Genomic DNA, 144,179 nt, shown 5'->3' with positions numbered 1-144,179 from the left:
TTTTGTGAACAGTCGCCCCCAGCCCAGATGGCTGCAGTTATCCTGCTGCTAAATCTGTCCCATTGTAATCTCTTCCACAATGCAGCCAAGAGAGTGCATCTCAGCTAACTGGGTCACATCCGACAGAGCGGGGGGCAAAAAGCAAGGGGGTGTCCCACTCTTGCCTCTCGGCTGGTGCATCAACAACTACCTACATTTAGATGATGCCTTTAACAAGAGAAATATGGCAGGCACTGCTCAGAGAGACAGGAACCAACCCAGAAGGTAGATGACAAGAGGGATGACTGAAATGATGGACACATTCTCAACCAAACGAGAGGATGTACCCTTCATAGAGGTCAGGAATGTGGGCACAGAATGCAGGGATCATTGGACTCTGGCAGTTTGACGTGTCAGAAATGCCCTCCTCTCAGGGAAGTATGTGAACCCTGCTCCTGTATGAAGGAGAGTGTGCTAAGGGTAGGGAGGAAAATCTCCATGAACGATGTGCAACACGAGGTCCGGAGACTGCCTCTCCATGACTCCTATGGAGTGTGCAACCTTCCCTCCAGCTCACAGCCAGGCTGTTATCAAACACGTATCATTACTGGAATTAGAGCAGCCAAGTACACCAGTGAGGTGATCTGCCCTGTTCCAACCTGCCCTTGACAGTGAGATCACCATCAGTAGTTAAGCAAACAAACTCTATAGACAAATCCTGCATTAACTTAACCCCTCCAGGACCTCTTGCCTTAAAGAATGGAACACACACCAGCTTTACCACAAAGCCCCACATCACCCACTTTCTGGATAACTCAGCAACTTCCCCTAACATGTCCTCTTCTGAAACATCAGAACTCTGGAGGCACTGAATCCAACTGGAACTTCCATGAGATAAAGTGTTCATGGCTTTCAGGTTTGTGGAGAGACAAGTCCCCAAATTTCCTTGTGTCCTTGTTATCTCTCATGGCCAGAAAACATACCCTTCCCCCCCACCCCTCCCTCCCCGTTTTGATGTGCCTACCACATCAGGACCAATTCATTGAATGTTTTTTTTAATTTAGACATTCAGCATAACAGGATATTTAAGCCCAATTTACACCCAATTAACTTCTACCAGGTATTTTTTTGGTCATGTGTACCAATATGCAGTCCAAAGCTTTGTTTTGCCCGCTATCCAGGCAGGTTAACACATCTACAGCCAGAAGCACAACTATAAAACAAACATGCAGGGTGTCACGTTGCTTCTGGAAATCTGCCAATGTAACAATGTTCACTCTCTCCCCCCCCCCCCCCACCCCCCCCAACCAAGGCAGGTTGGCTGACAACTTGTGACATCCTGCGGGTCTCTGGGGTATGGGAAGAATCCCACGTGGCCACAGGGAGAAAATAAAAACTCCCAACAGGAGTGTTGGGGTTGGGATTGGAACCACATTCCTGGCACCGAGGTCAGCAGCTCTATCACTGAGGCACTGACACCCCTTTTCCATTCTCTCCACATCTAGCCTGCCCAACCTTTGCTCTCGTCACCCCTCCCACCACCCTGGTGTTTGTCATGTCTCCTGTATCCAACATGTTAGCAACCTTCTGAATGATACCAGTAAAGTTCATAGCAAGTAAGATATGGGCCAATCATAGGCAAATGGGGCTGGTGTCAAGAACCTGTCACTCCATAATCAGTAAGTTGAAGGAGATGAAGTCCCCATTAACGGTACAGAAGTTAAATGAGGAGGAAGCTTCAAGTTGCGAAGAGAAATACTGTCCTGACCTGGGACAAGCCTGCTAATGCGATGGTCACAAAGGCATCTCCTTTGTGGGTGTGGAGTTAGGCATTTTCCCCACATCCCCATCCCCAATCCTTCAACAACTCCTAACAGTCCACCATCAAGAGCAGAATTGCTGGGACAGGAGCTGCTCTGCTCAAGGACAGGAGGTGATGAAAGCAGCTCAGAACATCACTCAAACCTCTCTCCCCTCCACAGACTCTGTCTACATCTTCAACTAACTGGGAAAGACAGTCGAAGGACCCTGGACACACTCTCTTCTCCCTCTCCCCTTTGGGAGAAGGATCAAGAGTGTGAAATCGTGCACCAACAGTTTCTTCGCCGCAGCCATCAGGCTCTTGAAGGAACCCCACAATAGTGCTCCCCTTCCTTGGTGTTAATCCATCTTGCTTCTCAGCATAACTCTTCTCTCTGTTAACCATGTTCTGTACATGGCTGTATGAACAATTACAGACAACTGGTTGGTCAGTTTGCAGAAGAACCCTTCCCATTGTGCGAGGCATCAGATTTGTTGGACTAAAGGGCCTGTTTCCATGTTGCCTAACTATGATCCCATTGGTGATCAGTCTCCCTCTGTCGGCCACTATTTACATTAATGATCTGTAGGAGGGAACCAAGGTTTTCAAGTTTGCCAATGGGCAGAAGGGGATGGTGTGATTCTCCAATGGTTGGGCCGGGGTGGTGGGCGGGGAAGAGAGAGAGAGAGCCAGAGAGACTGAAACTGTGCCCAATGGAGCATGACATTAGGGAAGAGTGAGATCAGGTGCTTCAGTAAGAAGATCAGAAGGTGGATCATTATCTGGCCAGAGCCCTGTCAATTGGCCAAACTGACATGGAGATCGGGGACATGGGCCACTGTTCTCAACCTTTCATGTGGTCAGCCCTGTTCCTGCTGGCATTGACATAACCAGTGTCCTGACTGCCTCTGGAACATACCAGCCCTTCTGCACTCCCAGCACGGCCCACTCTCACAAGGCACTGCCAACAACATCCACAATTGCTCATTTCCCCACCTCACGCTCCACTTGCCAGATCTCGGTCAACTCAGTGAACCTTTCTCCATCCCTCTGGTGATGTCTTACATCCTCTTTACAACTTACATTCATGTCATTAATATATTTACATCCGCACCTTTGACCTGTACAAGTCGTTAATGAGCCCACGCTGGGCACACTCTGTGCTGTTCTCAACTCCCAGCCATAGGAAGGGCTCAAGAGGAGCACACATTGAGAGGCTGATGGCTTTAGCGGTCAGGCAGAGTCCATGGGTACAATCATCAGCCAATATTTCAGGTCAGGACCCTTTATTGTGACTGAATCCATGGAAGGGTCCAGAGGGGATTCACCAGGATAGTGCCAGGACTGAATTACCACAAGATCAAAGAACACCATCGAATCTGCTCCACCCTGAGCGAAACTGTTCTCACATCTAGTTCCAAATTCCAACTTTTCCCCATATCTCTTGATTCCCTGACTAATTTAGATCCCTGTCAATCTCCCATATTGATCAGGCTTCCACAGCTGTACGCGACAATGAATTCCACAAATCCACTATCCTCTGGCTAAAGAAATTTCTCCTCATCTCTGTTTTAAATAGGTCCCTTCTAATTCTAAGACTGTGTCCTCTTGTCCTGGATTCACCCACCAAAGGAAACATCTTATTCACATCTACTCCATTCAATCCTTTCAGCATTTAAAATGTCTCTATGAGACACCCTCTCATTCTTCTACACTCCAATGAATACAGTCCAAGAGCCACTAAATGTTCCTCATAGGTGAGCCCTTGGATTCCAGGAATTATCCTGGTAAATCTTCTCTGTATTCTCTCCAACATCATTATGTCCTTTCCAAGATGACGGGCCCAAAACTGCACACAGTTCTTCAAATGAGAGCCCCACAGAGCCTCATCAACACCTCTTTACTCTTGTACGCTATTCCTCTCGAAATGAATGTGTCAGCGTAGTATTCACTTTCTTTACTGCCAATCCAACCTGGAGATTAACCTTTAGGTCATCCTGCATGAGGACTCCCATGTCCCTTTGCACTTCCAAATTTTGAATTTTCTCCCCATCCAAATAATAATCTGCCTATTTCCTTTTCCCAAATGTCCAACTGTACATTTCTCATCTGCCATTGCTCGGCCCCCTCTCTTAAACTGTCCAAGGCTCTCTGCAACTTTTCGGTTTCTTTCACACTTCCTACACCACCACTTATCCTGGGTGGCTGGCTCTTTGTTCCAAGAGTCAAAGATGAGGGGTGATCTATATTCATATCATCAGGGGCATGGATGAAGTGAATGCTCAGTCTACTCACCATGGTAGATTGTTCTAGAACTAGAGGGCAAAGGTTTAAGGTATGGGAAGATTTAAGAGGGACCTTAAGTGCAACTTTTTCCACAGACGGTGCTGGATTCTGGAATTAGCTGCCAGAGGGAACGAGAGATGGCAATGTCCCAAAGGCATGTGGACAGATACATGAAGGCTTTAGGATAAGGGGACTGCCCTGAATGTTAACGGTCGGTATCGCCTGGTTGGGCCGAAGGGCGTGTTACGGTGCTGTACGACTCTGAGCCTTCATCCACGGCAGCTACAGGCGGCAGTGGCGGGGCCCCACCAACAGAACCACCCTGCCGGCTGCACCACGACGTTTGTAACGACGCCAACACCCGGGCATCCACGGCCCGGACCCGGACCCGCTCCCAGACCGGGACCCACTCCCAGACCGGGCGGCGTCTGCCCCTTCGGTCGAGGACCCGTCTTCAGCCCTGTTCCCTACTTCTCCCCAGCCAACTCTCGCGGACGCTCCATGGACACTCCCCACCCCGACCCCTTCACCTCCACCTCCCCCCGACCCACCCAAATTCCCGGTCCCGTCTCCAGCTCCGTTTCATGGCCCCTCCACGCCAGCCGCCCCGCGACCCCCGGTCCCTCCCAGCCGCCCCGCGACCCCCGGTCCCTCCCAGCCGCCCCGCGACCCCCGGTCCCTCCCAGCCGCCCCGCGACCCCCGGTCCCTCCCAGCCGCCCCGCGACCCCCGGTCCCTCCCAGCCGCCCCGCGACCCCCGGTCCCTCCCAGCCGCCCCGCGACCCCCGGTCCCTCCCAGCCGCCCCGCGACCCCCGGTCCCATCCCGCCCACCATCACCACCCTGGACTCACGGCCGAGCTGCAGCATGGAGTCGTACACCTTGCACTGCGTCTGGCCGGTGCTCTGAGCCACACACGACATCCAGAGCCCCTCGTAGATGGCCTGGGCAGTGACAATGTTGTCCCCGGCGTAGGACGAGGTCCTCCACTGGGGCAGCGCCGTGCTGGTGATCACCCCGACCCAGCCGAGGAGGGCGAGCGCGAAGCCCAGCAGCTGAAAGCCGGCGTTTGCCATGTCCGGAGCGGGAATAGGAGCGGGACGTGGATGGCCTCACAGGCACCGCCCAATGACGGCCCGCCCCTCACAGGCACCGCCCAATCACGGCCCGCCCCTCACAGGCACCGCCCAATCACGGTCCGCCCCTCACAGGCACCGCCCAATCACGGCCCGCCCCTCACAGGCACCGCCCAATCACGGCCCGCCCCTCACAGGCACCGCCCAATCACGGCCCGCCCCTTACAGGCACCGCCCAATCACGGCCCGCCCAATCACGGCCCGCCCCTCACAGGCACCGCCCAATCACGGTCCGCCCCTCACAGGCACCGCCCAATCACGACCCGCCCCTTACAGGCACCGCCCAATCACGGCCCGCCCCTCACAGGCACCGCCCAATCACGGCCCGCCCCTCACAGGCACCGCCCAATCACGGCCCGCCCCTTACAGGCACCGCCCAATCACGGCCCGCCCCTCACAGGCACCGCCCAATCACGGCCCGCCCCTCACAGGCACCGCCCAATCACGGCCCGCCCCTTACAGGCACCGCCCAATCACGGCCCGCCCCTTACAGGCACCGCCCAATCACGGCCCGCCCCTCACAGGCACCGCCCAATCACGGCCCGCCCCTTACAGGCAACCCCCCCCCCCTACTCACCTCAATCCATTCAGGCACACGCTTTCCTTTCTAAGGAGTGGGGTATCCTCATATCAAATCCCACAAACTGTCTGAAAGAAGAAGCAGCCCCCACATCCGCAACATCCCCTCACCCCGTCCCCTCCTCACCCCATCCCCACAACATCCTTCCCCCTCTCACCCCCGTCCCCTCCTCACCCCATCCCTTCAACACCCTTCCCCTTCTCCCCATCTCCTCCACACCCTTCCCTCACCCCCATCTCCTCCACACCCTTCCTCTCTCACCCACATCCCCTCCACACCCTTCCTCCCTCCCCTTTCACTCTTAAACCCATCTCCTCTATTCTTGTCTCACCATCTCTCAGTTGAAAATCCTGCTTGTATTTACTGTCTATCCCCCTCATAATTTTGTAAATCCCTGTCAAATCTCCCCTCATTCTTCTGCATTCCAGGAATAAAGTCCTAATCTGTTGGACCTTTCCCTGCAACTCAGTTCCTGAAGTTCAGACAACATCCTAGTAAATCTGTTCTGCCCTCTTTCTATCTTATTGATATCCTTCCTGTAGTTAGGTAACCAAAACTGCACACAATACTCCAAATTTGGCCTCACCAATATCTTATAAAACTTCACCATAACATCCCAACTCCTGTACTCAATAGAGGAACACACAAAAGTGCTGGAGAAACTTAACAGGTCGCGCAACATCTGTAGAAAGTAAAGGGTAACCAATGTTTCAGACCTGATCACTTTGTCCAGATATGAGCAAAAAGCTGGCAGGCACCTGAATAAAATGCCTCCCTCCAGGTCAGGCCCTGGCAGATTATGTGGATTGAATTCCATTTGCCACTTCTCTGCCCAACTTTACATCCTGTCTATATCCTGTGGTAACTTATGACAACTTTCAACACTATTCACAACTCCCCAACCTTCATGTCATCTGCAAACTTACCAACCCACCCCTCTTCTTCTTCATCCAGGTCATTTATAAAAATCACAAAGTAAATCCCTGCAGAACTCCACGTCACTGACCTCCAGGCAGATACATTACATCAACTACTACCCTCTGACTTCTGCAGGCAAATCAATTCTGAATCTAAACAGACAGATCCAAGGACCCCATGGTTCACATCTCGATGGATCCAAGGACCCCATGCTTCATGTCTGGATGGATCCAAGGACCCCATGCTTCATGTCTGGACAGATCCAAGGACCCCATTCTTCATGTTTGGACAGATCCAAGGACCCCATACTTCATGTCTGGATGGATCGAAAAGGACCCCATACCATATCTGGATGGATCCAAGGACGCCATGCTTCATGTCTAGACAGATCCAAGTTTCCCATGCTTCACGTCTGTCTGAATGAGTTTACCAGAGGGGATCTAGACAAACACCTTTTTGAAATCTACATACCCCTCATGGTCCACCCTACCTCCATCATTTTCTTTTGTCAACAACTTGATAAACTCAATTAGGCTCATGAAGCATGAACTGCCTCTTATAAAGCCCTGCTGACTATCCCTGAGGAGACTATGTTTCTCCAAATGCTTGTAAACTCTGCCCCTAAGAATCCTCTCCAATAGTTAGGCTCACTGGTCTACAATTCCCTGGATTCTCCCTCCTAGCTTTTTTTAAGTAAAGAAGCTACATTTTCCATTCTCCGATCCTCCACTGTGGCTGGGGATGATGCAAAGGTCATTGTGAATGCCTCAGCAATATCTTTCTTCACTGCCTGTAATAACCTAGGATTTATCTCATGTGGTCCTAGGTATTTATCGATCTGAATATTGAGAAGATCCAGCACTCCTCCTTCTTATCCTCAAAATGATCCAGTACAATTGGCGATTCTACATTGACCTCACGTTGACTAAGGTCCCTCTCCCTGGTAAACACTGAAGCAACTATTCATTTAGGTCTTTCCCTACCTCCTGTTTCCTGACACATGTTGCCTCCTTTATCCCTAATCGATCCTACCCTCTCTTTAGCCATCCTCCTGTCTTTCATGTATGTTCAGAACGCTTGTAAAATGCTTGAGTTTCTCCATTATTTTGTATATAAGCCCTACAAGAATTTGGATTTTTTTTTACCCAGAGAGTTGTGGGGGCCTGGAATTCCTTGCCGGGGATGATGGTGGAGGCCAGAACATTGGGGGCATTTAAGAGACTCTTAGACACATAGATGAAAGAAAAATAGAGGGTTTCGGGGTGGATGGATCAGATTTTTTTTAGGAAGGAATAAATGGGTCAGCACAACATCAGGGGCCAAAGAGCCTGTAGTGTGCTGCATTGTTCTATGTTCATGCGCTCAATGTCAGTAAAACTAAAGAATTGATTGTGTACTTCAGGAGGTGGGTAAATCCCTTACACAGGTGTACTGTGGAGAGCATTCTGACCAGTTGCATCTCTATCTGAGACGGAGGTGCCAACGCTCAGGACAGGAATAGACTACAGAGATTTGTGAACTGCATCAGTCTTCACTCCATCGAGGACGTCGATAGGACATGTGTCTCAAGAAAGCAGCCTCTACCCTCAAGGACCCTCATCACCCAGGCCATGCCCTCTTCACTCTGATACCATCAGGAAGGAAGTCCAGGAGCCTGAAGATTCAATGGTACAAATACAGAGATGCTGGAGGAATTCAGCAGGTTTCACGGTGTCCATAGGAGATAAAGATTTTAAAAAATGACATTTCAGGCTTTAGCCCTTCTTCAAGGTATCAATGAGCAGGCAATTTCTGGATTAAAATATCCCATGAAAGGGCCATGGGAAAAGCACACAGCTCTGGGCAGACTGCAGGCCCTCATACATGGCCTGCACAAGCCCACACACAGCCCCACACACAGCCCAATGCACTGCCCCACCCCACTCACAGCCGAATGCAACGCCCTGCCCCACACACATCCCGACATTCCCACCCACACTCTGACCCACACATCGCTCTGAAGTAAAACACGTAATTCTGCAGACACCGTGGTTGCAGTAAAAACATGATGCTGGAGAAATTCAGCTGGTCAAACAGTGTCCTTTATACAGCAAAGGGAAAGATACAGAACCAGCGTTTTGGGCTTGAGCCCTTCCTGAAGATGCCTTAATGAAGGGCTCAGGCCTGAAACGTTGCTTATTTACCTTTATCTTTGCTGTATAAAGGACACTGTTTGACCTGCTGAGTTTCTCCAGCATCGTGTTTTTACTGCACACAGCCCTCCACCCAACCCCCCAACACCCCACCCCCCCCCCCCCTTCCTGTGTGCTGTGCTGGACCCAGTGCCAGTCCCATGAACAGGGTGTGGAGTTGGTATTGCTTATGGTGATGTGATTGGCCAGCACCTCGTTCAGGAGAGGGTCACCTGGGGCAGGAGGCTGTGGGGCGGGCTGTTCTCCACGCCCATCCCTGGAACTCAGTCTCTCGGGCTATGATGAGGCCGGAGATGCAGCTCGGGAGGGTCTTCATCTCCCTGCTCTCTGCTGCCTTCCTCGTAGTGGCCACGTCCACTGACTGCTGGATGGTGAATGCTGACGACAGCTTGGAGGTGAGGGGGAAATGGGGATTTCTAGCAGGGCCCCTCCTGGTGAGGGGAAGGTTCCCAGCACAACTTTTTCCTGGTGAGGGGGGTGGGGACCATTCCCAGCACAGCCCCTGCTGGTGAGGGAAGGCTATTCCCAGCAAAGTGCCTGCTGGTGAGGGGGAGATTCCCAGCAGGGCCCTCCTAGTGAGGAGGAGGTGGGGGAAATTCCTAGCAGAGCTCCTGCTGGTGACAGGGGCATTCCCAATTGGGCCCTACCTGGCAAGAGGGGAGATTCCTACCTTATCCCCTGTTGGAGAGGGGGGATTCCCAGCACAGCTCCTGCTGGTGAGCTGGCCAACAGACTTGGGGAGTTAGTCCCAACATGGGCTCAGTGGGACAGTTAGGGGGTGAGGCTGTGCCTGGGGGCACATGTTGGGACACAGGATTTACAGGACTTCTAGGGAGAGTTGGTCTGGCTGGGCTTGAATCTGCTGGAGTGGGGAAGGGAGAGGGGCCTGGAATGTTCTAGGTTTTGGGTGGGTGTGGAGACGATATCTCCTGCAGGAAGATGCAGCACTGAAGACACTGCTTAATAATGTGCGGAACCCTTTGAAGGGAAACAAAGCAAATCTTTTTTTCTCTCAGTCTTTGCCACTATCTCCCTCAAAGGGGAGATGAGAATCGAGCCTTCAGGTGTTGCTCGACAGAACTGGATGGATTCCCGATAAGTATAGGGACGTGTGGGAATGTGGTTCAGCTTGCAATCGGATCACCCACGATCTTAAGGCATGAAAGGCCAGCTCAATGGGCAGAGGGGTCTCCCCCCACCCAAATTAATTGGATTGTAGCTCAGAAAATCGAATAGAATCAGTTTGGACAGAGCTGGAAGCCCACAGGTTAGTATCGCCTGAAGGGGAGGCATTCGGGGCGCAGACTGCATTTTACCTGTCACTTTGACCAAGTTGAGAGTGTGTCTCTTGGGGCTTGCAAATCCAGTGGGCTGAATGGCCTGTTTGTGCATTGCAGGTTTGATGCAGTGTCTGACTTTGAGGACAATCATTGAGAGGTTAATTGTGCGTATCGAGTGTAATAAGAGGGTGTGTCCGGGTTAGGAGAGTGTGGTGCACCGTTGCCTGGCACACTGGGCTGCCCTCAGTCCCCGAACGATGTTGCCAATAATTAACCCCACTCAACACACATTACCTCAGTGACCAGCCACAACCTCCCCGGACCTGCTGCAGGCAACCATCTTCCTATGCTCTGCCACAGGACAATTCCTTTCACACCTCTGCCTTCTTATAAAGTCCTCATCCCACTGGAACCTGCCTTCAGTGCACATCCCTCACCCTGTGAGAGGTCTTCCTTCCTGGCCTGCATGTCGGTCCTGTTGTTCTCCACTCTCCCAGCACAGGAAAATGTGCTAAGATACACGACCTAGTACCACCCCATCAAATGGTGCAGGAGGGGCCCAAGAGGATCATGGGGTTTCCCAGCCAGGTTTGCCCTCATTGTCCTTGTCCATCTCTCTGCCCATTCACCAGACTTGGTTCTCCCCGGGACTGGGCCCTGACTGGGAGACCATGTTCATCCAGACCTTCTTGGTGAAACCCTTCCAGGCTTGCCTGCGCCTCTACCCCACAGTCTCCACATCCAACAGACCTCGCTGTATAATCTCTATCACCTCCCAGGACACGCAGAGACCCCTCCCTCCCAATCCACAACTATGGAACACTGCAGTGCAGGCAGAGGCCCTTCAACCCTTCTAGTCTGTGCCAAACTATTATTTTGCCTCATCCCATCCAGATCAGAGCCTTTCATGCCCCTCACATCAATGTACCTATCTCTTAAATGTCAAAATTGAACCCATATCCACCCCTCTTCTAGCAGCTCGTTCCACCCTCTCACCACCTCTGAGTGAAGAAGTTCCACCAAATGTTCCCCCTAAACATCTCACCCCTCACCTTTACCCCATGTCCTCCAGTTCTGTCCTTCCAAAATGAAACACACTCTTCTGCATTAAATCCCATCTGCAGTTTCTCAGCCCATTTTTCCAGCTGGTCCAGATCCCACTACAAGCTTTGAAAACCTTCCTCGCTGTCCAGAACCCCTCCAATCTTAAGCCCCTTTTACATAGAACCTTCAAGACAGCTTTCCCCTGGCTTTTATTCACTCCACCTACCTGTGTAAGGTTAGGGTTAGTGTAAACGTAGAAAAGGTGGATTGGTGGGTCCGTTCCGATCTGGGCTTCCTCCACCAAGGGTGGTAGTATCAGAAGTGGAGCGAAGTCGCTCCACCTCCTATGTAAAAGGATTTCCACTGAAAGCGGCCCGAAAGGGGGATGGTTAATGATGTCAGAGCAAGTTCAGTGGAGCTGGAAGTGGAGCTGTCAGTGTACGGATTCAGATTTCTCAGATCGCTTTTATCTCTATCTGCAGCATGTCATCTGCAAACTTGCAATTTACCACATTATCCTCCAGATCATTGATATAGATGACAAACAACAATGGTCCCAGCACTGATCCCTGAGGCACACCACTAGTCACAGGCCTCAAGCCTCAGAGGCATCATCCACCACTACTCTCTGGCTTCTTCTGTACAGACAATGTCGAATCCAGTTCACTACTTCATCACAAATACCGAGCGACTGAACCTTCCTGACAAACCTTCCATGCAGTACATGTTACCTGGGAATTCCTGGTTCCGTCTGCACCAACCTTGGCCCCTTTCACCTCATCCATTCCACTACTGGGATCTCAGCTCCTCGACTGGAGGCACCAAACACATGGATGTTTGTGTGGTCAGAGCACGAGGGCCCCTTTTTCCGCCTCACTCTCTCCAACCTTCCCATGGGTTCAACCAAGCTCAGGGGGCACCCTGTTTCACCTCCCCCCAACCCGTGATGAAGACTCAACTCCCCAGGGAGCAACAGGCCCGGCAGCTTCTGTGGAGGGAAATGGTCAAGACCCTTCATCGAAACTCCTTTCCCCGCTCTGTACCACCCGATCTCTGCTGGTAGGGCCTTGTGGAGGTGACTGAGTTAGGGGTAGGGTCAGGATCAGGAAGGGAGTGAGCATTAGGTGTAGAGATAGAGATAGGCTTAGGGTCAGGGTTCGGCATTACGGTTAGGTAAGAGTCAGCCAGGGTCAGGGGCAGGTTGAGGGTGAGGATGAGGGTTAGGGAGTGAGGGTTAGGGCCAGGGTCAAATGGAAGGGGTAGGGGTAGGGTGGGGGTGAGGATGGGGATGAGGGTTGAAGGTAAGGGGTGAGAGTGGGAGTGGTCAAGATCAGGGTTGGGGCTGGTGTTAAGGTTAGGGGAAGGGTCAGGGTCAAGGTCAGGGTCAGAATTGGGGTTCTCTGGCCACATCCCACCTGCCCTTGTATCTCTCCAGGTGAGTGAGAAGTGCCGGGGTCTGTGGTGGGAATGTGTGACCAGCACTGTGGACGGGATCCGAACCTGTGATGACTATGACTCCATTCTGTCTGAGCTTCCCTGTGAGTACTAACTAGGAGTCTATCAATGGTCCCAGAAGCCCAGGGTTCTTCCTGGGGGGAGGGCTAGCTGTTCACCAGCCCCTCCCTTCAACCCCCTGCCTCCTGGCTCAAGGTGTGGGCCTCGACCTCTGCCCAAGGGTGCAGACACCCTCACACATGATCCTGTGGAGAGGGGAGGTCACTGAGGGTCTCTGACCCTGGGGATTGGGGTCTTCATGATAGGATAGATCCCATTAACATGGGGGGCTTCACTGAGGGACCTCAAAGAGGTTCCACTAAGGGTTGTGGACCCTGTGGAAGTGTGGGGGGGGGGCTTCGCTGAGTGGCTTGGACCCTAGGGATGAGGATAGGGTTTCTCTGATGGTCTCGAACCCCACAGACTGAGGGGATAGTCAACTGTGGTGTTGGGACTCTCCTCCACCTCGAACTGGGCCTGTCCTCCACAGATGTGCTCCTCAGCCTCCTGTGTTCAGACCTTGGACCTTGCCTTTCTGCTCTGTGTCTTCCTTGAACTATATATGAGATATCGACTGGTCTCCACACAGAACAACAATTGTTATGGTACATGCACCAATAGACCATAAGACGTAGGAGCAAAAATAGGCCATTCAGCCCATCAATTCTGCCCCACCATTTAATCATGAGCTGATCCATTTTCCCGCTCAGCCCCACTGCCCAGCCTTCTCCCCATAACCTTTGATGCCCTAGCTAATCAAGAACCTATCACTCTCTGCTTTAAATACACCTAACGACCCGGCCACCACATCCCCACATCCACCCGTTACAACAAATTCCACAGATTCACCAAATTCCTCCACATCTCCTTTCAATCCTGAGGTTGTGCCCTCTTGTCCAAGACTCTCCCACCATGGGAAACAACCTTTCTACATCTACTCTGTTCACACCTTTCAACATTCAAAATGTTTCAGTGCGATCTCCTAAATTCCAACGAGTCCAGGCCAAGAACTGTCAAACGCTCCTCATATGATAACCCTTTCATTCCCAGAATCATCCCTGTGAACCGCCTCGGAACCTTCTCACATCAGCACTGCCTTTCTTAAATGAGGAGCCCAAAATTGCTCACAATACACCAGGTGAGGCCTCACCAGTGCCTGATAAAGCCTCAACATCCCATCCCTGGTCTATTCCCCTTGAAATAAACGCCAGCATCGCATTTGCCTTCTTCATCACCAACTCAACCTGCACTTTTACCTTCAGGTCGAACTGCACAAGGACTCCCAGATCCTTTTGCATCTGGGGATTTTCAATTTCCTCCCCATTAAGAAAATAGTTTTCCCATTTATTTTTCTATCAAACTGCATGACTGTCCACTTTTCCGACATTGTATTCCATTTCCCACTTTTCTGCCCATTCTCCTAACTTAACCAAGTCCTTCTACAGCCTCCATGATTCCTCCACACTCCCTGCTCCTCCACTGACCTTCATATCATCCTCAAATTCAGCCACAAACCCATTCATTCCATCATCTAAATCAGGGATGGCCAAGCTTTTTTGGTTGTAGGTCATTTTCAAAAATATAAAGAGTCACGGGCCAGACAATATTTTTAAAACTCTCATTCAAAAAACAGTGTAAACTAAAAACCTGGGTGCAAAATAAGAACAGGACAAAAGATGAAAAAAGGGACCAGGCCGTCTCCAACATTCTTCCACGACTCTCAGTGAACACGTTTCATGACCCAAGTCCATCTCAATGATTATGATACAATGTGTAAATCTGTTGAGAGGTTGTTAAAGTTAACAGATTCCTTGCAATTCCAAAAAAAATGCACTTCCCCTTGACTTTTGTAAAAAAGAATTCATTTCTCCACCCTGTCTGAAGATTTCTGCACTCCTTTGTTATTTTACATCTTTTCGGTTTCACCAGGTTTAATCAACTGGGGTAAACTTTTTTTTAAACAGATAAACGTTTTCAACATGAAGAAACATTGCAACAATTGGTCTAGTAATTTTTCAAAATAGCAGCAGCATCTAGCGTTGAAACTGAAAATTGCAATGTACATGCAGTCCAATTTATTGTTAGAGACTATGTTTTATGGGCCACTTTAAAATGGCCAGCATGCCGAACAACATACAAAGAAGTGGTCCCGACTCCGACCCCTGTGGATACCACAAGCAACTGGCAGCCAATCAGAATATGATCCCTATATTCCAACTCTCTGCTTCCTCCAATCAACCAATGCTTTCCCCATGCTAGTATGTTTCCTGTTCTACCACGGGCTCTTACCTTGTTCATGTGCAGCACCTTGTCAAAGGCCTTCTGAAAATCCAAATACCCAACACCCACTGCATCTCACTTATGCAGCCGCCTGGTCACATCCTCAAAGAATTCCAATAGGTTTGTCAAGCAAGATTTTCCCTTCAGTAAACCATGATGTCTTTAGCCGATCCTGTCATGTATTTCCAAGTTCTCCATAACCTCAATCTTTACAATCAGCTCCAACATCATCCCAACCACTGATTCCAGGCTAACTGGTCCATAATTTCCTTTCTGTTGCTTCCCTTCCTTCATGAATATGGATGTGAATTTTGTGATTTCCTTGTCCTACGGGACCACACCAGAATCTATTGATTCCTGGAAGATCATTACCAATGAATCCACAATCTCTACCACTACCTCGGTCAGTACCCGAGGGTGCGATCCATCTGGTCCAGGAAACTTACCCACCCTTATTCATCTTTCTGAGAACCTTCTCCCTTGAAATAGTCACTGCACTCACTTCCCTTCCCTGACTCCCTTCCACCTCTGGCACGATGCTGCACCCTCCACAGTGACGCTGATGCAAAATACTCAATCCGTTCCTCCGCCGTCTCCTCATCTCCCGTTATTATTTCTCTAGCTTCATTTTCTAGTTGCCCTATATCTTCTCTCACCTCCCTTCAACTCTTAATAAACTTGCAGAAGTGTTTTGGATCCTCGTTGATATTATTTGCTAGTCTACTTTCAGACCATCATTTCCCTCCTAATGAGTTTTCAAAATTTTTTACATTTTTATTTATTTTGAATTGAGACACAGCACAGTAACAGGCCTTTCAGCCCACCAACCCGTGCTGCCCAATCTCACCCAATTGACCTACAACCCCCATATGTTTAAAGAGTGGGAGGAAAGTGGAGACCCTGGAGAAATCCCATGCAGACACAGGGAGAACATACAAACTCCTTACAGACAGCGCGGGATTTGAACCCCAGACCCAGTTGCTGACACTGTAACGGTGTTGCACAAATCGGGGTTCTAACCGTGCAGCATTTCCTTCTGCAAGTTTTAAAAACTTCCCAGTCCTCAATCGTCCCAGTAATTTCTGCTTCCTTGTCTGCCCTCTCTTTTGCTTTCACGTTGGCTTTGACTTCCCTCATCAGCTACAGTTGTGACATTTTTCCATTCTAATATTTCCTCTGTTTTGGTCTATATTCATCCTGCTCCTTCCCCATTTCTTGCAGAAACTCCATCCGTTGCTGCTCTGCCGTCTTCCCTGCTAATGCCCCCTTTGGCCAGTTCCTCTTTCATGCTGTCATTCCCTTTACTCCACTGAAGAACCGACACATCTGACTATTTTCTCCTTGTTAAATCTCGAATTCATCTCAGTCATATTGTGATCACTGCCCCCCTAATGGTTCCTTTACTCTCAGCTCTCTCATCACCTCGGGTTCATTATACAACACCCAGTCCAGTACAGCCGATCCCCTCATGGGCTCATCAACAAGTTGCTCTAAAAACCATCACATCGGCTTTGCACAAATTCTCTCTCTTGAGATCCAGTCCCAACCTGGTTTTCTCAATCGACTTGCATGTTAAAATCCCCCATAGGACATTGCAGACCAGAAACAAGCACTTTAGCATTTCTTGGTTGTGTCAAACTCATTTGTGCAGAATCTCACTGACCTGCACCCGGCCCATACCCCTCCATACCCCTCCCATCCATGTACCTGTCCAAATTCATCTTAAACTGTGCCCACATTCACCACCTCAGCTGGCAGCTCATTCCACACCCCACCACTCTCTGTGTGAAGAAGTTCCCCCTCATGTTCCCCCTAAACTTTTCCCCTTTCTCCCTTAACCCATGTCCTCTGGTTTGTATCTCACCCACCCTCAGTGGAAAAAGCCGACCTACATTTATTCTACCTCTCCCCCTCATAATTTCCCCTCATTCTTCAAAGCTCCAGGGAATAAAGTCCTAACCTGTTGAACCTTTCCTTGTAACTCAGTTCCTGAAGTCCAGACAACATCCAAGTAAATCTTCTCTGCCCTCTTTCTATCTTATTGATTTCTTTCCTGTAGTTTGGTGACCAAAACTGCACACAATACTCCAAATTTGGCCTCACCAATGTCTTATACAACTTTAACATAACATCCCAACTCCTGTACTCAATACTTTGATTTATGAAGGCCAAGATGCCAAAAGCTCCCTTTACAATCCTGTCCACCTGTGATGTCACTTTCAGGGAATTATGTATCTGTATTCCCAAATCCCTCTGTTCTATCCCACTCCTCAGTGCCCGACCATTTACCGTGTACGTCCTTTCTTGGTTTTTCCTTCCAAAATGCAACACCTCACACTTGTCTGTATTAAATTCCATCGGTCATTTTCCAATCCAATTTTCCAGCTGGTCCAGATCCCTCTGCAAGATTTGAAAACCTTCCACGCTGTCCACTACCCCTCCAATCTTAGTGTCATCTGCAAACCTACATGACTACATAACATTTGCTGCTGTTGTAATTTGTTGTCCACATTCCAGCTACCGTTTGGAGGTCTGAATATAACTGTCAACAGGGTCTTTTTACCCTCGCCATTTCTTAATGTGACCCACAGTGATTCCACATCTTCAGATCCTATGTCACCTCTTTCTAATGATTTAACGTTGTTCCTTATCAACAGGACCACGCCACCCCTCTGCTTACCTGCCCATCCTTTCGATACAATAAACTTGACATGATTGGGGTTCTGGGGTTAGAGATGATGGGAGGGTTCAGTGTGCTTGGATCCTTGCGTGGACAAGAGCGTCGTGTAGTGGACAGATTATGGAAGGGTTCAAACATCCCATGGCCTGGGTGGAGCTGAACACTGGCCTGGGCAGTGATGGGAATGAACTACCCCACTGGGTGAAGCACAGGCAGCTCTATACACAGGGCCAGGTCAGACCAGCCATTCCCTCCCTTACTGATGCCTCTCCTTGTCCCCACAGTGAAGCTGGTGGTGACCCGCTCCTTGATGATCGTTGCAGACATCCTGGCCTGCTTCTCCTTTATCCTCCTGGTTCTGGGCCTGGATTGTGTTAAACTCCTCGACGAAGAGGTGGCCTTAAAGGCCAAGATCTGTTTGGTGGCTGGGATCATGCAGCTGATTGGAGGTGGGAGGCATCACACCACTGGGCCAATCAGTGACAGTGATGCTGGGCTGGGTTCATTGCTCATTTGGCAGAGAGCCAGTTCATGGCCAAATCCTTCAGTCTATCACCTGAATGATGGTCACTGTGGCTACATGCAGGCACAGGAAGATCCCCCAATTCAGCCCCTCGTTTATATAATATACAAACTTCATTTAAAACTACAACTACAACATTACAAGACACAAAAACACACACAGAGCTACAACTAAAATCCACCATGTGGCAAACCACCGTGAGAACCAATGCCTCTCACCATCAACCTCACAGGCAATCCCCAGAGGCCCAAATGTTTTCAGAATTTGGCCTCCATCCCCTAGGACACGCAGGTTCCTGTTTCAACACCTCATGGGCCTGGTCGAAACCCCAAATGGCAGGCAGGCGGTCAGACCACCCCACCCTCTTGACCACCTGCCTACTCAATCCATGAATGGCCAGTTTCACCAACCCCAACAGTAACCCCACAAGGAGATCCACTGAACACCAGGACCCCTTCCACATCGGGTGGCCGTGGATCAGGTGCATGGGGCTGAAGTGCAACAAGAATTCGAGGACAGTCCCTTCAGGTAAGTGAAGAGGGGCTACAACTTCACATACTCTACAGAGACCTGCTACACCATCTGCTCCCATCCACAGAATTGACAGGCGGCCAGGGGTCGGTGAACAGGCGGCCGGGGTGTCGGTGAACAGGCGGCCGGGGGTCGGTGAACAGGCGGCCGGGGGTCGGTGAACAGGCGGCCGGGGTGTTGGTGAACAGGCGGCCGGGGTGTTGGTGAACAGGCGGCCGGGGGTCGGTGAACAGGCGGCCGGGGTGTCGGTGAACAGGCGGCCGGGGGTCGGTGAACAGGCGGCCGGGGGTCGGTGAACAGGCGGCCGGGGGTCGGTGAACAGGCGGCCGGGGGTCGGTGAACAGGCGGCCGGGGGTCGGTGAACAGGCGGCCGGGGGTCGGTGAACAGGCGGCCGGGGTGTCGGTAAACAGGCGGCCGGGCGGTGAACAGGCGGCCGGGGGTCAGTGAACAGGCGGCCGGGGGTCGGTGAACAGGCGGCCGGGGGTCGGTGAACAGGCGACCGGGGGTCGGTGAACAGGCGGCCGGGGGTCGGTGAACAGGCGGCCGGGGGTCGGTGAACAGACGGCCGGGGTGTCGGTAAACAGGCGGCCGGGCGGTGAACAGGCGGCCGGGGGTCGGTGAACAGGCGGCCGGGGGTCGGTGAACAGGCGGCCGGGGATCGGTGAACAGGCGGCCGGGGGTCGGTGAACAGGCGGCCGGGGGTCGGTGAACAGGCGGCCGGGGGAAACCTCAACCCACCAGCTTTTTCAGCAGCCTCACTGAGGCAAAACCAGGAGCCGGAACAATCCCTGTCCCCGAGGGTGCAGTTAAACCCCCCAAGGATGATCCACTTGCCCTGGTTCATAGAAACCAGCACCGCAGACACATCGTGGAACAGGCGCGTCTGCGTCGGGCTGGGCTCCAGGGCATAAACATTGACATGGTGCAACAATCTGCCATCCTGGCCAGATGGAGCAAATGGCCTGGAAGATCGGGGCCAACAAGGCAGCCACCCGCTCGACGTGGAGCTGGATTCCAGCTGCATTAGTCTCCTGGAATGGTGCAGGAAACTCACCGCATAAGGAGCGAGAAATGGTGGAACTGACGGAGAGACCCTCCTCCGCCACTGACATTCAGACTGACGACGGTAAACTTCACAACAAGTCACTGGAGACTCCGTCACCAAAGCCCTGGGTGGAGGGAGTCGAGCTCTTTGCAGAGCCTCCCTCCACCATAACTCTGCCAGCAGCAAGGCCTGCAGGAGCTCCTTGAATTTGCTCCACTCATTTCTGGTTAATCCCCACTCCTTCCCTGTCTTTCTAAGGATGTTATGCAAGGACTGAGCTACCCCAGGGAAATCCAACCAGCAGGCGGCAGCCACTCCCCCAGGTGTCCTCCAGGAACTCCCTCACCTCCCCCACAGTGACGGCCATGAACCCAGAACTGGGGACAAAGAAGTCTGCCAGCTCTGCATCAAAGGAGTCCTCCTCATCAAATCCCACATCCTTGTCCTCATCCGGGCAGGCACCCCAACCGCCCGCCATACCCGCCCCCGTCCACCTGGCAGCGACCGAGAGAGACCCTGACACCCCTTGACCCAAGGCGTGGCATGGCTTGTGCCCACCATTTCCCAGGACAGGAGGCTCTCAGACCCTCCTGGAGCCCGAACGAAGGGAACACATTGTATAAGTCATGCCCACCTCCTCATCCTGGTCACCCTTCTTCACAGAATGGGCTGCTGACCTATGAACTGAGCGACGGGTGATCCAGGGACCAGCTGTCCCTCCACAGTACCCCTTGTCTTGATGCAGGCCACCATCTGGGATACCACCCCAATGGGTGACCCTCCTCCCTCAGGTAACCCCTAGTTTCTGGGCCTAGCCACCTCACTGGGAGACCCTCTCTCTGGGTGGGTAGCTCCACCAGAGGGTATGTCCCTGCCCTCCCGCTCAGAAGAATCCCCCTCCGACTCTGGAGATGTTTGTTCAGGAAGTGCACCCTGATGGAGGGCAGTTCACCACTCTCAAGTGACCCTAATGAATCAGGGCCACCCTCCAGTTCCAGGAAGCCACACTCCATACTTGCGGCCTTTACCAGCTCCCTTTCCCTCTTCTGCAGACACGTCCCCTACGCTTTTTTTCCACCTACTTCCTGAAGCTGGGACACTTCCATCTTTGAGGAAACCTCAGCTTCTGGCTCCGCATCACTCTCCCCAACTCTCTCAGGATCCTGTTAACTCTCTCAGGCTCCTGTTAACTCCCAGAGACTATCAGGTCATCTGAGTCGTGCCTGGAGGAAACTGCCAGCTCCAGAGGAGGGGCCTGGCGGTGTTTCATCTTCCTCCCCTTAGCAGGAATCCACCCCTCCCCACTGTCCACCCTTCACCCTTTCCCAGTGCCTGTCACCCCCACAACAGAAGGGACATCCACCCCTTATATTCCCCACACCTCAGACGTGGCCCAGTATATGCAGTAATTATTCCCTTCAACGTCCACCTCGAACTGCCTCTCAACATCCACACCCCAAGCCAACTGCAAAAAAAACAAGCCTTTAAAAGCCATGCAGTGACTTGTAGCCAGGTACGGGCTTTCGCAGCATCGAGGTGATACCGATTTCACCTCTCCCAGAGATCACTAGTGAGGGAGAATGGATGATTCAGGAATATGGGGACACATGGCAGTCCTGACCCCCATCTGCATGGGGGGGGGGGGCATCATTGTCTCCAACGGCATGAAGAGCCCTCCCACTGACAGACCCTTACTCAAGGCCAGGGACACCTCTTTAGTGGATCGCAAGAAAAACAAAGTCTTCTGTGACTTTTATCTATCACGAAGATACCTTCCTTCCCACCAGAATCAGAGACAGAGCTTTTAAACCGCCTTCTAGACTGATGGACAGAGGAATATTACATTGTACGGCATTGTCCAAAGTCATTCATCTGAAGGGAGACACCTTTGCAGGAGTCCCACCTCCAGGAGCTACAACTGCTCCGTAGGTCTGAGGGGCATAAATCCGTGACATAAATCCTACACAGTCAGCAATGATCACACCTGCTGATATGAAACACCTTCCTTCTAACAGCAGAGCACACAATGAATCAGGCTACCAGAAGAGCAGTGCAGGGAAGGGAGTTTCCACAGGAATATCTGTGCAATGAGGACAGCAGCGCTGTCCTTCTCGAGCACAGGGAAAGATGTCCACCTCCAGGACAGCCCGAATCTCCTCCAGCCTCACGAATCCCAGGAGCCATCAATAATCTCCGTCTCCCAGTCAACCTGAGCGAAAGTCCTCGATTGGGAGTGGGCTTTCTGATAGTAACAACCCAACCCTTGGCAATTCTCCCCACCCTCAGTACTGCCCCTCCCATAGTGTGATTGAAGTTGACCTTCCCCTAATTCAGAACCTTTGATGTCATTGTGTTTTGTAACACGAGTATAGGACTTTCGGCCCACCTCATCCATGCTGACCAAGTTGTCCATCAAAGCTTGTCCCACCAGCCTAAATCCAACCCATATCCCTCGAAATCTTTCCTATCCATGTACCTGTCTACAACATTACAATTACCCCCAACTTGACCACTTCCTCTTGCATCTCGTTCCACACGCCTGTGAAAAGAAGGTGCCCCTCAGGCCCTCTTTAAATCCTTTCTCTTCTCACCTTAAACCTATGGCCTCTAGTTTTAGACTCCCCAACCTGGGGAAAAAGATGTGACTATTTTGATGCCCCTCTTGATTTTATAAACCTCCACCAGGTCCCCCTCTGCCTCCAGGAAGGCCCCAGCCTCCCCAATACCCCATGGCCTAGAGTTTTCCTTCAATTTTTTTCCACTCACCTTAAACCGATGTGCTCTGCTGTTTGCACTGTTGCTCTGGGAAACAGGTGCTGGCTGTCCTCTCATAACCGTGTAGTCCTCTATTAAGTCACCTCTCATCCTTCTTCGGGTCAAAGAGAAAAGCCCCAGCTCTGTGAACCTTGCCTCATAAAACACTTTCTCCAATCCAGGCAACATCCTGGTAAATCTCCTCTGCACTCTGACCAAAGCTTCCACATCCTTCCTGTAACGAGGTGACCAGAACTGTACGCAATAATCCAAGTGTGGTCTCACCAGAGTTTTATAGAGCTGCAATATTACCTCATGGCTCTTGAACTCAACCCCCTTCTCAACTATCCTATCAACCTGCGCAGCGACCTTGAGGAATGTATGGATTTGGACCCCAAGGTCCCTCTGTTCCTCCACACTGTTAAGAGTCCTGCCATTAACCCTGTACTCACCTTAAAGTTTGACCTTCCAAAATGCATCACCTCACACTGAACCGGATTGAACTCCATCTGCCACGTTTCCACCCAATTCTGTATCCTGCCTATATCCTGTTGTAGCCTACGACAACCTTCTATACTATCCACAACACCTCCAACTTTCGATTCAGCCCTTGATGTGTGTGGTGTGAGTAATGCCTGTGTTGAACCCACAGGGGTCCTGGGCACAGTTGGCTCAGTGTGGTACGCTGTGGACGTGTACATGGAGCGAACCACCCTGGTCATCCAGAACGTCTTCCTGGGTATCTACTACCAATGGGGCTGGTCGTGCTGGCTGGCCATGGCAGGATCGATGAGCTCTCTCCTCTCCGGCTCCATTCTCTGCTGCTTCTGTCCGTTGGAAGGTAGGGCCTTCTTCCAGTGACTGCACCACCACAAAATGCCGCCCCTCACCTCTATTCCTGGCCTTATTGGTGCCCACCCATTTATGTTGACCTACACCCCTCCCAGCTTGTTCTGACCACATTCTTAGATTCTACCCCTCCTCTCACACCCGGGCCCATTGACGGTGACTGATTGGTTCATGGAGTGGGGTTTAGCCTCACCAATAGTCCCAATGCAGGCCCTGCCTCAGGAGTGACTTACCACAGCCTCTCTTTCTCTCCTCAGGTCTGCTTTCCAGGAGTAACCATCCGACCTACCATCCCTCCACAAGTGCCACAGGAAAGATGTATGCCTTGAACACGCGAGTGTAGACAATGCAGCACAAGAACCATCCTCACACAAGGCACACCACATCCTGACTGGAAGAGTAAACCCAGTGGGACAGCAGCAGAGACCATTCAGCCCATCTGTCCAACTCCACAACAGTCTCTTCTAGAAGCTTCTGTGGGAATAAAGAGAAAATGGATGGAAGAGTTTTGAATCAGTTTTAATCATTTATTTTGCTGAAAAAAATTGGAAACCATCTTTTATGCCTCACCAAATCCCCTCTCCAATAGCTTCCCTGTCACTAGCCTGTCATTCCCTTGATTATCCCAACTTTCCTTCTTGAACAAAGGGGCGATGCTGGCAACTCAAAGACAACAAACCAGGCAGGTACGACAGATCCTCAAACCTCCCTGGGCACGTTTCCCCCAGAATGACCTAACATTCCCCTAACTCTCACTCTCCCTGAGTGAATCATAGCCAATGTCCACACATTCCCGGGGTCATTCCAGGGATCAGAACATCCATTCCTGGCCCCAATACCATGGCCAACAAGGGTTCATGTCTACAGACACAGACTGTGTCTCCCTGAGACACATCAACCTGTGTCTTTTGCAGAATCCAGTGATTCCTGATGTCTTTACCTGGATTCTCAATATTGGAAAAGTTTCTCTGAATCCCAGCACTGGAATTCTTGAACTCCCCCAATATGGGAATATCCTTTCCAGAATAATTCAGTGGCTGAATATCAAGCCCTGAAAAATGATACCCTCAATACATACAAATACCCCCCAACACATACACATACATGCACGCTTTTCAGAATCCTGCCATTAACTACATACTCGGCCTTCCAAAGTGCATTACTTCACACTTATCCGGATTGAACAGTGCACTTGTTATTGAGAACAGTCACAGGGGTACCTGCACCGACTGCTTGTTCCCTTTCCCTCTCCTCGACAATCACCCAGCTACCTGCTTCCTGTCTCCTCACTGTCTCCCTGTGACTCTTGCCTGTCTCTCCCTCTGCCTCCCAAATGAGCTGGAGTTCATTTAGCTCCAGCTCCCTCACTCAAACTGTGCAGAGCTGCAGCTGATGCACGTCTCGCAGGTTTAGTTATCAGGGAGCCTTGTGGTGTCCCCCCAGATTTCCCACATCCTGCAAAAGGAGCACTCTACTGCCCCGGCCACCATTCCCACTCCAAACTCTACAATGAGAAAAGACCTTACCTGAACTCGCCTATTCTTACCTGTGTCCTCTTACTGAATTCTTTTTCTGAGAGGGTCACCGTCACTGCACCACTTCTCCGCCTCTGCTCGACGTGGCCTCTCGAGCCAAAGATTCTGAGCCACACATGCACTGACCGCTCCAACAGTGGCCGCTCCAGTTCAACTTCCCTTCCCTTGGTTAGCTGATGAGTCAACCCATCTTTCAATCTGCCACTGTTCACAGAGTGCCAGCTCCTACGCTCTGCTCAGTTCACAACAATGTATTGCCATGGGTGGTGGTGGAGCCTGGTACACTCAGGGCTTTCAAAACAATCGTAGACAGACACATGGGAAAATGGAGGGTTATTGGTTTGAGGAGAGTTAGATTTACTGTGGAGTAGGTTTCCAGAGGCTGGCACAACATCATGGGCCGAAGGGCCTGTACTGTGCTGGAAAGTTCTATGTTCTTAGAGATTGCACTGGACAACAAATCTTTTCAAAAAGAAAAGAAAATAGAAAAAAGTGGGGATTATGATCGACAACTTCAAGATGAACTCAAAGATAATTTCAGGTTTGCTGTATCACGTTGGAAATTGGAGAAATATTAAAACATTAGGTTGATGTAGCGGTTAGCGCAACACTGTTACAGCACCTGCAGTTGGGATCAGGATTCGAATCCCACGCTGTCTGTAAGGAGTTTGTACGTTCTCCCCGTGTCTGCATGAGTTTCCCCAGGGGCTCCAGTTTCCTCCCATCCTCTACAGTGCACTTTGGGGTGTAGGTTAATTGGGTGTAATTGGGCAGCATGGTAATTTTAAAACGTTAATGAACTTAACATGTTTATAATCACATCATGATGTTGACACATTGTGTTAGTTCAACCCACCTAAAAATGTTTTGCCACTGATTTTCGTTTATATTCAGCATCTGATGCCCCTCGTGTCAGTGCCCAATAGTCGGCCGGCATTGATTATTCCAGTTGCCCTGATACCTCTTTTCCATGGTCACAATGTCCTGGTGAAACTTTTCACCATGTTCGTCACTGACTGCACCAAGATCAGCCGGGAAGACGTCCAAGTGCAAATGCAGAAAATGAATTGTCAACGACGTGTTGCATACTTCATGGGTGTGCGTACTTGAAGTATGTAGTCCATCAGCTGCATGCGGTTTGGAGCTTTGTAGTTCCCAAAAAAATTCTCACCATTATCTTAAATGCTTCATTTGTATGTCCAGGCCTCAGATAACATTTGCAGAGCACCTGTTCATGCCCAGGCAGGCTTGGACTGACCAAAACAGCTCCTTTGTGGGCAATATACCAGTAGACTTAAAATATGACAGGAAATCACAAAAATACGTTATATCTACAAAAATGTATGTGTAAGGAAAATTTTAAGACGATTCCCATGATCAGCAGGCCAAAATCCATAAAATACACCCAAAAGTGTTCAGGAAGCAAAATCTTCGTTGTCCAGTGTGATTGAAAAAAATTAGAGCACACGGTCATGGAGGTGCTGACTGGTCCACGCTGAGTAGAGGGTAACTGAAAGTGGGAAGGAAAGGGTGGTTTCCCGGGGGGGCTGTGACCAGCCAGTGCTCCAGGGATGGGTGCTGTTCACAGTCAGTGCCGGTGGTTGGATCAGGTGCAGGACACTAGGTGGCAGTGTGAGCTGGGAGAAGAGGTCTCTAGAACCCATGTCAATGGCCAAGCACATAGTGGATGGAGGAGGTCATGGCCAGTTGTGAGGAAAAGTAAAGAAGGAGAGGGTTCTTTCAAAGCAAGAGATGCTCAGAGGGACCAGAGCGTCTTTGTCCACGCATTGCCGACTGTCAACAAACAGGGACGGTAGTTAGGAAGGCAAACTATGTTCTCTTGGAAGAGCACTGCAGTGCCAAAGTGGAGATGTCCTGTTGGCAATGACATGGAATCTAGGTCCAACCACAGCTGGGATATTCCACAGCATCTATGGGATGTCTTGTGCAGTCTGGTACCCTTTGTAAGGAAGGATCTATTTAAAACAAAGTTTCGCCAGATTAATCTCTGGGGTGGAAGGTTCATCCTGTTGGAGAGATTTGGCCAAGTGGCCCTGATCTCTTTGGAGTTGAGAGAAGCATGTAAAATCCTGACCAGACTCTTTTTGGGCATGATGTCTCCCTGGCTGACGTGCCTGGAGTTAAGATTTCAGTCATTCAAGACGGTGGTGGGGAGGGGGTTCTTCAGCCAGAGGATGGTGGACCTTTGGAATTCCCCACTCCAGAACGTCCTAGGTACATTCAGGGCAGGAATTATTATCGAGGAACCAAGGGGTTAGCACAGAGTTAGTGCTGAGCTAGGATCAGCCATGGTCTTATTGAATGGCGATGATAAAATGACATCATACACAGGGTACAATGTACACATGCACCGACATTCCTACTTGCTGCAGCCAAAGAGATATTTGTCCAGAAAAACCATATAACCATAAGTCATAAGAGCAAAAATAAGCCATTCACCCCATCCTGTCTGCCTGCCATTTAATCATGAGCTGATCCATTCTCCCACTCAGCCCCACTGCCCGACCTTCTCCCCAAATCCTTTGTTGCTCTGGCTAATCAAGAACCTGTCAACCTCAAACAAATTTACACTAAGTGAATTAAATTTAAAAAATGCTAAATACCTAAGCTATATAATAGTTATCCTTGAGCAAAAAGTGATGTTGTAGTAGTGCAGGTGTCCTTCTGCAGTGTTGGACCAGTCAGTGCAACAAGGGGAGGTTCAAGAGCCTGATAAATGTTGGAAATAAACTGTTCTTGAACCTCAAGGTGCTGGTCTTCAGAATTCTGTACCTTCTGCCTGAAGGGAGCAGTGGGAAGAGATTGTGACCAGGGCGATGGGGGTCCTTTCTAATGTGGACTGTCTTCTTGAGGCAGTGCCCCACATTGATGTCTGCAATAGATGGGAGGTCAGAGCCTGTGATGGAGCTGGCTGTATTTGCTGGCTTTTACAGCCATCTGTGTTCCTCGGTAGTAGAATTCCCAAACTAGGGTATGATTCAACCAATCATTATACTTTTCATAGTGCACCTGTAGAGGTTTGATAGAGTATTCAGCGATAAACCTCCACAGTCTCCTTGAGAAGTAGAGGTGTCAGTGTGTCTTCTTCTCAGTTGCCTTGATGTGCTGGTTCCAGGAGAGGTTTTCTGAAATGTGGATTCCAGGAACATGAAGGTTCTGACCCTCTCCACCTCCACCCCATCAATGCTACAAGTGCTTGGTCCCTCCAGTAATAATAAGCTACTTGGTCTTGGTGACATTGAGATCAAGAGTGTTATGGATAAGTCTTCACTTTAATCTGCCTCATCTTCCCATCCCAAGGCCTTTCATGGATGTGAGACCATTTTCAAGCTCTTGCTAATATTCATGATTCCCACCCTCCCTGGAACATGTGGTTGGCTCAAAATTTCAATTGTTAGTTTGATATGTTCATCCTGGAACACCACCACACAGACTCTCCCTGATTATTGTCATGGAGTCGCATAGCACAGAATAGGCCCTTTATTCCAACTCAACGGTGAAATGTTGAGACTACAGAGTTGGTATGTTCCTATCAGATTTAAAGGCAAGGTTCACAGGCACAGGGAACCTTGCTTTCAAGGGATATGGAAGAAGAAGAGAGGGATGTATAACAAGTAGAGGCAACATGGAGCAAATGAGGTAGTTGTGGAGTATAAAAAATGCAAGAAAACCTCAAGAAAGAAATCAGGGCTAAAGGAAGACATGAGATTGCTTTGGCAGACATTGTGAAGCAGGGTTGGCACCAAGGGGGGTATCCTTGGGCATTGCCCCCAAAATGAGGTGCTCTGCCCCCCATATGGTCATGGCCATCCCTGGCCTGTCAGACCTGCCCCACTCCCTCCTGCATCAGTAGCATCTAGATTAATGCATGTGAGCAACTCTCCACCTGCCCCTGGCCGCGTCACTACCGTGTGTCAAGCATCAGTAGCATCTAGTGACGCTTGATGCAATAAAAAGAGCATCCTCATGCCCCACAGCAGAGGGGTGGATGGTATTACCCATGCCAGAACCCATCCCTACTAGCACCTCACCCCCTCCCCATCAACAGGTCCCTGCTAGCTCCCCCTCCCTTCCCACCGCTGAATGAGCCCCCCTCAAAATCACTAATGACCCGTCTCTAACATATATTCTGGCGCCAACCCTGATGTGAAGGAAAACACGAAGGGTTTATACAGGTATATTAAGAGCAAAAGGATAGTAGGGGATAAAATTGGTCGCCGCGAAGATCAGAGGGGTCAGCTTTGTATGGATCCAAAAGAGATGGGGGAGATCTTGTGTTTTTTTTTCCATCAGTCTTCAAAGGGCACAGAGTCGTGAGAAGTAAGGAAAACAAGCAGTGAGGTCATGGAACCTGTACAGATTAAAGAGGAAGAAATGTTTGACAAGATATTCACCTGGAGCCTGATGGAGAGGAGTGTAGAAATTGAAGGGGCTTTTGCAGAAATATTTAGAATGTTCTTATCTACAGATGAGGTACCAGAAGATTTAAATGGAGCTCACGTTGTTCCATTGTTTATAAAAAAAAAGCTCCAGAAGTAACTGGAAATTACTGACATTAGTAGTAGATAAGTTACTGGAAGGTGCTCTAAGAGATCAGACATACAATTATTCTAATATTTCCTCTGTTTTGGACTTATCCTGTATTCATCCTGCTCCTTCCCCATTTCTTGCAGAAATTCGATCCGTTGCTGCTCTGCCGTCTTCCCTGCTAATGCTCCCTTTGGCCAGTTCCTCTCTCATGCTGTCATTCCCTTTACTCCACTGAAGAACCGACATATCTGAGAAACCCCTCCATGAGTGCTCTGTTCATGAGACCATGCATACAGCCCTTTCTCTGCCACATGGCATTCTGGGAGGGCAGGTCTGCCATTGTTTTTCCCACGGTATTTAGAAATTGTGTGCTATAGCACTACCAACTTTCCCACCCTGTTTAAAAATTGTCCGCTATTGCTCACTTTCCCACGGTCCCTTATAAAGGTTTGTATTGGTCGGCACGACAACAACAGGGCAGATTCTGTGCTGTACATAACGCTTGATTATGTTATAATTAGGCATGATTAATTTTGTTCAAATACATTGATCAGGATTTAGGGCAGGTCCACCATCGCTCAATGTGTTATGACATCACCGGTAGAAGGTAGAACAGGCCTAACCCCAGGGATGGCTCCTTGCAAGTGTGAATGCGTTCATTGTCCCAGATAGGAGGGGGCCAAATCCCCCATTCCTATCCCGGACACTGAACGGCCGATTTAGTGGGATGCAAGTGTGAAAGGGGCTATTGAGCAAAATGCTTTTCTTCAGATGTCTTCCAGTTCTTTGCTTGCACAGTACGTTTCCCCATATCCGAGAAGCTTGGGACTGGATGTTTTTCGGCTAACTGGACTTTTCACATAACTGAATAATGGCTTTAAGCTGCCCAGTAGCATCAGCAGAATACTTGTATCAACGGTTAAACAACAAAAAAAACAACAGAAGGGTTTTCAAGCATGAAATAATGTTTAATTCTTACCTAAAAACAAATACGATAAATGCCTCCTTCTTTTCTTTTCACTGACATCTGCAGAGAGTCAGAGGCCCTGATGAGCACATCAGGTAAAAAAAATTTTTAAAACCTGTAACGTCACCAAAAAAATGTTTGGAGTACTGTGTACAGTTTTGGTCACCAAATTATAGGAAAGATATCAACAAAATAGAGAGAGTGCAGAGAAGGTTCACGAGAATGTTGACAGATTTCAAGGTTTGAGTTGCAGGGAAAGGTTGTGCAGACTGGGGCTTTTTTCTCTGGAGCGTAGAAGATTGAGAGGGGACTTGATAGAGGTGTTTAAGATTTTAAAAGGGACAGACAGAGTAAATGTGGATAGGCTTTTTCAATTAAGAGTGGGGGAGATTCAAACTAGAGGACATGGTTTAAGATTGAAGGGGGAAAATTATAAGGGGAACATGAGGGGAAATTTCTTTATGCAAAGGGTGGTAGGGATGTGGAATGAGCTTCCGACAGACGTGGTCGAGGCGGGATCATTGGTTACATTTAACGAAAGACTAGATAGTTACATGGAGAGGAGAGGACTGGAGGGGTATGGACCAGGTGCTGGTCAGTGGGACTAGGAGGGTGGGGATTTGTTACGGCATGGACTAGTCGGGCCGAACTGGCTTGTTCTGTGCTGTAAGTGGTTATAAGGTTAATTGATCTTTTAAGTTAACCAAATTTCAGATATGGGGAGTGCTCAGGCCTGAAACGTCAGTGATATATCTTTACCTCCTGTGGATGGTGCAAGACTGGCTGAGTCCTCCAGCATTTCAGTGTGTTTTCGCCACACCAGGAGTCTGTGTGGTGAATCTTTGCTGCACTCCCTCCATATTTTGCACAAGGACACCAGAATAGTCCACAACATCCATGTCCCCAGGCCATGGACAATTACACCCTCATGTCAGGAGGCAGAGGAGACCCATTTTGGGAGCTGATGGTGAACTTCAGTAAGGGGACACTGAGGAACCAAGTTCCATCGGTTTGACAGAGGGTGCATTGGTTATGGACGGATGTGGAAGGGTCAGAACATTAAAGCTCCTGGAAGTCCACATATCAAAGGCAACACATTGAGACAATCCTGACTTCCTAAGAAGTCATCGGATACTGCATTAAACTGGTACAGGTGCACTGAAGAAAGAGTACCGACTGGTTGCATCACAGCCTGGTTTGGACTCTTGAGTGACTAAGAACACAGTAAGTGACAAACCCAGTCTAGTCCATCGTGGACACCAACCTCCCATCCATTGCAGACATCGATGTGAGGTGATGCCCCAGAAAGGCAGCCGACATTATAAAGGACCCCCATCACCCTGGTCATAACTTCTCACTGCTACCTTCAGGGAGAAGATACAGAAGCTGAAGACCTGCAACTCATGGTTTAAATCCAGGGTGTGACAGGTCCCTCAGTGTGTTGGCTGCCTAACCCAGGTAGCAGGAGATGTAAATGGAGTCCATGCAGGGGAGGGAAATTTGCCTGATGTTCTGAGCTGCATTTCCCATCTTTGCAGCTTCTCCCGCCATCTCTGTGAATCACCCAGCAAATCTGCTCTCAGTGGTGGCTCAGCAGAAACAGTTGAGGGACAGGAGGGACCAGCTGAACTTCCTCAGTTTTCCAGGAAAGTTGAAGTGTTGGTGACCATCGCATCAACATGGTTGTCCCAGGTCAGGACATTAGAGATATTTATTTCGAGCTTGCATTGGACCTCATGGGCTCAAAGCCCAGTCTCAGAGCCTTGCAGAAGCCCATGTGGATGACATCTAAAGCACCAGCCACGTGGACCCACATTGTCAAACCTGTACTGACTCTCCCTCCTCAATCCTGCCCTCAGAATTGTTCCCACAACTTCCCTCCCACAGAACTCGACAAGGCCACTTCCCCTGTGAGGTTACTTTGTATCCCCCAGCACAGCCTGACCTGCTGGCATTGCCTGTACCTTTGTATTTGGATCTCTAAACTGAATTTGAATCAAAATGTTTGTCACGTGCACCAAGTGACAGATAAAAGCTGTGTTTTGTTTGCTACCCAGGGAAGAAAATGGTGGAAAAATAAAAGGGCAGAATCAGGTGTAATTGAGAAAAAGGTTGTGATGAGGTGGGGTTTTGGGAGATCAACTTTTACTGAAGAGAAGACAATTCAAGAGTCTGATCACATCCGGAAAGAAAACTGCGAGGGAGTGGGAGGAGAGTGTGTCTGGGGTGAGATGAGTGGTTTAAAAAGTTGGCCACTTTCCCGAAGCAGTGGAAATGCAGCAACCTCCTTTGAAGAAGACCGCAGAGCCCACCTCACTGACAAAAGACAAAGGAGGAAAAACCCAACACCCAACCCCAACCAACCAATTTTCCCTTGCAACCGCGTCTGCCAGTCCCGCATCGGACTTGTCAGTCACCAACGAGCCTGCAGCTGACGTGGACATTTACCCCTCCATAAATCTTCATCTGTGAAGCCAAGCCAAAGAAGAAGAAAGAAGGAAATGCTTTCTCTAACTTATCAACTAGATGGATGATCGCTCTACTGGTTTTTCCCTACAGCAACCCTGGCCTCACCCTCTCAGAGATGTTCACTGCTACCTATCACCAACCCCCACCTCCTCTGCTACTGGAAACCAATCTCGGGATCCTCAAGCTGAAATGTTCCTCTGTTTTCCTCTCTGTAGACCCTGCTGAGGTTTGTGTTTGTGGCCGATTGGAGCGGCTGGAGGTGTTGCAGTCTGTTTGCTGGTGAATGTCCGCTGTCAGTACCTTCCCACAGCACCTCTCTGCTCCACTGTCTCAATGCATTTAATCCACATTTCTGCACACAGGAAAAACTGGTTTGAAGGCAGTTCCCTTTCATCATCATTTTAATTGTTTTTTCCCCCAAAGAGGAACTTGGCCTTTGGCAAAACTAACCTGCAACCTTCAAACACAAAATCTGGACAGAAGGACCAACACTGCAAATGCTGGAATCTCGAGCAAATGAGAAGCTGGACGGACACGGTGGGTCAGGAAGCGACTGTGGAGAGAAATGGCCAGGCACCACCTCCTCAGCCACACCTGCTCCTGCCTCGTCCTCCTGTCCTGAGATTCGCCAGATGGGAGAGGCCTCACCCCTGTCACCGAGCATTCAGATCAGTTAGTGGCTCAGTGCAGCTCTCAACATCCATGTGTTCAACGTTCAGTGAACACACATGACATCACAGAGCCTTGAAAGTCTTTTTTTTCCCGTGGGTGTGCCAGCATTTCTACTTTTCAGTAACTGTAAACTGTACTCAAGAAGAAAGATACATATACAAAAGAGGGAAATGTAAACAAACTGTGTAATACAGAAAATAAATATTCAGTAATAAATAAAGTGCACATCAGAGTCCGTAAATGAGTCCCTGATTAATTCTGTTGTTGAGGAGTCTGATGGTGGAGGGAGAGCAGCTGTTCCTGAACCAGCTTGTGGCACCGAGACCTCTTTCCCGATACAGCAGTCACCACCTCTTCAGAAGTTGCCAGATTTTCCAATGACATGACAAACCTCCACAAAAAAAGGGGGGCACGGTTGGTGTAGCCAGGCCCCGACAACTCTCTGTGTAAAATAACTTACCCCTGACGTCTCCCCTAAACTTACCTCCCTTCTCTTTGTACACACGTCCTCTGGTGTTTGCTATTCCAGACCTGGGAAATGGGGACTGGCCGTCCACCCTATCTATGCCTCTCAGAATCTTGTAGTCCTCTAATAAGTCTCCCCTCATCCTTCCTTGCTCCAAAGTGAAAAGTCCCAGCTCTGCTATCCTTGCCTCATAAGACTTGTTTCCCAATGCAGGCAACATCCTGGTGAATCTCCTCTGCATCCTCTCCACAGCTTCCACATCCTTCCTATAATGAGGTGACCAGAACCAAAAACAATACTCTAAATGTGGTCTTAACAAAGATTTGTAGAGTTGCAACATGATCTCTTGACTCTTGAACTTAATCCCCCAGCGTCCCATAGGCTTTCTTAACTATCCACCCTCTCCACACCCTCGCCACACAATGATAGGTGTAAAGCGAGTAGAGCAGGAGGCTAGATACGCAGCCCTGAGGTGCTCTGGTACTGATGCAGATTGTGGAGATGTTCTTACCAACCCTTACTGATTATGTGAGTGACCCTCTCCCCTCCGTGTACTGTAAGCACCCCACTGACCTGCGAGAGATCACTAGTGGACACTTCCATTCCCCAGTCATGTTACCGTTGGTCTTTTCTCCTTCACCTGCTGGTCAGTGTCCACATCCCATGGTCACGCAGTTCCCAAGCTTGTCAAGAGCAGCCTGTCTCTGCCTTCCTCTCCTCATCCAGAGAGCTCGGAGTTTCCTTGTTCTCCTTTCGCTGCTTTATTTGGTTATTCTCTAGAAGAGAGGATTTTCTTGAATTCAACTCAAAAAAGAACAGTAGATTTTACTTCCACTGATGGCCAGGCGAGCAATTTTGATGAAATGGAAAGACAGCAGAGCACCACTCGTGTGCAATGGGCACGGGACGCTATGTCTTCCTTGAGTTTGGAGAAAATTAGATATAACATTAAAGAGATCAAGGTTGAATTTGACAAGATATGTGGCCCGTTCATATGATTATAATTTGATGATTTAAGTAGGGGTGTACTGGAGGTTTCCTCTCCAATGTCGAGGAGGCAACACTCGATTCTTTACAATTTATTTGCTGGCGAACATGTTTAGGGGGGAGAGGGGAAGTTAGATTAATAAGGTTTTTTTTTAAATGTTTTCTTTTGTTCTTATTTTTTCTACAACAAGAAGAGATCGATCAATTTAGATAATCACAAAGTAAATCTCAGCATTAGAACATGAGACCAAATTCTCAGGATTGTTCACTTTTTTTGAGAATTATATGACTGTAAAATTGATATGGGACTCGTTTTGTATTACATTATACAAAAGCTATGTCTCTTTGGCTTGGCTTCGCGGACGAAGATTTATGGAGGGGGTAAAAAGTCCACGTCAGCTGCAGGCTCGTTTGTGGCTGACAAGTCCGATGCGGGACAGGCAGACACGATTGCAGCAGTTGCAGGGGAAAATTGGTTGGTTGGGGTTGGGTGTTGGGTTTTTCCTCCTTTGCCTTTTGTCAGTGAGGTAGGCTCTGCGGTCTTCTTCAAAGGAGGTTGCTGCCCGCCAAACTGTGAGGCGCCAAGATGCACGGTTTGAGGCGATATCAGCCCACTGGCGGTGGTCAATGTGGCAGGCACCAAGAGATTTCTTTAGGCAGTCCTTGTACCTTTTCTTTGGTGCACCTCTGTCACAGTGGCCAGTGGAGAGCTCGCCATATAACACGATCTTGGGAAGGCGATGGTCCTCCATTCTGGAGACGTGACCCGTCCAGCGCAGCTGGATCTTCAGCAGCGTGGACTCGATGCTGTCGACCTCTGCCATCTCGAGTACTTCGACGTTAGGGATGTAAGCGCTCCAATGGATGTTGAGGATGGAGCGGAGACAACGCTGGTGGAAGCGTTCTAGGAGCCGTAGGTGGTGCCGGTAGAGGACCCATGATTCGGAGCCGAACAGGAGTGTGGGTATGACAACGGCTCTGTATACGCTTATCTTTGTGAGGTTTTTCAGTTGGTTGTTTTTCCAGACTCTTTTGTGTAGTCTTCCAAAGGCGCTATTTGCCTTGGCGAGTCTGTTGTCTATCTCATTGTCGATCCTTGCATCTGATGAAATGGTGCAGCCGAGATAGGTAAACTGGTTGACCGTTTTGAGTTTTGTGTGCCCGATGGAGATGTGGGGGGGCTGGTAGTCATGGTGGGGAGCTGGCTGATGGAGGACCTCAGTTTTCTTCAGGCTGACTTCCAGGCCAAACATTTTGACATTATACAAAAGCTATGTAATTAATATCTAAATAACATATACATGTAATATTTCTGTCTATCAAATTAATAAAAATGTTTTAAAGAGTTTCCTTGTTCACCCTTTGTCCTGGTCTGAACGTGTCTCGTTGGAACTGCAACTAGCCCACCCTGGCCGGCAGCTCACTGCCCTCCTCACCCTCCCTTCCAAGTCTCTCTCTCCCCCTACATTCAGTCCGAGGAAGGGCTTCTGCCTGAAACATTCACTCTCTCTCCCACTGACCCTGCTCGACCTGCTGAGTTCCTCCAGCAGATCGTGTGTTGCTCCAGATTCCAGCCTCTGCCCTCTCCTGTGTCCCCAGGCAGATTAGTTGAACATCTCTCATACATAGTATAATAAGAAAGACAGCGCAGAGGTGCGGAGCTACAGAGAGAGATCAGTCAGGACAGAGCAAAGGCAGTGCTGGTATGGGGTTCATTCAGGAGTCTGATAACAGCAGGATTGAAATTGTCCTCTAATCTGGTGGTGTGTGGTCTCACCTTGGTGAATCTTCTTTCTAACAGGAGGGGTGTGAAGAGAGAATGGCTGGGAAGGGGAGACCCTTTTAATCCTTGTCTGCTGGCATTCTCTCAAACCTTGATGAAGGGCTCAAGCCCGAAACCTAAGTTGTTTTTTTTTACCGTTGCTACATAAAGGACACAGTTTGACCTGCTGAGCTTCTCCAGAATTGTGTGTCTGTGTTTTACTTTTAATACATTGGATGGTTTTCTCAGGCATTTCATCCAAATTGTTCATGTAGCAGGGAAACAGGCCCTTCGGCCCATCACATTTTGTGCTGCAAAATCACTAAGCACCACTTCTGCTGGATGGTCAAAATTCCAAGACTTCTAGGACATCTGGTGCACTGGGTTCACTATATAAATGCACATAGGTTGGACGAATTCCCAGAACCTCAAAGAGTTTTTGTGGGATTGCCCAGCCAAATTAAGTGAGTTGGTGAGTGAAAAGTGTTGATGCTCTGGTGAGTGGGACACAGCCTCTTCCCAAAAGCCTCACCCCCACTCCTCCCTCCCCCAACTCCCACCAGCATCCAGGAGATTCACTGTATCTGTCACTCTCCCCGCCACTTGGTATAGGGGTGTACCATGGGGATGTGTATGTACGGGGGGGGGGGGAGGAGGGATGGGTGGGATGTACTGGGGAGGGAGGGGGTGTACTGGGATGAGGGGGGGGAAGGGAGGGATGGACAAGACAGGCTGATGGAGAGACTGTCGGAAGGAGGGGGTGGAACCGTGAAACGAGGTTAGAGGAGGGAAGGGACTGGGAAGGAGGGTTGACGGTGGAGGGACAGGTGGAAGGAGTGAGAGGAGGAGGGGCTGGGAGGGAAGGAGGGAGGGAGTGGCTGAAAGAGGGAGGAGGGAGCAGTCAGGTTCGCAGCGGCAGCCACAGGCGAATGCGGAGGGAGCAGGTAGGAGGCAGAGGGCAGAAAGGGCGCGTCGCCGAAGCGGGGTCGGAGCCCGAGCCGACGGGGTCTGCGCCTCGCCCGGGTACAGAGGGCAGGGCGATCGGGGTGTCGCTGGGAGAGATCCCTGACCCGGCCCCAGTCCTCGGCAGAGAGCCCCGCTGCCCCCCGACCGGCAGGTCCTGGAGTTCGGCAGCCCTTCGGCCCGACTGTCCATACTGACCTCAGCTCCCCCCTTGCTTGGTGGGGGGCGGGGTGGTCAGAGGCTGGGGTGCAGCGAGGGTCCACGGGGCGCTGGTCGGGGTCCGAATGTCTGCAGATGGAAGCCGGGCGCTGGCTCGTGCAGAAATCTCGGGGGTCCTGTCCCAAAGGCTGGCGGATTCTCCGCGCACGGGTCCAGGTGGAGAGGGCGGTGAGGAGACGCTGCGCTTCGCTGCCCTTCATCGGGTGACCCCTGAGCACAAGGTCCGGGACCTCAGCGAGTTCAGGACACACGCCTGCAGGATGGAGATCGCTGAGGGAATGGGTGCAGAGCAGATTCTCCAGCATGTAGCCGGGGCTGGAGGGGGTGAATGGCCGAGAGAGGGTGGAGAGGCCAATCCGGGCGAAGCAGGCTGAGGGGCTTAGAAAGACTGATGAAGGGAAGAACGAGTGGGCGACCCTCTCACCCAGAGGCTGGTCCGGGTCTGGAACGAGCTGCCAGCTGGAGGTGGCCACAGTTACAGCGACAGAAGGTATTTGGACAGTGATGGAGCCGAGGGAATGGGCCACAACACCAACTTGGTCGGCATGGGTGAGTGGGGCCGAACGGCCTTCTCCGTACTGTGCGACTGGGGTTCTCTATCTCTGCTGACAGCCCTCACAGTTTACTCAGGCCTCACTGAACAAGGCCATTCTGCCCTTCGAGCTAGTCTGCCATTCATCTGAACCTGGCTGACCCTTCATGATCCAGCGCTATCCCCATCTCCCACGTCCCGACTGACCTGCATTTCGACTGGACTCGTCTAGCCGCAACAGTCCTGGCGTGGAGTGCGGAGCAGGGGGGTCACTGTCTGAGAACAAGGGGCAGACCATTTAAACCAAGATGAGGAAGGTTTGGAATTCTCCATCCTGGATCATAGAAGAATGAGGGGAGATTTGAAAGAGTTCTTCATAATTATGAGGAGGAAAAGGGGGCGTGAGATACAAACCAGAGGACATAAGTTAAGGGGGAACTTCTTCACACAGAGTGGAGGGGGTGTGGAACAAGCCACCAGCTGAAGTGGTGAATGTGGGCTCAATTTTAACAGTTAAGAAGAATTTGGACAGATCCATGGATGGGAGGGGTATAGAGGGCTATGGACTGGGTGCAGGTTAGTGCGACTAAGTATAAAAATGGTTCAGTACAGACTGGAAGGGCCAAAGGGGCCTGTTTCTGTGCTCCAATGTTCTATGGTTCCATGCATCCCACCCACCATTTCCACTTAACCCTTTGTCCATACACATCCGTGGGCTCCGGTTTCCTCCCACTGTTCAGAACTACTGGGTGTGTAGGTTAATGGAGGGTAAATTAGGCGGCACGGACTTGTGGCAAAATGGTCCCAGGTCTTAGAATCCATGGCTCAACTTATGAAGGGAAAATGCTACCCACTTCACCACTTTCAGAGAACTATGGTCTTGACCCAAGGTCTCTCTAATCCTTGGCACTCTATCATTTACATGTCCTACTCCTGTTCAACTTCCCAAAATGCATCACCTTTCACCTGCAGCACAATCGGATTCCAAATACGTCTTTTCCTCAGTAGGATAGAGTCTTGACACAGTCTCACAAGTATTTTAACCACCTATAGTCTGAACTCAATTCCTCTTCCAGGGCAAGGCTGACACATGTGCACTGACATCTTTCAATCTCTTGCTTTTTAAATAATTTCTCCATGCCCATGGCCTTACCTTCTCTCTCACTATATTCTATCCCTTCCCTGGAGCTTCCGTGCCCCCAGCTCAAAGCCGACACTGGCTTCAACTTGCCAGAGTACATTCCACCTGGACCTTGATCACCTGCTGTAAATCAAACAACTACGGTTATGGGGAGAAGGCTGGGCAGTGGGGCTGAGTGGAAAAATGGTCCAGCTCATGATTAAATGGCAGGGAAGACTCAATAGGCTGAATGGCTATTTCTGCTCCTATATCTTATGGTTCAAGCACCAAAATGGTCACAGCATTGCAAGTCAGAGTGACCCTTTGTCTCAGTACCATGCTTTTTCATTTTAATAATTTCAACTTACTGAGGACTTGCTAAAAATTCAGAAACATCTCATGCGCAGGTTAACCTTGACCCCTACAATCCGTTACAACCTCAAAAACTAAAACATTTGTCACAAATCCAAGTCAATTCTGTCCAAAATGATTGTTATTCCATGTGCCTTTCCTAGAATGGACTAACCTTCCCCTGGTATTACCGGTAATGGCAGGTGACCCACTCTGTAGCATCGATATCCCAGCGTACTTTTACTACCTTCCAATCTCTGAGCATTGTTCCAGAATCCATGGATGTCCACAGCTCCACAGCCTCCACTCCAAACCCTGGGACCAATTAGCTCTCTGCTCATCCAATCTCCAAGGGTTTTACTTAGCCGACCTCATTTCTTTCACTTCTCCATTCTCTGCAAACCTGTTTAACCACTCTTGCAGGGAGGTGAAGACAGCTGTAATTTCTTTTCCATTTCCTTGTTCACCAATAAATGTGAAAGGCACCGTGTTTCAAATGAGAAGCGCAATGAAGGCTCTCTCACCTGAATAAGCGAGGTGAGGCGAAACGGAGCATTGTGTGCAGTTTTGGTCACTTAACAACAGGAAGGATATCAATAAGATTGAAAAAGTGCAGAGAAGATTTAGATGGCTGGGACTCAAGGAAATTGGTTATAGGGAAAGGTTAAACAGATTAGGACTTTATTTCCTGGGGCGCAGAAGAATGAGGAGAGATTTGCTTGAGGTTTACAAAATTATGAGGGGATAGAGAAAGTAAATGCAAGCAGGATTTTTCCACTGAGTTTAGATGAGGTACAAACTAGAGAACATGGGCTAAGGAAAAAAGGGGAGAAGTTTAGGGGGAACTTCTTTACACAGAGTGGTGGGGGTGTGGAATGAGCTGCCAGCTGAAGTGGTGAATTTTAACATTTAAGATGAATTTAAACAGGTACATGGCTAGGAGAAGTATGGAGGAATGTGGTCTGGATGCAGTTCAGTGGGAATAGGCAGATTAATAGCTCATCACAGACTAGAAGGTCCGAAAGGCATGTTTTCTGTGCTGCAATGTTCTATGGTTCTAGGCAACCAGAAGCCACAAAACAGATTTGTATTTCCTGCAAACCTGTCATCCAAAACTTTCCCACTGCAAATTTGTTAATTTTCTCAGTTGGATTCTGTTTGACGACTTGAAAGATCTTGGTACAACAACTTCATCGGAACCTGAGGCAGTCACAGTCTGCATTGAGGCATCAGCGAAGTGTATCACATTCTTGTCGGGTCTCTCCAGTGCAGTAAGGCCCTGCTGTTACACTGATGCTCTCTCGGTCCACACCCAGCTTCAAGTTTCAGAACCTGTGCTCGCTAACTATCCCCAGTCCACAGCCCTACAATTCTCAGCCATCTCTCTCTACCTGGACACTCATTAAGGACTTGACCACATGATTGAGCCGACTTTGAAAATCTGCCGCAAAATACCTTGAAGAATTTTTACCAACATTAAGGACATTTTCTGCAATGCATTAACCTCAAGATCCTGGATGCCAGTGGCATTGGTGCTAAGACAAGAAGCAACATGATGGTTTGTCACCTCTGTGTCCAGCCATGTGAGGATGTCATCAGGATACTGAAATCCACTGGTGTACACTTGCTGACAAACCCATGCAAGGCTCATTCAGGAAGGAGGCATGGAATCCAAGGAGGCCTTGCTTTGTGGAGATAGAATCCATGTGCCCAGAGAAGTCAGAGGGTGGTAGTAGATGGTTTGAATTCTGCATGGAGATCAGTGACCAGTGGTGGTCTGCAAGGATCTGTTCTGGGACTCCCCCCCAACCTCCTTTTTGTTATTTTTGTAAATGACCAGGTTGAGGAAGTGGAAGGGTGGGCTCATATGTTTGTGGATGACATGAAAGTCAGTGATGATGTGGTTACAGAGGGACATTGATAGGATGCAGAGTGGGGCTGAGAAGTGGCAGATTAACCCAGAAAAGTGGTTAATTTTGGGTCATATTTGAAGACAGAATACACTCTGTGTGGTGTGGACAATCTGAGAGATCTTGTGGTTCATGTCCACAGGACACTCAAAGCTGCTCCACAGGTTGATGGCATTTTATGCTGTGTTGGTCTTCATTAACCATGGGATGGAGTTCAAAATCCATGAGGTAATGTTACAGAGATATGAATCCTTGGTTAGACCTCTCTTGGAATAGTGTTCAGTTCTGCTCACCTCATGACAGCAAAAATGTGGATGCTGATTAACGATGACATTGCCTGGTTGGAGAACATGCATTTGAGGATAGGTTGAATGAACCTGGTCTTTTCTCCTTGGAGCGACCTGACAGAGGTACACTAGCTGAGAGACATTGATCATGTAGATAGCCAGAGGCTTTTTCCCAGGGCTGAAATGGCTAAGACCTGGGGACATAGTTTTGAAGTGCATGGGAGTAAGTCCAGGGGGGATGTTTTTCCACACAGAGTAGTGGGTGCAGGGAATGTGCTGTCGGCACAGTGGTAGAGGCAGGTACAATAAAATGGAGGGTTGTGCAGGAGGGAAATTCCTGGCAGTTGTTTGAATAGGTTGGCACAAGACTAGCTGTACTGTGTTGAATATTTCTCTGCTCTGAGTTCATAGAACCCTGTCTCCCCCGCCCGCACCCCCCCAAACAACCTGTGGAATTTCTCCTCAGATGCATCGCCCCTCTCTTGACCAGTCACTCAATAGACGTTCAATACACAAAAGTGCTGGAGAAACTCAGCAGATCACACAGTCCTCTTCACGTACCCAAGCTACATAGAATACTACCACACAAAAACAAACCCCTTGTGCTGAACCTTTTATTTTGCCTCTTCCCACCGACCTGCACCCAGTCCATAGCCCTCCATACCGCTTCCATCCATGTACCTGTCAAATTCCTCTTAAATGTTAAAATTGACCCATTCACCACTTCAGCTGGCAGTTCATCATGTTCTCTGGTGTTTGTATCTCACCTACCCTCAGTAGACCAACTTTTCAGGCCTGAGCCCTTGGTCAAGGAGTGTTCAATGCTATAGAAGTACCTTGATTATCATTCAAGGTGCACTCAACCTGAGTGGATGATGTCACATGGCAGCAATTGGGCAACACAGGTATCCTGTCAATATCAATAAAATAGAGAGTGCAGAGAAGATTTACTAAGATGTTGCCTTTGCCTGGACTTCAGGGAAAGGTTAAACAAGTTAGGGCTTTACACCCCGGAGTGTAGAAGAATGAGGGGAGATGTGTTAGAGCTATTCAACATTATGAGGGGGATAGACAGTTTAATTGGAGGTGGCTTTTTCCATTGAAGGTAGATGAGATACAAACCAGAGGACATGGGTTAAGGGTGAAAGGTTTAAAGAGAATATGGAGGATAATTTCTTCACACAGAGAGTGGTGGGAGTGTGGAATAAGCTGGCAGCTGAAGTAGTGAATATGGGCTCAATTAACATTTAAGAAAAAATTGGACAGTTACATGGATGGGAGGGCTACAGAGGGATATGGTTTAGGTACAGGTCAGTGGGAGTAGTCAGACTAATAGTTTGGCACAGAAGGGTCAAAGGGCTCGTAATAGTCTATGGTTCCATGGAAAAGGAGATGAAATAATCTCTGAACTTTCTCCCAACTATCTAACAAGTAAAAATTAGTGTCAATCTCTGCAATGCATTTCAATGATCAGGAAGCTGTGAATTTTAAAGGAATTGTTTGCATTGAATTGAATTTTGCAGAAAGGAAGACAGCTGGGTGTGTAAATGAGTGTGAATTGTTCACCCCACCCCAACCAGTGCCTGCAGTGATGTTCAGGGACTTCAGTCATTGTTTTGGGTGGAGTGTACAAATCATTACCTGTGACTCAACCAAGACAGACACACTGCACCCTATTCCGGGCCGCTTCACCTCCTCCAGGTGACTGTGCCAAGGGACCAGGAATCAGGAGGTGGAAAGCTTGGGCTTTGGGAGGATCTACAAGGTCCAGTGTTGGCAGAATGGTCAAATCAACGACAATGACTTCAGATCCACTGAGGTTAAGGATTGGGAGTAAATTTCCAGCTCAACGATTCTCCTACGATCTTGTCTCTAAGGTTCCAAACCAAACCTTTCTTGACAGGAAATCGGAAAGGTGAAGCAGTGCTTCAGGATTTATTTTGATCTGGACTGCTCAGCCTCACGGCCATGGGTCTGAGGAGGAATTTTTGCTCACATCAACAAGTCTCTGCCCACAGAAGGAATCAAGGTGTTCAAGTTTTGGCTGACGAAACGTGGAGACACAGGACAGGCGTGAGCTCACTGGGGGAAACTGATTCACTTGTGCTTTCCTCTTGCATTCTCCATCTGAATGCCATTCAGCCCATCTAGTCCCTAGTGGCTCACAGTCGACGTCCCACAACCAATCCTCTCACATTGAGCAACTCCCTGCAACCACCTCAAAATCTCCTACCATCAAGAGTAGACAATTGACCCACACCTTGGGACATTGGAGAAAACCAGAGGCCCTGGAGTAAACACATGGAAACAGCACCAGAGGTGGGGATTGAATCTAATAAAATTGGGATATCAATAAAATTGAAAGAGTGCAGAGGAGATTTCCTAGGATGTTGCTGGGACTTTAGGAAATGAGTTGCAGGGAAAGGTTAAACAGGCGAGGACTTTATTCCCTGGAGCATAGCAGAATGAATGGAAGATTTGCTAAAGTTTTACAGAGTTATGAGGGGTGCAGATAGAATAAATGAAAGCAAGCTTTTCCTTGGAGGGTGGGTGAGATTCAAACCAGAGGACATGGGTTAAGAGTGAAAGGGGAAAATCTTAGGAAGAACGTCTTCACACAGAGAGTGGTGGGGGTCTGGAATGAGCTGTCAGCTGAAGTGGTGAATGCGGGCTCAATTTTAATATTTTAAGAAAAATTTGGACAGGTCCAGCACAACTCCGATTATCCAAAATTGGATTCTCCAAAATCCTCATTTATCCAAAATTTTTTCGGAGACGGACTGACCGGGGACATTGGGCTCCTGGCAGGAGCGGGGTCTCGGTGGGGAGGTGCCGGTGATTGGTGGTAGCCAGAATTTTTTTTTTGGTGAGAATTAAACATTATTGTAATGCTTCAAAAACCTTTCCTTGTTGCTTGTTGTTGTCTAAACACTGTTACCAGTGATTTGCTGTTGCCACTGGGCTGTTTTTAAAAAAATAACTGGTTCTCTGAAAAAACCCTCTGAAGTGCAACACCTCACAGTCCAGAGTGAGACTAAAGGGATCATTTTCAGGAGGCTGTGATGAATGGGCACTGCTGGTATTGGTTCACAGGCTGCACCACTGATTCAGATGAGGTGATCAGGTGCAACATATCCAAGTTTATTCATGATACAAAACTGGGTGGTAGTGAAAGTTGTGAGGCGGGGGGGGGGGGGGGGGGGGGGGAGGAGGGTTTGGGGACAATACAGTAACACAGCGTGGAAACAGGCCTTTAGACTCAACTTGCCCACACCGACCAAAATGTCCCTCCCTCCTGCCTGAGTTTGGGCCACATCCCTCTAAACCTATCCTGTTCATGGAGCCGTCCACAAACATTGCAATAGTACCTGCTCATACATCCACCACCCTCTGTGTAAAAGAAAGTTCCTCCTCAGTTTCCATTAAATACCTTTCCCCTCAGCTTGAACCATGTCCGCTGGCTATCACATAGACCTCCAAAAATGCAACACCTCACATTTCTATGTATTAAACTCCATTTGTTTGCCCAATCGATCAAGATCCTGCTGCAATCCTTGGCAACTGACTTCATTCACTGCAACACCAGATACTTTAGCGTCACCCGCAAATTTGCTCATCATGCCACGTAGTAAATAACTGAGAGGGGTGGCACGGTTAGTGCAAAGCTGTTACAGCGCTAGCAATTGGATCTGGACCTGGGCTCGAATCCCGCACAGCCTGTAAGGAGTTTTTAAGTTTCCCCCAGGGGCTCTGGTTTTCTTCCACCATTCAAAAACATACCAGGGTGTAGGTCAATTGGGTGTAATTAGGTGGCATGGACTTATGGGCCGAACTGGCCTGTTACCGTGCTGTATATCTAACTATAAAATTTAATGATAAACAGCATTGGGTCCAGTACCAAACTCTGTGGAACTCCATTCTGAGAAACAACCTTCTGCTTTCTTCCATGAAGACAATTTTCTATTCATTCTGCTTTCTCACCCTGGATCCAGTGTAATCTAACCTTCCAGAGCGGCCGACCATGTGGAACCTTATTGAATGCCATGCTAAAATCCACACATACAACATCTACAGCTTTGCTCTTGTCAACCTTCATGGTTACGTATTCAAAAAACTCGATCAGACTTGTGAGACATGACCTCCCACTTACAAAACCATGTGGACTATTGCTAATAGGCCCTGGTCCATCCAAGTGCATGTATACCTGCTCCCTCAGAATATTCTCCAGTAACTCACTGAGTACAGATGTTAGGCCTCCCTGGTCTGTAGTTCCCAGGGTTTGCCCGGCTCTGTGTTAAGTGAATGGACAAGGAAAATGTAATGAGGAAAGCTGAGGCGTCATCCTCTTTGTAGAAAAAGATATCAGCAGTAGGGGTATGGGACCAGAAAGTGATGCTGTTCAAATGTCTGACCGGAATCACTGAATGTTAACACCCAGATACAGCAATTAGGAAGGCAAATGGTCTTTATCATAAAAGGATGAGTCCGAGTGAAAATGTCTTACTCCAACTGTACAGAGCCTGGTGAGACTACATCTGGAACTATGTTGAGGCTTGATCTCCTCAGCTAAGGAAGGAGTGCAGTGAAGGTTCACTTAGGCCAGCAGGCTCATCGCACGATGAAAAGGGAAGCAGTCTGAGCCTGCTGAGTGCAGAACAAGGTGATTTCATTGGAACACATTAGATCCTAAAGGGACAAGGCAGGGATGACGTCTCCCAGGCCGTGTCCCCAGAACCAGGTCAGAGATGGGAAGACATTTCTTCAAACAGGGGGCAGTGAATCAATGGAACATCTACCCTTGAGGCTGAGGACAAGTAATTGCTCCAGAAAAGATCATTCAATTTTTGGAATCAGGATGACTGCAGGGAGGAGGTGTTGGTGGAGATCAGCTGTGAGATCATTGAATGGGCTGCTCGTAATATGGTCCAGCAGTACTATACCCGGTGGTGATGGAGTAGGCCATCTGGCCACCCAGATATCACTTCTCCTCAATCAATGAAACTCCAGATGGCACAGAGGCAGGATCAGTGACAAGATGGAACACAGAAACCATTCAGGGGGATGAGTGGATTGTGTGGACGTGAACATCCTCCCAATATCAGCAAGGTTAAGGAGCTGGTTCGCAGTAGGGATGGAGCTCACTCCCAGGTCCGGATCAACAGTGCTGAGGTGGAGATGGTCAACTACTTGAAGTACCCCAGGGAACATCTCCAGCAACCTGTCCTGGTCCCACCCACGTTGATTCAATGGCTATAAACTGCACCAGTGCCTCTACTTCCTCAGAAGCCTGAGGGAATTTGCCAGATTACCTGTGCCCTCACCTTGTACAGGAGCACCTCTGTGAGGGTGCCACACTGTGGGTTACAGCAACTACTGTGCCCAGGATTAGAAGGTGTAGACGGCTATGAGGATCTTGCAGTGAAAGTTCTGCTCCATTTTCCTTCCATTCCACCCGTCACTGCAGGCCGACCTTGCTTCCTGTATGAAGACCTGGAGAATCTTCTGCACAGGGGTGGTCATCCCATTCCAGTTGGACTACTCTGCTTCTCTTCAAAGCAGACCCCACCATTACATTTTGATAAGCCTCCTCTTGCCCACTTTGCACTCAGTCCCTTCCACGAGGGATACTGACCCAAATGGAAGCAGCGTAGACAGGTCCTGCAGTTGGCAAGGATGAGTTTGGCTGAAGAGGCTGTTTTGGTGCTGGACCACTGGAGGACTCAAGTCACTGGCATACATAATCAATAATGAAGGCTGAAAACTAACCCCAGTGCCACTGACTACCAAATTTCCAAACTGTCTCAACCGTTGTCAGTCAATCCCCTCCCCCAACACGAGGTCTGACCTTCTGCAGCCCAGAGTGGTGTGCCATTTATGGGTCCCCTTCACTCGTTCATTCACTTCCCATAACTTCTCCATCTTCATAGTCACGGGACCAATATTTACATCAGACACAAAATGTTTTGTGTCATTTTAGCCGTCCCATTGCCCAGGGACATTTAACCATATAACCATTTACAGAGCGGAAACAGGCCATGTTGGCCTTTCAAGTTCGCACCGGTTCACTGATTTTGTGTGCCCTCTTCAGGCATTGGTAATTTGAAGTGTAGTGTGTCTTTGAAAATTTTAACATCTATCCATAGGTACTCTGTACTTTGGATGTGAAATTTCATATTAAAATATTCAAAAACATTGGCTTTGTGGGAGAAGCCCGTGAGTGGCCGTGGACAATTACTTCTCAGACAGGAGGCCTGTGACTAGTGGTGTGCTGCAGGGATCGGTGCTGGAGTCAGCCTAGCTTGGCATCTAGATCCACAATCTGGACAACAATGTGGTCAATTCATTTCCTGACTTTATTTTTGACATTATTTCTTTGCCTGACCTTTGCCACATCTTTTCTTTCAACCTCACTCCCAAAGTTTGCCACGGATTGGTGGGCCTTTGCACAGAGACAGTGGGGTAAACACAGTCAACATCAAGCAGTCGTAGTGGGACCACAGAGCCCAGGAACTGGAAACCCTTCAAGGATGGAGACCATCTCCACTACAACACGAGGAGCCAGTGGAGATATAACATTCAGAAACTTTGCTGCAGGTGGAGAGAAAAACATTTTGGCCTTCTCCCAGGAATTCCAGAGTTGGAGGATTGCATTTATTGCACAGAAGATTTCTTGGATGTTGCTGGGACTTCAGGAACTGAGTAACAGGGAAAAGTTAAACAAGTTAGGACTGTATTCTCTGGAGCGTAGAAGAATGAGGCGGGGGTTGATAGAGGTATTTAAAATGATGAGGGGGATAGATAAATGCAAGCAGGGCTTTTCCACTGGGATTGAGTGAGACAAGATCTAGAGGACATGGGTTAAGGGTGAAAGAGGAAATATTTAAAGGGGATCGGAGGGCAATTTTTTTCACCCAGAGAGTGGTGGGAATGTGCAACGAGTTGCCAGCTGAAGTGGTAAATGTGGCTCAATTTTGACATTTAAGAAGAGTTGGACGGGTACATGGATGGCAGGGCTATGGACTGGGAGCAGATTAGTGGGACTAGTAGAATAATAGTTTGACACAGACTAGATGGTCTGAAGAGCCTCTGTGGTCTAGTGTTCCATGGTTTCACCATCACAGTCAGGGGACGGTGGGGGAGAGGGGAAAGGGAGATGATCACCACGTCTGTTTCCTTCTGTGTTTCGGTATGACGTTTATCACAGCCAACAACCTGAACTGGACCTACTGGTCACGGGCTGATGGCTGTAAATAGATCATCTCTCACAGGTCAGTGGAAGGGAAATACTGGGACCTCACACAAGGCCTGTGTCCAAGCCTCTGCAGCTGAATGCGCCTTCGATGGGACCAGAGTACAAGCGATGGACAAAGGAGGGCACCCCTCACTAACTCATCTTCAAGCAGCATTTCATTAATTTATTGTCAGAAAAACATAACATGTGTTGTTAACAATCTTAAAACAATTAAAAAGATGTACAAAAAGAATCTGTATACCATTAACAGATGCAGTTTGCTAATAAGGTTAATGAACACAGATGAGACCATGTGGTGGAGCGTGCTCAGAAGAGCACAAAGTAATAATCTGTCAAATAAATGCTGCTATCCACTGAGTATTTGGTCAAATCTGGAATATATATTTGTATATGTAGATATATTTAAAACCAGCTGGAAGGAGCAGAGGCGAGACTGTAATACTGATAGGGTGAACACCACCAATCCTACTCTACCTTCAGGTTGGCCCCATCACATACCCCCCCACCCCCAAACTTTGGCTCCTGCCATCTGAACTTCAAAACTTGTACAGAGCATGAACAAATCATCCCTTTCACCTTCAGACATTGACGCAGGGCCTCCAGATCTTTCACTTAAAGAATGAGACGATGGCCCAGCCTTAATCCTGACAGTGCTGTTTTCCTTTGAGATTTTTATTATTTACAAACTAGTGAATGGAGCCAGAGATGGGGAACATCCCACAGCCATGTTTCCAGAGGACAGAGGCCATCTGCAGGGGAGGAGTGATGGCATCCAAGCGAAGTACAGCTCACGGTGCAAAGTGAAGCCACTGTAACAATGAGCCCTCTTGCACATGTCCTCGATGATTTGCACCTCCCCTGGAAGCCCAAACTAAACTCCTTCCTCATTGAAGTTACCCTTCAAGGAACAACTTTCTTCACATCAAGGCCTAAACTGAACCCCAAACTAATAAAAGTGAAGTCACTGGCTGTGTGTATGTGAGGGAGGGGAGGGGGTGCTTTGGACCCAGCAACTGACAATCCATTCAAGGAATGGATCATAACTCAGGAGATAATTAAACCTACAAAATCTCACAATACCAAGCTGCGTCACAACTCGGAGCAAAGATCAGTAGGAGGCATCATTTATATAAACTTGCCTGAGGATATCTTATGTGGGAGGCTGGGGTACAGGAGGAGCGAGAAGGTGATCAGACTGTGGTGAAAGATCAAACATGGGGAGTCTGTGAGGAGCTGTAGAAGGTGAGACAGCTAGCTCACCGTGTTGTAGAAGGGACTGAGGTGGGGAGCTCTCGGCAAACATGTGGTGTCAGATTGTTACATGAGATCCAGAAAGGGTTAGTGATGCCCTTCAGGGCAGGAGGCTGCTGGCCCTGGACATAACCCAACTGCCTTCTGAAGTCCCCTCACGGATGTCAATTAGGCTGTTGTCCCATTACATCTGTGGATAAGGGGGGGTGGGGAAGAGAGGTAGCTTAAGCTAAATTAGAGAGGACAGAGTGGTAAGGCAGCATGAAGAGGATATAGAATATTGTACACAAAGAGTTGAGATGTTTATAGAAAGGGGAGTGCATGGCTCAGGTGTTATGTCTTGGGTAGATGTGGAAGAAGCATTACTAGGGTATAGTCAGAATTCTTTTCCCCAGGATAAAAATGTTACATAGAACAACATTTTGAGAGTACATGTTCCTACCAGAAATAAGGGCAAAGTTAACAGACATGGGAAACCTTGGTTTTCAAGAGATATTGGAGAGCCGGTTAAGAAAAGGAGGGGGGGGGTAATCTGCTGTATAGACAACAAGGAGAAAATGAACTACTTGTAGAGTATAGAAACTGTAAGAGAATGGTTAAGAAGGAAATTAGGAAGGGAAAAAGAAGACATGAAGGTGCTTTAGCAGATAATGTGAAGGAAAATCCAAAGGGTTTCTACAAGAATATAAATAGTAAAAGGATAGTAAAGGACAAAATTGGACTCCAAGAGAATCAAAGTGGTCAACGATGTGTGGAGCCTCATGAAATGGGGAGATCTTGAACCATTTTTTTTGCTACAGTATTTACACAGGAAACTGGCACCATGAATAAGGATGGAATGGAAACAAATAGAAGTGTCATAGAACAGGTGGAGTTTAAGTGCTGGCTGCCTTACAATGGATAAAGGTAGACAAATCCCCTGGGCTGGATATGATATTCTCCCGCACCATGAGAGAGACAAGTGCTGAAATTGCAGGGCCCCTGACGAATATATTCAAAATGTCCTTAGTTATGGGGGAGGCGCTGGAGGATCGGTGAGTAGTTCATCTTGTACCACTGTTTAAGAAGGACTCCAAAAGTAAACAGGGAATTATAGGCCAGAGAGCCTGACGTCAGTAGTGTGTAAATTGTTTGAAGGACTTCTGAGAGATAGGATATATAGATATTTGGACTGTCATCAGCTGATTAAGGACAGTCAGCCTGATTTGTGCACGGTAGGTCGTGTTTAACAAATCTAGAGTTTTTTTGAGGAAGTTACCAAGACTCTTGATGAACGAAAGGCTGTGGATGTTGTTTATATGGACTTTAGTAAGGCCTTTGACAAGGTTCCACATGAGAGATTAGTTCAGAAGGTTAGGATACTAGGTATACAGAGGTTGCAAACTGGATTTGAAATTGGTCTGTGGGAGAAAACAGAGAGTTGTGATGGATGATTGCTTCTCAGACTGGAAGTCTGTGTCGAGTGATGTACCTCAGGGATCTGTGATGGGACCATTGTTGTTTGTTATCTATATAAATGCCGTAGAAGATAACGTGGTGAATAGGATCAGCAAGTTTGCTGGTAACATAAAGATAGGAGGCATTGTGAACAGTGAGGAAGATTTTCAAAGCCAGCTGGAAAATTGGGCCAGTAAATGGCTGATGGAATTTAATGCAGATAAGTGTGAGGTGTTTCACTTTCGAAGAGCAAATCAGGGTAGGTCAAACACAGTAAATGGTAGGACATTGAGGAGTGCAGAGCAGCAAAGAGATCTGGGAATACATGTATAGTGTTCTCTGAAGGTGGTGTCGCATGTGAACAGGGTTGTAAGGAATACTGTGTGCAGTTTTGGTCACCCAGCAGCAGGAATGCTATCAATAAGATTGAAAGAGAGATGATTTATTAAGATGTTGCCGAGTCTTCATGAGTCGAGTTACTGGGAAGAATTAAACAGGTGAGGACTATACTCCTTGGAACGAAGGATGATGAGGGGAGACCTAATAGAGGTTTATAAGATTATGAGGGGTATAGACAGAGTAGATGTGAGAAGGATGTTTCCACTTAGATTGGGGGATATAAATATGAGAGGCTGAAAGAAAAGAGGTATAAGGGGAACATTAGGGGAAGTTTCTCACTTGGAGAGTGGTGGGAGTGTGGAATGAGGTGCCATCTGATGTAGTGAATGCAGATTCAATCTGGAGTTTTAAAAATAAATTGGATAAATACATGGATAGATCTGGAGGGGTATGGAATGAGAACAAGTCATTGGAACTAGTTTTATTGGTCAGGTCGAATGGCCTGTTTTGCTGTGCTGTAACATTCTATGGTTCCATGGAGGGGACATGTTTAAGGTTGGGGGGGGGGTGACTGGAATGAATGCTGGGGAAGTGTGCAAGCAAATATGACAGTAGTGTTTAGGAGGGCTTCAAGGGGATGGAGGGTTATGTATCAGGTGTAGTGAAAACACCATGCTGGAGAAACTCAGCAGGTCCAATAGTGTACTTAATATAGCAAACATCAACGTTTCAGGCCTGTACCCTTTATCAAGGTAAGGCACCCCAAACCACTTTTTTTTTTACACCTTGATAAAGGGCTCAAGCCCAAAATGTTGGTTATGTATCCTTGCTACATAAACTACACTGTTTGACTTGATGAGTTTCTTCAGCACAGTGTTTTTACTTCCATCACAATGCCTGCAGAATTTCCTGTTTTATCCATGGATCAGGTGTAAGCGGCAGAGACTTAATTTGACCATCATATCTGGCATAGACACATGAGGTGAAGAGCCTGTTCTACAAGTATACTCTAAAGACAGGGATGCTGTCAGAGGGAGACATAGTGATGTTACACCCTGGTTCATGCCCTGTCCTGTGCCAATTGTTTCCCAATCCCATGTCCATTGGGAAGGGCGAAGCGAGTGAATTCTTAATGTCATCAGGGAACAATGCATTCAGGGAGTTGCAGGCCACGTCAGGCAGAGGTGGGTTGGAAAATTTATCTGGGATTTTAATATCAGTGATGTGCATTCAACATAGCCAGACAAAACAAGGGTGGGGTCGAGGATGGCCTGCAAGGTTTCTGTGAGTAACCCTGACACACACACAAACCAGTCACTAAACCCCACAAACAATTCGGACAAAGGCTCCTTCAAGCTTGTTAAGCACCAAGTTTTGTGACCTGCCACCACACTGTCACTCTGAGTTTAAGGCAAATGACATGGCTCTGAAAGTTGCTGCTGTTACATCACTATGTACCTGGGAGAACAGATGCCACCATGAGTTGTGTGCTCAGGCACGACAGCCCTTCTCTTCACAGCAAGGGAAGTAAAGGAGGCAGGTGGAAGAAGATGTCATATGGGGAGGAGTTGATGCAAGTTGATAGCACTCCATATGTTGATGTTAGTTGATGGGGATGGGGACAAAGGCTCTCAGCGCTGGAATCTGAGCTGGAGAAGGGGTCAATAGTGGTATCATTTCAGTTTTCAGATTTCTTGTCAGAGGACATACACGACATCACATATAATCCTGAGATTCCTTTTTCCTGCAAGCGTGGCAGAATTACCACTAATGGGTAGTGCAAAAAAATAAACTGTACACAGTGTAATGGAAACTATTAGGAGACAATTCGAGCCAGAAGGCAGCCAAGGGGCAAGGGGGAATCCTGTAGGTGATACGAAGGTGGAAACAGAAGGGGAAGGGGGAATGAGAAGGGAGAGGAGAACAGATTTTCCTACCGTGTCTGCATTCCATCTTTCTTCAGGTAATTAGATGAAGAGATTCACAAAACACTTTTGCAAAAATTCAGGGCATTGCTTCAGAGGCAGAGACACTTGAACTCACAGATTGGCCTCAAAGTCTCAGGCCTCTGCTCACCCCAGAGGCAGCTTAAACACACATCATGCATCAGTCACTTCCATCAGCTCGACAAACAGGCATGCAGCAGTGTATGGAGAGGGCAGCAGGAGGGCTCACACATCACACAAGTCCTAGAATATGTTTCAATAATTTCCTACACATCAAAGTTCACTTCATTCACATGGTTTGTGTACCATTTTGTATTGGAGAAAGACTTTTGAGATCCTTAGACAATTGGTACAGCAGAGTGAAAACACATTGCTGGAGAAACTCAGCAGGTCACACAGGGCACTTTATATAGCAGAGATAAAGATACAGAACCAACATTTCAGGCTTGAGCCCTTCATCAAGGTATGTTCGTACTTAATGAAGGCCTCATTCCCGAAACATTGCTTATGTAAAAAATATACTTTTTGACCTGCTGAGTTTCTCCAGCATTGTTTTTTTACTTCAACCATGGTGCCTGAAAACTCTTTTGTTTAACTTGGTACAGCAAGGTGGCAGTTGGTACAGGTCTGTTTTCCCCCAGATGCGAAGATCTCATACTTTGAGTGAAAGTTCCACCAGGTAACAACTAACTTGTTGGTCACTCACTGGGACTGGGCCATGTTGGCAGATGGCAGGCAGGCCAAACGAGCCCAGATACCGTTAACCATCAGAACGGCCAGAGTGAGCACTATGCCTGAAGATGTTTGAAACACAGGCTTGCAGATCCTCACAAACCTCAAATAACACACTCTTCCAAGAAGGCCAGCAGGCACACAGAAAACACCAATGGGTGACCTTGCAAACCCACAAACTAAATTTGTTCAACCACCTTTTCAGTACTTTACAGCCAAGCACTGTAAACCAAAGAGGGTCTTCAGAGCAAATAGGTCAGCAATTCCACTCCTCCTGTGATTCTTTTTACATAATGATTATAACATTCTACAATAACAGATAGAACTGCCAATGCCAACTTGCCAACTTGCTAATAACAAAGAACAGTCCAGCACAAGGGTACTGTCTGAACTGTACATGTTGCCCAAATCAAACCAATGTTCCTGCACCTTGTCAATGTTGGGGAGAGCTCTTATATTGAATATTTACAGCAGGTTTATAAAGGCACTAGCTAATTTAAATGTATAATTGATGGTCAGTGTCAACATTTACAGGATTTTAAACCCATAGAGCGAATGTGCACGTGTCAAAGTAATCAGATTAAAATCCCATTACAGGTACGCGTCACTTAAAGTTCACAGTACATTCTGTGAAATATGGCATTATTTGATGTGGACGTTGTATGAACATCATATTAAGTACTTAGAAAAGCTACATGGGATACCGTAGTGAACCTGTAAACTTTGTATTTTTAAGTAGGGATCAGTGTGGGGGCCCACACAAGCTGTGTGGAGAGTGGGGCAGTGGGATCAGTGTGGGGACCGACATTGGTCTGTGGAGAGAGTGGGGCAGTGGGATCAGTGTGGGAACCGACACGGGTCTGTGGAGAGAGAGGGGAGTGGGGCAATAGGATCAATGTGAGGACTGACATGGGCCTGTGGGGAGAGAGTGGGGCAGTGGGATCGGTGTGGGAACCGACATGGAGCTGTTTGGAGAGACCAGAGTGGGTAAACAGCTTCCTATAGCTAGTGATCGTTTCTTCTAAATTGCTGCGATTTGCTTGTGGTAACTGAATAAATTATGGGACCACGGTCGTATATGTGGTCAGACATTGCCTGAATTGATATTAAGTGGCGCATACCTGCATACTCATTTCTTGAGAGACAAATGACTGAAGCAGGCACATTCCCTCTTTAACAAAACAGGAGATCACAAGAATTTTGGGCTATTCTGTGTTGGTTCCACCCTCACCAGGAAGACAAGGTCTGAACTGCAACAGCAGATACATGTCAGACCCTGCAATATCAAACCCTCAGTTTACTGAATCATTCCAAATCAACTAGTCTAAGAATTAGCTAGCCATGCTGTAAGACAGTGCGAGCGAGAAAGAGAGAGAGAGAGAGAGAGAGAGAGAGAGAGAGAGAGAGAAAGAGCATGCGAGCGTGTGAGAGAATGCACGAGAGAGCGAGAGCAAGTGAGAGAAAGAGAGATCCATTATGGGATTCAAATACTTTGGTGCGGATATAGCTGGTGAGGACAGTCCTGCACAGACAAACTGGAAGGCTCAGTTAACTTAGAAACAAAAATATAGATTAAATGTTAGTCCAACGTAACACTGTTTTTGAAAATAATTTGAGAAGTTCTCTCATATGATTTGTGTAAACACATTAAAAGTGAAGATTCTACATTACTAAACAAAAGCAGGGCTGTGTACTGGCTCACGACATCCCAGTGTGCCAAACGTCAGTTTTTCCCCACTTTGATGAGTTGAGTGGATCACTGGGTGCATTCTGTTCAATAACGCTGGCCCAATGCGGCGAGACTCAAAATCTTGCTCCCCTTCAGTAACGGCACTTGCTTGCTTTCCAATTCACTGTCTGAAATAGGAAACTGAACACAAACTCCAATGAATAAATACTTGATACAAAGTGAAGAGACTGTTGCAATACTGTCCTGTCCTTCGATACTGAAATTTGCCTTTCCTGACTCAGGACCTTAGTTTTTCTACATGAAAACAGAGCCTTTGGCCCAACTTGCTATGCCAACCAAAGTGGTTACCTAAACTAGTCCTCTTTGCCTCCGTTCCACCCACATCCCTCTCAACTTTCCCTATGTAGGTATCTGCTTAAATGTCTTTTAAGATCCACCACATCTGGTTTTCTATATACCCATCTCCCTGAGTGGAAAAACTGCCACTAAGTATGGTTTTAAATCTTTTCCCCTCACCTTAAATCTATGCCCCCCTCCCCCCATGATTTGTATTCCTAACTCGGATAGGAAGGGATCCAAAGAATCTGAAACAAAGGCAAGCAAGTGGGATTAGCTCAGAATGCCAATATAGCTAGAATGAGCAAACTGGGTTGAAGGGCCTGTTCCATGCTGTATGAAGCTCGAATGACCTTCCAGGCTCTTTTTCTCCTTACTATAGGGTGGACAGCCAGCCCCTTTTTTCCAGGGCAGGAATAGCAAACACCAGAGGACACGTGTACAAAGTGAAGGGAGGGAAGTTTAGGGGAGACATCAGGGGTAATTTTAAAAAAAAACAGTTGTAGGTACAGGTACATGATCCTTTATCCAGTACCCTTGGGGGACAGTGTGTTCTGAATTTCAGAATTTTCCAAATTTTGGAAAGCCCACCAGAATTGTGCTGCCATATCCACCCCCACCCCCTCCAGTCACCCGGTCATCTCCCCTGACCACTGGTCCTCCCCCGGCCGCCGGTCCCTCGGCCATCTCCTCCCGGCCGCCGGTCCCTCGGCCGTCTCCCCCCGGCCGCCAGTCCCTCGGCCGTCTCCCCCCCCGGCCGCCGGTCCCTCGGCCGTCTCCCCCCGGCCGCCAGTCCCTCGGCCGTCTCCCCCCGGCCGCCGGTCCCTCGGCCATCACCCCCCGGCCACCGGTCCCTCGGCCGTCTCGCCCGACCGCCGGTCCCCCGGCTTCCTCCCCCGAATACCAGTCCCTCAGTCATCTCCCCCAACCGCCTGGCAGTCTCCCCCAACCGCCGGTCCCTCGGCTGCTTCCCCTGACCACTGGTCCCCACTTGCCGGATTTTGTAGCTTTCCGGATTTTAGATGTTCAGATAAAGGATCGTGTACCTGTACCTGGAATGCCTTACCAGGAATGGTGGTGGAGGCTGGAACATTAGGGGTATTTAAGAGACTTTTAGATAGGCACATGGATGGAAGGGAAATAAAAGGTTTAGTACTTTTTTTAAAAAGAAATATATGGGTTGGCACCACATCGAGGGCCGAAAGGCCTGTACTGTGCTGTAGCGTTCTATGAATGGGGCTAGTATTGATGGACGTTGGGTTGAAGAGCCATTTGTGTTCTATAGAAGCCAATGACTGTCACCAGTGGTCTGCCCCCAGCTGTGTTGTTCCAACACATCCCTGGCTGGAGAGCTTCACAGACAGCCCACCACCCTTTCTTTTGTCCTGGCTGCTCAAGCATGGGGGTCTCGGCACAGGTGAACTCAGTGGCTTTGCCTTCTCCTAGACATAACAGCTGGGTTAACTGTTGTTCACACATGGGATCTGTTAAAAATTACTCAAAATCCTAAACCTTTACAGTTGAAAGACCAAACTACTCCAAGAAATAGACCTTGAAACACCAATATAAATATCGTCCACTTACCTTTCTCCCAACATTTCAATGGAATTATTGTGCTAGCGCCAGGTTTAATCTGGCACCGTCAACCGGTTTCCTCGCCTCACAGCTTGGAGGGTCTGTATGAGGTCACGCTGCGTGGCCACCTGCACAGTGGCACCCTCGGGGTAAGCCAGCATAAGAGCTGGAAACCAGGACTTGTGAGAGGAGCTTGTGGATAAGTGGAATGATTAGCACTGGTGTGGGACGAGACGACCCAAGCGATCAGTGCAGCCAAACCCTCTGACTTTGCTTATCCTTGCACCGATTGGTGTTTTTCACCTCAGTCACTTTAATTATTTTGATTGAACATTGGCAATTACTTACAAGACAGATAGAATTTGAAACAGAAACATTTTTATAAGCAGCAGGTTTCAGAATTAAACAAAGTATTAGGAACTCGATTTCTACCACATGGAATTCCGCAGTGTGGATCAACCTCTGCCTTATCCTTTGAAATCTCTCCTGTTACAGGAAACTGCCCCAGCTATTCTAGTTATTTCCTTCTCACATTCCTCCCACATGTTTAGAGTTCAGCTCCATGATATTTTGTCGTTAAACATTTTTATTAAATTCACCAGCTCGTGTTAAAAGTAGCATTGAAGGAAATTTGCAAACACACACACACTAAACCAGTTCCATCAGACCAGGAGATATAGGAGAAGTAGGCCATTTGGCCTATCAAGTCCGCTCCATCATTCCATCATGAGCTGATCCATTCTCCTACTTGGTCCCACTCCCCATAACCTTTAATATGCTGTTCAGATACCCTCTCAATCTCTGCTTTAAATACACCCAACGACCTGACCTCCACAGCCGCCTGTGGTTACAAATTCCAGAGGTTCAGCACTCTCTGGCTCCAGAAATTCCTCTGCATCTGTTTCGAACAGGCACCCTTCAATCCTGGACTTGTGCCCTCTTGTCCTCAACTCCCCAACCATGGGAAACAACTTTGAACATCTACCCTGTCCAGACCTTTCAGCATTCACAATGCTTCGATGGGGTTCTCTCCTCATTCTTCAGAACTCCAAGGCATCCAATCCAAGAGCTTTCAAACGTTCCTCATGTGCTAATCCCTTCATTCCAGGAATCATTCTTGCGAATTTTCTCTGAACCCTCTTCAATGCCACCACATCCTTTCTTAAATAGGGAGCCCAAAACTGTACCTCGTACTCCAAGTGAGGCCTCACACCAGTGCTTTATAAGGCCTTAACATAAATCCTTCCACTCCATTAGCAGTTATATCCTCAGTCTCTCTCAGTGTAGAAGACGAGGGAAGATAATGCCAAGAATACTCTGCTCCAGTAACGTTTGTGGGCTTGGCAGAGCACCAAAGGTGGAGGGGGAGAGGCAAGTTCTTTCTTGCATTTCCCACCCACTCACCACATCGTTCTCTGCCAAGTGGATGTGGACATTAATATTTCTGTCTTCACATCTAAAGGACACCTTTGGCCTTCATTCATTTGAGTGCAGAGGGACTCATCAGAAAGTAGCGGCTCTTGGCACCACACTGGGAACAGCAGCTCAGACCTGCTCAGGACTCTGGAATCCGTGACCTTCTGGAGCAGTGTGGCGAGCTCCTCAGCTCACAGGCAGCCAAGTACACAGGACAGTTTCCCACTGGTCACCTGGCGGACCAGTGCGAGGGAATGTGCCTGCGAGTAGGTTGAGATAGCGACCTCACCCTGGATGTCAAATCTGAGGTTGGAAAGGTGATGACAAACCTGACTGTTAGCAGCCAAACAGCCCCCAACACTCTGCTGCTCGATCTGATGGAGGAGCCATACACTCTTCTGCTCCAAGCTTGTGCAAATGAGTCCATAAAACCCTAACAGATAGGAGCTGAAATAGGCCATTCAGCCCATTGAGTCTGCCCCACCATTTAAATCATGGCTGATTGTATGCTCCCTTTCAATACCATTCTCCAGCCTCCTCATAACCTTTGATACTAATTCTACTCAGTAACTTGGCCTCCTCAGCTGTCTGTAGTAATGAATTCCACAGATACACTACCCTCTGGCTGAAAAAATTCCGCATCTCTGTTCTAAAGGAACAATCCTCTATTCTGAGGCTGTGCCCTCTGGTCCTAGACTTGCCCACAATGGAAACATTATCTTCACATCTGTTCTATCTATGCCATCAAAAATTCAGAATGTTTCAATGAGATTCCCCTCATCCTTCTAAACTCTAGCGACTACAGGCCCAGAGACATCAAAAACTTAACATCTGAAAACCATCTCACCCCAAGGATCATTCACGTAAACCTCCTGTGGACCCTCTCTGCACCAGCACATCCTTCCTTAGATATGGGGCCCAAAATTACTCACAATACGCCAAATATGACCTGACCAATGCATTACAAAGCCCCAGCATTAAAAGCATCCTTGCTTTTACATTCCTATCTTCTCAAAATAAATGCTTACATTGCATTTGCCTTCCTTACGACTGACTCAATCTGCAAGTTAACCTTGAGGGAATCCTGCACTGGGACTTCCAAGTCCTTTTGGACCACTGCTTTCTGAATTCCTGATTCAGAAAATCATCTACTTTTTATTTTAAAAACAAATTTAGGAGTTATATTTTCAAAATTTCCCCATCAAAAAAAATTCAGGATTCAAAGGAAAAGCAACACCTGTAACCAGTTGCAAAAACTTACTAACAGAAATCCAAAAGGTTTAACTTTTGAAAAACATCATGTGGAATGAATAAAAGTTCCAATATCTTCTCCATATTTAAAACACTGATCCAATACGTTGTATTTTCATCTATTCAATTTCTGAGGTGGTAATATATATATAAATGACGTAAAAAATTAATATGAAGTAATCTATATCTTAATTAATTGTTTTAGACATAACCTCTTTACATAAATTTTGCCAAATTTCTTGATCTATCGATAAATTTAAATCTTGTTCCCATCTTTCTCGACATAAAAAAAACCTAATTTAGGTGCTTTCTCTTGTAATTTCATGTATGCTATTGAAATAAACTTTTTAACCATTGAATCAACAATGAACTGTTCTAAATCTTTTAAAACCATATCTGGTGCTAAATTCTGTCTTAAATAAGATCTTAATTCTTAACTGAATTTACCATTCTCATAACAATCTCCTATTTTTGAAATTCCTTTAGTATAACCAGATATTTTTTTTTAAAAAGGTCATCTTTTAAAAAAATTATGAGGATTAATTAATGACATTTTTGTTGACAAAAGGCTTCCATCATTTTCAAACTTAACCTTATTCCAAATATTAATCGTGTTTCAATAAAGGAGTCTCTCTGTCAACCCCATTTATAAATAAATTCCTCAGATATACTTCTCCAATCTTGTTTAACTCAAATCTATGATGGTTTAATATTTCCAAATAAGGAAGCAAGAAACCTTAATTTATAATAATTCTTAAAATTACGGTTGTTACCCACCTAATTCATATTTCGAAGATAATCTTTCTAATGATATTCTTGCTATTTTACCTTTCAAAAGAAATTTCCTAACTTGTTTAGTTAAATCCTGAATCTACTTCTTTATTCGTTCTACCAAAGTGCTTCTTTGTATTTTTAAACATTTACACGTTTAGTCATTTCCCCCTGTTCTCCAAACCTGTCCAAGTCCCTTCCTGAACACTACCCACCCCTCCACCTATCTTCATATCATCTGTAAACTGAGCCAAAAAACTTTCAATCCATCATCAAAATTATTAACCCATGATGCAGAAAGTAGTGGACCCAGACCGAGCCCTGTGGAACATCACTTGTCACCAACAGCCAGCCGGAATAGTGGACCCAGATCGACCCCTGTGGAACATCACGTTACCAGCAGCCAGCCAGAATAGTGGACCCAGACCGAGTCTTGTGGAACATCACATTACCAACAGCCAGCTAGAATAGCGAACCCAGACCGAGCCCTGTGGAACACCACTTGTCCCCAGCAGCCAGCCAGAATAGTGGACCCAGATCGACCCCTGTGGAACATCATGTAACCAGCAGTCAGCCAGAATAGCGGACTCAGACCAAGCCCTGTGGAACATCATTCGTATTCCCTACACCATAGATGCTCTGCAATTAGTAAGGGATTGCTTAAGGTTGTATGTGGGTGGAAACAAAAAGTTTGAAAACTACTGTTTTAATCGTACCTTCATAACTCCAAAGGAAATGGGCCATTGACAATTTTTCTCAAGCAAAATATTTCAGTAACAATTGGGTCTAGAGCAGTGATTCCCAACCTTCCCTTCCCACTCACATACCACCTTAAGCAATCCCTTACTAATCACAGAGCACTAATCGCATAGGAATTACTTAAAGTGGGATGTGAGTGGCAAGAAAAAGGCCCCGTTAGGGGCAATTGAGTCACCTGGCACTATACTCATTGGAATTCAGAAGAATGAGTGAGATCTTATAGAAACAAAATTATGAAAGGGATAGAGAGAGGGAGCAAAGTTGTTTTCACTTGCCTGCGAGATGAGAACCAGGGAACAGAGCCTCAATATTCAGGGGAATAGATTTAGGACAGAGATGAGGAGGAACTGCTTTGCCCAGAGTGGGGTAAATCTGTGGAATTCTCTGCCCAAGGAAGCAGTAGAGGCTGCCTCATTAAAAGTACTTAAAACACAGTTAGATAGATTTTTGTATAGCAATGAAATTAAGGGTTGTGGGGAACAGACAGGCAAGTAGAGCAGAGTCCGTGGCCAGATCAGCTGTGATCTTACTGAATGGCAGAGCAGGCTCGACGGGCCAAGTGGTTGACTCCTACTTCTAAGTTCCATGACTGTGGTCCAACGTCAGAGTGTGGAGTGCAAATGCAATGACTTGCTCATGCGCGAGATAACTGGCAGCATGGACTGGGTGAATAATTGGTTGCTGGTCCATCCACACACCTTTAAATCAATGATGGATCACATAGGTTTCATGAAACGTATTTCCCAACCCCCCCCCTCTCCCATCCCCCCCCCCCACACCTTCCCCCACCAGTTGAGGCATCACACACTGCCACTGTACAGTACCTTTCTGTGACGGCTCTGAAGACCTCGCGACAGGACGAGAAGTACGCTGTGAGCTTGGCCTGTGGTACAAGTCTTCATTGTTCACTCGATGGGCAGGAAGTCTGCAGAAATGAAAAGTTCAGCGTGAAGCTGAAACCTCTCCCACCCAATTCCCCAGCATCTTTACAACACATTGCAATGCCAATCTCTAGCATGGACAGAGGAAGGCAAAAAGAGGCTTATATTACATGTTGATCACCAAAGCTGGAGAGAGCCACCATTTGCAACTATATGTATATAGTTTCTCCCTTGACACAGCACCATTAACTGCTCTCCAGTCTAATGCAATAGCATGAGAGACACACAGGAGACCACAGATGCTGGAATCGGAAACAAAACACAATCTGCTGCAGGAACTCAGTGGGTCGAGCAGCATCAGTGGGAGAAAAAGAATGGCCGACATTTCAGACTGGAACCCTTCGTCAAGATTGAGACGATGTTTCCAGAGGTGGGAGAGTCTAGCACCAGAGGGCACAGCCTCAGCAATAAATATTAGCAATGAAGGGTTCCAGCCCAAAACACTGTTTTCCATAGATGCTGCCTGACCCACTCTTCCAGTTGTCCAGGATCTGCAGACTTCTTGATTACCTCCCTTTGGAATAGAAATGAGAAGACGTTTTTTCAGCCAGAGGGTGGTAAATCTGTGGAATTTGTTGCCACAGACATTGGCTAGATTTAAAGTGGAGGCGAATATGTTCTTGATCAGTAAGGGTGTCAAAGGTTAAAGGGAGAATGGGTTTGAGAGGAATAATATATCAGCCATGATTCCAAAGGCAGAGCGGACTCAATGGGCCGAATGACCTAATTTTGCTCTGATGTGGTCTTAAGTAATTGCTGGAAATGGGATAGGCTTCAGGTCATTTTCCTTTCAACCAAGTTGTTCTGTTGAAATTCTATGCCTCCAGTGAAGGTACTGAGAGTGGAGGAAGGGAGGCGGGGGGTGGGGGGGGGTGGGGGGCAGGAAAGCGACCTGTTGCAGAGATGACTGGCATTCTGAACCATGATAAATCTGGCTCCACACCCAGGTTGTTAATTTTCAATTTAGATTCTTGAAGAACTGGCAACACTGGGTCAGCCAGTTTAAAGATGTACGTTCCCACCTCCACTCCCTGAGAAAAGGGCACAACAGCTGGATTTAGCTTCCTCAACTTTGCTGAAGCAATTAGCACAAAGATACCTGTAACTTATCAATCAATAATTAAAAGTCAGACAAGAGACTGCACAGGATAAGGAACGGAGATCAGTTTAATTAAAAAGATTGGGGTGGTCAGGAAAGGGAAATTTGTGAATTTAAAGGAAAAGGCCATTGGTGCGGAATATTTTATCGTGTCAAAGCCAACAATGAGCTGTGTGCTGGGGAAGGAACTATTCACGTATTTGTGAATCTGGGTCAAATCCAGGAAACTTGATGGCATTGTGTTCTTTTATCATTTGAAGTGTTATGATCCTTGAATTAATTAATGTCATAACAGAGGTGGTCATGTGCTGACTGAGTTTGAGAATTAAACATTTCAAAGTACCTTGATACGTAGAAAAGTCAGACGTTTGGAAAAGGTTCAGGAAATAAGAATGGTGACAGTGAGGAAGGACCCTGAGGACCTTGGTTGAAGATCAGAATGTGGAACCCTCCCCTCCATCAACATGATCTACTGAGGTTGTTGTTTAACTAGGGTGCACAAAATAATTGAGGGTCCTTTCCACCCTGCACACAGCTGCTCCTGTCGGGGAAGAGATCCAGGAGGATCAGACCCAGACCCACCAGGCTTAGGAACAACTTCCCAAGGGCAGGGAGAATGTTGGATGACCAAAGGAACTGCTCCCACTGACCTTCAAGACTCTATTCATTTATTTTTATATATATTTATGTACTGCATAGGAATTGTATGCATGTTTTTTCACACTGTGAACTAAAGTAGTGTTTTGTTGGGTTGTACTTGCACAATCAAGTGATAATAAACTTGAACCTAACCAGTATATTCAGAAGGAAGAAGCAATAGAGGCTGAAACAGGAGGTTTGTCATCATCAGAGAGAACCAAGAGTGTCATGATTGCTACTTAAATACTGATGCAAGGCCCCCTGACTGACCTTGCAGCAAACCGTGATTTAGTCATTGTGAATTCATTTCACTTTCACAACTGCAGATAATCAAGCACCTTCCACCTTGACACACAGAATCTGCCCACAACTCAGAACGTAGCACTTAAGACTTCAAAAGGGTTGCTTACTTCACCAACGTTAAGGCCCATAGAATCAAAGGGCTCAGGCCCAAGACGTCAGTACCTCCTATAGATGCTGCGAGACCTGCTGAGTTCCTCCAGAATTTTTGTGTTTTGACTACAAACATGTCTGCTAACTTTTCGTTTCACATGAGGAAAGTCAAAGGATCATTTGGAGAATGAAACAGATCTGGGACATGTTGGAACCCAAATCTACGCCTCAATTCACACTTCAAGGCAACTGGAACACTAAATGTTTGCACTGGGATGCTTTCCAGATGTGAATGTTGGCATTCCAGTTTAGTGTCTCACATAGAGAGCTACAGGAGTTCAGGGAGCAACATTGGAGGTCAACACGACCAAGCAATGTAAAAGCTCGGTGCAAGTTCTTACCTTGCTGGTCGTTCTGGCTTTCCCGTGAATGGCTCCAGCTCCTCCTGCGGCCTGGGCCTGATGTACTCACTGGTGTCAAGCTGCAGAGAGACCAAGAGAGAGAGATCATTACCGCACATCTCAGCAGGCCCGACAACATCCATTTCTACATGCAGACACTGTCTGACCTGCAGACTGACCGTTTCTCCACGCAGACACTGTCTGACCTGCTGACTGACCGTTTCTATTCACGGACACTATATGACCTGCTGACTGACCATTTCCACCCACAGATGCTCTGACCAGCTCACTTCCTCCAGTAATTCTTTGCTCAAGATTCCAGCGTCTGCAGCTTTTGTGTTTTCCCTCAGAGTTGCAGGCAAGGTGGCTCCAGTTATTGTGATACCAGAACCTTCAATATTCCAGAGTGAAGATTCCTCAGTGTTGATCAACAGATCCCCACCAGATCTGGTTAAGTACACAGGTAGCATAACTCTGTTCACCAGCAGAACTTGCCTCACTGTTCACAATGACAAGGGATAAATGCCTTGACCCCAACACGACCCAGTAAACCATACCTCATTTTCAGCAGACTTACCTGGTTTCTCTGAAGATTTGGAATTAGGTAATTAGGGTTAGCCCTATCAAGAAACATGCCCTTCATTATTTCAGACCCACCATACCCTCCCCCATTTCCTCATTACTCCTTGCCAAGGTCCAGTCTCAGATCAATGCACATCATCTTAAATGTGGTAAAATATTCTGTAATGCACAGGAACGATCAAGGAAATCTGACACTGCACAAGAGAAGCCTTTGGGATGGGACCAAAGGATTGCTCAAGGTAGCATGCTTCAAGAAGGGTTAGGGTTAGGGAAAGGTAGCAGGGCAGAGACTTTATGGAGGGCATGCCTAAACTTTTTGACATTATTTCAGTGCCAGTGTTGCGGCTTCAAATCCAGAGCGGTCTGTAAAGACTTTGTACATTCTCCCCGTGACCAGTGTGGGTGTCCTCCGGGTGCTCCAGTTTCCTTGGAGTCATGCAGTTCATGAAGGAGAACAGTGGTCTGGGGATGCAGAGATGGAGGTACAAGTACCAAGGCTATGGATAGGGTTGAAATCACCCAAGAATTTACAGCTCTCTCCTTTCTCTATGTTTCAAGGACTGCTTCAATTCTATGCCAACTGAAACTGCAAGGTGCAGAATTTTTCAAAGGTGATGGTGCCATGCTTTAATCTGTAGGGAGATCAGAGATAGCTTCATTCTACTCCCCTCCATTCAAGCCCATCCCAAATCTTAAAATTTATACAACACTTGGAGGCCATTCACCTCATGCTTGTTTTCAATCGCTGAAACCCATGCTGCCCAATTACACCCAATCTACCAATCCTGTACACCAGAACACCTAGATAAAACCTACACTGGTCAGGTAGAGAACGTACAAACTCCTTTCAGATAGCGGATTCGAACCAGGGTCGTTGGCCACGCTAACTGTGCTGCCTTTTGTTATAACTCTTTGAAGAAACTATTTCATTTGCACAAACTCACAGTTCTTTCCCCACACCTCATTTCCTGATTCATCCTCCTCTCAACCTAAGCTATACTAAAGGTTACCACAGAGAGTTTGATAGCAACCTTTACTCTCTCCACAAAGGCTGCCTGACCTGTTGGTGATTCTGAAGTTAAACACAGAAGTCTGCAGACACTCTTCTTAGGCTTGGCTTCGCGGACGAAGATTTATGGAGGGGTGATGTCCACGTCAGCTGCAGGCTTGTTTGTGGCTGACAAGTCCGATGCAGGACAGGCAGACACGGTTGCAGCGGAAAATTGGTTGGTTGGGGTTGGGTGTTGGGTTTTTCCTCCTTTGTCTTTTGTCAGTGAGGTGGGCTCTGTGGTCTTCTTCAAAGGAGGTTGCTGCCCACCGAACTGTGAGGCACCAAGATGCACGGTTTGAGGCGATATCAGCCCACTGGCGGTGGTCAATGTGGCAGGCACCAAGATTTCTTTAGGCAGTCCTTGTACCTCTTCTTTGGTGCACCTCTGTCATAGTGGCCAGTGGAGAGCTCCCCATATAACACAATCTTGGGAAGGCAATGGTCCTCCATTCTGAAGACGTAACCTACCCAGCGCAGTTGGATCTTCTGCAGTGTGGATTCGATGCTGTCGGCCTCTGCCATCTCGAGTACTTTGATGTAGGGGATGAGGTCGCTCCAATGAATGTTGAGGATGGAGCGGAGACAACGCTGGTGGAAGCGTTCTAGGTGCCGTAGGTGATGCCGGTAGAGGACCCATGATTCGGAGCCGAACAGGAGTGTGGGTATGACAACGGCTCTGTATACGCTAATCTTTGTGAAGTAAAAATACAACATGTTGGAGAAACTCAGCAGGTCAAACAGTGTCCTATATATAGCAGATAACATTTACATATAGCAGATATACAGAACTGACATTTCAGGCTTGAGCCCTTCATCAAGGGATGCTTGGGTTTCTTATCTTTGGTTCTGTATCTTTAACTTTATCTTTGCTATGTAGAGGACCTGCTTGACTGCTGAGTTTCTCCAGCATTGGTTATTCTGACAGATTTCTGGTAAATCCAGTACCTTTCTTATTAAATTGAAAAAGAGAATAACAATTGTTATAGAAACTATATTACACTGTATTGACAGTCAGATTATATCAAATACCAAGAAAGGCTGAATGGGGTTGGGTTTATCATCTCATCAATGGAGGCTCCACCCAGAAACAACAAGATTGAAGTGTAACCTGTTAATATTAATCATCCAAAACTATACATGAAGTCTCAATGCTGTTGTGTGCCATGCCTGTTGTTAGCATAGCACAACATTGGTGGGTAATAGAACCAGAAAAACCACCCATGCTACAGGGTACTACAGGTAGTCCCCGACTTGTGATCTATGCGACTACGCACATACAACCAAATTTTAAATATATACATAAAGTTTACGCAGATTATGTTGTATTTCACAAACTATAATAGAGATACAGGGCATGTAAGAGCCAAAATGAGCATAATTACCTTGTTAGTTCGTGTTCCAGCATCCCGGGGCTGGGTGCGGCCATCTTGATTCCTCTGTGAATGCACGAGTCTTCAGTAGTTGCATGCGCTGTAGATTTGCATATTGGAATTTGGTTGGTGCATGCGTGAGAGTTAAGGACATAAATTCAATATTGTCAGTGCACTTAACTCTTGCGTGTGCCAACCGAACTCCAATATTCGAACCCACTGAAGGTTCACACATGCACACAGGAATCAAGATGGCTGCACCCAGCCCCAGGACACCAACTCACAAGGTAATCGTGGACCAGGTTGATCGACAAACTCAGGAAGCTTTAAGTTGTTATTGTCAAATCGACAATGTAAAAAGGATTTAATTTAAAAGTTAGCTTTCAGACTTTGGTACTCCATATGCACAATTCCGACATGTCCATTCTGAGATAAGACCGATTCTTCGGTTCCCATTATGGTCATAAGTCAGGGACCTCCTGTATACTGAATTCAACTCTTAGTTCCTACTGCCCAACTCTACATGTTGTCGAAACATGAATATACATTGTCACGTATTAACAGTATATAAGAAATAGCAGATATCGGTAATTTGAGCCTGCTCCAGCATTCTCAAGATTATGTCACTGACCTCGATGTATTTTCCTGGCACTATCCCCGCATTCCTCAATTTCCTTTATATCACGGCCTACAGTTCCTTCTTAAATTTACTAAATTAATTCAGCATCTGAGCTCTCAGAGGCCTCAGTGGTCTCCTTGTATCCAGACTGTCAAGGCTTCTAAACATGTTTCAATGGGACCTCCACTCATTCCTTGGAACTTGCCCTCAGCCAAAGCTTTAGCCCAGCATTAGACCAGAAGAAACAAAGCAGGCCATTCATCCCTTCAAATCTGCTCTAAATTTTGGTCAGATCATAGCTTGCTGTTCTCATTAATCCTTGATTCTCATCACTTTGAACAGATTCCAGAATTCAGATTCAACAGGCCATGAATTCTGTGTCCCAGTAAGATCACTGGTCATTCTTCTAAAGATCACGGAGCACAGATCTTTTTTCAAAGAACTATTCCTCCATCAGCCTACTGACTGCTCACTCCTTGCAGTGGAAACCAAGAATAGGTTGGACAAAACAAAACCTGGCCAACCTTGCATCTTAAATGTGCAGGTCTCGATCTGTAGCAAGTAACATGGCTGCAACGCACACACAACCTGAAAATTACCAGAGAGTAGCTTGAGACATGGTTCCCAGGGAAAATTCCCTTGCTTTCCTTTAAACAATCCCATGGCCCACTGCAAAAGGTAGGAGGCAGCAAGATAACAGCTTGCCTGCAAAACTGCACACTCAAGATTCAATTTATTGTTGTGTAATAAAGGCAGTGCAATATACACAAAATTTGTTTTCGTCTGCCGTAAGACAGACAGATTCGCCATCAGCAGAAATTGCCTGAAGTGCCTCTTGCAGTCAAAGAAAGAGAAGCAAAAGAGAATCCACTGAGTTACCATGTGTCTGCGGATTCACCTTCAGCACACTCCTGCAGCCATACAAAGTCCAGTCCAATCCATTAACAGCCCGAGCTCCAGATCCGAACCTCAGTGCTCTTGACACCTTCTGGCTCCGATGCCTGGTACCATTCTCAAGCCAGTCTCCAGCAGTCTGCAGCCCAGTGTGAATCCTTGGACTGCAGTCGCCAGCAACCTGCATGGGTTCCTCACCTTGAGTCGCCCACAGGTTGTTGCCTGTGCATTCTTCAGCCACAGAGCCTCTCACTGGTCCGCCACAATGGTCACTATCCCATGGGCCATCTCCAGTTTTCCTTCTCAAAAGGGAGAAGTATCCTTGTTTTCAAGTGCCCTGCACTAGTCCTCTGCTTCCCCGGAGTCTGCAAACCCTCATGGCTGCTGTGATCATAGATGCCCTCATTTAGGTGCAGACCCCACAATTGCAGTGCATTTTAATTAAAACCACCGTTGACTCCATTTATAGGCTATTTAAAACCCATATTTATAGGCCATTTAAAACCCATACGGAGCTGTTGGCAGTCAGATTCAACCATATTACATCCCAATGGTGGTAGTCTGGAGTGTTTCAGGTTAGATTTCTGAAGTGGGCTTGAAATCTCCAGAGACAGGACTGACACCAGCTGACCCATTGCAGGGCAGAACTCAGAATGGGTGGGCCAGAACACAGAGAAACTCTGGAAAGTGGAAGGACATAACTGAATTAGTACAATGGGCTAGTATGCAGTGAAGGAGAGTGGGAATGAATCCATTTGGTGTGAAGGTTCCTGGATAGCACAACCAACAGAGATGCTGCTCCACAGCTCCAGTGATGTTCATTTGGTCCAAGCCTTGAGTGATGTTGATGTGGAGTTTGCATGCTCTATGTGGGTTCCCTCAGAGTGATCTTCTTTCCTATCACATCCCAAAAACAGGCAGTTTGGTAGATTAATTAAAGCATTTCTTATGCTCTTAGATGCAGGAGCCAGCCATCCGGCCAATCAAGCCTGCTCCACTATTCTATTAATAAGACCACAGCTGATCTGGGCGTGGTCTCAGCTCTACCTACCCGTCTGTTCCCCATTAACTCTTATTTCCCTATTTTCAGCGCCAGAAGGACAGCTTCTTCCCTGCTGCCATCAGATTCCTGAATGATCAACAAATCAAAGACACAAAAGACTTTGACTTTTAGTGCACTATATTGATTTATTGTTGTAAGGTGGTTAATATGTACGTTTACACAGTGATGTTGCCACTAAACAACAAATCTTGTGACTTATTCATGTCAATAAATTCTGATTCAAAAATCTATCTGCATCTTAAATAAATGTAATGAGGCAGATTCAACAACTTCCTTGGGCAGAAAATTCCACAGATTCACTCTTCACTGGGAGAAGCAGTTCTTCCTCATCTCTGTCCCCTTCCTGCTTCTATCTTATCTCTTCATTTCACGTTTTATGTCTATGCAAGACCCCCTCGTCCTTCTGATTTCAGATTTATTGTCAAAGTACATACATGACATTACAAATAACCCAGCGATTCTATTTCCTGCAAGTGAGGTAAAATTACCACTTATTGGAAGGGGGGAAAAAAAACTGCACACATGTAAACAAATAAACAAATGTAAACTGCTGGTATCGGGGCTGCACAATGGCTCAGCAAAAGGAGGTGGAAGGCGGTCCTTCCATCTGAGAGCTACAGGTCCGCATTGGGCAAGGTGTAGGACCTGTCTAGTCTCCCAGTCAGGGTCACGTGAAGCCATGGTCGGCAGATGGTGAATGGCTTTCACAGGCAGATTCTACAGATTGGAATTTATGGTTGCAAAACTATAAACGCTGGGCAGATGAATCAGCTGATCAGTGGCTAGAGTGACCCATCCAGTACGGACACTGCAACTAAAGAAGGAAACGAGAAACCACTTCAGTATTTTATCCCCTTGTATAAACATGAACTCAACATCAATTACTGTCTCAGCTCAAAGATGGAGCCTTTATTGAACTACAATTTAGAGGGTCAGAAGTCATAATGGATGGAGAGACATGATCGCCCACGTCAAACGGCTCGAATGAATGAAACAACTGACTGTGTAATAGAGAGGAAAAAAATAAAATGCACAAGTTAGAGTCCTTAAATGAGTCCCTAATTCAGTTTGTTGTTGAAGAGTCTGATGGTGGAGGGGGAGCAGTTGTTCCTGAACCTGGGGGTGCGAGTCTTGGGGCACCAATACCTCTTTCCTGATGGCAGCAGCGAGGACAGAGCGTGGAAGGTAGTGTGAATCCTTGATGATCGCTTCTGCTCTCTGATGGCAGCGTTCCCTGCAGATATTCTAGATGGTGGGGAGGGTTTTGCCTGTGATGTCCTGGGCTGCGTCCTCTATCTTTTGCAGGGCTTTAAACTCGGGGGGGGGGGGGTGGTATTGGTGTGCCTATACCAGACTGTGATGCAGCTGGTCACCACACTTTCCACCACTCACCTCTGGTTTTCCCTTCCTGAAGTCAACAATCAGCTCCTTGGCTTTGGTGACATTGAGTGTGAGGTGGTTGTTGGTGCACCGTTGAGTCAAGTTTTCAATCTCCTTCCTGTAGGCTGACTCATCACCCCTTTTTATACAACCCACTACCGGAGTATCATCAGCGAATTTGTCGATGGTATTATTGTTGTACCGAGCCTCACAGTCGTATCGTAGGTGTAAAGAGAGTAGAGCGGGAGCTAAGAACACAGCCCTGTGGTGCTCCCATAGTGATGGAAATTCTGGAGGAGATGGTCTTACCAATCTTCACTGATTGTGGTCTAGAGGTGAGGAAATCCAGGATCCAATTACACAGTGGGGAGTTGGGTCCCAGATCTTGGCGTTTCCTGATCAGTTGAGGGAATGACGGTATTAAATGCCAAACTGTAGTTGACGAAGAGCATCCTAATGAATGCAGCTCTGCTGACCTGGTGTTCCAGGGATTTATGTAGATCCAGTGAGATGGCATCCAGCATAAACTGTTACTACGATAGGCGAATTAGAATAGATCCTTTCAGACAGGAGCTGATATGCTTCTAACCAGGCCAGTTAGGCTCTCCTCGTAAGATTACCCCTCCACCATCAAACTCCTGAACAACACACTCAGACACTCATTGAAGAACTCTTATTTTTCACATTATTTATTATTGAATAAATATTTTCTGTATTGCCCAGTTTTCTTGCATAACATTCTTTGTTTAAATTTCTCTCTTTCATATACGTATCTTTTCTAGAGTACATTCTTTTGCACTACCAGTAGGAATTATGCCTGGCCCGCGGGAAAAAAAAATCTCAGGGCTGTATGTGATGTCATGTATGTACTCTGACAATAAATCTGAACTTTGAACTTCATTTCCAGAATCAAATTAGTGAACCTCTTCTGCATTACCTGTAAAACCAATAATCCCATCTGAAGTCAGTAAATTCCCCCTAGTGTGTGGGTGAGTGGTAGAATCTGGTGGGGGCCCAACGGCTGTGTGCGGAGAGGTGGGTGATGGTCAAGGAGGAACATCAAGACCTCCTGACCAACTCTTGAGACACGATTTGAGCCATTCACAGAACCACACAAAGTAATCAACAATCGTCACACATGACAATAAATGACCAGTTACCAAAACTAACAATTTAGTTGATCTCTACCAGATATTTCCCCTTGCAAAATTTGAACAAAAAGAACCCAGAATCAAATCTCACCAAGGGTAAATTACCTTCTTCTCCAGCTCAAGCCTCCTCCAGTCTGATGAGCCCTTCGCCCAGTCCTCCCCTGCCCTTCGCACAGAATCCTTCTCCTTGGACTTCCTAAGAACCTGCTTCTTTTCTTCTTCCATCAGTAACCGGGCAATCTCCTGTCAGAGATGGAGGGGATTACATTTGGCTACAAGATTGACTTGATTACTTTGCAGAATGAAGAACGACCATTGCATTGAATATTATACCGAGAAGACTCAAGGGAAACAATCCTGCCCTGGAATACAAATTGGAGCAATGTCCAGAAACAGCCAGCCCAGCACATCAACTTCCAAGAGTCGTCTTACCTCATCTTGTGCCAATTGAGCTGCTCTCTCAGAACTCTGAGTAGCCTAGATCAGAGAAGAGAAAATGATCAATGATGACTTTAGTCATACACACATGTACAATGTACATATACACCCAAGGTCTTGCTTGCTGCAGTTTACCACTCAATGTGCGTTGCTCTAATGGTAGCAAACAGCTCGAGAAGGAAAGCTCACACCATTTTGTAGAGACTGTCTGCACTGACCTCCCCACTATGTATCATTGCAGCTTCCCACACTAAGTTGGCATTCATGGGCCTTCCCCACTGGGTAAACTAGAGGAACACCACCTCACATTCCACCTGGGCACTCTACCATCCAATGGAGTGAACAATTAATTTTCTAATTTCAGGTCAGAGTCTCAAGTTACTTCCATTCTCCTTCCAATTTTGTCCCCTTTCCCAGCAAGCTACCCCACCATTCTGGAACCCCTCCCTCTATGGTTCCATCTTCTTCCACCCATGTTTCTCCACAGGATTTTTATCCCTCACTCTTCAGTTCTATCTGACCATCTCTCCTCCACCTCCTGTCCCGTTCTCTGATCCATTCCCAGTACTGGCAGCTTTTGTCTCACCCTGCTCCATCCAACACAGTTTACCCTGGAAGGAAAGGAACCAAACAGGTAGAGAGAAAAGGAATGATTGACCTTTCAAGCCAAAAGCCTCTCTTGGTTTCCCACTACTCAACTGGCTGAGTTCTCTCAGCTTCACACTCCTGTGTGTCTTTGGAAAAAGGAACACGCACTGCGGTGCAGTGAACAGACGACACCAACAGCCGTTGTTGAACTCGACCGACTGTTAATTATTAAGAACAGTGTGCGCGTTGATATTCCCCCAGCTCCCGACGCCATTGTGACGTCACTGTGGCGGATTATGATGTCAGCTGCGTGCCAGTTTTCAGCTCTGCAACCCGGTTCGCTTGCAGGGCAGCCCAGCCCAGCCCATCACACATGGTCTTTATGTTGCCCACCTCACAGCCCCTGTCCCACAACATGGCTAACATCTAGAGGAAGACAGAATGAGGAAATTTGCAGAGAAAATCTTGATGACAATAAAATGTCAATCAAGTCACAGAGGGCTCATTTTAAGCAAGTACAATTAATGAAGGTTGAAACACAGAGTCTGGTTTCAAATGAAATGTGAAAATGCAGAAAACTAAATCTCAGTTCAACTATGTGCAGCTATTGCACTAACTTCCACACCACCCCACACAACCAGTGATGTCCCCAAATACTTGGTCAATATGGGACAAAATACAAGATTCTGAGAGCATAGATCAGGTAGACAGTCAGCACCTTTTTTCCGGGACGGGAGTGGCAAACACCAGAGGACATATGTACAAAGTGAAGGGAGGGAACTTCAGGGAAAACACCAGTGGGTGCTTGGAATGGCTTGCCAGGGGTGGTGGTGGAGGCTAGAATAATAGGGGTATTTAGGAGAATAAGCAGGCACATGGAAAATAGAGGGTAATGATATGGAGAGTTTTTTTTAAGGTAGGTACAGATTGTGGGCCGGAGGGCCGGCAATGTTCTATATTCTGTAATGTAAAACTCTGATATTCTTCAAACACTACAGATAATCTGGTTACTCATGATGATTAGGGGATCAATCCTGGCCAGGACACAGGTCACCTTCCACATTCTTCTTCCACTAAGGTACCTGATATGATTTGCCAGTAGCAGGGGAGCTAATGGGGCCTTGGATTTAACATCTCATCTCTCCAGCAGTGCTGCCCTCCTCAGTTTCCGCCTGGCCACCTGAATTTAGTGAACGCCCCTGCAGACAATCCACAACCTACTGCCAGAGGCTAGCAGCGGGGCTGATGTCTTCACCACCTGCAGTATGTAAATCAGGCCGTATACAAACAGCAACAGGTCAGTTTCCTGCCTCACCCTGATCTCTTCCTCCTGAAGTTTCCGAGCCAGTTCAGCGTCCTTCCACTCGAGGTCTCTGGCACTCATTCTGGAGATACCACGCGTGGCTTCCTTCACTCCATATTCCATCTTGGGCTTTAGTCCTCCTGAGAGAGGCAGGATTATTCATCAGTCAGCACACCACGAGGAAAGAAGGCATTTCCCATCTATCACCTTGAACATTAATTCCCCATCTGCTTCAGACAAACATGAAGGGCACACAACAGGTGCCCTCCAAAAGCCTTGCCTTCTGGTGCTTTGAAACCCATGGAAAGATGGATTCAAACAGCTGGAGCCAGCATGTGTTCAGTCTCAGCAGTTACAGCCCTTTGCTGGACCAGTCCAGTGAAAGCCACTGCCCAATCTCTGTTTCATCATTCATCTAATTTCCCGCATCAAGGTCATGGCTATCCTGTCCCAGTCACTCAGGTGACAGATCCTATGATGCATAGCCTTCTCTCTGCCCCTTGCCCACCATGTGATAAAGGAACTCCCAACCAGTGGATGCAACAGAACTGTTCACATTGATCAGGAATGTTGACCAGAGTCCTTCCCACCTTCTTCACAACTGCACTCAATGGTAAATTACCACTTTGAATTTCTACCCAAGTACAATAGTCAGAGTGTTACAGCAGGGTAACAGGCCCTTCAGCCCAAATGGTCCCTGCTGACCAAATTGGTTACCCAGGCAACATGACTGTGAAGCTTCCTGCGGTGATTGGGAAGTTGACTTCTTGGGATGCCAGGCTTAGATCTTCACAAGCATAACCATCCCAACTGGTGTGACCCAACCACAAAACAATGGAATTGTCCACAATATTACGACTTGGTTTGTGGCCAACTCTAATTAAACAGCACAGTGACCGAGTGCTGCATTCAGCCTGCACCTGATGAAGTGAAACTGACCTCAGACTTGGGGTGAAGTTATGGCACTGCATGGCATTGAGATGAACTGACCCAGTTCCCTGGACCTTCCACGCACAATGAACTGTATTTGCCACTGAATGGAAACGCAATAATCCACACGGTAAAACATCTGACAGCAGCAGGTAACGTAGGCAAGTAGGAACATCCTCCAAGTTTTAAAAATTAATCAGGCTCATGTACTTAGAGCTAATTGTGTATCTGACAAGTGTACCTACGATTGGGAGTGCTTGGTTGGATAATTGTCACGAATTGAAACTATTTGTGCCCTGGGTGTGATGAGGAAATGACAACAATACTTCCCAAAAATTCATTCCTGAAAACAGACTTGCTTCATCCGAATAACCCTCAGAAATCTTTAATTTGCAATTCTCAACAGAATCCCTTTCCCCTCCCTGGGGGCTGCAGCACATTTAAGTAAAAGTCTAGTTTTCCTTTCACTTCATTTAACATAAAAAATTATGTAGCCATTAGGAGAGAAGTACAAAAGAAACCTAAATGTGGCTATTTCACAGGGAAAGGGGCCTAGAAACATTGAGCAGAGTCCTGTGGGGGGGAGGGAAGGAACACATGAGGTGGTAGGTGGATACAAGTGGAGCGGGGAGGAGAGAAAGGAACTGAGGGAATAGACGGAGGGGCAGAGGGCTGAAAGATGTTCTCTGATAGCAGAAAGAAGGGTGATGGGATAAGGGAAACCAAGAGACCATGGGGAGGGGCTTACCAGAAACTGAAGGTCGATATTGATGCCACCTGGCTAGAGGCTGCAGATAGGGAATCCAAGGTGTTGTTCCTCAATTTGTGGTGGCCTCAACCTGACAGTACACGAGACCATGGACAGTCATGTCAGGGTGGGAATGGAGTGTGGAAATGGTGGGCGACACAGAATGGGGATTGTGTCGTTGAACACCTTCACTCGTCCACTACAACAGCAAGAACCTCCCAGTGGCTAACCCCTTCAACCCCATTGCCTCTCTGACCAGGTACCTCTCAGCTCTTTTCTCCCCCTGCATCTACCTATCACTTGCTCTTCAGTGCTCCCTCCCCTTCCATCCTCTTATTCAGGTTTCCTCTTGTTTTTTGGCATTCCAGAAGTGGCTCCGCCCTGAAACGTCGATGCTGCGTGACCTACTGATTTTCTCAAACACTGTTGTGGACTGCACTCAACAAGTACAGACCTCATGTTGACCTTCACCAGGATGTTGCCTGGATTAGAGGGTGAGAGCTATGGGGAAGGGATGAACATGCTGCGTTATTCTTTCTGGAGCATCGGAGGCTGGGGGAGTGACCTGACAGAAGCACATAAAATAACAAGAAGCATTGATTAGATAGATGGAATCTTTTTGCTTGAGTGGAAATGTCACATACTAGAGGGCACAGATTTAAAGAGAGAAGGGGTAAGTTTAAAATCCAATTTTCAAAGTGTTTTTCTTACACAGAAGAGTAGCCTGGAGCATTACACTGGGATGGTGGGGGAAGTAGATACGACAGCAATGTTTAAGAGGCATTGGAGAGATGGATGGGCAGGGGATGGAGGGACACCGTGTGCAAACAGTTAGGATTCATTTAAATTGGCATCATGGTTAGCAGAGACATGGTGGGTGAAAGGTCTGTTTCTGTGCTGCACTATCTCTGCAAAGCACCAGGAACACTTCCACCACTGATATGAACAATGCATCTACGTGGTCTATATGGATTTTAGCAAGGCATTTGACAAGATCCCCGATGAGAGATTCATTCATCAAGTCATGAGGCATGGGATCCATGGAACCTTGGCTGTGTGGATAAAAAATTGGCTTGCAGGTAGAAAGCAGAGAGTAGTAATGGAAGGAAAGTATTCTGCCTGGAGGTCAGTGTCTAGTGGAGTTCAGCAGGGATCCATTCTGGGATCCCTGCTCTTTGTGTTTTTTATAAATGACCTGGATGGAGAGGCAGAAGGATGGGCCAGTAAGTTTGTGGATGATATTAAGGTTGGAGGAGTTGTGGACGGAGCTGAAGGTTGTTGAAGGTTACAAGAGGATATAGACAGGATGCAGAGTTGGGCAGAAAAGTGGCAGATGGAGTTCAATCCGGACAAGTGTGAGGTGATGCAGTTTGGAAGGACAAACCAGAAGGATGAGTACAGAGTTAAGGATTGGTTACTTAAGAGAGTGGATGAACAAAGGGACCTTGGGGTCCAAATCCATATATCCCTCAAGGTCACTGCACAGGTTGATAGTTGATAGAAGGCCTAGGGATGTTGGGATTTATTAATAGGGGGATTGAGTTCAAGAGTCGAGAGGTCACGTTGCAACTCTACAAATCTCTGGTGAGACCCCACTTACAGTATTGTGTTCAGTTCTGGTCACTTCATTATAGGAAGGATGTGGAAACTATGGAGAGGGTGCAGAGGAGATTTACCAGGATGTTACCTGGATTGGAAAATAAGTCTTATGAGGCAAGGTTAGCAGAGCTGGGACTTTTCTCTTTGGAGCAAGGAAAGATGAGAGGAGAATTAATAGAGGTCTACAAGAATATGAGAGGCATAGATAGTGTGGACAGCCAGCATCTGTTTCCCAGTGCAGGATCAGAAACACCAGAGGACATCTGTACAAATTGAAGGGAGGGAAATTTAGAGGTGACATCAGGGGTACATTTTTTTCAATGCACAGAGTTGTGGGGGCCAAGGATGGTGGTGGAGGCTGAAACATTAGGGGCATTTGAGGCTCCTATACAGGCACATGGATGGAAGAAAAATAGGTTACAGGGTAGGGAGGGTTTAGTACTTTTTATTTTAAGGAATATATGGGTCAGCACAAGACCGAGGGATGAAGGGTCTGTAATATGCTGTAGTGTTCTACATTCTATCCACCTAAAGCTCCAGATGGGGCCTGTTATCTGGCACAGAAGAACTTGGTGTCAAAAGATGTATTTGTGTCTTGGGCGCGAGACTGAATGCAAGGCCCTCTGATTCAGAAGCAATACTACCCATCGAGTCTAGACGGATCCTTGGTTAAAATGTCCATTATCTGAATATCAAGACAAATTGCTGCATCAAGGACAGCGTTCAACCTTAACAGGGATATAAAGGAAGGGAAGGAATCCTGCCACTGGAGGTCCTCGGCGAGCTTCACCAGCGCTCTGACACCAGCTCCTTTGCATTCAGCCACTCAGCAGAAAGTGGCCAGAGTCACCTTGGCACAGCTTAAACATGTTCTGCTAAGGGTTGATTAAAAGGGGACAAGAACATTGACAAATTACAATGGACACTGTTCACTGAGAAGTTTACTGAAACGGTCACTGGTTTGGGAAAGATGGGAGGAGGTGGGGGCAGAGAGGATAAACTAGGAACCGACAACAAGGATAGCAGACATAAAGAGATCTCCAGGGCGACAGTTGTCAAAGGGTGGTGGACCCAGAGGAGCTTTGAACAGCAGAAGGACACTGAGATTACAACAGAAGATGAAAGGTAAGGCAGAGAGACAAGGAGTGGGTGCTGAAGGAAGGCAGTGAGGCATGGAACAAGAGTGTGGTGGTGACCAGCAAAGGGAATCAGAGAGAATGATGGGATGAGCAGGACATGAGCACACATACTAACCTCAGGACACCTTCTATGACAACACAGGAAACGTGACACCAGTTAGCATCATCCTTTTACTCTGTTGGGGTTGACTGTGCAATGAATATTGGTCAGGACAATGGGACAGTATCCCTGCTCTGTTGTCATCCTGTAGCATTGCTGTTTCTCTTTTCAGATACCGCCTGATTAGTTGAGTTTTTTTTCAACATTTTCTTGCTGTTTCCCACCAGGAATTTTGCACATCCTTCAACAGCAAATGAGGCTGCTAATTCTCAATGGCAGAATGGCACATTTTCTCAGTACTGCACTGGTGTGTCACATGAGACAGCTTGTGTTTTGCTGGCTGGTTGAAAGCTAATGGTGGGAGTGGGGCAAGGTGCTGAGATGGAACCAGGAAGGTGGCCATGGTAGCAAGAAAGGGGGAGTGATCATTAGCTTGAAGCAGCAATGGATGGGCATGTACCTTAATTCCGACTGGCCCGATACACACAAGAGAGAGAAAAGCCTGCAATGTCAAGGAGCAAGTGGAGCAGTCCAGCACTTGGGTCAGGATTAAAGTGGCCTTTTGTTTGAGGGATTTGTGGGTAATAATTCTTGCAGAGTAGTAATTTCTCAGTGGAAATCAGTAATGAGGGAATTGTTGCAGTTGAATGAACAGATATCGTCTCCTATGGGGTGAGGGCAAATGAGATGGAATTCCTCGAGCTTGTCAGCTCTGTCCCAAAATATCCTCATGACCTTAAAATCAATTGTTCCCCTTGTTTAGCTTAAAGAAACAGGGGCTAAGGATACAACCAAACACAGACGACACAGTAAACACTTCAAGTATTCAAGGGAAAGGGGAGTAGGAGAAGGGTGCTGTAAATGTTCATTTGGTTGTCTTACCTCATGTGTTTACCACACCACGGGATACCGATATTCCTGTACCACCTCACCCAATTCCTGACCAAAGGGACTTTATATTGTCCCCTCCCACCAAGCCCAGCCCAGAGGTGGAAGTCGATTCCAGGAGTCACTGAAAACACTGAGCTATCCACACCCAGGTGCTCTGCCTTTCACTAAGCAGATCTTCCATGCACCATGCAACTCACATACTCAACAGTAAGGTGAAAGGAAAATTGATGTTGCTACCTGGTTCCAGGCATTCATCTTCGCTGATCAGCAGGTCAGCAGAGTCCGACAGTACTGAGGGCCACCACTTCTTTCTTCTCTTGCCATCATCTCTGCCCTTTTCCCGTCGTCCCGTCAGCTCGTCAGGACTGTAGTAACATGACCCAAGAGGTTTGGGACTACAGTCACACTTTGCTTTGTCCCTGTTCTTCTGGCTGTGAGCACCACAATCAGTCCAGCTCCGGGACTCGTCCCACGCACCAACAGTCTTGGGTCGAGCTCCTTTGTTGAGGTAATTGGAGTCAGCCTTGGAGGCTGAATTTAGGATGGGTGGAGGAGGCCTCACTGGTGGCTCCTTCCTGCGAGGGCAGCTCTCATTCTTCTGCCTTCCAGTGCCTGGAGAACTATCATCAGACTCAGGATCAGAGCAGCAGAGCCCATCAGTGGAGCCACGTGCAGCTGGCTGGCCGATCCAGTTGTCTACTCTGACCTTTGAATACGATCCTCCCACAGCTCCCCTTGGCTGGGAATCATCTGAATCTCTGTTTCTCTGGCAGCCACTTGCAAACCTGCTCTTCCTATCAGGTTTGTGCACCCTACTATTCACATGGTCTGGCATGCACATGGACACAACAGGGATGAGAATGGGTCAGTAAATGTTAGACATAACACAAAACATCGATGGAGGACTCAAAAACATGAACGATCATAGAAAACCATGCAGCTAAATTATAGCGCATTATCATTAAAAATCAAATCAATTTTTCATCCTAAGACATAGCTGCAGCATTCAAAAGAGAACTTGGTAAAGGAAAGTCTTTGCTGAGTTAGGAAGAGAGGGAACTAGCTGGTTTCCTCTCATCAACAGCCAGTAAAGATGCAGGTTGAAGGGCCATTTGGGGGGGGGGGGTGCAAGCATTCCAAGACACAAACCCACTGTTTCACCAGGTAGAACGATCCCCACAGTAGACAAGTAGAGAACAAATAAAACATAAATGATGCAAATGTGAAACAAAGTGCCAGAAATACTCAACTGGTCAGGCAGCGTGTAGGGTGGGAAACAATGATATACTTCAATGCCCCTGAATCTGATCCTCTTCATCCATTTGTCGAGGAAAGGTCATCAACGTGCAATGTTAACTCAGCACCTCTCCCTGCAGATGCTGTTTGACATATTGAGTTACTCAGCACTGCTCTGAAGAGCAGAAGCCTGGTGTACATCACAGCCTTGGGTTCAATGACCAGAGGCTTGATCAGCAGACTGCATGCCAACTGCTAGCCTTCAGAAGGATAACCCTCGGTATCTATTCAAACAATTAATGCAGAACAGATTCAGGATGAGGCTATTTGGCCCCTCTTGTCTCCTTTCCCATTCAACAACATAAATGATCTGGCATTTCTGCACTTGTCTGCACCAACTGCAAATCCTTTCATTCTCTTGATATCCAGAATTCTATTCATCTCGGTTTTGAATATACTGAAACCCAGTCCCCAGCCCTCACACCTAGATACTAGTATTCCAATAATTCAACATCTCTAGGAAAAATATTTTCCTCTCAACAATTTGCTGGCTCCTAAATTTCAGTCTGTGATCTGTGCTTTCAACACTTGGGCCAAGGGAACCTTATTCCCTACCTCATCATGGGAAAAATTTTGCACATTTCTCTGAAATTCCTTCTCATTCTTCAAAACTGGAGAGTGTAGCCCTCATCTGATTATCCTTCACACAACAGACCCTTTCTTCCCACATCATCCTGGTGAATAATTGCTGCACTCCCTTCATTACAAGCCTATCTATCCTGAGGGAAGGAGAGCAGATGGACACCATATTTCAGTTGCAGTCTCAGCAGGGACCATGTCATGTCCACCCCCGCACACCAATCTTGCAATTAAGGCCATACCATTCACTTCACTAATTCAGTGATTCCCCTACAGAGAGGTACAGGTGCCTCAGAACACTATCCTTTTGTCTCCATGCATGTTATCTGACCTGGCGAGTCCCTCCAGCTTCCCATCGTTTGCCCACCTTAGCACAAAAATTTCAGGGGCCCAGGCAGATGTATTCAAAATGTTCTTATCCACGGGTGTGGTGCCAGAAGTTTGGAGGGAAGATCATGTTGTTCCGTTGATTAAAAAAAGGCTCAAAAAATAATCCAGGAAACTATAGACCAGTGAGCCTGTTCTAAGAGATTGGATATACATGTATTTCGATAGACAAGGACTGATTAAGGATGGTCAACATGGCTTTGCCTATGCCAGGTCATGCTTTACCAAGTTTAGAGTTTTTCGAAGTTACCAGGAAAGTTGATGAAGGAAAGGCTGTGGATGTTGCCTACATGGACTTTAGTAAAGCCTCTGACAGGTCTCACAATGGGAGGTTAGTCAAGAAGGTTCGGTCGTTTGGTGTTCATGGTAAGATAGTAAATTAGATTTGACGTTGGTATTACAGGAGACAGCAGAGAGTGGTGGTGGATGATTGCCTCTCTGACTGGAGGCCTGCACATTGTGGTGTGCCTCTAGGACTGGCAGTGGGCCCATTGCTGTTTGTCACCAATATCAATGGCCTGGATGATAATGTGGCAAATTTGATCAGTAACTTTACAGATGACACTAAGATTGGAGGTGTAGTGGATAGCAAGGCAGGCTTTCAATGCTTGCAGAGGGATGAGGACAGATGGGCTGAAAAATGGCAGATGGAATTTAATACACACTAATGTAAGGCGTTGCACTTATGGAGAACAAACCAAGGTAGGACATTCATAGTAAATAGTAGGGCATTGAGGAGTGCAATAGAAGGGGGATACATAATTCCTTGAAAGTGGCTTCACAGGTAGACAGGGAAATAAAGAGTGTTTCTGGTATATTGGCCTTCATAAATGAAATCATTGAGTAGAGGAATTTGGATGTTATGGTGAGGTAAAGAGGTTGTGTGTGCCCTTACAGGACAGAGGTAAAGAGGTTGTGTGTGCCCTTACAGGACAGAGGTAAAGAGGTTGTGTGTGCCCTTACAGGACAGAGGTAAAGAGGTTGTGTGTGCCCTTACAGGACAGAGGTAAAGAGGTTGTGTGTGCCCTTACAGGACAGAGGTAAAGAGGTTGTGTGTGCCCTTACAGGACAGAGGTAAAGAGGTTGTGTGTGCCCTTACAGGACAGAGGTAAAGAGGTTGTGTGTGCCCTTACAGGACAGAGGTAAAGAGGTTGTGTGTGCCCTTACAGGACAGAGGTAAAGAGGTTGTGTGTGCCCTTACAGGACAGAGGTAAAGAGGTTGTGTGTGCCCTTACAGGACAGAGGTAAAGAGGTTGTGTGTGCCCTTACAGGACAGAGGTAAAGAGGTTGTGTGTGCCCTTACAGGACAGAGGTAAAGAGGTTGTGTGTGCCCTTACAGGACAGAGGTAAAGAGGTTGTGTGTGCCCTTACAGGACAGAGGTAAAGAGGTTGTGTGTGCCCTTACAGGACAGAGGTAAAGAGGTTGTGTGTGCCCTTACAGGACAGAGGTAAAGAGGTTGTGTGTGCCCTTACAGGACAGAGGTAAAGAGGTTGTGTGTGCCCTTACAGGACAGAGGTAAAGAGGTTGTGTGTGCCCTTACAGGACAGAGGTAAAGAGGTTGTGTGTGCCCTTACAGGACAGAGGTAAAGAGGTTGTGTGTGCCCTTACAGGACAGAGGTAAAGAGGTTGTGTGTGCCCTTACAGGACAGAGGTAAAGAGGTTGTGTGTGCCCTTACAGGACAGAGGTAAAGAGGTTGTGTGTGCCCTTACAGGACAGAGGTAAAGAGGTTGTGTGTGCCCTTACAGGACAGAGGTAAAGAGGTTGTGTGTGCCCTTACAGGACAGAGGTAAAGAGGTTGTGTGTGCCCTTACAGGACAGAGGTAAAGAGGTTATGTGTGCCCTTACAGGACAGAGGTAAAGAGGTTGTGTGTGCCCTTACAGGACAGAGGTAAAGAGGTTGTGTGTGCCCTTACAGGACAGAGGTAAAGAGGTTTTGTGCATCATGTTCATGACAATAAAAGAACCTTCAAACCAGTGATGACCTAACATTGTACTCCAGCTGCCACTTCCTTATTCCCCACATTAAATCCCGTTAAACTCTGACATCCAGACTGACCAGTTAATCTTTTTTCTTTCTACACATCTGCAGAAGCTCTGTTATTTTCTTGTTTTGCCCTAAGTTACCCTATATCCTACTTTTGTCTTCCCATGATGGTGGCCTTCTCAATTCTGGAAATTTCCCAGTCCTTTAGCTTTGTTTGAGGACACTTTAATACCACATCTATGGCTAAAACAATCCTCCTATTGGAAGCAAATCACGAAAGTCTGTAGACACTGATTCAAGTAAAAAACATGATGCTGGAGAAACTCAGCGGGTCTGTGTCCTTTATGTAAGAAAGATAAAGATAAAGAACCAACATTTCGGGCTTGAGCCCTTCATCAAGGAATGATCAAGGCTTCTTGAAGGGTTCAATCCTGAAACATTGGTTCTGTATCTTTACTACATAAAGACACTGTGTGACCTGCTGAGTTTCTCCAGCACTGTGCTTTTACCACAATCCCCCTGTTGCTTTTGTTTTTGCCTTCGAGGGATATACGTTGTGAATTGTGTACAAATTTGTTACAAGGTTAGTTGTTGCCTGCCTTTAGTCCCATGCAGCCAGGAACAGGCCCTTCAGCCTAACTCCTCCATGCTAACCAGGTTGGCATTCTGGGCCCATTCCGTTTGGACCATATCCTTCTAAGCCTTTCCTATACATAGATCTGTTCAATATCTTTTGAACGCTGTAATTATATCCACTTCCTCTAACAGCTTGTTCCAGATATAGATTGCCCTCTAAATTAAATAGTTTTCCCTCGGTCCATCTTGAATCTCTTCCCTCTCATTTTAAATCTATGCTTCAATTCCAGAATTATCTTAATTAAAAGGCCAAAAAATGTAGATTTAAAACTCTGCAACAATTGACAGTTGAAAATATTCTGCAGTTAAGGCATTGCCTATGGAAAGAGAAACATTCAGCATTTCATGCTGTCAGCAGATCAGAAATGCTGCCTTCTCTGCCGAGTACTTCCAGCCTTCTCTGTTTTCATCTTGTGTCTGATTATCGAGTCCACTGACTCCTGAAGAGAACTCTAAGGTCGTAGATGTACAGGGAACTGCAGAGGCTAGACGTGCAGTGCAAAATGAACAGAAACATAACACTGCGGAAAAGGGGACACAAAAGAGATAGAAATAACAGCAGGCCTAACGTCAGCAGTAAGTGGCAAGAGTGATCGATCGCAGAGGAGAATCCATGTCCAAGTTGATCCACAACTACCAGTCTTGATCTTCAATAAGTAAATATGAAGTTAGGATTGGGACAAGCAGCCAATATTCTCAGCTTTGCAATCATTTGGCAATTTCCACCGCAAACCCATCACCAAGCGCTTATCACAACCACAAATCACCAATACCGGATGGGGCAGCACCACCAATCATCAGACCCACCACACAGCTCATTAACTTGCCTCAGGCAATACTTCCCAAGATCACGACACCATCCCAGGATGTGGTGCTTTTCACATTAATCCAAGTATTTTTTTACTTCTTGATTCCAGTTTTATGAAAGGGAATTTCTGATCAGATGTCTCAGAAGAACAAAATCTTGGATTTCCAGCTGAACCCACAGCCAAAAATCTCAGGAAGCTCTAATCCAGCCAAGCATCCCACTGGTTAAATTAACTCACATCACCAGAGGGTTCCACCATCACTGCAAAGGCCATTCAATGCCCAAAACGCGCTCTATAGCATTACCTCCATTTCCTTCAAAGGCATCATCCAATGGCTCATGATCCATCACCTGCTGGTGTTTCCGCCTCAGCTTCTCTTCTTTCTCCTGGAGTTTACGAGCAATGGCCTAAATAAAGGGTTTGAGAAAGAGGAGGAAAGCTACATTCCAGGAAAAAAAGACAATGTACATTTGCAACTGTTCTCCTCCCCCTCACTTGGAAAACAGACATATCCAACACACCCAGAGTTACTGGGTCTGCTATTGGCAGCAGGCATTGGCCGCATTGTCTGGAGTGAAGTAGCAACGTTGTGATTGGTGTCTGACCACTGCAAGGACAGTCCATGGATACCCTCAGGATTAGTCTGTTTCTAAAGGGTAGCCTCTGGACATTTAGACTTTGTCCACCCGAAAGGGTACAGGAGAGAATATCTGTTTGATACTGTGTCACACAGGAACACCAGATTACAATAAAAAGTATGAAATTGGGAAAGAAAAAACAAAATCAATCCCAGGTGGCAAACAATGAAGATATGGTTTGATTTGATCGGAGACAGGATCAGCCTGGTTCGGTTTCCCATTGTCCCAATGTTGGCTGGTAGAAGGCAGGAGGGCTGTGATTGAAGCAAAAGAGAATGTCATGTTGGAGCTGGAAGGGAGAATGAGTGTAGGTGAAACACAAAAGTCTACAGACCTTGTGATTGTAGTGAAAACACAGAAATGTTGGAGGAGCCCAGCCGGTCTCTCAACATAGGAAGGTAAATTACTGACGTTTGGGACCTGAGCCCTTCTTCAAGGTATGAGGAAAAAGCAAGACAGCGTTTTGCTATGTAACATTTTAAAGATATTTACAGTAAATAATTTAAAGCTAAATAATGAGACCATGTGTCAATTCAGGGAAAGAGCTCAATAACGCCCAGCATATTCAAATGCCCCACATAGCAGTAAAATTTGGGTGCACTTGATTACAAGCACGGAGATTGGACGGGTTTGATCAGTCAGAGATGTTCAGCATTGGAACAGGTCCTTCAGCCCACACCCTCATTGCTGACCATCGTGCATTAACTCCATATCCTACTCATTCAGCTGCCTATCCAGATATCTCTCAAGTGTTCTTACTGTTCCTGCCTCCACCTCTTGTGGTGTTTCATTCCAGACAACTACTCCTTGTTTGAAAAAAAATGACCCCTCATGCCCCCTTTAAACCTCTTTTCACCTTAAACCCATGCCCCTAATTTTATACACCCCTGGCATAGGAACAGACTTTGTCTATCTACTCTATACCTCACATCATTTTACATATCTGCCACTTCTCAGCATCCTTGGAAAATAGTCCCAGCCATATAACCCAGGCAACATCCTTCTGAATCTTTCTGCACCCTCTCCAGCTTAATCTTTCCTCTAATATGGTGACCAGAATTGCAGGCAATGCTCCAAGTATGATCAGCCAATGTTTTGTACAAATGTAATACAACTTCCCAACTCCTGCACTCAATGCCTCGGTCCATGGAGGCCATGCGGTTCCTTCAAGATTGGAGTGACTGGGCTTGTATGTACTGGAATTTAGAAGGACGAGAGGGGACCTGATTGAAACATATAAGATTATTAAGGGATTGACACGCTAGAGGTAGGAAACATATTCCCAATGTTGGGGGAGTCCAAAACCAGAGCCCACAAGTTTAGGCTATTTAAAACAGAGTTGAGGAAGAACTTTTTCCATATAACCATATAACCACTTACAGCACAGAACAGGCCAGTTCAGCCCTACTAGTCCATGCCGTAACAAATCCCCACCCTCCTAGTCCCACTGACCAGCACCCAGTCCATACCCCTCTAGTCCTCTCCTCTCCATGTAACTATCCAGTCTTTCCTTAAATGTAACCAATGATCCCGCCTCGACCACGTCTGTCGGAATCTCATTCCACATCCCTGCCACTCTTTGCGTAAAGAAATTTCCCTCATGTTCCCCTTATAATTTTCCCCCTTCAATCTTAAACCATGCCCTCTAGTTTGAATCTCCCCCACTCTTAATTGAAAAAGCCTATCCACATTTACTCTGTCTGTCCCTTTTAAAATCTTAAACACCTCTATCAAGTCCCCTCTCAATCTTCGACGCTCCAGAGAAAAAAGCCCTAGTCTGCACAACCTTTCCCTGTAACTCAAACCTTGAAATCCTGTCAACATCCAAAGAGTTGTGGATCTGTGGAATCATCTGCCTCAGAAGGCAGTGGAGGCCAATTCTCTGGATCCTTTAAGAAAGAGTTGGATAGAGCACTTAAAGATAGTGGAGTCAAAGGATATGGGCAGAAAGCAGGAATGGGGTATTGATTATGGATGATCACAGTGAATGGCGGTGCTGGCTCAAAGGGCCAAATAACCTACTCCTGTATCTATTGTCTTCACCACCTTGTCTACCTGTGTCATCTTTCTCAGTTATACCCCTAGGTGTCTCTGTTGTACAATACTCCCTTGGTCCTGCCATTTACTGTGCATGACCTGTCCTGTCGAAGTTTATCTTCATTGCCGATATTTGGCCACCTTCCCCAGATGAACCTTCTGCACTTCCCATTAACACCATCAATGTGAGTGTCACCTGCAAACTTACCAATCATGCCTCCTACATTCAAATCATTAATATATATGACAAATAACTCCCACCCAGCACAGCTCTCTGAGGCACGGCACCAGTCACAAGCCTCCAATTTGAAAAGACTCCACTACCACCATCTTCCTCCTACCTTCAAGCCTGGTTCCTGTGTGATATGACCTTCTAGACCTGCAGACCACACTAGAGCTTGTCAAAGACCTTGTTAAAATCCTGACATCTACTACTCTGCCCCCTAGGTCACCTCTTCAATAAAGCCTCAGTCATGTGACATGATTTTGCACACGCACGCACACATGACTATTATCGCTAACCTGAGTAAATCCTTTCTCCAAGTTTCTTTGCCACTGTCACTCCACTAATCTCAGTTGGTGTTTCCGAGCTTATCCCTGCTGGCCTTCTGAAATAAAGGCACAACATTAGTTATTCTCAAGTTTTCCCACACCCCACCCATGGCTAACAGTGACAGAAAATCTCTGCTAGGGCCCCAGCAATCTCCTCTCTTGCTTCTCTTATCATCTGGAATGCAAGTGGTCTGACCCAATGGATTTATCCACCTTTTCTGATGGGACACTCAATATCCCTCTAACAGGAAGATGCTGGGCTTGAACTTATCTTGATTATAAGAGCCTCCCACCTGCCAGGTGTCCCTTCACTTCAAATTTAGTACGTTTAATAGATTAAACTATAATCTCAAAGCATTCACTCAAATTTTATTTTTAAGTTCCACCTTCAAGGCCTTGTTGAAGGATTTCCTCAGGTGTCCTAAGTCCTAACCTGATGCTTTCCCCAACCAATAATGCAACTCCTTGCCCACAGAAGCTTCTGTACATTAGAACACAAACCTGCAAACCCCGCTCCTCCCTCAACTGGTTCAGTAATAGCAATAATACCTCAGTCCAATGCACTGATCCATGCTCATCAGTCTTCTTGCATTGAAATAAATGGTCCAGCAGGTTCTGCTTGTCCGAATTCATCAACTTTCAACGAACCGAAAATTCATAAGCTTCTGCTGAAGACATGGAGAACATAGTCCTCCATTCAAAGTTTGACCAAGTTCAGAACTTTTAGCAGAAATACTTTGCTGAATGAATTTTTTCCTATTTTATGTCCCCTGGGCACTGCTGGAGTGATCCTGGATAATGAACCTTACACGGTGCCCCGAGTCCCATGCAGGACTCAGTGCACAGAAACATCACAGGGGTACTGCATTGCCATGAAGTCCTACCTCATCCTTTTCCTCCTGGCGCCGCTTTTTCTCACTCTCCAGGGCCAGCTCATCCTGAATCACTTGAGCCATCTGGTTGTCACGGAGCTCCCTACAAGATTGGAGAGAAGCAGATGAGGAAAATCACGAACAATAACAAGATGAGATGCTTGTGGGAATACCAGCTTCAGAGAGGATGTCAATGAGAGAGAGAGAGAGAGAGAGAGAGAGAGAGAGAGAGAGAGAGAGAGAGAGAGAGAGAGAGAGAGAGAGAGAGAGAGAGAGAACAAGAGCACAAGAAAGGAGTTAAAGTGAAAACAAGTGTGAGAGGGGAAACCTGAAATCAAAAATTAGTGTTCATGCTATTGGGTTTGAGGTTGCCCAGGAGGAATAGGATGTGTTGTCCTCAGGTTTACACCTGGCTTCACCCTGCTGCCAAGGGCAGATGTATCATTTATGGAATAGTTAAAATTTTAGGTGACCCCCACCCCCAATCAGGTTCTTCTTTCCATCTCTTCTTTCCTTCATGTCCAAGACTCTCCCACCATAGGAAACAACCTTTCTACATCTACTCTGTCCTCCCCCTCCCTTTCCTAGTTGTCTCCCCCTAACTCATCTGCATCTTTTCTATTTCCCGCACACCTTCCCCTTACCCCCACAGATGTAACAAGGACAGGATTCCTCTCGCATTTAAATGATCAGCTTGTAAGATTGAACGGTGGAGTAAGCTGGAAGGGTTAAGTAGCATCCATCCATTCACGTTTACCATCAGTAATCTAGCAGTGCTTACATCTCTCGGTGGTGCCGCTGAAGGCGGATTTGAGCTTTCTTATTCTCCTCCTCTTGCAGCTTCTTGGCCACTTGCAGATCATTCTGAACTAAACGGTTTCGTTGTATGTTGGATGCCAAGTGATGTTCAACTAAGACAGGGACACAAAGTGAGTTAAGATTGCACTGTGCTCTCACAATCAATTCAGCATCCTGAACAATATCGTATCTTGGCAGATCACATTGGCAAATACCAATGGTTTGAGCTTTTTAAACTGGAACAATTTCAAAGTACCATGCATGGAGCTCAGAAAGATTTGGAAGGCTATATTTGTCTGTTTGTTCCATCATTGAGACTCATGGATTCAAGTGACTAAGTACTGTCTGCTCTTTGACTCTGACCCAGTCCAACCTGGTGCAGAATCTGAGGCCCATTGACTTCAAATGTAATAGAGAAAAGGAAGACAAGGTGAAAGGGAAGGCAATTTGCTGGTTTCTTCGATTATCCTCCAAAGAATGAATGGGCATTTAATTAAAATAGGAGATTTAAGAGTGGATGTGGAGAGAACGTTTCCTCTTGCGAGAGAACCTCGAGCTAGGAGTCAGTGTTTAAACACAAAGGGATGTACACTTAAGACAAATTGAGATGAAGTCCTTTCTCTGAGGGCCACCAGCCTTCTCAAAGTGTTGGAAGGAGAATATCTTAATGATAGAGGAAAATAGATTCTTAGAAAGCAAAGGGTGAAAGGATATCAGGTCAAGGATTTGTGTTATGAATAAAATCTGATGAAATCTACAGTAAAACCCGCTATCTAGAATTCAAGCAAGTGGCAACAAAAAAGCAAACAATAAACAGGCTTAAAATAAGGGTTTATGATTGATGCGCCTTTAGTTCCACCAATCTCACAATACACAATCATTAAGCAATTGGAAAATATACTTATCTAGCACCTACCAATCCTCATAGGTGCTGGTTACCAGGGGATTTACTTTAAAACATACCTTTTAAAAGAAACCAACATTATGATAAATAATGTCTCTGGCCCACAGCCATACCAGGGTTGTGGTGTTTCTACGGCAGGGAATCTGTGCACCAGAGGCCCAATCATTCACACCAGGACCTTGGAACCCAGGCTGTGGATCCAATGGGACATGTCTTCCTCAGCTGGATCAGGGTTGTGCAGGTGTTGTGAAACCATGGGAAATGCCAGGCAGGGTGACCAATACAGTAAGATCCGGCCCATTCACTTTCACAACCTTCACCCGTACCTCAAGTTACACAAACTCCCTGTGGTCAGAAGGGTGCAGGCACAAAGCTTGCTCCAGAGACTCGGGCACTTGTATTATCCAGGCTGAGATGTCAGAGATAATTGTTCTTTGTCCACTCTGCTGGATATTAAAATGTTGAGTTTCCTTTCAGATAACTTGACATAGCGTCCCGACCAGCAAAAATGCATCCCTCGAAGTCAAAAGGACGAGGAAGACCGGAACCCGAACCAAACTGCTGTCACACCCTCTGGTGCTCCCATACCATGAACACGATGTAAAATTCTACTTGGCAGCTTCTGAATGAATCTTCCTCGTTGCATGGACCAGGGTAGCCTCAGGATAGATGGAAGCACTTTACGAAGTTTATTTTCTAATGAAGGCAAACCCAATAGGTTGAGTGCAGTCAACAATGAAATGAGTATCTGTTCATCTCTTGCAATACCTGAAGCAGAATTCCCAGCTCCTGCACGAATGAGACATGGCAAGGGCTTGATCTGACAACAGAGAATTTCTTAGCTCCTGTACTGAGAGGAAGCACAGATTGTCATTCACACATTTTCCAGGATCTAGCCACTATTTCAAAATCGACCAGAATCAGAATTTATTGTCATGAACATGTCACCAAATTCATTGTTTTGCAGCGGCTTCACAGGTACAAATATTGTTATAAATTAAGATTTTAAAAAAAAATAAATTAGTGCAAAGAGAAAGAAAGTGAGACATTGTCTGTGGTTCATTGTCCGTTCAGAAATCTGAAGGTGGAGGGGAATAAGCTGTATTTGTACCATTGGGTGTTCGTCTTCAGGCTCCTGCACCTGCTTCCTGAAGGTAGTAGAGCGAAGAGGGTATGGCCTGGGTGGTGGTGGTCCTCAAGGATAGAAGCCCCTTTCTTGAGACACTGTCTCTTGTAGATGTCATCGATGAAGTGAAGACTGAGCCCCATGATGATGATTCACAACTCTCTTCAGCGTTTTCCTGTCCTCTGCATTGTCCCCTCCCTCCCACTGCCATCTCTCACTGCCCTTTGTGGTGGTGCTAGGTATTGTTGCAGCACCTCTGACACTCCCCCAGTGCTGATGGGCCAGGAATGAGATCCAATACTTGGGCCACATAACTAGGAAGGACCACTGCTACATTTGGAGTGTGACTTGCAGGTTGAGATGGTTCCCATGCACTGGAGCTCTTGTCCATCTTGAGGAGCCCCTGGGTTTGGGAGGTAGCCTGGATGAGGAGCCTCCACATTGTGAAGATAGACCACACTGCAGACTTGGTGTGCAGGTGGCCAAGGGAATCAGAGAAGTTGCAATGCAGGAAACCATTCAGTGTCCCACCTTCCGAGAATGGGACCACAGCACTCCAGTCTGATCTAACTTCCCACATTAGCTCTGTAGTCCTGCAGGTTGCAGCTCTTCAAGGACACATGAGTTTGTTTCCATCGCTCCACCGGGCCATGAGCATCAGACTCTAGTAAAACTACCTCATTTACTTTCCAATCCAAATCTATTATCACTGTTCTTTTAACGACCCCACTATTTACTCATCTCGGCTTCTCATTGTTTAAACGGTCAATTAAAATCTTCCCTTAACCTTCCAGGGAAAAAGATTCAGCTCAACTAATCTCTCTGCAAGGCTATAATTTTTCAGTCACAGCAATGTCCTTGTTAAGCTCCTCTGCTGTCAATCAAGTTTCTTGTAACATGGTGAAGAGTTCTCAAGCTGTGCTGCAATGAGTCTGGGATGCACATCCTCCCTCCTCTGACGTTTGTGCTTTGGTGAATAGAGTCCCGAACGCTGCTTTAACCACTGACTTGCCTGTGGACGGATGTACAGTCCAATGTCCCTCTGCTCCCCCCCCCCAAACATTCACTGCACCTCCACAATTCCTGACAGCCACCAAACTGAAGGAATTTGGTCAATGGGCTGCCTTGTCCTGGAGGGAGACAAACTCCGGTGGTTGGAAATGTATACTTTCAGACAGGACTCTACTCCATCACGCATTTGATCTGTTTTCTCAGTGGTGGAAAATTAAAGTGTCGTGCAAGCTTGTCGTAGCTGCATTCTTACGCACACTTGAGTAGGTTGGTCAGGGGTAAGAAAAGCTCAGCCTCATTTGCTAAGAAATGGCAAGAGAAATTCACCATCCCTAGAAAACACCGAAATTGGCTGAACAAAACAGGTGTAGGAAAATCACAAATTTCCTTTGTATCTTCTGGAGAGATTTTGTCCTTTGTAACCTTGTGCCCTAAAAATTGAAGCTCAGTGGCAGCAAAAATGCATTAGTCAGATTGATTACAATGCCAAATTCATCAAGTGGCTGGAAAAATGTCATAAGATGGTTCTTGTGTTCCTCCCTTATTGGCGCTCGCCACAAGCGAATTCCGCATAAGTATGTAGACACAACAAGCTCCAACCCGATTTTGTGGACTCAATGTTTACGCAGCTGGCCCTGAGGATGCTGATGGTGGGCAATGCCACTGAAGATCAAGTTGAATTCTCTTGTTGGAGATTGCCATTTCTGGCACATTATGAGACTTATGTCTGCTTCACCATGTCTCAATATGACCGGATCTGTCTGCATGTAATCACATCTACACAGTGGCCTTCAGATGGATAGACGCCATTGGTGAAGTACTGGAAGAACATTGGGTCTTCAGCTCTCCTCTGGGAGTCTCCAGCAGTGGTGTTCTGGTGTTGGAATGATTAACCTCTAGCACTTCCTTTGTGTGATGTGACACCAACTTTCAGTGTTTTCCCCATCTAGTGATGGGGATTTGGATTGGAAAGTAAATGAGGTAGTGATGTTTCACTGGAACCTGATCACGTGTGGCCTTGATATTCACCTCATTCCTGGATTAGTCTGCTTGGATCAGTGATGCGGCCTGGATCGGAGTGCCCCTGACAAAACTTAAGCTGGCCATTACTGAGCAGGTTATTGGTGAGTAAGACCTGCTCAATAGCACTGCAGGCAAGATCTCTCATCAATCAAAGGTAATTGAGAGTGGAATTTTTCAATCATTAAATGAACTGGATTTTTGCAGTTTCTTGTGGATTTAGCGAGTTATTAGGTTGATGATAGGATTGTAACTGTGCTGGAACACATCTTGGTAAGGAGCACATGTCTTCAGTACTACAGTTGAGATGTCCTATTGCTTCCACTAATGTTTCTTGGCAGCGCTTGCAATGAATCCAAGAGACTGAATGGTTTGTGATGGAGAAGATTTCTACAGATCAACCCTCTGTCATTTCTTGAAGAATATGGTTAAATACAGGTCTTGTCTTCAGTACTCAGAAACTGAGCCCATTCATCACAGAGGATTCATACGTCCAAGGATACTTCTCCTGCCCACTGCTACTCAGAATTAGAAATGGTAGAACTGCAGAACTTTGATATGATTTTCCAAAATTCTATTGATTATGAAACAGTTCCTGCAGATTGGTGGGAGGCAAATGTAACACCCTATTTAAGGGAGAGAGTTGCTGGGAAAAGTATAACCGTAGTAGCATGAAATTACTGGAATCTACTTACATTTTTAAATTTAGATGTACAGCACGGTACAGGCCCTTTTGGCCCATGCTGCCCAATTACACCCAATTGACCTACCCCCCCCACCCCCCCACCGCCCCCAGTACGTTTCGAACAGTGGGAGGAAACAGGAGCCTCCAGGGAAAACCCACACAGACATGGGGAGAAAGAACCAACTCCTTACAGACAGTGCAGGATTCTAACCCAGTCCCGGCACCCAGTTGGTGCTGTAAAGACGTTGTGCTAACTGCTACGCCAACTGTGACTCTTATCCTTTATGAGGATATTCTATCGGATATGAAAACAGAGCAAGGCATTGGATAGAGTCAACTTGGCTTCATAAAAGGGGAACCTTTTGAGAATTCCGCTGGAGCTATTTGTTGATGAAACTGGTGGAATAAATATGGGAAGGCCACTGGATGTGTGCATTTATGTTTTAAGAAGGCCTTTGATAAAGTCCTAAATAAAAAGTCAGGGCAGGAACAATGTGAATTAGCAGGGAGAGTGTTACTCATGCCCATCAATCAATCTCAGTAACACCAAAAGATAAGTTACTGATGCAGTTTCCATTTGCTTCACCATTTTATTCCTCAGTCTTGCCAGCCTAGAGAGGCTTGATTTAAGAGAGGCTGGAACTTTACTCCCTGGAGAATAGGAGACTGGTTTACAGATGTTTATAAAATCATGAGAGACGTGGGTGAAGTGAATAATTGTAGCCTTTCCCCCTTACATCTGAACTGGCCACTCCTGACACAGACAATTAAAGCTGGTTATCCGAAACTGCTGAATTCAATATTGAATGCTGAGGTTTGCAACACAATGAACAGAAAACAAGGTGCTGTCTCGAGCTTGCGTTCCCCTTTGTTGGGAGTGTAGGAAGTTTGAATGAAAGACGAAGAAAGAGACAGGACTGGAAGGTCAGGGACTCCTTCTCAGACTGGACAGACAGTGGGTTTTGTTGGAGGTAGAAGAATGAATCAGGGAATCAAGGAAAGAATGGTGAAAGGGGAAAGGAACTTGTCTCAAGTTGCATTTCACTGAAGGTGGCAGAAATATTTTGAATGAAGAGGCTGATGTTAGGTTAAGTCAAGAAGAGCCCTATCCTTGCTCTGGGTGCAGGAAATGGGAAAGTGGTTGAGAGATCTATGAACAAATAGTGGAGGGGAAGGCCAAGGAAATAGGAAACATCTCAAACACTGGGGTTGATGAACTCTCTGTAAGACGAGGTAGGAGAGAACCAGAAAGAGTAGAAGGATAAAAAGGTATCCACACAGGAAAGAGGGTGGAAGGGAATGTAGTTACAATATCTGTGGGCGACTCTGTCTTCCTTATGGTAGACAAAGTTAAAGAATTTCATGCATGTGACATTCTAAACATAGTATTACATGACAATAATGGAACCTTTAGACTTCAGCTAGTGGACACAGGTAACTACCTGATGGAGAATCAGTGGGAGAAGGGAAGAGACAGTGACAGAATGTGAAAGTGAGAAATGGGTGGAATTTGGCAGGAAGGTGATATATTTGAGTTGTGTAATACAGGAAGCAAAATGTGTATAGTCATCAATGCACTAAAAAAAGGAATGAGAGCAGTTACTTGTGTAGAAATGAAACAAGGATTGTTCCACAAAACAGCAGGCACTGCTTGGACTCATGAAAGTTCATATAGCTACACCATGGATTTGGAGGAAGTGAGTAGAAGTTGTTTGATGCAGATGGTGGTGCAGGGGCACTAGTTTGGCTTCTGTTCAATGAGAAATGAAAGGCTGCGAGCCAGACTGGCATGGGACAGAGGTGCAAAGGGATCAGTCATCCAGTTAAAATGGGCCAGCTGGCACCGACAGACTTGGAAACTGGCAAAGTGAGCAATATGCCATTAAACATATGGGAAGGGGCTGGACGAGAGGAGAATCCAGGTATGAAGGTCTCTCTGCAGGACAAGAACTCTGAATCAGTGGCTTGTGAATCTGGAGGTAGAAGTAGGGTATGTAGTGAAGGGGAATGGAGGCTGAAGATCATCCAATGATTCAGGTCAATGACCATTGGAAGTGATTTCCCCAGAATACCAGCAACATAGTGGACATCTAGCTACCACCAGCAGCTCACGCTTCCTAATTTGAACCAACAAGCCAACACCCATCACACTGACTTAAGGGAAGCCTGATGAGGAATATAAATGAATGGATGGGGCTATCCTATCCTATTCTCATGTATAGATATACATGAGAACACTGACTATGTGTTTTTTTCACCACTGGCCCTTGAAGCATGTGAATTCCTCTTTGACTGTTTCTGTGCAATGAAACTCCCATCACATCACACACACAGACAAGTAGCAATCTCTGGATAATGAATGGCCTACCACCTCCTGAGATAAAACAACCAGTCATTCGCTGGGCAACATGTTTAAGTTCTTGCCACTCCAAAGCATATACCCATTTAGGAGAAGAAATTTACTGAGCTAAAATTTGAACATGATTAAAACTGAGCTCCTGGGTGCTCTGATGAATGAATGGTTTCCAAAATGTGATATGACAGTCTCTGAGGCCCTGCCCACAAGCAATTTCCTCCACAGATCCCCCAAGTGTATCAGCCCCTCCAGTGATAACAAGTGCTGGATTGTAATTTCATTTGCCCAAGGATAGACTGCCTAAATATAACCATCCCACAGGCTTTGGCTGAAGGAGGGCAAAGCATCCTTACCCTGGCTGGAAATTGTCCACACGTGTTCGAAGATGTACTTTCACCAGAACAGCAGCTGCAACCAAATTTCTACAGAAAAGATCTCTGGGCCAGTTCCCCAGAGAGGAGACACCAGCCTTAACACAGGGTACAGTTGCAGATTTATATCAGGGTCACTCCAAAGTCAAACTGATTGCCACTTACTCCAGAGGTGTTGTCATCCACCTCCAAGATCATAACTGCTGCAGCAAAACATCTCTCCTCTTGAAAACAGCCGACTCTCCAGCCTGAGAACCCAGAGAGCAAAGTTTTTCACTTTTTTCAGGCCATCTGCAGTATTTGCTACTAAAAGGAAAATCAAAATGCATCCACTGGAAATCTGCAACAGACAGTGCAGGAAATATTCTGCAGGTCAGGCAGTTGGTAAAAGAACCAGAGCTAATGTTTCAGGCTGAAGCACTGAGACAGAGCATCTAACCTGAAGCACTGGCTCGAATTACCAGTGCCTGCCCTGCTGAGTGTTCCCAGCATTTTGCCTTCTACACTAGCATTAGACTTGGGACTGCAAAGCCATCCATATATTCCTGAGTGCTTCTCACTACCGTCACATCCCTGGTGAAATCCCTCGACTGTGGCAGATCCCTCCTTGGACCAGTTGTACACCATCTCATGGACAGGAAGCCATCCGACAGATGATGGAATGAAGAAATTAGCATATGAGGAACTTTTTTCAGCTCTTGGACTGGACTCCTTGGAGTTTAGAAGAACGAGGGGGACCTCAGAGAAACATTTTGAATGTTGAAAGGCCTGGGCAGAGTAGATGTGGCAAAATTGTTTCTCATGATAGAGGAGTCAAAGACAAGAGGCCACAACTTCAGGATTGAAGGGCACCCATTTAAAACAGAGATGTGGAGCAATTTCTTTAGCCAGAGAGTTGTGAACCTCGAATAAGCTGCCACAGGTGTTGGTGGAAGCCAAATCATGGTGTGTATTTAAGGCAGAGATTAATAGATATCTGAATAGCCAGGGTATCACAGGGATATTTCACCACCCTCTACCCTTGGCCTCCAACTGCTCTTCAACGTTCAACTTTGCACATCACAACTGAACAATTTCAGATCCCCCACTTCCATCTTGTTTCTTGGTTTTCCATTTTACCCTCACGCCATCACCGACTCATCAATTCTGTCTTCCACCAGGTAACACATAACCCTTTTATCCTCCCTTCTCATCACCACCATCACAGCCTCTTCATGTATTTTATCTCCCAACATCTGACGAGACGCTTTGGGCTTCCATGGGTACAGTTACCTAAGCTGCCAAGTATCAACCATATTTGCCTATTCTGCTTTCTACTTTGTCTGAAGGTAAACTGGGCAGATTTTCCTTTAATTATTTTCCCCCCAAGAGCATATTTTTACAAAGTTGCTGCAAGTTTCAAAGAATTGCAGTGTCATGAAGAAAAGCTGAATACTGTGCTTTGCCCTAATTCTACAACTTAACATTTTAAAATGAGTGGTTTTTGTAACTTGTTTTTGACTGATGTTCACAATGTGCGACAGACATCTGCTGGAGGAACTCTGCGTTGAGCAGAATCAGTGAAAGAAAATGAATGGTCAATGTTATGGGCAGAAGCCTTCAAGAGTCTTGATTAAGGCTTCCCTCCAAAACAGGGACAATTATTTTTCTCCAGTGATGCTGCTCGTGTGTTGCTCCAGATTCCAGCATCTTCAATCTCCTGCGAGCAGTGTGTGCAGTCCATCAGATGTTTTAAGCAGTCGTCAATTTCAAAAATCATACAATCCAGAACTTGTGGACTGATATTGCCATGCACACTCAAATAGTAGCCCTGACATGCATTAGCATCTTTGACGAATAACAAAGACACTTGGAACAGGGAGAATTATATGGGCTCCCTAAACTTTCAAACAAGGGTTCTATTTTCTTTTAAACAAGTCTGCAGACATTGTGATTGTAGCTAACACAGAAAGCCCAGCGTAACCCGCTGAGCTTCTCAGCATTTTTTTATATTTTCTCTTTTCTAAATTGTCACGTGGACCGAGATTAAAGGCAAGTAAACCTATATTTCATTGTTACAAGTACTGCAAAAATAAAACATACGTGCACAGTATAGCAGTAACAGAGAAAAGTTCATTAATATAGGCAATGGCTGCAGTGAGAAAGGATGTGCAAGATCAATAGATCTTTTACAAGAAGTCAGTTCAAGAATCTGATAACAGTAGGACAGAAACCGACATTGAACAGATTTAACATAATTCCAACAAAACCATTTTTTTAAATTAAGAAACACCTCATTGGGAAACTGGGAATTACAATGGTCAAATTCTCGCATGAAATGGACTCATCACTGGATAACATCAACTCAGTCGGCCACCTTGCGACAAGTAAAAGTTCACAAGGATGGCAAAGATCGTGGAAGCGTTGGAAAGGACCTTCAAAGGTGAAACTTTGAGAGTACAGAGTTTGTATGTTCCTGTCAGGATTAAAGGCACGGTTAGCAGGCATCGGGAACCTTGGTTTTCAAGGAATACTGGGGATCTGGTTCGGAAGAGAGAGGTGTATAACAGGTAGAGGTACTTGAGGAGTATAAAAAATGCAAGAAAAACCTCAAGACAGAAATCAGAAAGGCTCAAACAAGGCATGAGGTGGCTTTGGCAGACAATGTGAAGAAAATCCTAAGAGTTTCTACAGGTATATTAAAAGCAAAAGGATAGTAAATACAAAATTGATCCCCTCGAAGATCAGAATGGTTGGCTTTGAATAGAGCCTAAGGAAATGGGGTAGATATTAATTTTTTTTTTTTTTTTTAATCAGTATTCACTCAGGAAACGGGCACAGAGTTGTGGGAAATAAGGAAAACAAGCAGTGAGGTCATGGAACCTGTACAGATTAAAGAGGAGAAAGAGCTTGTTGTCCTAAAGCAAATAAGGGTGGATAAATCCCTAGGTTCTGACAACATATTCCCACGGACCTTGAGGGAGGCTAATGTAAGAATTGTAGGGGCGCTGGCAGAACTATTTAAAATGTCCTTAGCCATATGTATGGTGCTGGAGGATTGGAGGGTAGATCACATTGTTCTGTTGTTTAAAAAAAGGATCCAAAGGTAACTCTGGAAATTATAGGCCGTTGAGCCGGACGGATGTCAGTAGTAGGTACATTATTGGAAGGTGTTCTAAAAGATCAGATATATAATTGCTCAGATAGCCAGAAACTGATTAGGGATAATCAACATGGCTCTGTGTGTGGTGGGTCGTGTTTAACGAATCTTGTAGTTTTTCAAGGAGGTTACCAGGAGAGTTGATGAAGGAAAAGCTGTAGATGTTGTCTACATGGACTTTTGAAAGGGACCCATATGGGAAGTTAGTCAGGAAAGTTCAGATCCTAGGTAGTCATGGTGAAGTAATGAACTAGATTCAACAATGGCTAGATGGAAAAAGCCAGAGAATAGTGATGGATGATTGCTTCTCAGTCTGGAGGCCTGTGACTAGTGGTGTGCCTCAGGAATCGGTGCTGGGACCATTGTTGTTTGTCATCTATATCAATCATCTGGATGATAATGTGGTAAATTGGATAAGCAAGTTTGCAGATGACAATAAGATTGGAGGCATTGTGGACAGCAAAGGTTTTCAAAGTTGGCAGAGGGATCTGGACCAGCTGAAAAAATAGGCTGAAAAATGTCAGATGGTGTTTAATGCTGACAAGTCTGGGGTGTTGCATTTTGAAAGGACATACACTCCTTAGTTGAGCACTAAGGAGTGAGGTAGAACAGAGGGATCTAGGAATACAGATACATGATTCCATGAAAGTGACGCTATAGGTGGCTGGGGTTGTAAAGAGAGCTTTTGGCATATTGGCCTTCATAAATCAAAGTATTGAGTGCAGGAGTTAGGATGTTATGGTAAAGTTGTACAAGACATTGGAGAGGCCAAATGTGGAGTATAGTGTGCAGTTCTGGTCACCTAACTACAGGAAAGATATCAATAAATTAGAAAGAGGGCAGAGAAGATTTACTAGGATGATCTCTGGTCTTCAGGAACTGAGTTACAGGGAAAGGTTAAACAGGTGAGGACTTTATTCCCTGGAGCATAGAAGAGTGTGAGGGGAGATTTGATAGAGGTATATAAAATTATGAAGGGTATAGATAGAGTAAATGCCGGTAGACATTTTCCACTGAGGTTAGGGAGATACAAACCAGAGATCATGGGTTAAGGGTGAAAAGGGAAAGGTTGAGGGAGGACATGAGGGGGAACTTCTTCATTCAGAGAGTGGTGGGAGTGTGGAGTGAGCTGCCCGCTGAGGTGGTGAATGGGGCTCAATTTTAACATTTAAGAAGAATTTGGAAAGGTATATGGATGGGAGAGGTATTGAGGGGTATGGACTGGGTGCAGTTCAGTGGGACGAGGCAACAAAAAAAATGGTTCGGCACAGACTAGAAGGGCCAAATTGGCCTGTTTCTGTGCTGTAATGTTCTATGGTTCTTAGGAAAGGTACAGAAGAGAATTCCCAGGATGTTGCCTGGATTAGAGAGTATGAGGTGAAAGGAGAGGTCAAACAAACTTTGGCCACTTTCTCTGGAGCAACAGAGGTGGAGGGGAAATGACAGGTTTATAAACTGAGATGCATTGATGAGATGAACATTCAGAATCTTTCTCACAGGATAAAAAGGTCACATACCAAAGGACATGCATTTGAGGTGAGGGGAGAAAGTTTAAAGGGGATATGAGGGCAAATAATTTTTTTCAAACACACAGAAAACATTGGGTGCCTGGAACGGGCTAGCAGGATTTATGGTGGAAGAACATAGAAGTTACATCCAAGAGGCTTCCCGATAAACACACATATGTGCAGGAAAATGCAGGAGCGGTTGCAGGCTCTGCAGAAGAAGAGGACTGGTGCAGGGCATCAGAAAATGGTGAGAACAACCCCCCCCCTCCTCCCCACCCCCCAGTTTGAGAAGAAGCAGAGGAGACACTATAGCACAGTGACTGCGGTGGAAGACCAGCGAAAGCCTCTGAGGGCGGCTTGTTTCCGACTCGAAGGGAGGAACCCACGCAGGCAGTGGGCTGCTGGAGACTTGCGGTCACAGGATTCACACCAGGCTGCAAACCCCTGACTGGCGAAGACTTGAAGGGGTACCAGATATCGGAACAGAGATGCCTAGGGCATTTATCGTGTGTCAGAGGCTTGGATCTGGACCTCAGGCGGCCGATGGTTTGGACTGGACTCTGTGCAACTGCAGAGGATGCAGGAGCACTCGAAGCAAATCCACCGAGACTCAGTGACAATAAGGGGACTCTCTTTTGCTTCTCTTTCTCTGACTGTAAGGGGCACTGGGAACTTTCTGCTGATATCAAATCTTTGTCTGCCTTACACTAGACTAAATGCAGATTTGTGTAATTACATCTCTTTTATTACACGACAATAAAAGAGTCTTACAATAGAGGGATATGTGTCATGTGCGTGCAGTTTTGGTTCAAATTGAACATTACATTCAGCGCAGACAGGAAGATCCTATTTCTGTCCTGTACTGTCCCATGGACTACGCAAGGAACTCGTGGCACAGACAGGCCCAGCCTGGGTAAAAACTGCATGCTTCATTCCTGAAACCATTTTGGAGCATCTTTACAAGTTGTGGTTTCCAACAGACTTATTTTTGTATGCAAACCATTCATTTTGGAATGTGCTGTGCAATACTGCAATGCAGTGCCTTCATGGTACTTACTCTCCTGCTCCTGGAGATTGTGGGCCAGGCTGTGATCCTCACGAACTGCAAACTGACGACATACTGAAAGAGAAGATAAATGGTGAAACTCCAGCCCCTCACACACACACAAGCTCAGCAACTTTGAGTGACGATGGATGTTTTACAACTGCCTGCAGCCCAGACTCAGCAGCTGGGTTCCTGAAGTGAGAAAAGTGAAACACAGTTGGCACAACACTGTTATAAGCGCCAGCAACCCAGGTTCAAATCCCGTGCTGTCTGTAAGGAGTTTGTACGTTCTCTCCTCGTCTGCGTGGGTTTCCTCCAAGTGCTCCAGTTTCCTCCCACCCTTCAAAACGTACCAGGATTGAAAGTTAATTGGGCAGCATGGGCTTGTCAGCCAGAAGGGTCTGGTCCCATACTGCATGGCTAAATTTAATTTAAATTCAAAAGTCTGCAGATGCTGTGATTGTAAAAACACAAATGCTGGAAGAACATCTTCACTAGGTTTACCTCCCGTATTCAGAGGGAGAAAATTTATTCGTCACAGAGTTGTTACCAACACCAGTTGCACAACACTCTTAACCCAGACAGGGTCTCGCCTCCCCACTCTTACCCTCCTATCCACACCAAATTAGGGCCTCTTGCCTGTTCTCCTCTCCCTGCCCTTTCTTCCCTCTTCCTGCCGCCTTTCTATTCAGATGCCTGCCTGCTTTTTTGCTCATGCCTTGAAGAAGGGCCTTGGCCTGAAATGTTGATTCTATATCTTTATCTCCCACGGACACTGTTAGACCTGATGAGTTCCTCCAGCATTTACTGTATTTTTCCTGAAATGAGAAGTCTGGGTTGTCTTATGTAGGAATTGAACAAGATGGGTTTATATTCTATGGCATTACAGGAATCCTCAGAAATGTAAAATTCTGTAAAGGGCTGATCAGGTGAATGTTGAGGATTTCTCATGGTGGAAAGTTGAGAACCAAACCAGTGGTCAGTTGATGTCAGGTCAAGAAATCACTGTCACCAATGGATTCCCAATTGATCCGATTCCTTGATAAAGGCCTCAAGCCTGAAACATTGGTTCTGCATCTTTATCTGTGAATATAAAGTACTGTTTCTCTAGCATTATGCTTTACACGGCTTTCCAATTCTTGGAAAAGATTCCAGACAATACATGCTAATAGTTTGACTGAGTTCAATAGCTTTGCAAAGTGTGAAGAATTGAAGGAACTCAACAAAACAGGAACCTGGTTAAAAGATCAATTAGGATTGTATTAGACTTTGAATGTGTGGTGCATCACTGCACACACAATAGTAATTGAACAAAACTGCTCAGCTCCAACCAGTTCTTTGCCATTTTCTAATGGCCTGTATTCAGGTGTTTGTACATAAAGGGTTGCATGAAAGATTTGAATGTCAAGTGGCCAATGTATACCAACACCAATTAGCCTGATCTTAACACTCCTTTACCGAACTTGCCAGATTTAATAACTGCCAGAAAATGAGGAAGCATACAGGAGGGAGGACGATCACAACCTTGCACTCAACGTTAGCAAAGCCAAGGATTGTGGACTTCAAAAGGAAGTCAGGGGAACAGGACCCAGTCCTCATCGAGGGGTCAATAGCAGAGAGGGTCAAGAACTCAAATTTCTGGTGTCAACATCTTCAAGGATCTGTCCTGGAGCCTCCATGATGATTCAATCATAAAGAAGGATCAGCAGTGGCTATACTCTGTGAAGTGTCTGAAGAGATTCGGTATATCACTGAAGACGCTCGTAAACTTCTACAGGTGGACTGTGGAGAGCATTCTGACTGGTTGCATCACTGCCTCATACGGAAGCACCAACGCACAGGACAAGAATAAGCTCCAGAGGGTTGTTAACTCGGCCTGTGACATCACAGGCACCAGACTTCACTTCATTGAGGACATCTACATGAGGCGGTGTCTTAAAAAAGCAGCCTCTATCATCAAGGACCCTCACCTCCCAGTCCATGCTCTCTTCAATCTACTACCATCAGGAAGGAGGTACAGGAGCCTAAAGACGAGCATTCAGCGGCACAAGGAGAGCTTATTCCCCGCTGCCATCAGATTCCTGAATGATCAATGAACCAAAGACACTGCCTTACAAACTTGTTCCATCTAAAGTGCACTTACTGGCACAAAGGAATCGGCATTCTGCTCATTGTAGCCAAATCTCACCATTCCTATTCCCTGTGTATTCTACATTCATTCACTTGCTTGTGGCAAACTCAATTATTGTGACGCAGATACTGCTGTTCTACTTACACCACCATCTCTGGCTCGAAGGAGTGACTCTTTTGGAGCGCAAGGTTGCCGTAGGGGTTAGTGCAATACTGTTACAACGCCAGCGACCCGGGTTCAATTCTGCCTGTCTGTAAGGAGTTCGTACATTCTCCCTGTGTTTGTGTGGGTTTTCCCCTTGTGCTCCGGTTGTCTCCCACCCTTCAAAATGTTCCAGGGGTTGCAGGTCAATTGGGTGTAATTGGGCAGCATGGGCTCGTGGGCCAGAAGGGCCTGTTACCAAGATGCATGTCTAAACCTTTAAAAAAATTAAGAATGGAGTCTAATCACCTCAGAGAAAGCAAGGTTGTAATTTCACTGGATTTTTGGTGGGAGGTCATTGGGTTGAAAATGTATTAAAATTTGTACAAAGTTCAAGCTCTATTTCCATTCCAGTCATTGGGAATAAACCACTGTGACCTGAAACCTTCGACAGTGATGTCATCTCACCTCAATAGCTGAAAATGTCACCCCTTGGTAAAGTCTAGGGGGAAGGAATCCAATTTTCTTTAATGCTCAAATCCTATAAACCTCCTACACGGCAGCAGAAGGATCAACGCCCAGTGGACACAGAATTAAGCCAACTGGATAGCAAATCAGAATGAAGACTTCTCTTCTATGGAGTTTGTGGCGATCATGAAAATACTGGCAAGAAGAGTGTTCACAAATAAACCACTGAACCATCAGAAAAGGCCAAACATATTGCAGCTGAAGAATGAGCATAATGGGCCAAGTGCAGTGGTTCTCAATCTTTCTGAGTAATCCTTTAGTAACCACAGAGCACCTAGGGCATAGGATGGGAGAGGAGCTCCGTGGTTAGTAAGGGATTACTTATGGTGGTGAGGGGAAAAGAGGTGCTGGGCTAGTGGGATCAGAGTTTACCTACATGACCTCCAGCTGCACTCCTAACATAGCTTGATCATATTTCCCCACTGGCTGCACACAACCACGATGCTATGGGGAAGGAGTTCTGGAAAGCTTGATACAAAGTGAGAAGGAGTGCAGGAAGCAGAGCACAGCTGCAGTAGCTCCTCATCCTGGCTGGGAAAGTCAGATAACACAGCACATAATGGAAATACAAGATTCCCTTGAGAAAAGTCTGGTGGGGAGAAGGATGGACACTGGTTTGATATGTGTATCAAAGGAGAGACATTTGTCTCCTCACATCCAGTGTGTGATGTTTTTAAATTTAAAAAAAACAACCTAAGTTTTTCTGAAATCCTGGTAAATCTTTTCAGTACCCTTTCAAAAGCCTCCACACCCTTCCTGTAATGGGGTGACCAGAATTACACACAGTAATTCCATTCCAGTTTGCCTATCAACCAAACCGACCACAGTCGACGCAATAACCCTGTCCATCCACCCTGTCCTGATCCACCTGGAGAGCAGTGCTCATATGTTGTTTATTGACCTGCTCAGTGTTCAACACAATCTTAGGTCAGAGGCTGGTGGATAAACTGTCCTCGCTTGGACTCAGTACCCCTCTCTGAAACTGGGTCCAGAACTTCTCGTCTGAAAGACCAGTCTGTCCAGATTAGCAGCAAAACCTTAAGTCTCATCCCACAGAGCACTGGCAGACCTCAAGACCTCATGTCTGTTGCAGGGAGCGGTGCTTAAAGAGGGCTCAGAGAATCATTGAGGATCTTTACCATCCAGGCTGCAGTATCTTTGAGACACAACCTTCAAAGAAGAGGAACAAAAACATAAAATCCAGCACTGGGAAACAGCTTCTTCCTCCAGACAGTGAGGCTATTGAACAATCCTAGAAACCTGTCAATTATTTTTATGTATATTTATTTTGGATCGTTATGTAATACCCCTGAGCATTAAGCCCTCCAAAAGGTAGTGGGCACAGCCCAGGACATCACAGGCAGAACCCTCCCCACCATCGATAACATCTATGGAGAACACTACCGTCAGAGAGCAGCAGCAATCGTCAAGGACCCAGCACACGCTCTGTTCTCGCTGCTGCCATCAGGAAAGAGGTCTCGGTGCCACAAGACTCGCATCCCCAGGTTCAGGACCAGCTGCTCCCCCTCCACCATCAGACTCCTCATTGACAAACTCAAACAGGGCTCATTTAAGGACTCTCACTTGTGGACTATATTTTCTTTTTGTTTTTCTGCATTGCACAGCTTGTTTACACTCATTATCTGTTTATAGTCCTTTGTTTGTCTACATGTTAATGCTGTGTAGTTTACTTTTTCCCCTACCAATTAGTGGTAATTCTACCTGGCCCACAGCAAAAAGGATTCTCAGGGTTGTACATGATGTCATGTAGGTACTCTGACAATAAATCTGAAATATGGGGGGAGGTGTGTGTGTGTGTGTGTGTGTGTGTGTGTGTGTGTGTGTGTGTGTGTGTGTGTGTGTGTGTGTGTGTGTGTGTGTGTGTGTGTGTGTGTGTACGCGCGCGCACACTATGCTCTGGAGATGCTCTGTTTCATCGGTTTGTACATGTTCAATCAGATGACAATAATCTTGAACTTGAAATACTCAGGGAGCACCCTAATTAAAGATTTATAATCACTGCCCACATGCCTTCCCTACATTTGTACGCAATACCCCTCCCGAAGTTACCATAGGCAAAAATTTGCTCCTCCCTGTTTACAAATAAAGCACATTCAAAGTCAGGGGAAGGAGGAGGGATAAATCAACCACTTGCCTCCACAGATACTGCTGAATCACCGAGTTCCTGGCAGCAGATCGCTCTTTTACTCCAGATCCCAGCATCTGCAGTCTCACATCCCCAGGGTTATGGAACCAGTCTTGTTAACAGGACCCCATTTAAAGAAAAACAACACCTTTTACAACTGCTCAGCTCCGTGTGAGTCAGTAGCTGTGGGTTCACACCTAAAACCAGAACTTCACATCATTCTCCACCCCCCGCCCTTACAGTAAATGTCTGAGATACACAGTGCTGGAGCAGCCATTAATCCAAGACCAGAGCTATCTGGTAAAATGGATATTAAAGGGATTTTGACCAGCAACCTGCTCTAGAGTTCATCTCCAGACCTAGTCCAAGTAGTTCTTTTACTAATTTACCTTTGCTGCGAAGACAGTCATTGTTAAGTCATGATTTTAGGCAGAAATAGACAGATATTTGAACTACAAAGGGTGTGAGGATATGTGGAGAGTGGGAAGGAAGGCAGAGGCCAAGATTGGATCAGTCAGAGCCATAGATTTGCAGCCCAGAAACAGGTCCTTTGGCCAACTTATCCAAGTACAGCAGTTCCCCAAAGGTGTTCATCCCATATCCCTCTAAACGTGGTTATGTTGAATTTTGGAGCAGACTTGATGGGCTGAGTGGCCTCCTGCTCTGACGTCTTTTGAAAACATTGTGCAAAAATGGCAGCACTGCCAAAGCTGCCGCTGGTGTGGACCCACAGGGAGCGGAGATACGGCACTGCTCTGGAGGGTTCAACCCCACCCTGGTCCAAATGGCAGCAGATCCGTGCATGAGTTAAAGGGCCTGTTTGAGAACATTTTTAACTAAAATCCTGTAACTGCAGGGTTTGTGCCCAAGTTGGCAGCGCCTGTGGTTGGCAGCAGCCTTGAGGGGTTGAAGACTCCAGGGGAGCAGTGGACCAACACAAGACAACAGAAATGAGGAGACAAGGAGAAACCTCCCCACCACCACTACTGTTGAAGAAGCAAAGGAGACAACCCTGCAGGACAATGGCCATGGCAGTGAACCAGCAAGGGGCTCAGGGACCCACACAGGCCGTTTGCAGACCTTCAATGGCTGCAGGCTGTTGGACACTGGCTCTTGGGAACCAGATGTCAGAACCAGGATTCGAGAGGGTGCCAAGAACCAGAAGGGCTCCCAAAGGACCTCGGGCACTGAAGGATTCCTGATCGTGTCGGAGGTTTGGATCTGGGGCTTGGATGGCTGATGCATCGAACAGAAGTCTGTGCGGCTGCAGAGGCTGTGGGAGCACTGGAAGCAAATCCACGGACACTCAGTGTCTCTGAAGGGACTCTCTTTTGCTTCTTTCTCTCATAGGGGTGCCCAGTGACACTAATGGTGACTCTATGCCTTAGGGTAGGCAGAGGTAATTTTGTGTAACATTTCCTGACTAAAGGAATCTTGAACCTTAACAACATTGCTGTTTTTCTGACTCAACAAGTGATCATGCTTCAAAGCATTGTTTCCTTGACCCACCAATCGCTGGTACCAGCACGGGTTTGACCAAAATGTACTGTAATAGATTTAACCACAATGGGCACCAGTAACTGAAACACAGAAATATGGATAAACATCAAGGATCCACAGTAAGCAGAGAGGAGGTGACATTGGAAAGAACCAAGTGGTACAATTACCAATTGGGCAAATCCAGAATTGTACAGTTTTAAAAATCAGAGCTCGGCTATTCGAGGGTGAAAGCATCTTCAGGACCTTCTCGTTCTAAAATTACAGCTGGGCTGATTCTGACTGAACCTCAGCCAGGCAGGCCGCCTCAAGTACAGGGAACATGAATGTTAACAGACTGAATCCATCCACTTTGTGGCTTTCTAGAAGAAAATGTTTACAAGTTCTTCCCCAGAAGATCCCCAGCACATCCAAGCCACAATGTTTCTGGAAATGATTCAAGTTTTAACTGTGAGCCACATCATCAAATGCGTGGCTGGGCACTTTCCAACAGGCTGCTGACTGGAATCAGGCTTCAATGGCATTTTGCCAAACAGATGTCAGGAACTTTCACTCTCCATGGGAAAGGTAGCCAGTAACATCATCCAAAGTTTACTGTCACGTAATAATACATTAAAAATGAAACATACTTTAAGTCAAACTAAAAAGTTTGCAGACACTGTGGTTGAAGTAAAAACACAAAGCTGGAGAAATTCAGCAGGTCCAAGTGTACTTTATACAGCAAAACTAAAGATACATAACTGACATTTTGTGTCATAAGGCAGAGTCGCCGTGAGCATTGCCCGACGTCTCAAACAATAGGAGAAAGAGAAACAAGAGTCCCTTCAGAAACACTGAGCATCCGTGGATTTGCCTCCAGCGCTCCTGCACCCTCTGGAGCCGCACAGACTCCTGTTCAAACCATCGGCAACCTGAGCTCCAGATCCAAACCTCCGACATGATCAGGAAATGCTGAACTGGTTACGGAGAGTGCCCTGATCCACAAAGCAGTTGATCAGGTGACTGTGTGCAAGGTGAGGAATCTAAACCTTTTTACACTGCAATGGCCAGCATGGAAATCACACACACACACACACACACACACACACACACACACACACACACACACACACACACACACACACACACACACACACACACACACACACACAGAAACTACTGTGACAGCCATGAGCACATTTCTTCAACAGCATTGAAGAACTTATCAAATTCCCTGCAGCACAACATGGAATGATTCGTGTGGTTGTGAACCCAATGCACTGTTAAATTTCAGTGCTAATTTTAACCGTCAGATTATTATAATCAGCTGTGAAAGACAAGCATTTAGTGTTATATAGTACTGCACAGCAAAAGGCCCTTCTGCCCACCACATCAATGCCAGCCATCACTACACATCTATAGGTTCCCATTCACCAGCAGGTGGCCTGCACCCTTCCCTGCCTCCAGTTCAAGTTCATCAACTGACTGCACATATATAACCAGACAAACCCTCGTTTCTATAGACTACAGCGCACACAGATACATACACACAATACATAATAATCACATATATACATAGAGGCAATTTAAAATAAATAGAAATATTTTGGGATGATGTACTCAGTTACAGGATACTCTTCATCGATCTCACAGCCTGCAGGAAGAAGCTATTCCCAGCCTGGAGGTTCTGATTTTGATGCTCCTGCCCCTCTTTGATGATGGTAAATTAAATTTTTTAAAATTTAGACATACAGCACAGTAAAGGCCAATTTGGCCCTATGAGTCCATGCCACCCAATCCACACCCCATTAACCTACGTTTTGAAGGGTGGGAGGAAACTAAAGCCCCTGGAGAAAATCCATGCAGACACAGGGAGAAAGTACAAACTCCTTACAGACAGCACAGGATTCAAACCACAGTCTGGTCCCAATCTCTGGTGCTTTAAAGGCGAACCATTACGCCAACCATGCTGCCAAGCAGGTTAAAGATACCGTGCACTGGATGGTAGGGTTCCTCAATAACTCGGAGCTTTATTTTAGCAAAATTTCCAGTAAATGTCTTCAATCGAAGAAAGGGAGACCGTGATTTTCTGGGTAACTTAGATGATCCTCTGTACTGACTTCCAGTCCAATGCTTTGCAGCTCCCATCCCACACAATAATGCAGCTGGACAGGATGCTCTCAATTGTGCTCGGGTAAATGATTGTCAAGATGGGGGCCTGGTAGTCTTGCCATCCTCGACCTCCTTAGGAAGTGTAGGCGTCACTGTGCCTTCCTGACTACGGAGGAGGTGATCATTCCTTGTATTCACACCAAGGAAGTGTGTGCTCTGCACAACAGAGCCACTGATATGTAATGGAGAATGGTCGACCTACATTCTCCTGAAGTTCACAATCATCTCCTTTGCCTTGTCCACATTATGACTCAGGTTGTAGTTTTCACACTATTTTACAAGCTCCCAGCCTCCTCTCTGTGAGCCAACTCACTGTTGCCGATAAAGCCAACTACGTTGCATCATCTACAAACTTGGTGATTCCCTTTGAATCGAACCTGGCAGTGCAGTCAGGAGTCAGCAGTGGTAGACTGACCACACTGCCCAGAGGTGTGGCAGTGCTCAGTGCGGTGGGTCGATGTTTTGCTACCAATCTGGATTGACTGTGGTCTTTCAATCAAAAGTCCAGCATCCAGTAACAGAGAAGGGCACTGAGTCCCAGTGAGGACAGTTTGTCCACCAGCCTCCAAAGTATGATCATGTTGAACATCGAGCTGCAGTTGATGAACAACAGCTAAGTGGGTCAGAATGGAATGGAGCGTCAAGGCTATTGAACCAGTTTGGACGGTAAGCACACTGGAGTGGGTCCAAAGTCGCTGGAAACTGCAAGCATTCCATTACCAGTGACTCAAAACACCATGATTGAAGAGGCCAGAGCCACTGGCCAGCAATCATTTAGACCAGTTACTGTCACTCTCTCAGGCGCTGGGATGACGGTCGCTGCCTGGAAACCTGCAGGGACAGTGGACAGCTGCAGCGTGATGTTGCAGATTAGGACCTCTTTCAACTGGGCCGCACAGTCCCTCAGCAGCCAACCAGGCTTGTTGTCTGGTCCCACTACTTTGATTCCCAGATAGGATCCTCCTCAACTCTGTCAGGGCTCAGTGTGTTCCACATTCCAACCATCTTTTGGGTGAAAGATTTCTCCTCAGATGCCCATTAAACATTAACTACATCCCAAACTAAAACCCTCTACTTTTAAATACCCCTGCAATGGAGAACATCTACTACTGTCTCCACTACAGACCACAAGATATAGTAGTAGGCAATTCGGCCCATCAAGTCTGCTCTGCCATTCCATCATGAGTTGATCCATTCTCCCACTCAGCCCCACTCCCTTCCTTCTTCCCCTTAACCTTTGACACCCTGACTATTCACATACCTATCAATCTCTGCCTTAAACACACCCAGTGACCTGAACATCACTTTGATGAAAGTCCTGGTGAAGTACTATCTATTATTTCATTCTCCATTCGTAAAGGATTCATTTGTCTTTGAAGTGATGGAATTTAGATTCACTGGACTGACACACAGAATAACAAAGTTGCTCCAAGGTGAGACTAGAAATAATGGGTCGATGATAACTGAAGTCTAGAAGGACCAGAGATGAATCGATTTAATGTACATCAGGGCATTAATCCTGGTTCGAGGAGTGTGGAATGAAGTAATAATTGAGGTGCTGGCGTAGTGAAGCTGCAACACATACATACTGCACAGCAAATATGGCATGCAGCAGACAGATCCAAGCAGTCTCTCATCCATTTGATGACATCCAACTGACCCTTCGCTATAGGTCTACCTGGACTGCTCGCAAAACAACTTTCTTTTTGCACCTTAGTACTGTGACAATAATTTTTTTATATATACCATTTCGACATTCAACGTGGTCACAGGCCCTTCCATCCCTCGAGCCTGTGCCAACAAAATACCCCAATTAACCTACTAACCCCGTTCATCTGCGAAGGGTGAGAGGAAACCGGAACACCCAGAGGAAACTCACACAGGTAGAACATACAAACTCCTCACAGTCAGCACTGGATTCAAACCCAGCTCGCTGGCACTGTAATAGCGTTGTGTTGCCTGGCAAACCCGAGCATCAGTCCTGCCACATCACGCCATGAAAACAGCTAAAAGGTGGTGGCTCCAAGAACGCATGAGTGCGGGAGGCAAACATAACCATTTATATCTAGTTAGAGCAAACTACTGAAGGGACCACACATCTTGGCTTCCTTCCGACATCACCACCACCTCAGAAGCGAATCTTCAGCCTATTCGATTCACAGCATCAAGAGCCGAGTTGAGGACAACAAAAACAGCAGGGGCTCTGGGATCAGACAGCACCTAGACGCAACTCCAGGAACATTGGACTCAAGTCAGGTTACTCCAGCAAGGTTCAGCACTGGCTCAACAACATAGAAAATTGATCAGTCTAGCTAAATACCAGTCTACTCTTCACTCTAAGCAGAATGACAACGTTCTGTTGATAGCCACACTAACTCACCAATCTCTAGTTTGGGTTTCTCCACCCCCTTTGCTCCTTATCACAAACTCGGTCCAAACAAAGACCAAAGAGCACAATTCTACGTGTGGAGAAATCAAAGTGTGGAGAGAAGAACATCTTCACTAGGTTTATCTCCTCTACTGAGGGGCAGAAAATGTATTTGTCACAGATTTGTTGCCAACACCATTTGCACAACAGTCTTCGCCCATTTAGAATTCAAATCAAGTTTATTGCCATCTGATTGCACAAGTACAACCTGACAAAACAATGTTTTCCAGTCTTCGGTGTAAAACACGCAGACACACAACCCGACATAACACACATACAGACAAACAATACTTATGTAGGACAAGTATTCATATATACAAATAAATGAATAAATATTGTTTGATGAATATGAGAATCTCGAATAGTTAGTGTGAGCAGTTCCTTTGGTCGTTCAGCGTTCTCACTGCCCGTGGGAAGAACCTGTTCCTCCGCCTGGTGGAGCTGGCTCAGATCCTCCTGGATCTCTTCCTCACCGGGAACAGCTGAAGATGCTGTGTGTAGGGTGGAAGGGGTCCTCAATGATTTTGCGCGCCCTCTTCAGAAAATGATCCCGGTAGATCATGTCGGTGGTTGGGGGGGGGGGGGTGCACTTCAGTGATCCCCTCTGCCACTCTTATGGTCCTAATGGATTGACCTCCAATCTATTTCCCAGTCTCAATTGCTGGTTCTATAAACAGTGTTACACTAACTGCTACACTATCTATCTGTCTCAAATGTTTCATTGACAAACACTTTCTATATAATTTACTTAATCTAACTTAATGAAGAGAAGGTTCTGAATGATCTGTTTCCTTCTCTTTTAATTGATGGTAAACACACATCCAGTGTAGGCCACAGCAGCAAGCCTCCTCCTCACAACCAAATCAGGTTGGAGAATGTCCTCAATGTCTAACAAGGAAGTCTTGCCTTGAAAGGAGACTGGTCAAGACCAGGTCCAGGACCTAACTGAACACTGCATCAAGCATCTGGGCCCACGTTCACACAAGTACTCACTGGGGTAACACTAATGCAGGTCGTCATCTGTGGGACCTGATGTACCGAACTATGGATGGGAACATGCTGGAAGGATAATGCAAAATAATTCTGCCGCAAGGGCAAATGAAAACAAACAGGAGCCAATTGCTCAAGTCATTCGACCTGCAATCCCTCTCTCAACCTCCCAGCAGAATCCTGCTCTCACACACTTCTTGTCGGCTGGGCAGTTACTAAAACTATAAACAACAGTAACTCCACAGGAAGTGACTGTCTAGAGCTGGCAAACTCAAACACGAAACACTAAAAATAATCCTAGTTAAACCAACAGCAGGAAGCTGGATACAAGGTTAAAGCTGAAATCTCAAGAGCTAGAAATGGATCTGGCATCTATCCCAACTCCACTTAATGCCCTTCTCTGTTTTGACACTTGCTGATGGAGAGAGCGTACCTCAGTATTCCTGGCCCTCTATATGGTGCCACATGGCCATATGTATCCCCACTTCTACACAATGGAGCAGGAGTTTAGAGCGTGTTCATTCGTACAAATGGAAGTGGCATAGAACAACCACAGAATCTCCACTGGACTTTCAATTCACTCTGAAGGAACAGAGGAAGAGATGCCAAACAACCACCTGGTCTTTTCATCCTGAAGATCTGGTTAACTTTCTACATACGATTGTGTTGTTAATTTCTGCAATCAACCTCCATAAGTCTAAAAAAGACATTTAGCCAGGAGATGCTGAACCCACAGCAGATGGAGAGTTTGGCAAGCAAAGATCAAAGGCAGGCCATCCCTCCCCTGTGCTACTCTAAGCAAAGACTGTGTCCTTCCATTGTCACACATTGCAAGCACCAAATAGGAAGAACCTGGACCTTTTTAAAATGATTTCAGAATTAGGGTGCTGCAGTTTTTATTTGAATTCATCTCTTAATTTTTGGGGGGAAAATTTAAAAAAGATAATTATAAAAATTTCACCAAAGACCCAGAATCAGTTGAGATTATTCTTAGCATTCAAGTCCGTTTTTAAAAAAAAGGATCTTGAAAAGAATCAAATAAAACTATTTTGAACATTCATGATTGCAAGATCAATATATGTGGCAATCTCCCAACATGCCAGCACTCTGGAGCACTCCATACAACCCACCCTCATCTGCTCACCATCTCCCCAGGAGCAGGGGAAGCATTGATATGCAAAGTTCCTATCCTTTGTTAGTCTGAAGCAAGAAGCCACTCGGCACACACCAGTGAAATATTCAACTGCCCAGTTGTCGCATTGGAAGTATTGCTAGTGAGGGAATTTCCCAAAACATGAGCAAGTTTCTGGGGAAAACAAACAAAGGTTTTCCATCTTGGAATGTGGACATTGCTGGGAAAACTGGCATTTAAAATCCTTTGTGCTGGAGTCGGTCTCCAACTGGTGACAATGCACCAGAAAGGGTTGGTTGGGAACAGCAGTTTTGTCTGGTAACCTTCTTTCATGACATTCTTGGATTTCCTGAGATACCCAAACAAACCTACCTGAAAAAATTTTGGGTAAACCCGAGGGACAAGTGCAAAATGACAACATGCTGGAGAAACTCAGCAAGGTCACTCAACATCCAAAACATTGGTTACCTTTTACTTCCCGTTCATACTGTGTGACCTGCTGAGTTTCTCCAGCATGTTTGTGCCTTGTACCTAACGTTGTGATCTCCTTGAAATCTCTACCCTCTCCTTAAACCCATACACTCTAGTCCAAGACCAGAAAAATAAGCTATAAACCTAGGTAGAACTGGACTGATTGTGGTCAGGATTTCTATGCAGAGACCACACCAGGCCAACTTGCATATGGGCTGGTCTGGTCTCTGCATAGAAATCCTGACCACAATCAATCTGGGAGGCATCACTCATCAATGAGAAGAAAGAGGCAGGCAGAAATTAAGTGTGAGGTAATGCACTTAGGCAAACCAATTTCTGGCAGAACCACAGAAGCATGAATGTAGAGACTTTAAGGTGCAAGTCCATAGCTTCCAAAGAATGGTGACAGAGCAGGATGGGGTAGTGAAGAAGGCATTTGGCACGTTTGCCAGAGTCAATGAGTATGAGAATTTGGATGTCATGTTGCAACTATACATAACACGGGTTAGACTGAACTTGGAGCTCTGCATACAGTTCAGGTGGCCAGACTACAGGAAGGATGTAGAAACAGTAGAGAGAAGGCAGAGATTCACCAGGATGGAATGGAGGGCTGTAGTTAGATGAAAATGGATAAGCTGGGGTTATTCTCACTGTAAGAGTGAAACACAATAAGGTGCAGATGCTGTGATTGTAGTAAACCCACCAAAATGCTGGAGGAACTAACTCGGCTGGTCGATTCAGCATCTATCGGAGACAAAGATATTTTACCGACGTTTCGGGCCTGATCCCTTCGTCAAGGAAAAAAAAAATCGGAAAAGGCAGAAGCAGGATACATCAGAAAGTCTCAGAATTCAAACAATGGGAGAGGAATCCAGACCAACAAAAGGTGTTAATTGGCAAAAGGTGAAATTTGAAATTTATCATGTCTGTGTGAGACAGGGAATGAAGAGGACAGGGGGAGCGGGGGAAGAAGGGGAGGTTTTTTAATGAAAGACAGAGAAATCAATGTTAATGCTATCCGGTTGGAGGGGGCCCAGTCGGAGGATGAGGTGTTGCTCCTCCAATTTACGAGTGGTCTCAGTCTGGCAGAACGTGAGACCATGGACAGACATGGCAGCAAGGGAATGAGATAGGGAGTTGAAATGGGTGGCCACTGGGAGATCGATGCTATTGCGGCGGACGGAGCTGAGGTGCTCAGTAAAGCGATCTCCGACTCTGTGTCCAGTCTATCCAATGTAGAGGAGACCACAACAGGAGCACCAGATGCAGCAGATGTAATGCTGAGGAGAGACCTTGTAGAGGTTTACAAAATTGTGAGCATCTCAGATAATGAAAATCTTTATCTCAGGCTATGGAAGTCTGGAATAGAGGGCACAGGTTTGGAAGAGAAGGGAATGTGAGGATTGTGTTTTGCACAGTATCTGAATATGTGGGATGAGCTGCCAGAGGAAGTGGTAGAAGTGGATTACTGTTTAAAATTCATGTGAGCAGGTATTTGGATATGAAAGGCACAGGCAGTTTTAGGCCTGATACGGGTAAATGGGATTGGCATGGTCCAGATTGTCAAAATCTGTAACTGCTTCCCGAGCAAAGGCCAAGGGCTGATCAGGAACCACAGCTCAGCCTTCTGGCAGACAGAGCTCGAGCCTGCTGTGTCCTGGCTACCAAAAGATATTGCTCAGAATAACCCAAGGGCTTACCACCTTCCACAGGACAATGTGAAGAATCTGTAAACTATACAGGTGGGAAAATTAGATACGCTGGTCTCATTCACAAAATTTGCAGTTAATTAAAAGGGAACATATTTAAAGGTATCTCCCTTTAAGCCAGTTTGAAGTGTGTTTCTCAACAGCTGAAGACACAAACCATTCAGCCTGTCCAACCATACCATAGGAAACCACTGCCTCACATTAAAATCAAAATGAGATTCCATGTAATGGATGAGGCACAAAGACAGAAGAATCCCAGCAACACACTGGACTCCACAGAAACATCACACATCAGTGTCTGAAAACACAGGGCACTTGACATACTTTAGTGAAACATTAGAATCTGATCCTGGGCTATTTGCATACAGGATGGATGAGGAACAGCCCAACACATGTTAGCAGGAAAAAAAACAATTAAACAACTCTCAATTTAATATGTGAAGCAAACATTCTGTACTAATATTCCTGAACAAAACATTAGACTATCTATGCATCAGCAGAATTCAAATTCTGTTTCACCATCCTTGAATCACTGCGTGTAACTTCACGCCAGAGAGATTTAGAAAGAACATCTGGAGGTTTGCATTGCTTAGCTACAAAATGCATTGCATAGAAAAAGTTATCAATTATTGCTGGTCAATGGAGCTAACCATTCGAATCAATCAAAATTCAGATTTATTGTCAGAGTATGTACAGTACATGACATCTCATACAGCCCTGAGCCTCTTTTTCCTGTGGGCCAGGCAGAATTTCTACTTATCGGTAGAGCGAAAAAAAACTATACTCAAGAAAAGATTTGTAGACAAGAGAGAAGTGGAAACAAACTCCGCAATAAAAAAAATTCAATATAAATGAAGTGCCCAAGTCAGAGTCCTTAAATGAGCCCCTGACTGAGTTTGTCATTGAGGAGCCTGATGGTGGAGGGGCAGCAGCTGTTCCTGAACCTGGAGGTGTGAGTCTTGTGACACCGATACCTCTTTCCTGATGGCAGTAGTGAGAACAGAGCGTGTGCTGGGTGGTGTGGATCCTTGATGATCGCTGCTGCTCTCTGACAGCAATGTTCCCTGTGGATATTCATGATGGTGGGGAGGGTTTTCCTTCCTTTCATAACAAGGTCTGTAGACTAGGTTGTCCTTTTCAAGTTTCAGCCCATACCAATCATATGCAAGGTACACCCTTCCTCAAATGTTTTGCCAACTACTCCAGCCGTTGGCTTCTCATACCTGTTCAGGGGAATGGAGAAGTGATCTCAGTCCCTCAACCTTATTGTCTGTGATATCTATGAATGATTTGAACAAAAATGTAGGTGGGGTGCAAGCCACACCTGAACTGGTGGAGTTATGGATGTAGCAGGATATAGATGAGTTGGAAAATAGGCAGATAAATGGGAGATGGAGCTTAATCGAAACAAGTGGAAAGTGATGTACTTTGGGAGGTCAAATGATAGAAAAACATTTTCAGTCTGCTATAGCATAAGGCTCACCAGAAGCTACACTTTCTGAGGAGTTTCAGATTTGGTATGTCACCAAAGTCTCTTGCAAATTTTTACTGGTGTACCAAGGAGAATGATCGGACTGATTGTATCACTGTCTGGAATGGAGGAGACAATACACAGGTCAGGAAAACAATATAGAGAGTTATGAACTTTGCCAGTGGCATCATGGACATCAGTCTTCACTCCATTAAGAATATTTACAAGAGGTGGTGTCTTGAGATAGCAGTCTCTATCATCAAGGACCCCCACAGGCCTGACCATGCCCTCCTCACTCTGCTACCATCAGGAAGGAGGTGCAGGAGCCTGAAGACGAGCACCCAACGATACAGAAACAGCTTCTTCCCCTCCGCCGTCAGATTCCTGAATGGACAATGACCCACAGACACGGCCTCACTTTCTCTTCTTCTGCACCAACATATTTTTTTTTAATGTAATTTGTAGCAATTTTTGCACCTTTTAATGCTGCCTCAAAACAACAAATTTTGTGACATTTGCTCGTAACAATGAATTGTGAAATTCTGATTCTGATAACAGGTCCTTGGAAGTCCAAGAGACCACACACCTGTCTTCACTGATGGAACGGAGGTTCAAGTTCCAGGGATTCCACATTTCAGAGGTCCTCTCCTGGAGCCAGCACATCAAGGCAAGTAGGAAGAATGCTCACCAATGCCTCAACCTAATTCTCTGTCAAACTGTCACAGGTGCACTGAGGAAAGTATACTGACTGGTTCCATCACAGCCTGGTTTGGGAATTATAGAACCCAGGGACACAGAAGGAAGCAAACTTAGCCAGTTCCATCACAGGCTCCAATCTCCCATCCACTGAAGTTATCAACGTGAAAGGCTGCCTCAACACGACAGTCAACACCATAAAGGGTTCCCATCCCCCTGGTCACAACCTCTTCTCACTGCTCCCTTTGAGAAGAAGGTACAGAAGCCAGAGGTCCAACACCTTTAGGGTCAAGAACAGTTTATTTTCCCCAACAAAACTCAGGTTCTTCTCCCTGCTCTTACCACCCTAGCTATAAACTACTCAGACACCACAAAATAGGCCATCCACCCTAGTGGAATGCCACTATTTTCTTGACTAACTGTTACTGTAAATATTTACCATTCATTTCGGTGTACAAATCAAGTCGTGAAACCCTAAAATATTTCTCAAAAATGGGGGTCAATTTATACGCAGGATATACTTTTGAGTCCTTAAATTCACCAAAAGACACAGATGGACATCGATTCGGCATACAAATCAATGCTGGAAGCACATCCCCACCACCAGTGCCACTACTCCCCTACACCTCCCCACCACTGGGCGCCACGAAAACCTAGGTCCCTGAGGCCATCGTCACCACTCCTGCCTGATAGGGTGAGGTTCCTGCTCCCGCCAGAAGCACGAGGTCGCTGCTCCAGCACCATGGGCCCTGGCTGCTGCTACCCGGTAGGCTGAGGTTTTTTAAACCTTTGTTACTTGCGATTGGGGTGTTCCAAAACTTTTGGGTTGTTCCTGGGAGGCCTGGACAGCCTGAAAAATGGGGGTCGACATACGCCAGAAATAACATTAAAACCATTAAAATGAGCCTAAAAAAGAGGGGGGCGGGGTACGACCTATCTGCCAGTCGACTTGTACGCCGAAATATACAGAATATTATCTCATTCCATAAATTAATTACGAGGTAAACAACAAAATATGCAGATGGAATAAATGCCTTTGGCCCATCTTGCTCTCAATGATCAACTAGCGTGCCCCTCCCACACTAGTCCCACCTGCCTGCGTTTGGCCCACAACCCTCTTACCCATCATATCCAATGCTGAGGGACGCACTGAGGCTCAGTGCAGCCAACACAAGGGAGCCATGGGAAAGGATCACAGTCTAGAGTCCTCCCATTAACCAGACATTGAGGGGCTGAGACCGAGGGGAAGCTCCTCAAACAAATGGGGGGGGGGGGAAGAAACAACAAGGTGTTACAGTGACAGGAATGCATGGATGTGAAAGGGTGGGAACAGACTCTAAATGGGTTTCCTTTTGTACATTTATAGGAAACAAATGTTAAAAGTTGCAATTGGAGCTGCCTCAACCACCACCTCCAGCAGCCCGTCCCACACACCCACCACCCTCTGTGTGAAAACATTACCCCTCAGTTCCTTGTAAACCTCTCTCCCCCTTACCTTAAACCTGTGTCCTCTGGTTACCAATTCCTCCACTCCAGTCAAAAAACTGCATTCACCCAATCTATTCCTCTCATTATTTTGTATGCAGGGGTCGGGTACAGTGCACAGAAGTGCTGGAGAAACTCAACAGGTCATAGAGTATCCACAGTAAAAAGGCAACGGCTGTTTCAGGTTTGAGCCTTCTCCTGAATAAAGAGGGGGAAGGGGAGGTGAGGAAAGAAGCAGGGAAGGGTATAGGGTAACTGGAAAGAGGTGGATAGAGGTGAGAGGGAAGAGAGAAAAAACTGAGAAGTGAAGGAGGAGAGGGTAGAGGGGTAGCTCTCTGATCGGAGAAGGAATAGAGGAGGGGAGAGCTGGAAGAAGGGGGACAGATGAGGGGCAGAGAAAAATCAGAGAGATGACTTCCTCTACATCAGGGAGACTCAACGCTGACTGGGAAATTGTTTCGTTGAGGACCCTCACTGCGTCCGCTGCAACAGTACGGACCTCCCAGTGGCTATTCTCCAAGGCCCCCATACCGAGGCTATCCGCAAATTGGAGGAACAATGCAGTAACATCAACTGCCAATTTCCATTAACCCCCTCCCCGGTCTTTCTCTTTCCCTCATCTTTTTCACACCAGCAAATAAAGTGGATTGATCTGGACAATTTAGCAGGTCCGTAGCAAGTAAACTGGCAGTGTGAAGGCTCCAACCAGCCTCAAACTCTTGGTGGAGGGGTGGGTGGGGAGTATCAGAACCCGGCGAGTTAACTTGTTAATCACTCTGTGGCGGTGTGAATGGGCTACTCCAATTGCCGGGTACCATTAGTGGGGTTACAGCCTACGTGGTTGCGTCAATCTGGTACCATTATAAATAATGTTGAAATGATTGAAAGCACAAGTACGTGCTGACAGTTCCACCGGCCGCGCGCAGCTGACGATTCCTGCTAATAGCACAGTTATACTTCACAGCGCGGCCAGCGAGGCTGTCAGCGATTACCTGTGCTTTAAATCATCTCAAACTTACTCATAATACCTAATACAATGTAATGCTACATAAATAGTTGTTACGCTCTATTGTTTAGGGAATATGGATAAGCTGGTTGGTGAGTTTGTTCATAGTTTGAGAAGTCTGAAGCCCACTGCAGTAGATTTTCCCACGGTCTTTTATACATTGTTCTTTATTCCCCTACGATTTCACTGCCCTGCGACGACGTAGTACGTCACAGCTGGAGGTGGGGGGCCCCCTTAGATCCAAGGGATCCAGATGAACCAGGTAAATCATGATCCAGTGTGAATGGATTACTGGGTACTGCGTGCCTGGTAAGTTTACCCACTATCTAGAAGGGTTGGTGGTGTGACTCCTTTCCTCCAGCTCCTCACCCCTTCCTTTCCATCAGAGAGCTCCCTTCCTTAACCCTCTGCCCTCCCTCCCATTGGTTCTCAGCTATTTTATCTTCTACCCTCCCACCAGCATCCACTGCTCTTCCTCCCCCTTCCTCCATCTTTTTATTCAGATGTTCGCCTGATTTTCGGCATCCTGATGAAGGGCCCAGGCCTGGAATGTCGTCTGCCTTTCACTTCCCATGGATGCTTTGAGGCCTGCTGAGTTTCACTTTTATGTACTGCAGTGTACAGTGATTTAATGTACACCACTGGAGTTTTTTTTAAACTGCAGCAAGAATTTCTGTGCACACTTGACAATAGACTCATTATCATCTACAGGGTCCAGCTGGAGAGGCTGAGAAAGGGATGAACTGCCAATGCAGAGCCATTCACTCATCCAGAGGGCTTTAACATGATTGGGTCAACAAAAAAGCCCATCGAGCACTCAAATCCACACGTGCAGATTAAGGTCAAGGTCCTATCTTGAAAGATGTTTCAAGGAATTGATCAGGACCAAGGTGCCAAGTCAACCAGATCCAGGCCGGAGACACCTCTCTAAGATCCAGCTGCCTCACCTGAAAATTCTTGCTTATCCTTCATAATGGGCTCCTTTAACGACAGAAATTTTAAAAAATGACAGATGCTGTAAAAAAAAAATGGAAACACTCGGTAGGTCAGAAAGCATCAGTGGAGAGGGAAAGGGTCAATGCTTTGGGGCAAAAATTTTCATCAGAACTTCTCATTGATCTTCAGCCCGAAACATAAACTGTTTCATTCCAAATGCTGCCTGCTCTGGAGGGTAAGGGCTGGGGATGATCTTTTAGGGGTTTACAAAATGACAGCATCGATACAGTAAATAGGCTGAGTAGGAAACTAGTGCCAGAAAATGGGGACATGGAGTCCAAAGGGTTTAGGTGAGAGGGGAGAGATTTAAAAAGGAACTGAGGGACACCTTCTTCACACTGGGCTATGAGGATATGGAACAAGTTGCCAGAACCAGTGTGGAGGCGGAGACAATCACGGCATTAAAGAGACATTTGGACAAGTACATTCATAGGAAGCAGTTAGAGAGATACGGGGAGAACGCAGGAAAACGGGACCAGGTCAGGATGGCACCTAGATCACCGTGGAGGAGATGGCCGAAGGGTCTGTTTCCATGCTGAGGTTCTTCCACATTTCTGATTTGTTCTTCTAAAGATGGGGGTTGACTGTACATATGACAGGACATAACTGATGGTTCTGGAAATGTAGCTTGCTGTCTGTCTTCCTTACCTCAGTGATTGTGTTGTACACTGACTGAGTCCCACAAGAACAGTAGTTTAAAACTTTTTCTTTCCATTCACATCCCACTTTAACTATTCCCTAGGCCATCAATGCTCTATGATTAGTAAGGAATTGCTTAAGGTGGGATGTGAGTGGGAAAGGTGAGAACCACTGCTCTCAACCCAATTGTTACTGAAACATTTTGCTTGAGAAAAATGGTCATTGGCCCATTATCTTTGGAGTTATGAAACCGTGCACATGACGAGTCAGTGAGGGACGATTAAAACAGTGGTTTTCAAGGTTTTCAAACTTTTTCCTTCCACTCGCATCCCACCTTAAGTAATCCTTACTAATCACAGAGCACTTATGGCATATATGTGACTGGAAAGAAAAAGTTTGAAAACCACCGCGCTAGAACATTAAATGTATTTCTGGATGGCTGTTACAAGGAAACCTCAGGGAGGGACGTTAGCCTGGGCTTCCCAGACAAATCTCACTGGCTGATTTCCAGAGGTACCTAACGACTTCCTCGAGTCTGAAGAGTGTGGGCTCAGGTCCCAAAGACGAGCTTCCACACACACACGGTGCGGTGCTGTGGGAGAACAGCACTCAGAAGTACTCTTTTCAATGAGATTCACATCTGAGGCCTCATTTACCCACTCACCTTGCCCCAAAAGGTCAAGACTGCACTCCTGGAAGAGCAGGGGACCCACCCCTAGAGTCCCAAACAATATTAAACCTGCTTCAAAAGAATTTTTAAATTTTAGACATACAGCACAGTAACAGGCCCTTCTGGCCCACGAGTCTGTACAACTCAATTTCACCCAAATGACCTGCAATCACTGGTACATTTTGAAGGTTGGGAGGCAACTGGAGCAAGCCCAAACACATGGAGAATTTACAAACTCCTTATGGACAGCAACGATTTGTACCCGGGTCGCTGGCTCTGTAAGCGTTGCACTAACCACGACATTAACTGTGCTGCCCTGAATTTGCTTGGTACTTTCCTTACTGCTGTTCGTGACCCTACTTTGGGCACTGAAGCTGCCATGTTGCATCTTTTCTGTCTCGGCACATGCTGTGGTAATTTAATTCCTACTGTGTACCTGGTGTATCTGGTGTATCTGCAGCAAGTGAGAACTTTGGTTCATCAGTACATGACACTTCTGCACGTCACAAACTCTTCTCATCCTCATGATCCAATCCACATGACATGCATCTTCAGAGCCAAGTCGAGGCAAACTGCCATGAATGCGTCCTTTCCAGGAAGCGGCCATCCAGCCCGTTGAGCCAGCTCTGCCATTCATTGAGAGCCTGGCTGACCTGGTCATGGACTCTGCTCCACCGACCCATCTATTCCCCATTACCCTCGATTACCCTATTATTTTAAAATCTATATTTTTAACATATTTAATAAAGCAGCCTCTATTTCTTCATTTAGGCAGGGAATTCCAGATATTCCCCTCTCGGGAAGAAAATGTTCCTCATCAGTTTTAAATCTAATTCCCCCAAATCTAGAGGCTACATCCCCTAGATTCACCTGCCAGTGGAAAAACTGTCCCATAATTCCAGCTGGAAGGAGGAGGGTGAGAGGGTCAAGGGGTGGAAGTGAGGGAGTGGAGGACAGGGGGGAATCAGGGAGCTCAGCATGTGAACATGAAGAGAGGGAACAGGAGGCAGGGAAGGGAGCAAGGAGGACCAAGAAGGAGGGAGCTGGGGGGGGGGGGAGTGTGAGGGAGGGAGCAGGGACGGAGGGGGCCTGGGGAGGGAGGGATGGAGCATGGAGAGGATCTGGGAGGGAGGGAGGGGATCTGGGAGGGAGGGAGGGGATCTGGGAGGGAGGGAGGGGATCTGGGAGGGAGGGAGGGGATCTGGGAGGGAGGGAGGGGATCTGGGAGGGAGGGAGGGGATCTGGGAGGGAGGGAGGGGATCTGGGAGGGAGGGAGGGGATCTGGGAGGGAGGGAGGGAGGGAGGGAGGGAGGGAGGGGATCTGGGAGGGAGGGAGGGGATCTGGGAGGGAGGGAGGGGATCTGAGAGGGAGGGAGGGAGGGGATCTGGGAGGGAGGGAGGGAGGGAGGGGATCTGGGAGGGAGGGAGGGGATCTGGGAGGGAGGGAGAGAGGGAGGGAGGGGATGTGGGAGGGAGGGAGGGAGGGAGGGAGGGAGGGAGGGGATCTGGGAGGGAGGGAGAGGATCTGAGAGGGAGGGAGGGAGGGGATCTGGGAGGGAGGGAGGGGATCTGGGAGGGAGGGAGAGAGGGAGGGAGGGGATGTGGGAGGGAGGGAGGGAGGGAGGGAGGGAGGGAGGGGATCTGGGAGGGAGGGAGAGGATCTGGGAGGGAGGGAGAGGATCTGAGAGGGAGGGAGGGAGGGGATCTGGGAGGGAGGGAGGGGATCTGGGAGGGAGGGAGAGAGGGAGGGAGGGGATCTGGGAGGGAGGGAGGGGATCTGGGAGGGAGGGAGAGGATCTGAGAGGGAGGGAGGGAGGGGATCTGGGAGGGAGGGAGGGGATCTGGGAGGGAGGGAGAGAGGGAGGGAGGGGATGTGGGAGGGAGGGAGGGAGGGAGGGAGGGAGGGAGGGGATCTGGGAGGGAGGGAGAGGATCTGAGAGGGAGGGCGGGAGGGAAAAGGGGAAGGAGGGGGAGGGAGGGGGAAGGAGGTGGGAGGGAGGGAGGGGGAGGGAGGGAGGGACAGGTCCCGGGTCCTACCTGCGTTGACAGCGGGGAGACTGCTCTGATCGATGCTGAACTCCGCCATGGCGCCGCTCGGGACACTCACCCCCGTGCGTGGCCCCGCCCCTGTCCGACGCGCGCGGCCCCGCCCCTGCCCGACGCGCGCGGCCCCGCCCCTGCCCGACGCGCGCGGCCCCTCTCCAACTTGTGCCCACAGCGCGCCCTGGTGGGTGTGAGTGAGCAGGCGCTGTGACTGAAGTTCCAACACATCGTGAATGGTGGTGAGTCGCGCCCATGGGAGGGAAAGGTGCATTACAAGCCCAACGGATTACAGTCTTTCCTTATTACAAGCCCTCTTTATTACAGCCTTCTTTATAACAACTCCTCCTTATTACAACCCCTCCTATTACACCCTTCCTTATTACAAACCCTCCTATTACACCCTTCCTTATTACAATCCATCCTTATTACAATCTTTCCTCAAGGAATAAGCAAAACAAACCCATGAAATCTCAGAAATAGAGATAGCAGCGAAACACAAGAGCCTGCGCTCACCGTGGTTGAAGTAAAACCACAATGCTGGAGAAACTCAGCAGGTCAAAGACTAGTTTTTATGGAAAATATAAATATACATAACCAACATTTCAGCTTGAGCACTTCATCAAATGTAACAAACTAACAAAAGAAAATTAATGGAAAATTCACCAGACAATGGTAAATTCAAAATAATAGTATTTATTAAACAATGACCTAACATTTCTTACTTTAACCCCACTAAGCACAAATATAAAATGTATGTGTGTGTGGCCAAATCCCAACCATTACAGTTTAGGTATAATTCCGAAAATTCAATTTTAAATTTCAGCATCCAACATCTTATGTTGAAATTGATGATTTTAAAATTTCAATTCACAAGTAATTATCAAACATTTGAAACATCATGTCTTCATTTCTCTTTAAACTCCTAACTTTCTTGCTGAGTTGATTTTCCGAGAGACATTTCTTCATACGAGTGATTTCACAAACTCCTGTTTCTCTTGCCTAACCGTTACAGAACAATGATTTCTTTCTTAATCAAGAGTGACATTTTCCATGGACTCACGGGGCTGCCCTCTTCTCATAGAGGCAGTCCAAGTGGCTAGTTCTTTTAAAATACCACTTTTGGTGTGTTCCTCCTTTTATCAAAGAGAACACTGGCAGCTTTCTACTCTAAAGGAAATATTGCTGCTGTCGCCATCCTGTGTCTCACAGGATGGCCAAGTCTTCTTCAACTCCCAAATAATGACTCATTTCAATAATCTATTCCATACAAATCTTTTACATCACATGGTAAGGCATCATGACACACTCTGAAGATTTTATGAACCTTTTAACATCTTTATGCTAAAAAATAATTTAATCAATCCACTTATATACAGAATCAAACTGTTTGATGTTACTTCCAAAATATTGTTTCTGAGCTGTCTGAGATTGACCAGGAAAATGCTTCTCAAGTAAACAGTCCATTGTTCTCTTATCAAGAACTATCAGAAAATCTTTTCCCCTCTCTGCTTCAGATGCAACCGGCAGACTTTCCGACTTTCAGAATGATTTCTGTGTGTAATTGTGTTTAAAATACAAATGTCTCTGTTGATAATGAGGCCAGCTGCCATCTTCAAAGAACCTCTGTCTCTGGGTTTTTTAAATGCAAATATGTTGTCTTTATGCCCTGAAACCAATCCTCAAAACTTTACTATAAATATATATATAAAAAAACTATTATCATAACTAAAGATTAATCATAGCACATTCATCATACAAGGTATGAACAAAATGTGGGCAGGCGCCAAACAAGATGGTGGGGGGTGGAACAGGGGAAGAACACAGTCCCATGGGCAGGAGGTAATAGGTGCATAAGGGAGGGAGGTCACAGCAGCAAATGGGGTAAAAAAGGTTCCATTATTGTCACGAAATCTAGCGAGGTTGCTCAGCGAAGTGATTGCCCACTCTCTGCCCAGTCTCTCCAATGTAGGGAAGGCCACAGAAGGAGCACCAGTTGCAGTAAATCACCCCTGCGGATATACAAGTGAAGTGTTGCTTCACTTGAAAGGCCTGTTTGGGGCCCAAATTAGTGGTGAGGGAGGAGGTGTGGGGGCAAATGTGGCACTTCCTGCAGCCACAGTGGAGGGTGCCGGGGAGTGGGGAGGGGGGAATGAGTGGATGAGGAAATCATGAGGGAGCAGAACCTACAGAAGGCAGAGAAGGGAGGAGAGGGGAAGATGTGCCTGGTGGTGGGATCATGTTGTAAGTGGTGGAAATTACAGAGGATCATGTGTTGGATGTGAAGGCTGGTGAGGTAGCAGGTAAGGACAAGGGTAATCCTGTGTTTGTTATGACAGGAGGCAGAGCGGGAAATGGAGGGGATGCGGGTGAGGGCTGAGTTGATGTTGGTGGAGGGGAAGCCATATTTGTAGAAGAAGGCAGACATTGCAGAAGATCTGGACTGGAAGACCTCATCTTGGCAGGGACAGAGAAATTGTGAGATGGGGATAGAATACTTGGAGGGGACAGGATGTGAGGAAGGTGTAGTCAAGTTAGTTGCGGGAGTTAGTGGATTTGTAAAATATGTCAGTGGAAAGCTTGTCTCCCGAGATGGAGACAGAGAGCTACCCAGGCTGTTCCCTCCTCACTCTGCTACCATCGGGGAAAAGGTCCAGGAGCCTAAAGACAACAACTCAGCGGCACAAGGACAGCTCCTTCCCCGCTGCCATCAGATTCCTGAATGGACAATGAACCATGGACGCTGCCTCACTTTGACTTTTTCTTGCACTCCTTTTATTTATTGTAGTAAGGTGGTTTATATAAAGTTTGCCCTGTGGGGTTGTGCAAAACAACAAATTTTGTGACTTGTTCATGACAATAAATTCTGATTTTGTTCACCAGTTATCTTGCCGCTTTTGAGAAACACAAAACTGCAAATGCTAAACTCAGTCACAGGAGGCCAGGCCAGGCAGCATCCATGGGATAGGAAGCATCCAAGGGTCAGTCAACATTTTAGATCGGGACCCTTTATCAAGCCTGAAACTTTGATTGACCAGTTCGACCCATGGATGTTGCCTGATTCTCCCTTGGCCTGCTGACATCTGGTGGATGACTGCAGATGTGAAGGTGATTAGGCCAACACCACAGTGAAATGTTTGCCCTGTGAAGCTGCCACAAAACAACGTATTTCATGACTTGTTCATGACAATAAATTCTGATTCTGACCCAATAAAGTTTAATGCACACGTTACTGGCACAAATTAAATCCTTAGACCAAGATCTGCTGTCTCTGAACCTATATTTGAGTCAGAGAAGGAATAGGCCCCACAGCCTGTTCCATCATTCAATAAGATGCTGACTGATCTCACTGTAATCTCATCTCTGCACTCCTGCTGACATAGGTGATGGAAGCACAGAAACAGGCCCTTCAGCCCACCAAGACTCTGCTGGCCATTTACTACCTCTCCATACTCAAACAATTTTTTCCAACCTGTAGCTTTCCATACCTTCAAGTTTTCATCATAGCTTGTGGGTCGTTACTGACTTTCAGTTGGGAGACCCGCACATGCTGCAGGCAGCTGGAGACTGGCTCATGGGAACCAGGATTCAGAGCCAGAATTCAAGAGGGTGCTGAAGACAAGAAGGGCTCCTGAAGTGCCTCAGGTGCTGGTTTCCTGATCGTGTCGGGGATTTGGATCTGGAGCTCGTGTTGCTGATCAGGTGCCAGTGCCACTGCAGAGGCCGCGGAGCGCTGGAGGCAAATCCACGGACACACATTGGGCCTTTTTACACAGAAAACCCACTTCATTGTCATGTAAATGACCCACCTTTAAAGGCAGCTTGGGTCGTTCATACTGAACCGAGAAATGACGGGTCAGTGTGACCTTATACTTAAGCAAGCAGGCATCCCAGAGCAAAAAGAGGAGGGACCAGTAGCATTACAGCGCCGGAACCGTGTGTGATGTAGCATTACAGCGCCGGTGTCATGTGTGATGTAGCATTACAGCGCCAGTGCCTTGTGTGATGTAGCATTACAGCACCGGAGCCGTGTGTGATGTCATATTACAGCTCCGGTGTCATGTGTGATGTAGCATTACAATGCCAATGTTGTGTGTGATGTTGCATTACAACACCAGTGCCGTATGTGATGTCACATTACAGTGCTGGTGTCCTGTCAGACATGGGATGAAAATGACCCCTCCCTCCTTCGTTGTGTTTATACAGGTAGGTGAAGCATTAAAAAGCAGTTAATTCCTATCTTTTAAGGGCTGTGCAAAAGGGGCTCGTGACTGAAGGGACTCTCTTTTGCTTCTCTTTCTCTTCTACTGTCGGATGACACTAATGGTGACCTCCTCATCTGCCTTTCAACAGCTAAAGGCAATTTTGTGTAATATGTCATATTATATGACAATAAAGGAAACTTGAATCTGAATTCTTTGTAAGTGTTTGGGAGTCTCTCCTCCCCCCACCCTGTGATGTCAGGTTTGAATCACCTCTTTCCTTAAATCCATGCTCCCGATGGTAGCCACCTCTGCCCTTCATTGTCTATCCTGTCCACAGCAGGCCCTTTTAGTATATGCTGGTCAGATTCTCCCTCAGCCTTCTCCCCTCCAACACAAACAAAGCAAACCTCTGCATGACTGTGAATCTCCTCTGCAATCTCTTCAGTACAATCACATCCGTTCACAATGATCCAGCTATAACCTCACTAACACTTCATAATCTGTTTGTACAACCTGTAGCCCAGGTGTGAAGACAGATATCCTGGCTGTTCTCCTCACCACCTTATCTACCTGTGCGGCCACCATCAGAGATCTATCCCATGGTTACTCCAATTCTTCCCCAACTGGAACATCCTCCTCCCTGCAGCTACACAAACCTCTCAGTTGTGATTAAACATTGCCTCCGATTCTCCTCCCATTGCTGTCATGTACACTTAAGAAATCAATGGATGTAGCATGAAAATGCCAGATATGGAGTAATTAATCATTTTGGAACCAAGCCCATTAATCTCTGTTACACAAACATTGGTTGAGAACTGAGTTTTTAGACTGAGATCCTCCTCAAGTTGGCTGGTGGGGTACCACAGCCCAGATATTCACAAGTTACACTGACAATTCTACTGTAGGAACCAAGTGCCATGTTTGGAAGTTTGCTGATGATGGTAACTAAAGCTGGTTTATGAGTAGGGAGGAGGATAGGATAAGTCAATGGGCGAGAACAAGGCAGATGAAATATAATATGCAAATATATCAGTGGACAAAATAGGAAAGCAAAGTATTGCTTAGTGGTGAGGAATTGGGTGGTATTCATCTTCAAAGGAAAGCCAACTAGCAATTAGGAAGCTAACCATGTTAGCTTTTATCATGTGTATTTGAAAACAGAAGTCTTATTCTTATTGAGCAGGGTTCTTAAAGTGAGACTGCACAGAAGGGTTGCAGATTCTGGGAAGCAGTGGACCAATGCAGGGCACCAAGGAGAACACCTTCCATTGAGAAGGAGTAGCGGAGAAGACAACCCTACAGGATAGTGACAGTGGCGGCAGACCCGTGAGGGACTCTTCGACTGAGCGACCCACATAGGCTGCGGGGCAACGCAGTCAGGAGACCCGCACAGGCTGCAGGCTGCTGGAGAGTAGTTCATGGGAATCAGACATCAGAACCAGGATTCTAGAGAATGCTGAGGGGAAGAAGGGTTCCCAAAGAGCCTTGGGCACTGAAGGCTTCCTGATTGTGCCAGAAGTTTGGATCTTGGGGTTAGGGTTAGGGTTAGGATCAAACAGGATTCTTTTTTGTAGCTGCAGAGGTTGCAAACATTGGAGGCTGATCCATGGGCATTCAGTGACTCTGAAGAGACACTCTTTTGCTTCTCTTTCACTCGCTCTTTAAGGGGTGCTGGACGACATTAGTGGCAATTCTTAGACCACAGGCAGAAGGCAGTTATGTGTAATATTACATGTTCTGTACTATTACATGGCAATAAAGGAATCTTGAAATGTTGAGATTTGTGCACAAATTTGGCCTCCCTAGCTAAAAACCAATGGTCTTGCCTCGAATTCAAAAGAAAAGGAAAGATTCCATTGAAGTGTAGACATTTCGTACAGGATTTGATGAGCTAGATGCAGGGAAGATCTTTCCCTTGGCTGAAGAGTCTGTGCCATGAATTACAAGACAAAGAGAAATCTCCCCCAAGGACTCTGCTCAAAATTTATGGGCTCCCTTTCCTGTGAAGAAGCAGTCGAGTTTAATTGGGTTCTTTCCTTACTTCTCTTCTAATGACTACATAAGAAAAATATTTTATGATTTCAGTCCGTGGCCCCCTTAAATAGGTTGTGGCCCCCAGGAGGGCTGGATGTACTGTCCCCCCTCCCCCATTGAGGATGGCTAAATGTCTTCCATCTACCAGCTCTTATTCTGTTAATGTTTTGATTCATTATTAAGATTGTCCATGTTTATGAGGAACTGCCTAATCAAACATACTAATTGATACTCACATCCTTTCCTCCCTTGTATTCCACTCCTCCATTTTGGAATCTAGAGAGATATAATTGTCCTCTAACCATATTGTCGACACTGTAGATTTTGTTGCACATGTTTCAATGAAACATGTCGAAAAAAAATCAGGTTTCCTATTACTATAAACATAAAATTAAGTACAGTAAAACCTCTGTTATCTGGAACACAAGCAACTGGCAGCCTGCACCTGGCCAAAAAAATTGCGGAAAATAAAAAGGCAAAAAGTGTGAAAGTTTAAAATTGATGCCCCTAGTGGTTAGTTTGCCAATCATGCATCACACAATCTCAAGCCACCAGAAAATTCACTTACCCGGCATATACCAGTTCCACCCCCCCCCCCCCCCCCCCAACCCAGGGGCTGGATACCAGGAGTTTTACTGTAAAATCAGAAACACCTTCAATCATGTTTGCAAAAAAAAGTTATAAGCTGCCATTTTTTATTTTGATGTATAATTATGTTTGGATCTTATATGACTGCTCTCTATCATATAATTATGCTTTGGAGTAGGGATTTTCAGGATTTAGATCCGACGATGATGAACGACCATTGATATATTTCCAAATGAAGATGCTTTGTAACTTGGAGAGTAACATAAAGATGGTGGTGTTTCCATCCACCTTCTGCCCTTAACCATCTTGATGGTAGCAATGGCCTTAACTGCCTTGATGGTAGCAGGGGTTGATTCAGGAGTGCTGTCAGATTAGCTTATCTGACCCACAGCAGTACATTTTGTTGTTGATATGCCCCATAATCACAGTCCCCTGGTGGCATTGAGGATAAATGTTTCAGGTCATTCAGGTGATGCCGAGCAAGTGGACTGCTGTGTGCCAGATTGTGCCAATCTTCTTGAGGTTTGTTGGACCTGTACTCATCAAGACAACTCACGCTCCTAACAATGCCTTGTTGATGACGATAAAGCTTTGAGGTGTCAGGAAGTGAGTCACTAACCTGTTCTTGTGATTGTTGTATTTATATTCTAGTTTAATTTTTAATCAATGTTAACAGGATATTGATGGTGGAGGATGTAGCAAAAAGAATGCTATTGATGGTCAGGGATATGTGATTATGACTCTTTCTTATTGACGATAGCTATTGTTTAGCACACAGGTTTTCAAACTTTTCTTTCCACTCACATATACCACTTTAAGTAATCCCTATGCCATAGGTGCTCTGTGGTTAGTAAGGGATTACTTAGGGTGGTATGTGAATGAAAAGAAAAAGTTTGAAAACCACTGTTTTAATTGTACCTAATTGACTCATTATGTGCACGGTTTCGTAACTCCAAAGGAAATGGGCCAATGACAATTTTTCTCTAGCAAAATATTTCAGTAATAAATAGGTCCTGACCAGTGGTTCTCAGCCTTTTATTCCTACATACATATCCCCTTAAGAAATCCCTTTACTAATCACAGAGCACCTTATGGCATAGGGATTAATCAAGGTGGTATGTGAATGGAAAGATTAAGTTTGAAAAACACTAGTTTAGCATTAATGCAGCAAGAATTGTATATTTCACTTGTCAAAGTACTGCTGAGAGGTGAAGAGAAAGAGGGAGATTGAGAGGGAAAAAGAGAGACAATAAAAGAGACACAGACGGGTACATTTGGACAGAATACCTTCTATGTGCATCTATCAATATTGGTAAGAAAATATGGGGTGATGTTACATTTTCTTGGGTTCTGTAGAAGTAGAGTGGATGGCGGGCTCTGTAGAAGTAGAGTGGATGGCGGGCTCTGTAGAAGTAGAGTGGATGGCGGGCTCTGTAGAAGTAGAGTGGATGGCGGGCTCTGTAGAAGTAGAGTGGATGGCGGGCTCTGTAGAAGTAGAGTGGATGGCGGGCTCTGTAGAAGTAGAGTGGATGGCGGGCTCTGTAGAAGTAGAGTGGATGGCGGGCTCTGTAGAAGTAGAGTGGATGGCGGGCTCTGTAGAAGTAGAGTGGATGGCGGGCTCTGTAGAAGTAGAGTGGATGGCGGGCTCTGTAGAAGTAGAGTGGATGGCGGGCTCTGTAGAAGTAGAGTGGATGGCGGGCTCTGTAGAAGTAGAGTGGATGGCGGGCTCTGTAGAAGTAGAGTGGATGGCGGGCTCTGTAGAAGTAGAGTGGATGGCGGGCTCTGTAGAAGTAGAGTGGATGGCGGGCTCTGTAGAAGTAGAGTGGATGGCGGGCTCTGTAGAAGTAGAGTGGATGGCGGGCTCTGTAGAAGTAGAGTGGATGGCGGGCTCTGTAGAAGTAGAGTGGATGGCGGGCTCTGTAGAAGTAGAGTGGATGGCGGGCTCTGTAGAAGTAGAGTGGATGGCGGGCTCTGTAGAAGTAGAGTGGATGGCGGGCTCTGTAGAAGTAGAGTGGATGGCGGGCTCTGTAGAAGTAGAGTGGATGGTGGGCTTTCATGGTTGCAGCCTTGATGTGGTTGGACCAGGACATGTTGTTACTGATATTTACTCTGCAGGGCTTGTCCACCTCCACCATCTCCACCTCAGCTCCAGTGATACAGATCTGGCTGAGCTTCCTGAAGTTGATTACCAGTTACTTCATGTCCTGGGGTTGAGAAAACTGACCTCCACCCACCACAATAACCTTTCTCTATGCGAGGTAGGATTCCAACCAGTGGAGGATTTTCCCCAATTCCCATTAACTTCAGTTTAGCCAAGGCTCCTCGATGCTAGATTCCCATGAAATGCTTGAGCTACTCTCACTGCCTTTGAAGTTCAGTTCATTGGCCCATGTTTGGGTCACCGCTGTAATGAGATGCACAGACTGAACTTCTATTAAGTAAAACATGAAAATCTGTAGACCCTGCAGTTGAAGTAAAAACACAATGTTGGAAAATCTCAGCAGGTCAAACAATGTCCTTTATACCTCAAAGATACAGAACCTTGGCTGTGCCTTCCCCCAGCATACCACCAACACCAAAGGGGACACCAATCATCTCTGGGCTTTTCACTCCTGTCAAATGGAACAAGTAGACAAACTGGTGGAGCCTGGACACAGTGATGGGTTGCCATGAGAGTGGAAAATAAAATGATGCAGACGCTGCAGATCTGAAGAAAGATCCAGGTCCAGCAGCATCAGGTGCCATGAAGGGTCCCAGGCCTGAACCATCAACTGGTTCTCTCCGCAGTTGCTGCTACCATCGGCAGTATGGCGCTCCCTCAGTACTGCCTCTCCCACAGTGGGGTGCTCCCTCGGTCCTGCCCCAACAATGTCATCGTCCTTCATCGCTGTACATCCCAATTCATCCACATTGATCCAATTAAGAATGCAATTTAGAATCCTGTCCCATCTCCTCTCCCCCCACCATTACCTCCGCACCCTCCCCCCGTCACCAACCCTACAGCCCCGCCGGGGGCGGGAGGGGTGAGTCTGTGCCACGGGACAAAGCCGTGTTTGAACGCCCGGAGTGGGGTCAGACGCCGGGAGCCCGGGAACTTTCACAGCGTCCGCTCTCCGCTCGGCTCCAGTGCAGGAGCTGCGGGTGGCGACATGGACAGGGGGAAACGGCTCTCCACAGGGTCCGGGTCTGCGCTTCTGCTGACCGCGCTGCTTCTGCTGGAGTCCGGTGCGTTCCCACAGAGGGGTGAGTGGCTGGTCCAGGCTGGAGACCTGCGCGGGGCAGTGAGGGACGGACCCTGGGGATCTCGGTCCCTGGAGCGGGGCAGTGAGGGGAACCTCCCGGGGTGGGCAGCGTTGACCAGCAGGACGGTCGCCCTGGAGGGGCGCTGGCGGCATGAGATGACAGCGGCGGATCCCCACCGGAGGAGGTGAATTTCTGCTGGACTGTAAGGAGGAGAATCCGCAGCCTCTCCAGCATTGCGGCGCTCCCTCAGCACTGCCATCCAAAAGGAGCATCCCTCCCTCTCTCTTTCTCCCTCCCTCTCTCTTTCTCCCTCCCTCTCTCTTTCTCCCTCCCTCTCTCTTTCTCCCTCCCTCTCTCTTTCTCCCTCCCTCCCTCTTTCTCCCTCCCTCCCTCTTTCTCCCTCCCTCCCTCTCTCTCCCTCTCTCCCTCCCTCTCTCTCCCTCTCTCCCTCCCTCTCTCTCCCTCCCTCTCTCTCCCTCCCTCTCCCTCCCTCTCTCTCCCTCCCTCTCTCTCCCTCCCTCTCTCTCCCTCCCTCTCTCTCCCTCCCTCTCTCTCCCCCCTCTCTCTCCCTCCCTCTCTCTCCCTCCCTCTCTCTCCCTCCCTCTCCCTCCCTCGCTCTTTCTCCCTCCCTCGCTCTTTCTCCCTCCCTCGCTCTTTCTCCCTCCCTCGCTCTTGCTCCCTCGCTCGCTCTTGCTCCCTCGCTCGCTCTTGCTCCCTCGCTCGCTCTTGCTCCCTCGCTCGCTCTTGCTCCCTCCCTCGCTCTTGCTCCCTCCCTCCCTCGCTCTTGCTCCCTCCCTCCCTCGCTCTTGCTCCCTCCCTCCCTCGCTCTTGCTCCCTCCCTCCCTCGCTCTTTCTCCCTCTCTTTCTCCCTGTCGGGTGCTCACCACACTGGTGCGCTCCCTCACTCCTGCCTCCCTTCCACAGTTAGATGTTGCCAGCGAGGACAGTGAAATTGGAAAGAACAAAGAACATTACAGTACAGATCCTTCGGCCCACAATGTTGTGCTAACTTATATGAACCGACTCAACAATCTTACCTTTCCCTCTCTCACACCCATAACCCTCTATTTTTCTTCTATCCATGTGTCTAAGAGTCTCTTAAATGCCCCTGATGTTCCAGCCTCCACCACCATCCCTGGCAAGACATTCCAGGCCCCCACAACTTTCTGTGTAAAATAAAACTTACCCCTGACATCTGCCTTAAACTTCTCTCCCTTCACTTCATACACACGTCCTCTGGTGTGTCTCGCCCTGGGGAGGAAAAAAATCACACAATAACTGTAAACCCTTCTATGGATATAGAATGGGAAAAGTTGGCACATGTGGGTCGTTTCCATTTGGGACAGGGCGATAAGGTTATGGCAGAGATATGACTCAAACATTGCAATAAAACCACCGGCTGCAGGTCTGCAGTCAGAAGCATCACATCCAATGGATCTAATCGCCGAGAACTCCGATGAGCAACAGGTGGTGACGAGTGGGCGCACGGATTACCTGTCCCCTTGTACAGCCCCACGAATGCCGTGCTCAGGTGTAAACCTCTATGGAGGAAAGGAAAGGAAGAGAACCCAGGAACTACACACCAGTTACCCTGACATCATAGCACGATGCCGCAAAAATATAGCGACTTTATGAAGTGGCTGAGATGGGGCTGCAAGCGTGGATTTATGAAATGGAATTCTGGTTTCATTCATCTGCTAGAGCAGAGGTTTTCAACCTTTTTCTTTCCACTCACATCCCATTTTAAGTCTTCCCTCTGCCATCGGTGCCCTAGGATGAGTAAGGGATTGCTTAAGGTGGGATATGAGTGGAAAGAAAAGTTTGAAAGCCACTGGTTTAACCGTCCCTCATTGACCCGTTCTATGCACGATTTCATATCTCCAAAGGAAATGGACCAATGTCAATTTTTCTCAAGCAAAATATTTCAGTCACAACTGGGTCTAGAGCAGAGGTTCTCAACTTTTTCCCCCACTCACAGAGCACCTATGGCATAGGGATTACTTAAGATGGGATGCGCGTGGAAAGAAACAGGTAGAAAGTCGCTGTGCTCGAGAGTTCATGAGGCTGTAACCTGCAGAACCAATAAGGTTCAATCTGTGGATGGAGGTAAACAAGAACATCTTCAGAGACCAGTGAAAGACACAAACGTGGACAGGGGGAGAACTGCTGGTGGGGTTGACAAGGCACCGAATTCCAGACTGACTGGGACTGACCCAATGGGTGGAGGGTGTCATCTGGCATTGCTGAGTGGGAGCCCATCATCCCACTGGCTGGGGGTGGGGGCAGTGGGGAAGGGTCCAGGTTGGGCTTGACGTGCGGTACTGACCAGGACTCTGTGAGCTGATCAGGAGCGGCACCGATGAGACCACTGTTCTTCCCTCTTGCAGAACGGGTGGACCCTTCCGAGGATGTGGCTGAACTCCCACGGCAACGGGCGATGGTTCTTCTGGGGAGGAGGCTGGAAATAGCAGTGAGGAATGGGAGGAATCTGCAGGTGGCTTCACGGATAGTGGCGGCACTTGAGTGGACAGGTGAGGACACCGAGCAACGGCAGGATGCTAGATAACCGCGGGGCATCGCTGCGGCCATGTCAGTGTCAGGGACAAAGACCGGGCATGAATTAAATCCTTGTAACAGGCTGAGCTTTTACCTCCACATCACTTCCCTGCCCCAGGCCCTCTCCCTTATCCACCCTTGCGACACAGAAAGAGCATTCAGCTCATCAGGGTCATCCCTCTAGCAGATCCATCCCATTCGGCCCAACCTGCCGTGCATCCTCTCTCACACACTCAATTCCCCTCGAATTCTTCTGCCCCTGATCAGAAGTAATATACAGAAGACCATTAACCTTTGGAATGTGGGAAGAAACCAGAGCACCCGAGGGTAAACCCTGCGGTCACAGGGAGAGCGTGCAAACTCCACATAGACAACACCGTTGCCTAACCGTTCCCCCTTTCTTCCCTTCACCAGCAGCTGAAGTCCCTCAGCCGAGGTTGAGCAGAGATTCCTCGACTTCTGAGGCTGAAGTCATTTTTTCGCATCTCAATGCCCTGCCCTTCTGGGATGCCTGCTTCCAGACAACCCAGAGGGCACGTCATCCTTCATCACCCTGTTAAGTACACTAGAGGCTTCCTCACATCCCCTCCTTCCCCTAAAGGTCATGTCTGTTTAGTCTCCTCAAAGATAAAACCTGCCATCCCAGGGACTAACCTGGAGAGCCCAACCTGAACTCTACCTTAGGTATCTCCTTCCTCGGAGAAGGGGGACCAGACATGGCCATGATGAACACCGGTAAACAGGTGTCCGGTGTTTGTCATCTGCCTCTCTCTAACGATGGAGCCTATTCTGGTCCAGCAATGATGTGAACTGCCGGGTGTTGTTTTCCCCCCACCACCATTTCTTTATTCTGTGCTGATCTCTACAATATTGGTGAGTAGAGAGAGTGAAAATGAGAATATTGGGACATCTGGATCATGGCGAACTGTTGAAACGTAATTAATCACTGAGGTTCCATACCAGTTCCCAGAGGAGAAATTCCATCACTCCCATTCCCTGGACCCTGAAATCCTCTCATCCATCGAATCCCCTCTCATTCAAATGTCACTTAATTCACAGTGGCTGACTAGCCTTCGGGTCGAGACAAGGACACAGAGTACCAGCAGCCACACAAAGGGCCCCAAACAGCCCTTCCATGAGGCAAAGATTCACCCACACCTCCTTCAAGGGTTGAGCATGGGAAAGTAGTGCTGTTCAGAGCAGTAGGGCCGATACAGGACTATGGGGAGAGAGCG

General features: G+C 46.8%; 4 protein-coding genes and 1 long non-coding RNA gene across 9 annotated transcripts in view; 3 read left to right on the top strand and 2 right to left on the bottom strand.

Annotated features, from left to right (window-relative positions):
• Positions 1-5,194, bottom strand: part of LOC138742770 (claudin-1-like) — a 10,903-nt gene extending 5,709 nt beyond the window's left edge. Inside the window, exon 1 of the mRNA XM_069897642.1 lies at positions 4,918-5,194. Coding sequence (XP_069753743.1) covers positions 4,918-5,140 — 223 coding nt within the window. The 5' untranslated portion in view covers positions 5,141-5,194. The remainder of the gene's footprint in view (positions 1-4,917) is intronic.
• A 3,984-nt stretch (positions 5,195-9,178) lies between these two features.
• LOC138743088 (claudin-16-like) lies at positions 9,179-23,853 on the top strand. The gene is made up of 5 exons (XM_069897903.1): positions 9,179-9,285; positions 12,650-12,752; positions 17,953-18,117; positions 23,175-23,363; positions 23,629-23,853. The coding sequence occupies exons 1-5, from the start codon at positions 9,184-9,186 to the stop codon at positions 23,712-23,714; spliced, it is 645 nt and encodes a 214-aa protein (XP_069754004.1). The 5' UTR covers positions 9,179-9,183; the 3' UTR covers positions 23,715-23,853.
• Positions 23,854-49,556: 25,703 nt separating this feature from the next.
• ccdc50a (coiled-coil domain containing 50a) lies at positions 49,557-130,398 on the bottom strand. Of its 3 annotated transcripts, XM_069897639.1 has the most exons (12): positions 130,316-130,398; positions 106,004-106,066; positions 92,810-92,939; positions 92,041-92,131; positions 88,234-88,336; positions 82,474-83,064; positions 76,842-76,969; positions 74,933-74,977; positions 74,606-74,743; positions 66,391-66,470; positions 63,742-63,842; positions 49,557-56,989 (listed from the first exon to the last, which is right to left on the bottom strand). In XM_069897639.1, exons 1-12 carry the CDS (start codon positions 130,362-130,364, stop codon positions 56,970-56,972), a joined length of 1,539 nt encoding a protein of 512 aa, XP_069753740.1. In that variant the 5' UTR covers positions 130,365-130,398; the 3' UTR covers positions 49,557-56,969. The 3 variants fall into 3 exon arrangements, with proteins under 3 accessions (XP_069753740.1, XP_069753742.1, XP_069753741.1); XM_069897641.1 differs by lacking the exon at positions 82,474-83,064; XM_069897640.1 differs by lacking the exons at positions 49,557-56,989; positions 63,742-63,842; positions 66,391-66,470 and adding an exon at positions 72,091-72,783.
• On the top strand, positions 74,530-94,755 carry LOC138742769 (uncharacterized). Of its 3 annotated transcripts, none has more exons than XR_011344390.1 (3): positions 74,530-76,037; positions 78,876-79,001; positions 94,208-94,755. It is a non-coding gene; the product is annotated as an uncharacterized lncRNA (long non-coding RNA). The 3 variants fall into 3 exon arrangements; XR_011344391.1 differs by having other exon boundaries at positions 74,530-76,229; XR_011344392.1 differs by lacking the exon at positions 74,530-76,037 and adding an exon at positions 76,238-76,823.
• A 9,490-nt stretch (positions 130,399-139,888) lies between the features above and the next one.
• LOC138743638 (uncharacterized) overlaps positions 139,889-144,179 on the top strand; it is a 10,123-nt gene continuing 5,832 nt past the window's right edge. Inside the window, exons 1-3 of the mRNA XM_069899165.1 lie at positions 139,889-139,966; positions 140,082-140,370; positions 142,776-142,919. Of these exons, the coding sequence (XP_069755266.1) occupies positions 139,889-139,966; positions 140,082-140,370; positions 142,776-142,919 (511 nt within the window). The remainder of the gene's footprint in view (positions 139,967-140,081; positions 140,371-142,775; positions 142,920-144,179) is intronic.

The sequence above is a fragment of the Narcine bancroftii genome, chromosome 9 (genome assembly GCF_036971445.1).
Source record: "Narcine bancroftii isolate sNarBan1 chromosome 9, sNarBan1.hap1, whole genome shotgun sequence".
In the NCBI taxonomy this organism is placed as follows: Eukaryota; Metazoa; Chordata; class Chondrichthyes; order Torpediniformes; family Narcinidae; genus Narcine; species Narcine bancroftii.
Note: the sequence above shows the minus strand (reverse complement) of the source record. Positions and strands in the feature narration are given on the sequence as shown.

What these genes read in the sequence shown, in the direction of transcription:
- LOC138743088 (XM_069897903.1), top strand. Translation starts at nt 9,184, where the DNA reads ATGCAGCTCGGGAGGGTCTTCATCTCCCTGCTCTCTGCTGCCTTCCTC. An exon ending in ATGCTGACGACAGCTTGGAG is followed by an intron (nt 9,286 to 12,649) that starts GTGAGGGGGAAA and finishes GTATCTCTCCAG; the next exon opens with GTGAGTGAGAAGTGCCGGGG. An exon ending in CATTCTGTCTGAGCTTCCCT is followed by an intron (nt 12,753 to 17,952) that starts GTGAGTACTAAC and finishes TTGTCCCCACAG; the next exon opens with TGAAGCTGGTGGTGACCCGC.
- ccdc50a (XM_069897639.1), bottom strand. Translation starts at nt 130,364, where the DNA reads ATGGCGGAGTTCAGCATCGATCAGAGCAGTCTCCCCGCTGTCAACGCA. An exon ending in CAGCGGCACCACCGAGAGAT is followed by an intron (nt 92,132 to 92,809) that starts GTAAGCACTGCT and finishes CCAATCTTGTAG; the next exon opens with GGAGCTCCGTGACAACCAGA. An exon ending in GGCTTGAGCTGGAGAAGAAG is followed by an intron (nt 66,471 to 74,605) that starts GTAATTTACCCT and finishes GTCTCTCTGCAG; the next exon opens with CTTGACACCAGTGAGTACAT.